Genomic DNA, 144,179 nt, shown 5'->3' with positions numbered 1-144,179 from the left:
GTATGGAATACCCCCCAACCATACCCTTAGCAAATTAAAATTCCATGACGATTTCTCAACAATTATAATACTTATTTGTATTTCTTAGGCGATGGTATTATGATCATGAGACCCCCCCAATTCATACCCTACCAATGTAAAATTCGATTACGGTTTCACAAAAACTATATTAAAAGAGGCGAGGGCTCAAAAGCCATCCTGCCAAGAAAAACTCGATAACCCTTTCCCTATAATTATAGTCATCAGTGCCTCTATGGTGGGTATTCGTATTCCATATATAGAAAGAGTTAAATCCAAAATGTTGGAAAATGAAGAATGCATTTCTCCGAATGTTTCAGGTACCTACCACTGTATCAAACAAGAAATGGTATAAGATCGACACTCCACTGTAAAATTGTTTCATAAGTACGAAAAATGCGTGTTTTTGGGACGATGAAGACCAGTCCGAAAATTAACTACCTTTTATATAGTTACTATGGTGATGCCGATTACTCTCCAAATACCCCGTTTTATGAACCTAAACTTGTGACAAAATGGCGTTTTACTAAGGTGGTTGGAGAAAATTTTCTTTTTTTAAGTAATAAAGTTTACTGTTTCGTAGAACAGCCTACATACATTAGTCAATACATAAGCAAATTAAAAGTATTAGAATAAAGAATAAAAGTATAAGAATAAACAAAAATTATAAAATAACAATATTTAACTGTCACGAAAAGAACTCTGTACTGAAAAATTTTAATAGTTTGCATACCTAGACCTACTTGACAAGTAAGAGAAAAACAAAATGGCAACAGTACCACGTATTTACCTAATTAGTTAATCATTTTTTATCCGCACCGATATTTGTCTCAGAACGTAGCGAGGGCATTCCCAAAGGAAGTCATTTTGAGTAAACGTAAAAACCCTAAAAAGAGAAACTTCAACGTGTGCACTTCATTTCGACACATCGTTCCGTGTTATTAGCAGTTTAGGTTTTGACCTTATCTACTTAGTTACTTCTGATGTGTCTCTATGTTAGAGCATTGTTCAACACCTCGATCATCAGAACATAAACGGCCCTCACGAGAAAATCGATTGAAAATATTTTTGTACTGTCGGGCATAAGGTATATTATTCAGCGAAGCTTTTGGTGACTCGACAACGATTATAATAATTATTCATTATTTGTTCCATTTTGACTTCAACTTTTACTTACGAAAAGTATGTACTTAGACATATATTATGTTCATTGTTCTCAATTGAATTGAAGTAGGTACGATACTTATACTGGTAAACCAATATCATCTAACTTTTATCGGTATCTAAAATCAAAATAAGGGCAGAATAAAATCCGCAATAGAAATTCTATACGTGGATACTTTTTTTTTAGAAATCATCGTTAAGATTTGTATTACAACAATCAAAGCAGGTTTAGTCCCTTGATCTTTAAATTGCTTATCAGATCGTACAAGAATGGAGGTATAATCTCTTAAACATTGAGGGTCCTTTGATGTTTAATCGAAAATAAATACTTGATCGATACTTTGACAATAACCATCGATATATACTGAAGAATCCTTATTGGTACTTTGTGAATGGGAGAGTAACAGGATTTCACACGCATCTGAGCAATTTTGTATGTAGCCGGGGATTTTCAGTCTATCCGGTATTTGTTTCTGTTTAGAGAATGCAAATTTTCTAACGTTTTCAGCTTTTGTGCGTGCTCCAGACGTATAAATAATTTTTGGGTTTTCGGGAAACGAATTTACATATAACGTCTTTGCGATTGCAGATGGTTGCCAGTTTCAACAATAGTTCATATTCAAATTGAAATTTAATCGAAACTCACTCGACTGAAAACGAACGGAATAATTTGATGAATCTTGAAGTTCTGTTAAATTGTAATCGATACTTTATTTGTGGAATTTTATGGTTGCGCATTTAAATGTTTAAAAGAAGCATGTGTCCCCAATCAGAATATATGAATAGTTAATGGGTAAAAGTCAGTATCTAATTCGTATTTAAGATGAAATGCGTGTATGCGTGCACGCCCCTAAGTGATTTTGTATTTTAAACCAAATATAAATGGCATGTGTGTCTAGAATCACAATTCGATCGCAAATAAATCGAACAGTGTTATGTTAATTTTCATTTTGTCATACATTTTAGAACCATATACAAACTCGTTTATGGGAATCGAATCTTATAAATCATAACTCTAAGGGGTTAGATACCTCGAATGAATACAAAATTGGATCGCGACCCATTTTTTGCCAACCCTTCATAGTTATGTCTGTATATATCGACATTTTTTGGACAATAGATTTTTTGTACGTGTGCACTATTCATGGCAGATTTTTTTTTGTATTAAAATCCCGAACCAAAAAGAGGTGTTGGGCGTACATTTTTAATATACGATTTATTTCCATTGTAATTTTTTGGTAAGATTTTAAATGCGGTGTTAATGGTTGAATTGAGATGTCGTGAAATATACGTTGAAGGATTTCAAGGGTGCAAATATTGGGAGAAAGACCGTTAAATTGGAAAAAAGGATACACTTTTCTCTTCCATAATATTAACTCTGTACTAGACGACAAAATGACCATACTTCAACACAAATACATAGTGAAAAATTGTAAAACGTCCCGAGAATGCGATAGACATCTGTGACCGACATTTCTACAATGGCCTATCGTTAGAAAAAGCACCTCTATTATGCAATTTTTAAGGGCGCGTTTGGCTTACAATGCTTTCTATTGTGGCGAGGGTGGTTCATAGGGAGGAAATCGAATTTTTCAAGCCCACTTCCACAAGCATAATGCTTTTTACTACAAATACTGTATACAATGTATTTGTATACGTATATATACTGGTTTCAGAACAACCCTCAGAAATTGTGAAACTTTCATTATTAGCCTATTATACGTGCTTTTTTCTGATATGAGATTCGAAGTTAGTTCTTGCAATGCTACCGGAAGTACTGAATGTTTTGCCAATATTTTCCATGTTAATAAAGAAAAAATTCGGGCGAATGTGCGTAAATTGTAAATAATTCCATTTTTGATTAATGGTTTTCAATTAACGCCATTCTACGTTAGACAAGGCTCAGGCACTGATCAGTTAATGCCGCTGGAAAAATATATTTTCCAGGTACAGGTATCTGTAACATTTCTGGATGTGTCCTGCGCTATTTAATAAATTACCTAAATTCTGCCTTTAACTCTAATTTATATCTGTTCTCGACTTTCGTCTTTGGTACAAAACAGTATGAAAATTAGCACAACAACATGACGGTTCTTACTTTTTTTACTAGATTGAATCCGGCGGCTGCAAAAACTTTTGACAGTAGAGGATGCAGGGGATTTAGGTGAAAAATAAAGAGCGCCTTGATAAGGAGCGGGTGTTGATATCCGTAATTAACATGGATGCAAGTGTAAATGAAGGATTGACAGAAGCCTTGTACTGGCACTTGAGCCCCAAAAATTACGCACATTTACTACCCCTTTAAATGTACCTAGCAGTTAACAAACCTCTAAATGAAGAGGGATATTAAAAAAATAATGAAATTACAGTAACGATTGAGAATTGATCCGTTTAACGTCAACAGTGGCACCCTAAAAAAATCGAAATCGAACTCTTGAGCCGTTGTTAAGGTAGCGAGGTGAAGCGGCGCAGCTATGTTCTCGTGCTGAGTCAAAAAATTAATATTTAAATATTTTACGAAAATAATCCTTTCTGCTGTTGCTATATTCTCATGTTGCGATTAATATTTAAATACTTTGCGAACATAATCTATGCGCTTTTAACAATTGCAAAGCCAAAACCGAAGCAACAATATTCAAGCTAATTAATTATGACAGCCAGATGTTCATTGGTTTTAAAAAGTGGAAATAGGGAAAACGATACCCATAGATCCATATGTCTACTTCTAAATGAATATCACTGTATTGCCAAATATAAGTTCTTTTTAACAGATATTGTAAACATTAATGCCAACTTTAAATTCTCACGGTAATTTATCCGAATTTTTTTTGGAAGTCACTGGAATGCAAAGGAATTCCTTGGAAGTCAATGGAATTCTTTGGAAGTCAATTGGATTTTTTGGAATTTTGGAATTATTTTACACTTTTGGAATTCTGGTGTACAGATTTTTTATCAGTGGTGGATGGCACCTACTTTGAGTTCTATACTTTTTTGCCACTGCCACTTCTTGTAGAGACGGTAAGCTGTGATAAGATTTTGCGGTAAACTATAATAAAAAACAAAATATTTAGTATTCCAAATGTCAAAAGAAAATGCATTACCTACTATTTTGTTATCAAAGTTTAGAGTTGAGCTGAGGTTTGCTCAAGTGTTCTAAACTGTTTTAATGGGATTTTGTGAAGTAACCAATGAAATAGCAGATCAAGTATTCTATTGGCCTGTTTTGACTCCACCATGAATAAGATCTTGTGGACTTGGAAACTGTGGGTTTCAATCGGATGGTGCACCCGCTTACAATGCCCTAGTCTTGCGATAATACCCATCGGAAAATTTCTTGGAAAATGGAAAATTTGCACATCGTCGTATCTTCTATGGTTTTCGAGATCCTCATTATAGACATCCTTACCTTGGCTTGGACACATGTATCGATGCCACTTTTTTCTACGAAGGCAAACAAAATTACGATGTAGTAAGGTGTTGCGGGTTCTTCGCACCTAATTCGCACTTTGCTAGTCATGCTCCCATGCCTTGTTTCAAACTAGAGAACTATAGAAGATATAGGAAATAAGTGTTTGCGCTGGCTTTATAAAGGAAGGGGTTCCTTTTGGGAGAGCAGTTTCAAATAAAACCCCATTCCACTTAAACTATAAGAGCAATAAATTATATTTGATATTTCTTGAATGCTGTGCTATTGCCTTTTTTTTATTCATAATTCATAATTTACTAGTCCGAATGATCGCTTATTGGATATAGGACTCGTCAATTACAATTGCAAATGGAACAATTAGAAGTGAAGCACAAGTACAAGTGCAACTAATGTTACTTATCGGCCACTGGAGATGACTTTGTTCTCTACTGAGCACTTAGTAATGAGGTAAGTTTTTCTGCATATTTCCGATTTAGACGCAACAAATTCCCTACACATTTTCAGTATTTCTGGCGTCAAGGGAACATCTTTAGCATAGGCTTCATAATCAATATCCTTTTCATCGAGCTTCAACATATTGTGGTATTTAAAAGTGCATTTCAGATAGTAGTGAAAGCTCTCTTCGTCGGGAAGATCATAGGGTCCACACCAGTTTCTTTTACACAAGTATCAAAATATTGAAAGTGGTAGCTTTCCCAATCAACAATTACTTCTGGCGGTAGCTTTAAGTAAAATGGGTTTAGGTAAAGAAAAACAAACATATAGGTATACTACCTTCAACTCTACTGAACTCATTATAGCGCACAACATTATAAAAACAGTTACACTGGATCGCAGATCGCAGTACTTCATGTTAAAATACTTAATGCAGTGTCCCAAACCTTTGTATTTATGCAAGTTCGGCGCTATGTATTCGAAGTATTGATATCGCCAATTACATGTAGGTACTACGCGAATAGCGGTGGCAATTTACGTTAATCATATACCCAAAGCAACATATTCCAATATTATGCAAAGCATTCATTATTTAGAGTAGTTTTTGAAGTTGTTCAACAGAATAAATTAAGCAAATTGTTTGTGTAATTAAGCTATTTGTGAAACTAACATACGTCAAAGTCAAGGAAGGAAAGTATTGAAATGCCACTAAGAGATTATACTATGAGGTATGAGATTGGTTAAAAGTAAAGCAACTCAAAAAGTCATTATGCAAACATAAATTACGAGAGCGTATTTTCCTCCTAATAATATTAAAGTACCGGGAAAAAATACCGGTAGGCACGACATCCTTACCCCATTCTCTTTCAACCTAGCCGTCTATCGTCGAAGTGTATAGAGTTTAATGATAAATAGTGGAGCGTATACAAATATATTTTACTTTTATTCGAAGTGTCTACATATAAAACTTTTTTTTAATGCTTTCGTAAACAGCATTGCGCATTGTCTACATTAGAAATTTCATTGAATACCTGCATAAATAAAACATACAGCATACGTAAACAGTAATTTTGAAACCGGTATTAGTTTTATAGTTTCATTCAAAGTGCCTATACATATGATATTTCATTTAACTGCTTTCATAAATCAGAAAGTTGCCATTGCGCATGCGTAAAACAAAATTTTAAAACTGGTGTTAGATTTGCTTGTATTCCAAATGCCTATGTATAAAATTTCATTTAAATATCTTCATAAATAAAAAAGTTAGCATTGCACATGCGTTAAACCAAATTTTTGACACGGCGCATGCGCAAAACCAAAAAATATCGGTATGCACGGAACCCTTGGACTAAGCCCTTTCAAATGAGCCCTATATCGCCCAAATCGATTCAGTGGTGTAGAAGGAGTACGTGTGACGGACGGACGGACGACAAAGTGCAGCCAATAGCGATTTTTCACTTTGAGGAAAATACGCTAAAAATGAGCTAAATGATGAGTGAACGACATTATGCCCAGGGATTCGCCAAGTTACCATATCGGTAAATACTGTAACACTAAACCGTAGTCCATGTATGAATTAAGACGGAGGTTAGAATCATAAAAACCGTGAACTACTAGATTATTATCAACATATTAACATAGTATAAAGATCCTCTTCGTTTTAAACAAATTACGCAATTTTCTTAGAAAAATCACATTTATATGTGTAGCAATCGTCCTTTGCATGGATGACGTACCTACACCAAATATCTTTTCTTATCCATCCAAGTTCAAAATGTTCCATTTGAAAACCAACCCTAAAAGATTTGCATTCTTGTATTGGGTCATTATATATACCCTGACAAGTGTGAAAGACTGTACTGTCTCTCAGCACAATAAAAAAAAACACAAACAAAAATATAAAATTGCAAGGTAAATTATGTAAATTTTGCTCATTGTTAAAATTCGTAATTTCAAAATCGCGAGGTGTGAGATCTGTACAAGTACATATATATATACACGCGGTGAGAAGGTTGTTTCAAAATCCTTTATAGACCGGGCGCTAGATAGACTTGAGTGTGCAAAATATGAGGACCGCATTCTGTAAACAGTTTTGAACTCTGAAAAGCTTGCAGAATATAATTCTGGATGTTGCCAGCAGTTTTGTTGGTCCAATTATTTCTTATACCCCACCTCTTTAGATATCAAGTAAATAGCCTGAACAAATTATGCTTTGGCACTATTTTAATGACAATACCCAATTGTTTCTTATGTTTAAAGATTAACATAGCTAGTCAATTGTTACAACAATATAAAATAATTGAAATAAAAACAAGAACTGTTGACCAAAAAAATTATTTTATACGAAAAAGCAAATGTTAACATAAGTTATCAAAAAAGCAAAAGAGCTTTTTGTACAAAATTCAACGATGCAGCTTGTAAACTATTTCGAACCCAATCTGCTAGTTGAATCACACAGTGTAACGATGGCAAAATACGACAAATGTTTTCGCCAAGGGATTGAGCAGCCAAATGACATCCTGAAATGTATTTCCTCTTATATAAGTCATAAGATCATTCAAACCATACACCTAAACAACCTACTCGAGCTAGCTTCTTCCAGAAATAGATTTCTAGGATGAAACCATCTGTATCAGGCTAAGGATTATGATGTGAGCAGGTTGGATTTTTACTGCGTGAAATATGTTATAAAACATCCCAGAATCGGCTTCTAAATTGTTCGAATTCAAGTCAGGTACTTCAAATTATGAAGAGGCGTGAAACATTTCGTTGGATCATCAAATCCTCCACAGATATATAGGTCGCGATCTTCTTGTATTTGTGTATATCTAGGAGTGGCAGTACAGAGCATTCGAACGAGCTGTATCTAATTTATTTTCAGGGTTGGAAAAGAAATTATTACAATTTTTGGTATTTTTGTGAAATTATAAAATTTTAATCTTTTGACCTTTACTACGTAAAGTTGACTCTAAAGTTTTTATCGCAATATCATCAATTCGTTTTATTATATTTAGCTGCAAGAAAAGGTTACAGATTTTTTTGAAGAATGCCAAAGGTGTTGAACTTTTTTTAATTGAATTCAATGAACAAGTGCCATTCCATTAACAATATTAATTTTTGTAGTATTCAAATTTAAAACGTCCCCTGTCGCGTGTTTGTGGTTTTTTTTCAATTTCGAGAGCGAGTTTCCATTTTGAAAATTTCCTGTAACATCCTTCTGCGTCCAAATTTTATATTTTAAAGTTATATTATCATATTTGTTGTTGCTATATATTCGTCTTCCTAGTAATTACTTGTGAGTTTGCGTAATATTTATATGTTATATTTATATATTATTTTTATTGACGTGTAAATAATTGTTATTGCAATTTCTTTTGCAAATATATGAAGTGCTTGATATGATATCTAACAAGGACAATGTCGACCCTCTTTTCACATTTTCTCATAATAATAATAATGTTTATTTAGTAAAAAACAATTTCACATTGTAATACATCGTCACAAACATATCGATATATTTGCATTTTTGGAAGATTATTGATTTTTCTCATGTACCTATTTAATTTATGAATTCTTTATTCAGCATTTCTGTTTTAATTTCATTTGCCAACTTTTAATTAATCATTAATCATTAAAAAAACAATAATTGTCACAAAATTATCATCAGGATAGAAATATAACATGCACTCAGGCAACTTGCTCTCGGCGCAAGAGGAGGGGGTATAACACAAAATTGGACCAAGAGGTGTTCCGGAAACACCCGAATTATTAATCTACAAGCTTTTCTGAACTGGGATCAATTGGCAGCATGCGGTCCTCGGTTTTTGCACACTCAAATCCATCCAGCGCCTGCACTATTAAACATAGTCAGTAAGGGAAGCAAAAATATTAAATCTACTACAAGAGTTATAAGAGTTCTAAGGCACCTCACTCAGCCCTTCACGTGATACAACCTGTTTTCACTGGCGAGGATATGTCGACCGAGGGACTTCCGGAATAAGAAGCGCCAAGAGTCCCTTCAGTGGGCGGATAAGCGGGTAGCAGTCTGTTATGCCGGGACTTGTAAAATAGTCCCAAAAGCGAAGTCTATTTAAGACCAACTGCATCAGGATGGAGAAAGCAACGGGAAACCACTCCATTAGAGACCCTAGTGGAATTTCGCTGGAAGAAAGTGATGGACGAGTACACATTAATATTTAGTTATGGATTCCTCGAATGCTCCGGAGTTAAATATAGTTTCCTATTCAGGTCTCCGGGGGAGACAGTATCCGGGGACAAGTGGAAAAAGCAGATTGAGAATAGGGACATGGAACGTTAGAACCCCAATAGGAGCAGAAAAGTTGACAATTAAAACGGGCAATGCAACAAACCCAACAAACACATGAGCAACGGCCTAGGAATGGTTAACTGATGGCGTTGGCGGTAATATTACGGCAAGAATTTACTGCATCTGTCAAATTGTGGTTAAATATCTCATTTTCTCCCGTTATCATGGTTTAACATATTCAACCACATTGTCGATATACTATAATAGGCATCCCGTTAATTGAATTTTTCGAAATATACGAAGCGTCATTTCGCAAAGCGCAAATATCGTGTCATGACGTAGCGTAGGTGATATGTTTTTATTTGTGACCGTCAGCGATTTTTGATTATTTTATCGCAAGATTATCTATGCGACAGAGAATAGCAAATGAATCACTGGTAAGTATAATACACAACCATTAATCTATAAACGCTACATAAGAAATGAGACGCAAGTGATCGTAAGGGGGGGTCGAAGGAAGAGATTGGAAAATAGTATATTATTTACCAACGACGAGAAGTGGGTTTTCCCTGACAAATACGAAAATTCCGTGATATAAAAATCAAAAAAGCAGAGAAGCGGAAAAGAGGCAGAAAAGTAAAATTTCTCTCTCTCTTTTCCGCTTCTCTGCCTCGTTTCCGCTTCTCTGCTCGTAGCAGCGAAACAATACATCGCTGTTTTAGTCGGTATAATAAGCGAAATGACACATTTACGTATAAAAAAAAACATACTTAATGGGATTTTGTGAAGTAACCAATCAAATATTATCAAAGTGCTTGTGTGAGATCGAAGGGACTTCAGGGCATTTTTTGTGTGACCGATCAAGTATTCTATTCACCAGTTTTGACTCGACCATGAATAAGATCTTGTGGACTTGGAAACTTTGGGTTTCAATAGGATGGTACACTCGATCACAATGTCGTAGTCTTGCGATAATACAAAAAATTTGCACATCGTTGTATCTTCTATGGTTTTAGAGATCTCCATTATAGACATCCTTATCTTACACAGTGTATCGATGACACTTTTTTCTACGAACGCAAACAAAATTAGGATTGCTAAGGTGTTGCTGGTTCTTCGCACATGATTCGCGCTTTGCTAGTCATGCTTCCATGCCTTGTTTCAAACTAGAGAACTATAGAAGATATAGGAAATAAGTGTTTGCGCTGGCTTTATAAAGGAAGTTTATAATGGGGTTCCTTTTGGGAGAGCAGTTTCAAATAAAACCCCATTCCACTTAAACTAAGAGCAATAAAAGAAAAATTATATTTGATATTTCTTGAATGCTGTGCTATTGCTAATAGAACAATTAGAAGTGAAGCACAAGTACAAGTGCAACTAATGTTACTTATCGGCCACTGGAGATGACTTTGTTCTCTACTGAGCACTTAGTAATGAGGTAAGTTTTTCTGCATATTTCCGATTCAGACGCAACAAATTCCCTACACATTTTCAGTATTTCTGGCGTCAAGTGAACATCTTTAGCATAGGCTTCATAATCAATATCCTTTTCATCGGGCGTCAACATATTGTGGTATTTAAAAGTGCATTTCATATAGCAGTGAAAGCTCTCTTCATCGGGAAGATTGACTTGCCTAAACATCATTCTTGGGATCATAGGGTCCACACCAGTTTCATTTACACAAATGTCAAAATATTGAAAGTGGTAGCTTTCCCAATCAACTATTACTTCTGGCGGTAGCTTTAAGTAAAATGGGTTTAGGTAAACAAAAACAAACATATATACTACCTTCAACTCTACTGAACTCATTATAGCGCACAACATTATAAAAACATTTACACTGGGTCGCATACTGTGCACAATACAGTACTTCATGTTAAAATATTTAATGCAGTGTGCCTAAACTTTGTATTTATGCAAGTTCGGCGCTATGTATTCGAAATATTGATATCGCCAATTACATGTAGGCACTACACTAGTAGCGGTGGCAATTTACGTTAATCATTATACCCAAATCAACATATTCCCATATTATGCAAAGCATTCATTCTCTAGAGTAGTTTTTGAATTTGTTCAACAGAATAAGTTAAGCAAATTGCGAGGCAAATTGTTTGTGTAATTACGCTGTTCGTGAAATTAACATACGTCAAGGTCAAGGAAGGGAAGTATTGAAATGCCACCAAGAGATTATATTATGAGGTATGAGATTGGTTAAAAGTAGAACAAGTCAAAAAGTCATTATGCAAACATAAATGACGAGAGCCTATTTTCCTATTAAAGGACCGGGAAAATATACCGGTAGACACGAGATCCTTACCCCATTCTCTTTCAACCTAGCCGTCTATCATCGAAGTGTATATACAGTTTAATGAAAAATAGTGGAGCGTATACAAATATAAACAAATTTTGAAATGGGCATTAGTTTTACTTTTATTCGAAGTGACTACATATCAAACTTTTTTTTAATGCTTTCGTAAATAGCATTGCGCATTGTCTACATTAGAAATTTCGTTGAATACCTTCATAAATAAAACATACAGCATGCGTAAACAGTAATTTTGAAACCGGTATTAGTTTTAGTTTCATTCGAAGTGCCTTTATACATATGATATTTCATTTAACTGCTTTCATAAATAAGAAAGTTGCCAAAAATACGCTAAAAATGAGCTAAATGATGAGTGAACGACATTATGCCAAGGGATGCACCATATCGGTAAATACCATAACACTCAACCGTAGTCCATGTATGAATTAAGACGGAGTAGAAGTTAGAACTATAAAACACGTTGACTACTAGATTATTATCAACATATTATCATAGTATAAAGATCCTCTTCGTTTTAAACAAATTACGTAGGTATTTTTTTTTAGAAAAATCACAGTTATATGTGTAGCAATCGTCCATTGCATGGATGACGTACCTACACCAAATATCTTTTCTTATATCCGTCCACAATGTTCCATTTGAAAACCACCCCTAAGATTTGCGTTCTTGTGTTATGTCATTATATATAAAATCGCAAGGTAAATTATGTAAATTTTGCTCATTGTTAAAATTCGTAATTTCAAAATCGCGAGGTGTGAGATCTGTATAGGTAAGTGTATACACGCAGTGCGAAGGTTGTTTCAAAACCCCTTAAACATAGGGGAAGCAAAAATATTAAATCTACTACAAGAGTTATAAGGGTTCTAAGGGGTGAGATGCATCTCACACAAACCCTTCACGTTTTCACTGGCGAGAATAAGTCGGCCGAGGGACTTCTGGAATAAGAAGCCACCCCTCTACCAAGCGCCAACAGTCCCTTCAGTGGCGGATGAGCGGGTAGCAGTCATCCCGGGCCTTGTAAAATGGTCCCAAAAGCGAAGTCTATTTAAGACCAACGGCATCAGGAGAGAGAAAACAACGGGAAACCATCCCATTAGAGACCCTAGTGAAATTATCCTGGAAGAAAGCGATGGACGCGTATACATTATTATTTAGTATGGATTCCTCGAATGCTCCGGAGTTAATATAGTTTCCTATTCAGGTCTCCGAGAGAGACAGTATTCGGAGACAAGTGAAAAAAGCAGATTGAGAATAGGGACATGGAACGTTACAACCTCAATAGGAGCAGAAAGGTTAAAACAATTAAAAAGGGCAATGGAACAAACGCAACAAACACATGAGCAACGGCCTAGTTATGGTGAACTGATGGCGTTGGCGGTAATATTGCGGCAAGAATGTTTTCCATCAGTCCAATTGTGGTTAAACATCTCATTTTCTCCCGTTATCATGGTTTAACATATTCAACCCCATTGCCGGTATACTAGAGGCATCCCGTTAATTGAATCGAATTTTCGAAATAAACGAAGCCGAAGCAAGAAATCGGACAATAATATATTGGTTACCAAGGACGAGAAGTGAGTTTTCGCTGACAAGTACGAAAATTCCGAGATATAGAAATCAAAAAAAGCAGAGAAGCGAAAAAGGGGCAAGGAAGTAAAATTTCTCTGCCTCTTTTCTGCTTCTCTGCTCCTAGCAACGAAACAGTACTTCGCTGTTTAAATATGATAAGAGAAATGTCATATTTGACGTACGTATAAAAAATCATACTTAACCTTCCTGCTACGAAGAAGGGTACAAGCGTACCCCAATTTTTGTTTTTTGATGATAATTTTGTATTAAGTGACTTATGCGCTTTCGTGTTTTCCTCGTCCATTATGCGTTCTTTTAATTCTTGCTGATTATTTTACTAACTGCTTTTATTATTTTTCTGATTATAAACCTTTGTTATCATTAAAAAAAACTGTAGTCACTTAAAAAGGGTCGCGAAAACAAAGGTCTGGTCTGGTTGATGGGCTGGTGGAGTCATAAATCCTTATTTTTTCAAAAATGATGATGGCCGGAACGTAATTGTGAATGGTGCTCGCTATCGCTCGTCAATACGAAAGTTGGGTTTGCGCATTCGCATTCTATTTTTTTTTCTAAAAGTGGTCAATAGATAATGACCTCAAGGGGTTAACCATGGTTTCCAACAAATCCCATTTTATTTTAGTCTATCAATGCTTTTAACCATTTCCTCAAACAAAAAAGTGGACTCTGCGCATTGCGCAACCGCGATCTATTCCAAGACGTGTGTTTTCAATTCGTTTTGTAAGAAGCATCTTCAGTGAAAATTTTAGAAAACAGTGGTACAAAAGAAAGAAAATTAGATCTGCGCTTAAGTAATTTAATGGGCATGCGCAATGATTGTTTTACGTGTTTTTAGTGTGCGTATGTACAATTTATTTTTTTATTTACATTTAATTCCTTCTTTTTTTTTCAAATTTCAGAAAAGAATCGGTTCACAAATAAGAAAGTTACCACTGTGCACGCAAAACCTACTGTTTGACACGTCATTTCAATTTGATTTTATAAGAAGCATCTTAGCCTATAGAATTTATAAGCACAATAAACGGCCAAAGGGTAACATTATCCTAGTTACATGAAATAAATTGATTTTTTTCTATAACCATAAAACATTAGCTCTAGGTAAAGATCTAGTAGTGACCCATCCGTAGGGACGGACAGACGGGAACAAACGGGCCACAATTTTTGTGGAAATGCGCCAAAAATCGTTTTGCTTGATTATGCCAAAGAGTGGTCGTAGTCTGAAGAAATGTTTCCTTCATTCTTTCTGATGTGATGATATTTTCGGCGTATCTCGAATTATTACTTGTAGCACTAATTCGCGAAGAGAAATGAATTCATTTAATTAAATTATCTCTGTCTAAATCTAAAACTTAATTTTACAGATGCAATTAAAATGGTAACTATATGCAGTATACCTATGTGACTACAAGAGCTTTACTCATATCCTAAAATTGCGTCCGTCGTCTATAGTAGATATATTTCCACAGGTTATAGTTAGTAAGAATATACAAGGAAATATGATGGAAATTGGCTCTTCCCAGAAACCATTTGGGATAACTGCGTATGTTTGCCAGAAGATAAGTAGATCGTTTGTGCGATATTGTCGTGGTAACAAATTCCCTTTTGAAAACTGGTGACAATAGAGCCGATCGGGTGTGATAAATGGATTAACAAAAAGAAACGTTCCGAAACGCCGTTTATAGTATCTATAGTTATCACTTCATCAGCTCATTGGCGTAAGCTAATTGTAATTACCTGTGCTAATTAGTAGGTACCTACACATTTGCAATGCAAGGCGTAGATAAAGAGATGAAAGTATAACGGCGTCACATTGTCTACAGGCACAACCGTAGAGTCGGTGTTCCCTAAATAATGTTTACTGCAGCTTTCCAGGTGCTATTGATTGGACACCTGCGCCAGAACAATTGACTCCCATGTTGCTAGGAAACCGACCATTGCACGCTAAATCTGAGGATTTGACAAATCTGCATGCGTCGAGGACTTTGAACTCCACGGATGCCGCTAAAAGATTTCCGTCATAAAGCATTTCTTTTCATCGCATAATACTAAAAATTTTCTCAAATGCGCCTCTATTATCGTTAGCACAAAGGAGAGGTTATTAAATGATACTTTTAACTTTCCACGCGGATTCGAAATATTTAAATTGAAATTTCACAAATTTGCCTGCCCTAACATGTAACATATTCGTACAATAATTACCTTGCAACGAATGTCATCGAGGGTTAATTTATCTAACTTCAATCCGCTTATGATAGTTTAAAAAGTCCACTCATCAACGTAGAAATACTTCTTGTGTAAATGCATCTTGAAACTTCGAAAAGAACGGGGCTAGAGCTGGAAAGCGTATAGTGGACATAATCCTCTGCTAATTACACGATCATCGTAAACAGTTGTATGCGCAATAAAGGGGTACGAAAGGGTAGCCTGATCAGTACGCGTTGTGATCATCTCATATTGGACAAAATGTTCTTAAAACTATGTGGGTTGCCCTTGTCTGGTACATTTGGCAAACCACATAAGTAAATGAACGACCAATGACAATGGTTACTGTAGCCCACCACCTAAAAATAACCCTTCATTTTATTTAAAAAAAGTTGTTTTCTGCGTGAAGGCGGTTTAATACGGCATAATCTGTCATTACAACCTGAAAATCGAGACATTTTTAATATCAAGCCTAAAGATGCTTTTACGCAATGAGTTATACTGTCATACACAGTGAACTTTGGGAAAATTGTTCGATGTTTAATATTTCGAGAACCTTACAAGCTATTCGATGCTATAATTTCAATTTTTTAGCTGCAAAATTTCGTTTGATCCCTTTTTCCGTTGTTCAACTCCAGGATCGATTATTCCCCTGTTTAGCTTTAATAAAAAACGGTAGCTCTAAACTTGCATTTAAATTTTTTTCGAAAATTCGTTGTGCAGTTATAAATTTTGCGATTTCAAATGGTAGAACAATGGGGCAGAGGGCCGATTTTCCAATAAAGAATTTGATTAATGGCATAGGAGTCCCAAAGACAAGGAATTAGTGAGAACTGAGAACAGAGAGGAAAAGTACAGAACTTCTTTGATTTGCACGATAATTACTAACCTAAATATAATGCTATTTGCTATGGTTGGAAAGCATTTTTTCAGAGCTTTCCAACGACGTATCACACATGGGAGGTCGCTATTTAAGATTTAAAAGTTGTGGTGGCTGGAGCGCAGGGGGTTGGAGGGGTGCGTCGCTAACTATGTCATTGGGATTCCCCCTCTGAATTACCGAAACGGATTTTGATTTCTTAAAATATCTCGTTTATTTACTAAGACATGGGGGGTGGTAAGTTTTCAAATTGCCACCCTCTATAAGAGAGTCTTAAAAAAGTCACAACGTGGAAACAAATAACTGAAGGGTAGGGGACAGAAAAAATAAAGGAGTGGTGGACCAAAGAGTGTACAGAAGAGACAAGTAAATACAGAGAAATGATTGAAAAAGAAACAAGAGGTGATGAAACAGAAAAAAAATACAAAGGAAAAAAAGATGGAGAAATAGAAAGAATACGAAGAGCAAATCAAGTACAGGATTTTTGGAAGGTGATGAGCAGAGGAAGAAAAAAAAATAGAATAAGTGGGAGGAAAATACAATTAGAGGAATGGAAATAAATAATTATGTTAAGTTACTACCATGAAAGCAGGAAATTGAGAAGGCTATGGAAGAGGAAGGGAGGAGGAGACAGAATTAAGGAACTATATGGATAAATACGGTTTAGAGTAGGAAAAGAAGAGAAGGGCTCCAAAGTGTTTTGGACATGTAAAGGATAAAAGTAGAGATTAAGGGATGCCCGCTTAGTCCATCCTTATTTAATCTCTCCTTAAGAGACAAGAATAAAGTAAAAATAAACATAGGCAAGGTGGAATGATTGTAATGGGAAGACAAAAGATATGGTCCCTGGTATACGCGGAAGACGCAGTGATCATGGCAACAGAGGTAGAACAGATGAAGGTAAGGGAGACAGAATGGAAATGGAGGGGAAAAAGAATAGAAGAGGTAAAAAAAATTAAATATTTAGGATACCAAGTGCAAAATATGGAGAGGGATGGGGGTGTGGTCCATAAAAAATGTGGTAGTTACTTCACGTTTGACTACTAGCATACTCGGTGTGTAGTCTAAAAATTAAAGTTGCTAATTAATTCGCTTCCGTTTGTGACCAGTATTTGTGTTTTTTTGAATAAAAAAATAGTGAAGCAAGTGTTTGTTAAAAGAAAACGGGTTGGCATTTTTAGGTGAAATAGTTATAAGATTTGTTTGTGGCACTTACCTTTAAAGAAAAAAGCATTACGTGCAGTTAGAAAGGATGAAACGTTATTATTACACAAAATGGAGCAACTTGGTTGCGATCAAGGAAAAATTAATTAAACGCCCCTGCATATTTTCGCTACGCTGGGAAGAGTTACTGTTAAGTTCCGGTGCTGATTTACGTATTCGTGTCGTGAGATTTTATGAATTTAACACAGTGTGTGTTAACAAAATTTGCGTTTGTTAAACCCTTCACGAGAGTAAAGCAGGCGAGTCCTCCGTTTCAAAAAAATATTCAAAATCCGTTAAAAACTGTTAGATTCATCCTGTTGTGATAATAAATAGAATTGTGTCACACCGTTAAACCCAAGGATCAATCATTCCAAAAGATTTCATCCCGAGGGCCGAGGTTCCCTAGTTAGTGGATGAAAAACTTACCCGGTGGAAAAACTTAAGGACTTGTAAATCGTCTAATTATTCTTGCTGTAAGGAGGGTTGTCTCCAGCCTAATTTTGGTATCAACACCTACACCTGAAAACCTGAAAAAAGAAGAAAAGGTTTAGTAAAGAAATTTTGAGCTGTATGTTCTTAAAGAGATCAACCTGATGCCATGAAGTCCTTTTTGTATTCAATGCATTGTACTATTTAGAAGCCCACTAAAGTTGTTTTTTGTTTTTTATTTAATCGTTCAAATTTCAATAAAGAAAACCTTCACTGTAGTGGGTTCATTGCAATTAATTTTTTAAGAACTGTGTGTGTGTGGTAGTGTGGTATATGATTATTAGGTTCGATATGTAGAAATGGTAGAACGCTTGATGCAGACCTTTCTGCATTTAGGCGAATTGATCTTTTTGGCTGAGATTGTTTACTTACACATTATATATACGTCTTTTTTTTTGTATTCTACATATATTCAGTCAATAAAGTACAATTATTATTATTATTATTATTATATTAGGTTCAGGCTAGTTCAGAAAATCGTGGCCACGAATTTTTATTTTGCATTCTTGTGAAAAAATTCAGATTCATTTAATAACCTCGGTAAGTTTATGACGAAATTAAGAGACATTCGACAGAAAATCAAGTGAATTTGCGAAAAACTTGATAGGAACGTAAATAGCAAACGTGGAATAACTTTATTAGGCCTGTAGAGGAGCGTGGGGACTTGAAGCAACATTCAAGAGAATTTGGGGAGAACTACCAAGTGTGAACCCGCTGTACAATTTTGAACGTGTGGGTTTAATTATCCATTAAGTTTTATCACCTGCTATCACTGTTAGGTACTATCTAATCAAGACATCATTTTTTGAAATGTGGACAATTTCTGTGTTCAGGCAGACGGTACACTACAAAAAGGTGAAGTAGCTACTTATTTTCGCCTTGCATAGTACAATCATATCATAAAACAAACAAAACTGACGCACACTTTTGATTCAACTACTGAATAAATCTGTACAAAAGGGGATAAATATGCGAGTTATTAATCAGTACGTTACTGAAGTAGGTTCTCATTCATATAAACAGACATATGTGTGGTTGGCTCATCAATTTTGCTGCAAGGGTAGTGAAGCGTGCCTATAACTATTACACTACTAACCCCGGCCACTATAATTATCATCATAATGCGTATTACAGGGTAATTATTAAATCTGAATTCATACGCTATGCTAATATCTGCACACCCTAAATAATATGTTGAAGTACTTACATACAAATGGGAAAAGGGGGCTCGGGATTTTTATACCGTATTATGACGACGTATATAAGTTTTGTTTTCAGGATGAGCACTGATTAATTGTATATCTTTGTCGAATATATATTTTGTGTTTATGAAATTTTATCGGTCTTATGGCCACTGTTTGTCGACATCTGTTACATTGTCGTGCTATGGTTATTACAAGCGGCTTAGTGGACACACATCTGCTAGACGTGAAGATTAAAATAATCTTCATTTTTACACCCGTCCGTGATCTAAAGCTCATGTTAAAGCAATTATTAGCATACAACTACTGCTGTCGCTTGAAGTAAACCCTCGAAAATTTCGTTTATTTGGCTTACCCTGTAAGTTGTAATGTAGGTAGTAGTTAGTTACATAAAATACTAAATTCTAATTGTAATTGTTGAAAATCCAGAATAATTAAGTTTAAAGAAATTCAACTTTCATACTAGAACTGTGCTCGCATCCACCCTCAAAGGAATGTAATTGCAATAAGAAATTAATTTGAAATGGTACACTGATTTGTGTTTTAAGTAAAATGCAATTTTTATGGCAACTAACTGAAGTTCAACTGTAATACTTAAAGCTCCTATGGAGCAGGCCATAAAGGTAGATGGAAAAATCTACAAAACTCATGTCATATTTTACGGGATTATCGTTGTATGTAAATGGCCGCTCAATATTGGTAACCGTTCATGGAGTAACTAATGATACATAATAAATTTCTGACGCATAGGCGTTATTCCTCGGGTTATTTAATGAGCTGGTTTCCTGCACTAATTTTATTTTTTTAATCTATACAAAATTTAAGCTACATTTGGTACAATAAGTGACAGTAGGACTAAACTGAATGGTTTTTGCAAATTATACTCATTCGATAAATCAAATGACAAATGAATGTATGTATGTGTAGGTATATGTATTAAAAAAGCTCACAGAAACCTCACAGTCGCATTTTAATAAATTTTGGAATGGTTGGTTGCCTAAATGGCAGTAAACTTCATTACTTTAGACGGTGATCGTATACATAGATAATATGAGCAAGCTTTCCTATGCTTTATTTAAACAAATACTGAAAATAATGTGTACGAAGAAGCACATTTTCCCAAAATTTTGGAAAAACTCAATTAACTGGGGAACCTTTCCATTTATAAGTTTATGGTCTTTGTACCAAAATTACTCCAAATTTTGAGTAGATTTATGAAATGAATAAAATGTTGCAGGGGCGAATGTTCTGGGAGCGTACAGTCCACGGGCGAACATAGGCAACTAAGTATGCACTTTCGATCTGGATGGATATGTAATGTACCTACCTATATTTGTGTTACAAGAAACCGAACGGATGCGCAATCCTGACATCATACCTTAAGGCCAGGAAGCTTTCCCATTCGCTTCATGCAAAGCAAGTCGCGTGAAACAGATGATCGCGCATTCTAATGACATATGTCATTCTTTTATTTATTTATTTATTTATTTATTTATTGTTACAAACTACACAGGGCACAGCCCTAATTACGTAGCAGGTATCTATTATCTATTAATTAAGGGTTGCTGAATAATAAGTATATAATCTAATAATGACATTCACCTAAAAAATGCTACAAACTTTCACCTACAAAAAATTAAAAAAATATGATACTGTTGGGGTGTAAGAAGCCCTACTAATTTTTTTTTCTTTTATCCTTAATTGAAATCATAATGTTTTATTAATTGTTTGGAAAAAATGTTAAATATTACAGTAAAGTCTAAATCTAGTAAACTAAATAATTCGTTGACAAGTCATTATCAGAAACTATTGTAAGCGTACGTGACTACAGGTACGTGCAAAAAAAGGTACATTTCTGGCAGATACACGCGGAATTTTGATTTGCATTAGAGTTAAAAGATAACTATCTTTGATCCTGTAATTCAGAATATTAAAAGCCAACTGCATTAAAATTATATTTCTCCTATTCACTAAGCTTTGGATTTCAAAAACTTTCCTTAGTTCAACCGATCTAACACTGTTATAGTTAGGATAAGTGCCAAATTTTTTATAATAGAGAAATCGTAAAAACTTATTTTGGACTTTTTCAATTGCTTTTATTGAATTACACGTGTTGGGATGCCAAACTGTGCTAGCATATTCAAGCTTTGGTCTAATTAATGTAAAATAAAGTCGTTTAACTGTACTTATGTTTTTGAAATTCTTGGTTTGCCTCACAATAAAACCCAATGTTTTGTATGCACCAGCCACTGTAATATTTATGTGTTTATTAAAGTTCAATTTATCATCGTAAGTTACTCCAAGATCCTTTATGGAAGTTACACGTTCCAAACTTAACCCGTTAATTTCATAATTAAAAAAGAGTGTACTCTTCTTGCGCGAGAACGATAATACATTGCACTTTTTTATGTTTAGAGGTAATTTATTCAAACGGCTCCACTGATGCAATTTATTAAGATCATTTTGAAGATATAAACAATCAGAAATACTGGTTATAGGCATAAATATTTTTTGGTCATCCGCGAAAAGTAAAGATTGAGAGTTACTAAACTGAGAAGGCAGATCATTTATAAAAATCAGAAACAGCAAAGGTCCCAAAATAGAGCCTTGCGGTACTCCAGAATTAGCTTCAAATTTGCCTGATGTGTTACCATTAAATTTCACTGCAAGTTTGCGACTGCTTATTTCAAATGGGGCGTGGAGCACGAAAAAACAAGTTCAGAACATAATTTGAAGATGTATTAGGTACTGTAAGAATACAATAATAATAATAGGTATAAATTATAAATATTATTTTTATTTTATTTATATTATTTTATTATTACCTGTGGATAGTGTTTTAACTACGGTGCAATTGGAACCTACTTATTGGAGATGGGAAGTAGAAAGTAGGTACCTAAATTTGAAACATTTTTTCTCGGAATTACACTGATAAAATAAAGTCAGAAAAAAGGGTTGAGCACGCCTCATCGGGATAGGTATTCAAGGAAATAGCATCTTTTAAACGGAATGGATTGTGTATTTTAAAATTTTGAAATGGAGTAAGTGAAGTTCTGCACATTTCAAACTGAACTCTGAGTAGAAGCTGTCTCTATTCGACAAACCCATGCTATATAGCGTCTTCAGCTAAGTAAGCTAAATTTAATGTAGCCCTCAATACCTACTAGAACTAGTGCTCCTTAAAGGAAAAAACTCGTACCTACAGATGATGAAAATTTGATTTCTCATAGTGGTCTCACTGCTTATAAAATCTGACACGCATGTTAAAATCAATGCAACGACTCGAACAGCAAATCGATGGGGAGATAAATTTAATATTCTGAAGGAAAGTCTAAGAATCGTTTCGCTATAGGAAATAACGAAGTTTAAAACAGTGAATTATCTTTAGCCCAATTCGATTATAGGTATTCCAGACTCTAGGAAAATCTTAACCTTTTATTTTCCCGCAATCTACTCACAATATAGGAGCATTAAAAGTATATTTTATATTCATTATGTAAATAGACAGGCAATTTCAATGAAAGTTTCACATTTATTACATTTATGACATTTCAGAGTCATTACAGATGCTCTGTAACAGAGTTATAGTCCTTGGAAGAAGAAACAATTCCTGCGCTGAGTTTTCAGAGTATTAAAAATGCTAGATTCTGTATACTACGAATTATGTTATTAAACTTATTTGAGAATCGGGAAAACGTGATACAAAGAAAAAAAGAACTACAGCTCTATACAATTCAAAAACACCTGTATAAAAGAAGGAGACACAAAAAATTAACATTACAATAGAAAGGCGGATCCATTGAAAGTTTCTAACCATAACCTGTGTTGGTAATACATAAAACTCCACCCAGTTTCTCCATTGGTTATACACTGCAAGTTCAAGCACGCGCGTTTCGGATACAGTCCAAGTTTGGAACATGTTTCAGGACCAAAGAGTCCTGTGCTTTACAGTGGCGAACACGTAGATCGCGATTGTTAGTCATTATTGCCCAAACAGGTATTGTAACTTTATTGTGTTCCGGTGTTGTGTTTGGTTTTTTTTTGGACATAATTCACAATTGCATACGCCAGTTGCGGAAACAGCCTCAAGATTGATCTGGATCTACATAGGCAGGCCGCCAGTGGCCACTTTCTAAGGTTTGTCGATTGCTTGTGTTAAAAGTCACCGCCGATTAATTTTCGGGTCAAACACCTACTCACCGGGAGATTTACTAGTGTTGTCTTTGATTTATGACCATTTAATAGGGTATTATATAGTATATAAATGCTTGCTCTTAAATTTGTTTGCGCGGTAATTACTATTCAAACGTTCTAAGTTGAGTTAACTTTAATCCGCTTAAAAGCTCCGCGGAGTTAACACTAACTTATTGCCTCGTTAGCTTACAAGAAGAATGGGTTTTTATTTCACTTTATCCAACATTCATTCAAGAACGATATTATGAAAATATGTAAATAAATATAGGTAAGGTGAACAGCATTTGGTGTATTTACACTTAAATTTTCATGCCAACTTACATTAACTTTAGATTTGAGTTCTGGGAAAACATACTCAACAAGCATCTATGCATTTATTCAACAAATTTCCTGATAATCAAAGTCCGAAATATTACAATTTTGTTTAACTTTTAAAGCTGTCGGTGGGCAAAATTTGTTTTGAAGGGTCGAAGCAAAATATGGAAACGACGCATGATAAAGTTGTTCGTCGTATAAAAAATCGGCGTACACAGTACCTACAAAACAATCTTTTTCATTTCACGTGTCTTCCGATGGATGTGTATTTAAATTTTAACCGGCCTATAGATAGTTAGTGCAAAAATATACGAAAAATAACCAATGCTTTAAATGGACACTATCTAAGGAACCATAAAGCGTAAAAAGTTCGAGGGATCGGTAGTGGGAAATTGTTATACCTACTCATAACGCGGCCTACCATGTGTACCTATAGAGAATTGTCTTGAATGAAGGGACCAAACAATTTTATTACAATCATTTTTAAAGTCGAGCTTTTCTTATAGCCTTCCAAAATCAGATATACCTATAGGCCTATAGTGCGGTGTAAAATACCCGAGAAAATACCTAAATGTGTAAGCCTCTTCAATAACAATGTATTTATTGCATTAGAAACACATGAGAAAGGTTTTACCCTTGTTTAGGGTAATTTTCGTGGTCTGTGCACTTTATTTTAGTTAAACATTGGTACTTATTTTCTTGTACAATTTTTACTTTGATCCATGTGCGTCACTCAAAGAGGGGGTGGGCGTCACTTGAAAGGGGGTGCAGTAAATTGAAATAAAAATGCTACATTTAAACCTATTACAAAATTCTAAATTTATTTATCCAATTTTGAACAAGAAATTTATAAAAAGATTTCAAAGCAACAAGAATCCAAAAATCAATAACTAATATGTGCTTGATGCTTTTAAAAAAGACACCATTTCTAAATTGGGTTCTCTATTGGGAATAGCGACTCTGGGATGAAACGATTGTTTTCAAAAGATTTTCAAGGGTGCTCTACCAACCCAACCCACGATACATTTACAAATATCCATGCCCGAACTCGGATTCAAAACACGGACCCTTAGTACCGCAGTCCACCTTCTACGCCACACGGACCTTCGTTCTTCTTTCAATAAGAAATCTTTTGGTTTTCTATGGAAGACGAACCCAATTCCAACCAAGCGCAAAAAGTGTAACACCTTCTTCTGCAAATAAGTAAATCGCTGGAAATTCATACTCAAGTTTTTTTAATGGCTCTCCATGGTTTTTTAACATTAGAATTTGTGATTTTCTTCTAAAAAATTCTGAATATTTAGATTAATTTATTCTAAAATACATCTAAGTTCTTTCTCTGGAGTTGAAGATTTAGTGTATGACGTTATTCGACAGAATGTTACTACCGAATGAGCAGGAAAAGTGATTACTTCAATGGCTGTGAAACATGGGTGTAGGTTGATTTGGTCACGAATGTACATAACTTCTTTTCGAATCGGTTAAGATAAAAAATTCTTCATCCTCAAATTTTTTTGTGCCACAAAAATATTTCCCACATTCCCCTGAAAGTTTCTTGGTTAACAATTGGTAACACATCCATGTCTGTTAAAACATAACCTCGTATAGGTATATTAGGTTGTTACCTCAATTCGATGACCATTTCGATTTCGAATTAATTTTTAACGTGAGGGCAACTCACCACATATGCATTAGATAGAGGATTCTACTGTGACTAGTGGTTATTCATTGGGATAGAAAACGAGTAGGTATAGATAATGGTAGTGGCAATATGGTCACTTTCTTAATAGGTATAGGCAAAAAAAACGATCTGTTGGTCGTTGGTGGTTGTTTTTTGCTATAGGTATCTATAGGTATGCCTAGAAGTACCTATAGAAGAAATAAAAAACCATCAATTTGTCAATTTTTTGCTATATCGTTCCTAGTAGGAATGCGCGATATTTATCGTACCTAACTCTTACCTATAGGTATTATAAACAGTTAAAAATCAATTTGCAAGTAGGACTATATCATTTATTGCATCCAACGTGGAGAAATAAAACTTGATGCTTGGTTACGCGTCTTGTCAAAACCGGGTCTCATATTCAGGTATCATTTTTTAGAAAATATTTTCTGTGTGCTTACAAAATTTGTATTGATTCCCTAGAAATTCCCTAGGAAATCCCCCTAACTGTCATAAACCCCTAACTACGTAAATCTTTGAACGCTTTCTAAGAATCTTTGAGGATCTATGGATATCTATAAAGGAATTTAGGTAAAATTTCTTAGAGACCTGTAAAGTATCTTGAAGAATACCATCATGAATCTCTAGACAAACACTATAATTAATTTCTGAGAAATATTTGAAGTGCCTATTATAACCCAATACGAATTTTGGAATAGCTTTTGAAGTATCTAAATAGGCTTTAGAGAACCTCCGAAATCATTTCGGCTACTTCCTGTAGATTGTTTGTAGATTCGGAGATTGCTTGAAAAACACCTGAGAGATGTTTGTACAATCTTTAAAGAACCCGTAAAATTCACTAAAGAATGTCAAGAAATTTTTAGAAATTTTGTGAAAATGATGGGTAATACGTACCATTCTTTAAGAAATCCCCAAGATCTGCCTCTGAAGAAATGTTTTCTGAAGGAACCGTGTAAATAGGAATATATAATAATATATAATGTTCCCACCCCCCTCCAAAATATTCGGGCCAAAGAGCACCAAACGCATCTTACCTAATAGTATTCAAGAAAACTTGCCCCGTGGATCAATCGCCAATACTTATTTAGTGCGTGGTTACCTTTTATTTCTTTGATAACCCTTTGTATGGCTGGAAACTCAGTGAGGGAGCGAACATTCGGTAAATATTTTTAGGCGATGAATTTTCGGTATTCATTATTATCGGTAACGGTGACATAGATAGACCACCGTGCTATTAGTTATCAGTAAAAACTTTTAGGAGAATTTTTTGAAAGAAATTCCCTTTATGTGAGGGGTTTGTCCGTCTGTTCTCGTCTAACTCGAGAATGAAAATTAATTTGTCTACCCCGTAGAAATGAACCAAATTTTTCCCGGTTCAGTTGGCAAGATGCAAATGTCATCTTTCAATGAAAATGAAAATGGTTTTGGAACTGCAGATGGGGAGCTTGAGGAAAACAGGAGCGTAATGGATTTATAGGTATATATAGGGAAAGGGTAACTTTATTACCAAGTAATATCTCATATACAATATAATTACTATTCCTAGGAAAAGTAAGGGTTTTCCCCAAAAAATTTGCGTTCACTCTAAAATTAAAGGCGCGACTGTGGTTGTGGTTATGTACTCGTATTTAGACATTATTCTATTAAAAACATTATAAAACGAGAATAAAGTCATAAGGTCCGTTGTACAATGATAATTCAACTTGAAATGTTCAGTAGGCTGACAGAATTCAATTGGTGAATTCTTAAAATTATGTCAGCCAACTGAATTGAAGTTCAAACAAGAAGACAAAAATTATTTATGCACCATAAAAATTACAGCCCTAACGCTACACGGATTTTGAAGTAAAAGATTTCTCATTTATGAAATGGGAAGTGGATATACCTAGTTTTGTGTGCACTTAGTGTGGCTTGTGTACCCTATAAACAAAATCAAACAAGGAAAAAAATATTTGATGTGTTACGAATATTTATACTCACAAGAGAAGGAATCTAACGAAAGAACGTTTGCTTGAAAAAGTGGTACCTTTTGAAACGGAAGGGAGATATAATTTGTTGTGCACTTACAGGGTGCTTTGTGTCAAACATGGAAACCTGTACCACAAAAAATATAGCCTTCACAATAGGTGTACGGTTAGGTAAAATAGAGTTTTCATCGGGGTTTTCATAAGAAAAACCAGGGAAAAAACCATGTAATTTTTGAAACGGAGAGGAGCTACATCGTCATGTGCATTTAAAGGGCGCCTTTTGATCCTGTAAGCAAATCAAAACAAATTATCGCCTTAATAATAGGTGGAATGCTAGGGTAAAAGGAGTTTTTCTTTAACAATTTCTAATTTTGCAAACAGGAAGGGAATATACTTCTGTAGCACTGTAAATAAAAATGTTTATCTACCACAAAAAATACAGGTCTCACAACAAACAGATCTTCACGTAACATTGAATTTACCCTAAAAAACATTGTAATTTATGTGGACCATTAAAACAAACTCAAAAATTGATGCATGTTTCATAGAACGCCATGGAAACGGATAGCAAAAATCGTGAAAAAAAGTACGATTTTTTCACAAAAAAGTCCGGTAATTTGATCACTGAAGACTGCAGCCTTCTCAATAGACAGATTTTCACGTAAAATTATGTTTTCCCCCTGGGAGACGCTAGAAACATAAATATTTAATGTAGGAACCACAAAAATGATACCCCTCACAATAAACGGATTGTCTTTATTAAAAAATGTAGTTATTGAAACGGAGAGGAGTTTTACTTTTATGTGCATTTAAGGGTGGCTAACTATCAAAAAGTTGGTATCACGCAGCCACCTTACCTGTTTTACGGTTGTTCTGAACTTAATACTAAATAAATTAAAAATTAAAAACAATTTCTCAAATGTACCTATCACCTCATTGTATAGTTCAGTAGAAAAATCAGGTGTTTTTGGATATATAGTAGATACCAGTTTATTTTTGCAAGAAATCCAGTTGGATTAGATACTTTATTCATATTATGTACAACTATTCTTCTGGACTAGACAAAAATTTTCATACTCGTATATTTTGTTAATATTTTCACCAAATTTTGATCACACAAGTAATCAAAGAAACAGTAAACAAAATGTTAACCCTTTCTCTTCATTGATCCGAATTTACAATGTTGGATAGTATTCAATGTATTTGTAACATGATTGCAATAAGTAAGTAATAAACAACTTACTATATTTCCCAGGCTATTATATAACCACAAAAGAAGTATTTAGCAGCAACTTTCTAAATCTAACGTGAATTAGTTCCATTCCCAGCGGATTGTTATGACCATTAATGACTAACATAGCATATCATTAAATTGCAGAATACATTGCTACGAAATCGATAATTTTCATTCCAGGCCACTTTTAAAATTACAGCGAACATAATTAAAAATGGTAACAAAATCCATAAAAATGTGGTCATAAAATAGGCTTTGGAATGCCATTACGAACACCTTTAAGATAATATAATAAACAGTATAGAAAATGTTTTATTCAAAAGCTCGTTGCCTTCCTTTGTCCGGAGTAAAATTGACTACTCGTTTAGATTAGTGCCACTTCTTAAAATGTGAAGTAACTAAATTAGATTTTAATGTATTTAACGAAACCCTTGTCTCAGGTGCTTTAACAATTTTCCTATTTACACTGGTAACACTTATAATGGCTTTTAACTAAAAGTTTGTCTGCACGGTGAAGCTGTTAGTGTCAAATAATTTAGCGGGCAAAATTGGTCGAGGCGTCCGCCGCTTGGAATTAATATTTTTCGACATTGGTAGGTACTTTTGTGATCAGTTAATGAAGATGTTATTTGCATATCAGCTGTACGTTGCGACAATGAACTCTCTTTTCCGACGGACCGTGTAGGTTATTTTATGGAGATTAGCATTTTGTCATTGCCAAAACAGTAATTTAATATTTATTTCTTCTGTACGTGATTGCTACTGAAGACAGATGCACCTACGACTTCTGGAGCAGTTGTTTTACTGAAAATCATATGCAAGTAGGTAGTTAATGTGGAGAACTGTAAATCCAAATGAGGCCTAAACTGCAACTGTAATTTTAGAGGAACAACTTCAGTATATTTGTATTTTTTTACTAACAGAAATTTAAATTCGTTTGCGTTTACTCAAAAAAGGGAAGAAAACGTGCGGACAATTTGTTTTTGCTAATTTTGTCATTAGAGGACATAATATTTTTGGAAGGTGTATAATTTTACATTGAGACGTACACTTTTTAAGGAATCTATTTAAATTACCATTAACTATAATTTCAAAAAAGAAACGTTTACTATCAAGATCTATCAACACGATCAGCACACACTGCTAACTAAAAATTTCGGTTATCAGTGTATTCGATGCTTTGGGGATGTTCCTTGATTGCGCATCTGTCAATCACAAAACCGAAGACTACACATTACTCTGATTGTATACCGATATTTCGTCAAGGAGTAGTTCATATACCCGATACCAAGATATTTAGTAGTATTCGCTGGTATTCCTTAGATCTTCTAGGAAGTCTTTTGGCATTCCCAAATTATCCTTTTAGTTTTTAATACTAGATGAAACACCAAATGCCGAAACCCTACCACGTTTCCACGTATAACCGCGGGCGGTATCATAAAAAAAATCCACATTAAGAAACATTTGATTTTTTATTATTAATAGGAAACGTATATAAAATAATACAATAAAACGCGAAAAAAGTACAGTTAATCAAAAAATCATTAGTACGCGCTCTAGAAAGTGTCCCATGCATCCTATTTTTTGCATTCCTTTTCCCTAGCTTTTTCCCGATTAAATTGATATATCACAACCTATATTTTTTTTTAATTTTATCCGTAAATTAAACCTTTTTTTACTGTTTCTAAATAGTAGGCTATGGATTTATGGAGATTTTGATTGGCTTATTGTATTCATAAGGCAACCGGTACCATTCAATAAAAATGGCCACTAAGTACAAATATATCGATTTTTATCTTTTTTCTATGTTACATGGATAGTAAGATATGGTAACGTCCCCAAAAGTCAAACTTTTCCTTTTCCCCTGTATCTCAGAAGAAAACGTGGCTAGATTGATTCTGTTTGTGGTATTAAAAGTTTCACAAGAAGTGACACAGGGTCGCGAAAACCGCAAGTCTTAAAAACAGCTGAAATACACTGCAGTTTCAATCAAAATAGGACACACGGTACAATTAAATTTTATAATTTGCAAACTTCGGGTCGGGCCGCATGTTTGACATGCCTGGTACAGGATGATACATAACAAATGCATCAAACGTGTTACTAATTGTCTAAACCAAAACAAAACCACTTCCTTCAATTGAAAAATATTACAAAACGACTAGAAACAAAACGTTTTCACTTGTTATTGTCATGGCCTATTAAATATAATTTTAATTTTGTTAATGGAATGAAATAATTTTTGATTGAACATGATAGCGCTTTCCCAAGCGAATTGAGTCGTGTATCACTGGTTTAAAGTTGACGGTAATATTTTATCTTCAAGTGGTCTACAAACAACCCCATTCTGAGGCATAATCCAGTTTTAATATTGCTTAATTTTTAAGAAATCGCACTTAGCGATCAACGAACTATTGCAAGGGCCCTAACTTTTTGGTGCATCAAATAATATCTTTGTTTCGTAGATTGATTATTTTACAGGGTCGACAAACAACTCTGTAACGTTTCATAACAGTGTATTCGCTTCCCGGTTTAGAATTAGATAAATTTTAAAAGAAAGTCGATTAACAAGGGAAACATCTAATAATTTCAAGATTCCTAACTAGCCAGGTCCATTCAATCTAATAATATAATCGACAAGCGCCCCTACAACTTACTGTACATAACAGTATATTCCATCGCCGTTTAAAAACAATATAATTTAGAAGGAAATTCCCTTCATGGTAATCTTCAGGGGCTGTAACCTTCTTGACGCATCAAATATTTTTCTTTCGTGGATTTATGTTGGATACAGTGTCCACAAATAACATTACATAAACGTGTATTTTCCGGTTTTAAAATTACACATGTTTAAAGAATAGTGCCTTTTCGTTATAATCGCCTAATTACCTATTTCAGGGGGAGGGGGTCCTTTTGTAGTGCATCAAATACGTTTATTTCTTGGAAATGTTTACAATTTTACATTTTACTTTTTTAGTCCAGTCCAACGGTAATAGCATATATGGACAGTTCTGGTGTAATCGTTTTTAGTGGTTTATTTTATGGTTTTTGGGTGTACTACAGGCCCCGGGTTACAGATTATATTTTTTTCATTACATATGGGCTTGTGCCTATTTATCATTCAACGTTTGGAGGTACTAAAAAACTGTTTATTTCTGCCAGTGGGTCATTCCGTTCCTCTGTGGTTCTTGGGGCATTTTGTTTCAAAATCAATACAGATAAGTATTCCTATGAAAGCTCGGGCACAAAATACGCAACTAAATCTAATAGTTAACTATTATCAATGACTATCCTCCTCATAGTCTTTTAATTATCAACATTAGTTACGGTGGTGCCGAGATAAATGTAGCTCAGGGCGCTAAAAACATAGGCCGGAGCCTGGTATGCTAAACATTAGTTTGTCGGTGTCGGACTCTTTTGCCAAAATATGAAAATAAACTCGTGCAGTTTTTAGATAACAGTTCAAAAAAATTATCAGTAATTTTGATGCACTTGTGCAGTTACCTACGAAAATTGCACTTCATTTATTTATATTCTTTTATTTTCGAAAAAATTACTAATTTCCCCAATATTTCAAGACTCCTTTGCGTGAGAACCATACGAGCGACGTACAAAAAATTGTTAAGAGACACAAATAAGAAAATTGACTCTTACATGATAGTCATCTAAATTGGCGAACTCAACATTTTTGTTTCGTGGATATTTAAAAATCGACAAGCAACCTTGTAACTGCACATAACTGTGTACGCTCCCCGTTTAAAAATAAAATAATTTTTTAATAAGTTGAGTCTTACCTCTGACATGGTGATCATCTAATTACTTAAAGAGTCCATTCAATATTTTTGTTTTGTCCATTAATTATGTTTACAGGATGTATAATTATGTATACAGAACTCTGTAACATATAAAACGTGTACTCTCTTTCAGTTCAAAAATAATATAAATTTTAGGGAATTTGACGCTTATATGGTAACCATCAAATTATCTCGAAGGCTGTCTCCGGTTGCGCCCAGAATATAATTTCATGGAAATGGTTTCATTACTTAAGGAAAATTTAAGAAAATTGTAATTTTCCAGAAAATTTGTCCTATAGGTATTCTCGCACGATTAGAGAATTGTGCACGAGTGCACCATCCTGTTGAAACCAACAGTTTTTTGTGTGTGAGATATTATACAGTTGGATTCGAGGTTGGATCCGTAACAAAAAATGCCACTCAATACAGTATATACTGTTTTTACGGTTCATATAAAAAAATAAATCTCTCAACGGTGTCTTGCATATCTCAAAAAGTGGCAATGAGAAAGTGCCATAAATATTTTTGTATGTACTTATACACTGTACACTTAATTTATTTTTGTAAAAAATCCTTTTTTTAATGATATCCTTAATTTTCAGAATTACTTTTTTGAGACCCTAATCATTAGTCTTATACAGAACTTAGGAAAAGGCGTAATTCAAATGAATTTAATTTTCGACATCGAAATTAATTGTGAATTCAATTACCTACCTCCAGTTTTCTCGGTGAATTGCGAAACCTTGATAATATTTTAATTTGGATACACTTTAATTGAGTCGATGTGTAGCTACTTAACCTAACGTCTACAAAAAAAGTTCACTTAAATAGCTTTCTAAAAATGTTTATCACCGGGAAACGCGAAACAAGGAAAAGATGTTTTTGGGAATTTCTTTAGGATAAACTTATACTTACTTTGCGGAGAAATAACGGCATTTTACATGGGATGGGAGTATGTAGACAAATTAACATTAACAAAGAATGTGTGCACCAAAATAGGGAAACAGCTTGTATACCTAGGTCGATTTTTGATATCTCAGCTTTTATTTTTGAAATTGGTATAAATCAGTGCATCTTTTCAACATTTGTGGATATTTAATTAACCCTTGGATCTCAAAAATTGAGAATTATACCGCTGAAAGGCTGGAATAATACACCTACCTAGTTAATATAGTGTTTCACATCAATATAGAAAACAAGCGACAAACATAGACGAACAGTTAGTCCCTTGACCATTACTGAAAACAGAATTTGAAAATTCGAAACGGTTGGCAAGTTACCATGTACACAGACGGACGGACGGACAGAAAGTTCAAAATCATGAACGAGCTGGGTCGCTCGATAATAAAACATTGAAAGATTTATTAAGGTGAATATTCCGGGGATGAGATTCCTTTATGTGATTATACTGGAGTGTTCCTAGAGAAGGATGGTGCAATTTCTAGGGAGGAATTTACCTTGGGTGAAATTTTTGTTTTTGCTACTAGAGTTGATTGTCAGTAGAAGTTTCGTACATCATGATTATAAAAATTATGAATTAATCGCGGAATGTTCATGAAACTATGCGAATAGAGGTAAGTTCTGCCCATAATAGTATATTAAATTAATATTAAAGTGGGCCCCTAGATCAGCTGTATCAGAAGTGAGAAACAATGTACCTGAACAATGTATTAAGCAGCAGACACCAGAATTTTCTGATGAAACTTCTGATGTTGTCTCACATTTGCTTTCAAAAATCGTTCCATTTTGGAAACAGCAATTAATGAAATGAAACCGAGCTAGCTGAAAATACCCAAGTCCCATGGCTTAACCCTTGCCTAAAGCATTGAATAAAAACAATCTTCATTCAATGCCTAAAGTAAATAGAACACGAATTGAAAATTGACACTAAAACTCCTTTATTAAATTCTACCTACATTAAACTCAATTTTTTCAGCACAAATTACCCGCTACGGTAAATCTGTCTGAGCTGGAAAATAAGCCTTTTTCTGTGAAAATTTGACACATAACATCACATGAAATCAAGTATACGAGTAGGTGTCAATACGTGACCTAAAACTGCAGTGTTCAACTTCTAAATAAGAACTTTATTTATCGGTAAGGCCACTTAAGTTCTACAAAGGCAAAACACACACACCACTTAAACTCCAAATCCAAAATTTTATAATATGGACTTGGACTATCAAGCTCATTCGCGACCCAAGGTTGGTGGACTTCATACAGTTCATCTAGATACGTGAAACAACTTTCGGCAATCTATGCGACCGTAGTTATGTGCGCTAATTGCATGATTATTAATAAACACTACAGCAGTTTCCTATTTATAGCTAGAGATAAAAATGGATATGTAAATATTTATGTTGTCATAAGTCTAGAGTAGCATCTAGGTAATTATATTTCAAGGTGTCATCATTGTATAATTTTTGTTACAGAACTGGCGGCCCAATGTGTGACGGGGGCTTTAGTGCCGCCGAAGGTCTATCGCGAATGGCATCCCTCGGCGGAGCGGCCTTGGGCGTACCTCAAGGACTTGCGGGACCGCAAACACCGAAAAAACATCAAGACGATCACATTAAAAGGCCCATGAACGCGTTTATGGTCTGGTCCAGGCTGCAGAGGCGGAAAATTGCTCAAGAGAACCCGAAAATGCACAACTCGGAGATTTCAAAACGATTGGGTACGTTTACTCTTAAACAACTGCGCCCATTCTCGACTTGATTAAATCTCTTCAGATTTGAATACGTAATACAGGTTTTTGAAACTAGTGACCAACCCAGGCCATAGTCAAGATAGCATACCTACGTGAGTAGGTAGAGGTGCATATGAAAACACTCCAGTAAACGAAGTATCTGTGAAACGGCAGCTGTGAACTGTCACTTGTCGATCCCGCTTTACTCAATGATCTGAATATAAAATGAATAATGCATATGGTCGCCTCGGTGTATAAACACAGCGTACAATATGTTATGATATGCTATTTAAGGGTGAAATTCTATTTAAAATGTGACGTTTACAGGATACCAATTCAAATCCTTTTCATATGCAAAGCCCACTTTTATAAAGTTTTAAAATTCATATCGAGTTTATTACGTTCGACCAACCCCCTTCACTTCAGTCATTTTCATTTAGGATTAGATGGACACGCATTGTTGTAGTTTTATATTCCTATTATTCTTAACCCATTTATCCCTCAATGGGTTATTAGCACATTCGGGTGAATTTCGACGTGTAAGTATCCAGAAAAAAATTAGCGTTGTGCCTTTTGTAGGGAAGGCATTAAATTATCTTTCATTCAAAATGGGTATCTCTAAGTGAACAATGAGAACCCATCATAGCTTGTAATTAATTCTTATCTCGCTTCAGGAGGCACAAAAGCTGCTAGAGCTTTACAAAGTTCGAGACACAAAATGACAAAACACAGAACAAAAACCAGTGTAATGTAATACAGCGTCGCTATTGGGTGAGCCAATCGCCCGCTTTATTGTTTCTCCAATAAGAGAGCAGGTGCTCGCATTCTCGACAATGCAGCGGATCTATAACGTTTTATACCAAGTAAATGAATATTAAAGTAGAGCTTTGTTCATTTTTGTTAAATTTGCATCGACTTTGATCTATGTTTGTTTAGAATTTCCGCGCCGCGTTTCAATTTTAATCAGTTTAATTCACTATACCCACCTTGTTCATTAATTATAATCGCATTTCCATTTTCTTTTGTTTTGCTCATTAATTAGTGTGATTGGATCGATTACATTAACTTGTTCCAGTTTCCCCAAGATGAGGTATACTTTATCGTGCTATTGTAGACATAACCTTTCTAGCTTGCAGCTGATATTGATCTTGGATATCAGCTAATACGGAAAGGATGTACCTATCGCTACATTCTCATTTATTCAAACCGTGTTCGTTCCATACATTAATATAAAAGGTCCAACCATGGTGGCCACGTTAAGTAAATGCCTTAGTTCGGACAGAGAAGAGAAATGTACTGAACGGTTACTCAATTTTGGTCAGTGCCGTTGCCGTACATTTTTGGAGGTTTAATTTCGAGTGTATTTGCCCAAGGGAACGTCATCTACTTATACATAACTAAATTCTAGATTTTATAAACGTTTTCTCGCGTCACAATTTTTCTGAAATGTCCGTATAAAGGGATCTATAATCATGACCGCCAATGAAGCTCGGAATACACTTTTTTAATAACAGTATTTCAAAAATGTTGAAAATGAAGGGCTGGACAAATTTTTGTGATAACCCCTGGCATTGAGTTTTCGAGGTTAGGTATTCAAGAATATTCTAAAATTCTATCTCTACACCATGACCACTCCTTTTACCTGGAATTTATTATTATTTATTTATTATTAATTTTACCTGCCGGCCCGTGTGCTGCAGTTCAGTTGAAGCTGGCCTGCGGTGCTAAGGGTCCCTGGTTCGGAAATGATATTTGTAAATGTACAGTGGGTTGGGGTGGTAGAGCAACCTTTGCTGAAACCCCGGCCACTCAAAAATAAAGGCAAATAAATTAAAATATTATTGTGGTTATTGGTTTGACTTTTGTAGTTCCAACGGTCATAAGAGTTCCAGTGTTTCCAGTGAAATAGGTAGTGATTCTCGCAAGACAAGACAAGACAAGAAATGGCTTCTTATCTTGTCTTGTCTTGTTTTTTGCAAATTTATTTCTGCCACTTCTGGTCTTGGTTCTTGTCTTGTCTTGCAAATTTTTGCAAGAAGTTGGTCACTTCTTATCTTGTCTTGTCTTGCAAACTTCTTGCAAGTCTTGCGGTGTGTGACTGTTTGGTATAGGAATTTACTCATAATAATAATGTCGGTTAAGCAACCTCTTTGTCATTAATTTTGCGAATCAGTATCAGTAATACTTCACAAATATTGTGCAAAATTTTACGATGGAAATGCAAAAAGAATCCAGAATTTTTGAAATATTTTGTTAAAAAAAATGCTAAAAATTGGATAAATGAGAATATCACTATTTGATATTAAATTCGAACCCATAAATTTTGTGAGTAATAATAATAATAATAAATGACTTTAATAGACAATTTCTATACAGAGCCTGTCTAAATGGCGGAGTTCAGACAGGGATATCATCCGTGTCTGCTCTTCCACTCAACCTTTAATTTATTTTATGTTAGTGTATTTAACTAGACAGGTCATGATACATACTAAAAGTGAAACAAAAAATGGAGTAGTACATCTAAAACTCAAGAAACAAGATAATTATATATACACAATTAAGATGTGGTTTACAAAGTAAGCTGTTAATTGTTTTTAACACGGAAATATTTTACATATTTATTATGTTTTTAGGATGTTTTTAGGAGGAGTCGACGAACACTAACTTTGAATTTATCTGGTACATAACATTTTACATCTGCTGGCAAAGTATTATATACATGAGCAATCGCGTACGAATATGACCTCTGAAATATTCCTTTTTTATGCTGCGGAATGGTTATGTGGTCTTTACGGCGAATGTTAATGTTATGTACATCTGTGCGAAAAGTTATTTTGTTATAAAGATAAGGAGGTGACTTAAAGGTTACGATTTTGTGAAAAAGAACGGAAGCACGAAGTAAGCGTCTTTTCTCCATGTTTAACCATTTAATTTCTGATAATTTATGTGAAATGGGTAGCCTTCTCCTGATACCAAAGATTAGTCTTAGGCACGATTTTTGTACAACCTCTATCCTTCTAGAATTACGGTCAGTGAGACAAGGGCCATACACTGTAGAACAGTGGCTGAAATGCGAAAGAACCAGAGAATTACATAATAGAATTTTTGAATTTGAATTTAGAAGGTGCTTAATCCCATAAATATACCCCAATCCCGCGTAGGCACGTTGTATACACACCTTGATATGTTCCTCAAATCTTAAAGTAGAGTCTATAATTAAACCAAGGTTTTTAACATTATTAACAAATGACAAAGACCGATTGTTGATTTGAATATTTAACTTAGATATTATCTGTTCCCGATTGAATAAATTATGTGTTGAGCCAAATAAAAGAATTTTACTTTTCTCCGCATTTATATGTAGTGAGTGATCTGTGGCAGATTTAATAAAGTTGCTTAGATCCGTGTTAATAATCGCATTAGCGGTATCTATGTTGCACTCTTCAAACCCATAATATAATTGGGTGTCATCCGCGTAGGCGTGATAGTTTACGTGTTTTATTGAAGTAAAGATCTGGGAAGTATAAATAACAAAAGAGGCCCAAGTATTGAACCTTGAGGAACCCCATAGTGGATCGATTTGCGACTAGAGGCTAATTCATTATTGACAACTATTTGGGCTCGGCCATGTAAATAGCTTGATAGTAATAATATACAATTTTTTCCTAAACCTATGTAATGCAATATGGAAACTAAAATGTTATGATTAACCGTATCAAAGGCTTTCGTGAAGTCTAGTAGAATTAAAACTATAATCTTATTTTTGTCCATATCAGTAATGATGTCATCTGTAACCTTTAATAGTGCAGTTTCACAACTATAACCACTTCTGAATCCAGACTGTAAACAAGGCAAAATGTTAAATTTCGCAAGGTGTGACTCTAATTGAAGGTACAACACTTTTTCGTATATTTTTGATAATACTGGCAGTATACTGATAGGTCTCAGATCTGACATGTTCTCGGGATTACTTTTTTTAGGTAGAGGATGCACCATGGAAACTTTCCAACAATCTGGGAATACCGAATGTTCCAATGAAAAATTTATTAAATGTATTAAAACAGGGAGCACTGCAGAGGGACAGCACAGTTTCAACATTTTTAAAGATATGTCATCTATTCCCGCCGTATTTGACTTAATTGAGTTAATAATTGTAAGAATACTGTTTGCATCAATCATGGTAAATTCAAATTTATCTCCTACTGGCACGACACAGTTTGATCTATAAAAATGTACTAAAGTACTGTTGTCTTTCGACTTATTTTTCACCGAAGATATAAAAAAATCATTTATGTCATCGACATTATCAAAATGAGAGGGTAATTTAGTGTCCTTATTTTTATGTGCAAGACCTAGGTTTCCTAATTCTTTGTAAATATTAGTTTTGAGAGAAATATTTTTCAGTTGATATTCAAGGTACGCCCGTTTCTCTATTATAATGGCAGTATTCACTATAGGTTTCGTAACATTTTATAGTATCGCCAGTGACCAGCATCCTTGGTTTTACGAAATTTTGTCCCTGCATTATCACGTAATTTCATCATGCGTTTTAGAGTATCCGTTAACCATGGTGCTACCTTTTTCGTTATCCTTGCTTGCCTTCTTGAAGCGTGAATGTTAAACAAATTAACTATTGCACTATTAAAAAGCGTTACCTTATCATTAATATTCGACATTTGATAAAAATTATTCCAATCGATGCACTGAAGATCCATAAGAAATCTATCGAAGTCGATTAAATTTAAGTTTCGATAAAACAATATGCTTTGAAACCTTTTTTGAATTGTCTGCTAACAAATCAACCGCTATCACTGCATGATCAGAAATCAAATGATTAATGTCAACTGAAACTGATTTAATGAAACTTACGGATGAGGATAGTACATGATCAATTAATGTAGAAGTAGTGGCCGTAACTCTAGTAGGTGTGGTTATCCGTTGTGAGATGCTAAACAGATTTAACATTTCTAAATACTGTTGAACACCGGGCTTATTTGGATTCAGCAGGTCTAAGTTAAAGTCCCCAAGACAAATGATATTGTAATCAATAGTTAAACAATGAGAATAAATCTCCTCAAATTCAGATACTCAGCATAATTGTGTAACGAGGGGGAACGATATATTATAACTATTATATAACTGGACAGTTTACTCACAATTTTTACAGCCAAGCATTCAAAAGTCGTTGGAGCTAAATTGATACGTGTGACATGGAAATTTCTTCTGTAAAACAATGCAATTCCTCGCCCTCCACATTCTTTATCACGCCGAACGTCATCAAATTGTATGAACGCATTAGGGGTATTATTACTTAACAAGGTTTCGGTGTCTCCTAAAACATCAAATACTTTATCGTTGTTTATAAAATACTCTGTAAACTTATCATAATTTCTTATTAATGATCTTGTATTCAAATGTCCTATTTTCATACTCCAAGATCAAAAGCACTAGATAAATGTAAAGTATACAATGCAACAAGCGCTAGAACTCAATTATTATAGATACAGAAAAAACTATAAACTTTGACTGTCCACTTTGTATTATAAAAACCTAGCCAATTTCTAATTTAATTTGTTAACATATAACATGAAAAGTGAAATACAAAACAAACAATATTTCAACATAAATTCCAATATAAAAGTAAAACAGAAAACGTAACACCTGTTTTTGATTAAGTAAAAATAAAATAAAGTAAGATTCAAAAAATGGTGTATCAAAAACATAACATAATTCCCAAAAACAAAAAAAATACAAAATTATTAGATATTACTCATAATTAAATAAAAAGAAAAATGATTGTTCTAATATGACTATAAATACCGATTACAATTACACAAGTAGTATCAATACTGTTCAACCTTCTCTATGTATTCACTTTTTGTTTTCCGCTTCTGGTAACTACTCCGGTGGCACTGGAAGTTTTGGTTTTCGACATAATCAAGGATAATTGTTCACGTGTAGTAACACTTTTTTTACCGTCCTTTGAGTTGATAATTATTCGGCCATCAGAAGTCCACACATTTTTCTTCTCAAACGCCCCCTTTGCTTCAAGTAAAAGTGCGTAGCGTTGTTTTGTTAACGATTCAGTTATCATAATGTTAGAACCCTTAAGATTCTTTTTGTGCGTCCAAACCTTTTGACGATCATAATAAGATACCATTTTTATTATTATTGGTCTATTTTTTTGAGAGACTGCAGAGTTTGTGCAGAAGTTCAAATGGCAACCTTTAATGTTGAAAAATATTATGCTAACCGAACTTACTCGCTCTTTAGCTTTCATGGCAGTGGCAGTAACACTTTACCTGAGTACTTTTCCTGTAGCCTGTTACTTTACCAGATTCTTTTTCCTGCCGCCTCGTATATTACATTGGCATAGACATTGTTAATGTCTATAATGGCTCACTTGCCAGCACTTTATTTTATTTTTGGACGCGGATTTTTGCCCGAACCCGGATTCGAACCAGGTGCCTTTAGTGCCGCAGTGGTGCTTCCACGCTACTGCACCACTCAGGCCCAAATTTTATATTAAAAAGACAATTTCGGGAAAAATGTACCTGATACAAAACTCGCCAGTAAAGTGATACTATACTTGACTCCGAAATTAATTCAATTTAATTTTTCCTCGCCAGTAATGGTAAACTTCCCTGAGTTTTATGTAAATAATTATTATTAGCGCGATTACTCAAGCTAGCTATTTTCAAGCGCGTGAAGCAAATACGTATTTTCAAAATCTTTCTTTTCTTGTCTTGTCTTGCAAAGGTTCTTGTCTTGTCTTGCAAAGCCATGCAAGAACAAAAATCACTTCTTGTCTTGCGTAAGACAAGACAAGACAAGAAGCAAGTGCAAGAATCTTTATAGAAATAGGTACACCTTGTACTAAAAATTCGTTTAAAAACGTGAAAAATGAGGAGTTGGGCTGATTTTTGTGCTAATTTCTAGGGTTTTTTGAGAATATCATAGAGCCCTCCTAAAAAATACTAAATTTCAGGCGCATTACACGATTTATCTGCAGCGTCAGTATTAAGAGTTCTATAATTATACCCCGAGTACACTTCTGACTAGAAATACTGTAAAAACGTTAAAAATGAAGGGTTAGGGTAGTTAGGGTGGGTTAACTTTTATGATAATCTCTGGCATTGACAAAACACCAAAACAAACCCTAGCTAGCTATTTACCTTTTATTATAATTACAGCACAAAACTCTGCTCTCAGTTAAACTGTTAACTTCTAGTTCTAACAGATAGTGGGTTAACTCAAAACCTTAAACTCCAAACTGAACTGCAAAATTTTGAATAATTAAAATTGACCTTGGGCATATTGAACCAATTTCCTCATTCCTCGAGACTAATTACGACGCCAAATGAAAGGTAAATAGCTATTTAGGTAAAATGATATAGGAGTGCGGCAATCTCTTGAAATCGACAATCAATTTGCGCTCGAATTACACACAAGATTTTTTCTACAATCGAGCAGTTCACATATTTCCAAAAATTTAAATTTTTCGCTCAAATGAAAGATGTCATTTACTCGTCATTGGATACTCTGAGCAATGCATATTTGATTTATAGTTAATAATTGGGAGAGCGAGCGTTTTTTTTGTCGCTTAAGTGACAAAGTGACATTCCTCGAAAAAGATGACGTTTGCGTTGTCAAATACGAGCGCAAATGCCTACTTTGGATATCGATTGTAGAAAAAATACTTCTAAGTATAGCATTCTCTCCATGAGACGATTATCTCTTCTGAGCAAATTTTTTGCATTGGCAGTCTATATTAGGCGAGCTTTTTAGAGCCAAATATTTCTCAATTACTTGTAAAAATTATATATTAATCCGTTAAAAAAAATGGTTTATCTCATTCTCTGCAGGAGACGAATTTCGGTTGAAGCGCGAATTTCCTGAGAGGCGAATGCAGAACTTTTCTTAGGAGAAAAAATTCCGGAAGAAAGGTTAATGAAAATGTAATGTTATTGGATGCTTTTTAGAAAATCAATGTCTACTGTGAGCAACGAATATTATTTTGACTAAATTTCCTCAGGGAAAAATATTCTAAAATAACGACTCTAAGTTGCAGGAAACAAATTTGATTTTGACTGAATTTTTTAGGGAAAAGTATTCTGAAATTATCGCTCAAAACTCTCTTTGTGTACCACTGGGAGATCCATTGAATTAGATAGAGAATAGAAAGCCCACTCGATAGCATCACTCTCACCTAAAATTTCGTTAAATGGGTGTGAGGAGGGTGTCTTTGCACAAGGTTCATTCTTGCATATAATTGTGGAAACACAATTTTACGATTTTTTCTACAATCATCATATCAACGCGTCAAATCATGGCCGTTCTTTTTACTCATGCGCCTCGGCCGCAAACAGCAGCTTCGGCCAAAAAAGGTCACTTTTACGGGCTTGGTACACAGATAACTATTATGTGCGTTGAAAGGGTAACTTGCAGGTTTCAACAATGTCAAACAGTGAATAAAAAAATTTGGAACACATAAAATTTCCAACCCTCGTGATACTACATGTAAAAGTGAGTTTTCTTTATCAAGAAATGTCATTTTTTAAACTTTATGGATATTTAAAGGGCAACTGTTAAACGCTGTCAACAAAATCAAACACGGAAACAAAAATTTTTGAAGTCCTAAGAAATTACAGCCCTGGCTATAGGCGAGTACTTATGTAACAGTGTGTTTTCCTAAAAACGGAGGGGACTGAAACAAGGAAATAAAGATATTTGAAGTATCACAAAAAATTCAACAGGGATCATAAAAACAAAAATAAATTTCCATTTTTTTAACGAGAAAGGTACACAAAGAGTGACTTGTAACTCTAAACAAAATCAAACAACGTAATCAAAGTATCTGCGAATTACCACAAGAATTACAACCCTCGTAATGCACTTTTTTCCTTTTTCGTAAAGCTTTATGGATACAAACACTTCATTATTTTTTTGAGATGTGACCCCTTCTGGTAACACGAGAATATGTCAACTTTTTGACACCAAGATGAAACACATTTTAAATATCAATCTTTCTCCGATTTCGTGGAATCAAGCGTCCGTTCCCGTCTCTTTAGGGAGTCTAGGAATTCTTTCCATATGTTTTAAAAACAAATATTATTTTTTGTAATTATTCTTTAACTCTAAATAACTCTAAGTAATTCTGGCTATAATATAAATAAATTGTTAGTGCAGAAATGAAACAATGCTCACTTATGCAAAGAATAATACAATTTTGAATAGGAGCTTGAAATTGAGCAACATTTTGATCAAACGTAAGCATAATTAAATTACATTAAAAAAGGGCCAAGGGCATTTATAACTTGTTTTTAAATAGATGCGTCACATTTCTCCAATTAATACTTATGCACTATGCATCATATATGTATACCTAGACAAGGGTATGATTTTATATTCAGTCAATTTGTCTCGAAGCTAAATCCTCTAGTAGAATTGCGTTCCATTTACGTTCTGGAGTACAAACTTGTAATTCGAAAAGGCACAATTGTTCACTTGTATCTCAGTTTATACAATATACCAGTCACCAGCAATAATTGAAAATGATACTTCACGGCGATCCTTGATTACTGATAATAACTCAGTATATCCGCAGATCTTTTATTCTATCTCCGAAAATAAGATAAAGCAATCGCAGACAATCTCTTTGAAATGATGTAACTTGAAGTATCTATATTGCAAACAATGAACTCCAACAATGCCAACTAAGGAGACATCGCCGTTCCTTTTGTCTAATTCAGAGCATTTGTTGCGAATAAAAGACCAGTTTGAACTTCAAATCAATAGGAAAATATGACTGCTCTTTGTCATTATTCTGTCTATTATTATTGTGATTGTTATTTGCAAGAGATTTTTTCTCGTTTTAGGTTCCGAATGGAAATTGCTGACTGAGGATGAAAAGAGGCCGTTTATAGACGAAGCGAAACGACTTAGAGCACTTCACATGAAAGAGCATCCGGATTACAAATATCGGCCTAGACGCAAACCGAAAACGTTACGTAAGGAAGGTTATCCTTATTCGATACCATATCCTTCCGTGCCAATGGACGCGTTACGAGCAGGTTAGTGCGGTCTAAATTAATTCCAAATTGGAAATCAATTCAAAATTCGGTCAGCGGCGTCACGCCCTGTTCGAAAAATTCAAACAAAAGGAGATTAAGCCGAGTGCTGTACAAATATTTAACGTTTATAGCACCTAACCAACACAATCCCTGTAATAATTTGATTATGTTAATCGAGCGTATACAAAGAAGTAACCTGTCGGATACCTATAGTACAGTGAATCCCAACATTCCGCATTACTTGTAGCTTCAATGTTTTTAATTGAACTACGGTTTATAATTTGGATTCACGTTCTTAACTAAGATTTCCAGGTACTTCTTAACTTTCATCTTCACTTTCAAGGTGTTTATCCTTAAATTTTCACCTTTTCTATTATTTTGATCAGATTATCTAGTATCTAGATACTTAGCGAAAGGACTGTATGCGATTCTTTTCAAAAACTCTGCCATTTTCGAAAAATAAAGTCAAGACTTTCCACAACAACTAAACCAAAAATTAAAAACCTCGAACCACGAGCTGAAAGTGGGTTAAAAACCAAAAATTTGGGTGAACAGAGAACCTTATTTTATTTAAATTGACCGTCTGGTACAACCCAACAAGATTTATAGAGATTTATTTAAACAACAACAAGGTTTAGCGATCTCCTATTTCTGCTAAATTTGCTGCTTGCACTCGAAAATTTCACATTCGTAGCGAAAATGCTTGTGTTTGGGTCAAATTAAGTTAAATAACCCAGACCTATAAGGGCTTTCTACCCCTTTGTGATTTGACTAAACCCAGTAGCATGTCCACTCGACTTTTTTGAGAAAAGCTTTTTTTAACGAGTTTGCGTTGCCGAGAGGAGTCGATTGATCACATTTTCAGACCTTTGTTAGAAGTTCAGAAATTCGAATAGATAAGTAACCAAATATATAAATGCGTAGGTCCTACTTTCACTATGATTTTCTCTGGTTTTTGAAGCTGAGGATTTGTCGCAACCAGTCAATAAATGGGAGAACTATTGTGAGTTTGTCTTCCTTATTCTCGTACAAGCCGAGTTGATACTATTACTGAACTACTGAACACAGAATTGGAAAATTCGAAACCGTTCGTGAGTTATCATGTACACAGACGGACGAATGGACGGACGGGCAGACAGTCGAAAATCATGAACGAGCTGAGTCGCTAATAAATTAGAGGGTGTGATAACAATAACATCATAGTGGCAATAAACTTACTTACTTAACTTATTCAAGGCACTTTACTTTTGCGAGTAGCTATAAATGGAACAATTGATTTTCCAATTTGTAATTTAGTAAGCAAGTATAGGGCTGTTTGGCATTAAAACCATAGGGCAATTAGGCACTTTACTCTTGTAAATAGCTGGCATCCCTAACCATTCATACAGAATTTATCACCGCATTTAGGTAATTCGGAACATTGGTCAGTTTGATAATATTATGATTAATAATATTATTAATAATGTGGAATGATTAATTGGGGAGACTTCACCAATAAATATGGCTCGTTCAGACAATTCATTTTGCCTTTGTGGGAACTTTCCTCCGAAAACGCATTTTCGAGATATTCTCTCGTAAAGTTTTCATTAGGAGTCAAAAAGTAGGGTGGTGGTGGGTAGAAAACAGTTCCTTTTGTTGAGACCTTTAATTGGAATACCATGAAAGATAAAATTAATTTCTACCCCCTCCCTCCGCATGTAAAAGTTATGCACGTTTCACGTTCAAAAACCCACTGTAAAATAAAATAAAATAAAAAACATCTCAAGAAATAATTCATGGGGGGGGGGGGGGTCGCCTGGTACATCTTCAAGGTCTGAGCTACAAATTGCAAAAAAATCCAAGACCAATCTCTTAAAAGTAGGTCAGTAAGTACCGTATCGAAAGTATCCGCGACTTTTCCTTAACCTACCCATCACGGCCGAGTACGGTATAATCGTCACTTGATGCGACACCATTGTTTTTGGCTCTGGACGAAACTCGTAACTTTGTTCTCATATACCTACATAAACATTTTCAATGCTGGTAAAAACAAGATATCTTTTGCAGATAAAGCGCATTTTTTTTACTCGAAATAACTTAGTAAATAGCTGTACAAGGTAGTAGCTTGCTCGGCCAGACGACTCATTTTGCCTTTGTGGGTCCTCTCCTCCGACAATCCTCTCTTGAGATTATAGCCGTTCACGTTAAGGGCCGAGGGGGAGGAGTGTGGTTGCTAGAAATTAATTCCTTTCATGCGAGCCCGTTCATTAGAGTACCATGAAGAATAAAGGCAGTGCCCCACCCCCCTCCCAAGTTTGATAAGGGCAAGAGAGAAGGGCCTCCATTTTCTTAAGTTTGACATGGCACCACTAGGGGCATACCCTGGAGCATACGTATGCAGGATCTGAGACAAATTGGTTGTTGGCTCTAAAAGTTATGTACGTTTTACTTTTAGAAACATCTCGGGGAATAATTAATAGGTAAAACATTCCAGGCCTCTAGGACACTCCCCCTATAAGTAATTCAAAACCGCAGAAGTGGGTCCGGATAGACAGATAGACAGATGAACGGACGAGCGGGCAAGACGCTAAACATTTACCGATTGAGCGGAACAACAAATTCTATACGGCAGAAATAATTAAGAACTGCATTACATATGCGTATTCATCATTTTCTTAAAAATTCCATGATCGGGATGATCTCATTCTTTAACCCTTCAGTACACGCACTATGTTGGATCTGATTTTACCACTAATATTACAATGCCACCCAAAATGCAGTTACCACCATCGCCGGCCGGTGTAACATTTTCAAAGGGTAGGTTGATGGAAAAGGACCGATTTCTTAAAGAGCATGGGCCTCCCTATACAGGGTCATTCTTGACGAGCGTCAGTTAGAAAGATATGGAAAACCTTTGAAAATGAAATGAAACTGATAAGTCCTTTAAGGGTTTTGGCACATGATGAATTGAACTAAAATATTTTCAAGATGGCGCCACTTCCGGAACCCCATAGTTGACCCTTTGCTCCAAGGGCTTCGCCGATATTCAAGTTTTTATGTCAAAAATTGAATTTGCAGGGGTAATTTTAAAAATTTATTATTCGAAAACGGCGAGAGATATTGCAACACAGTTTTCACTGATTTATTAAAGAAAGATCGAATTTTCTTATGGTATGCGTAACAGTCTAAGAAAGCGAGACTACGTCACTTTTTCAAAGCTCTCAACTTTTAAACTTTTAAATATCCATAACTCCATTTTTTCAAATGGCACCCCCCATTTTGTTCTTCATCCTTGTTTTCCCTTTTCCTAGACCTTTAATTTGATACAAAATGTCAAAAGCTGCTTCAAACGGTTTCCGAGATATTCCATGTTTTAGTTACTTCTTGTAGAAAATTAATAAAAAAATTAATTCGCTTGATGTAATTCTTTTGTTTTTATTATGATAATGTTTAAAGGTCAAACTTGCAGGAATAACGGTATGTTACAAACAAAAATACAAAAAAAGAAGCCTGCGGTAGACTCTGAAGGACAAGAAATACCTAACAGCTGTACTGGCGTATTTTGCTGCAAATCCAACTGCATCGCTTAATGATATCCAAAGAGAAATTGACATATCAGACACGAGTGCACAAAGAATTCTCTGTACTGGCCTATTTTACAGTTATTTCTTGTTCTTCAGAGTCTACCACAGGCTTCCTTTTTTTGTATTTTTGTTTGAAACGTACCGTTATTGCTGAAATTTTGTATTAATTTGCGAATTATAGCCTCTGTGGGTTGCGCCTTGTCAGGGTATCTTTCGGAAAAAAGACGGCAAGTCCTGGCCGCTATTCGATTATATTCACCGTGTATTAATATTAAATTCAAAAAATCTTCATTAGTGTAACCCAAACGAGCCATTATTGACGAGAAGTATAAGTTCAAGCAGCAAAAATTTGACGTTTCGGAAACCGTTTGAAGCAGCTTTTGATATTTTGTATCAAATTAAAGGTCTAGGAAAAAGGAAAACAAGGGTGAAGAACAAAAGGGGGGGGTGCCATTTGAAAAAATGGAGTTATGGATATTTAAAAGTTTAAAAGTTGAGAGCTTTGAAAAATTGGCGTAGTCTCGCTTTCTTAGACTGTTACGTATACCAAAAGAAAATTCGATCTTTCTTTAATAAATCAGTGAAAACTGTGTTGCAATATCTCTCACCGTTTTCGAATAATAAATTTTTAAAATTACCCCTGCAAATTCAATTTTTGACATAAAAACTTGAATATCGGCGAAGCCCTTGGAGCAAAGGGTCAACTATGGGGTATCGTTGTACTCCAAATTCGACGTAGAATCCGAAAATGTAGAAAAAATAGGGGACGCCTATTTAAAATAACAAAGTTGATAGCTACTTCCGGTATTTCTGGAAGTGGCGCCATCTTGAAAATATTTTAGTTCAATTCATCATGTGCCAAAACCCTTAAAGAACTTATCAGTTTATCTTCATTTTCAAAGGTTTTCCATATCTTTCTAACTGACGCTCATCAAGAATGACCCTGTATAGGTACTACACCGTTTTTGTTGTTATGTCCATATTTCATTCTATTTAACGTAGTAGTAGTCTTCGGTCGGCTATCTGGACCCTCGAAATAAAAGATCATCAGAATGGGTATTCAGCAAAACGGCTGTGTGGGTAATTTATCCGATTTTCTGTAACAAAATTTTGTTTTAGAGAAATTCCTCTAAGAAGCTCTCGGCCATTTGTTAGTCACAAAGTAAATGAACAATGCTGATCTGCAAATGATGCTGTTTTTGTAATTTGCTATTAATTCAGCCTTACAAGTGGCTCCTATATAGATAATTAGGATTAATTTGCACCAGAGGCGTTAAAAAACTAAAATTTCGCTTTTGAATGTGACCAAAAATTATTGAAACCGGCACTTTAACATATTTTGTAAAAAAATTTTGCCAATACCAAATAAATTCGGTCCTAGAGACGATAAGGATAATTAATCATAAATATTGATGCATCTCAGTGCCTTCAGGGATCTCTTTCCAAACGCATCCATTTATCCACGTTCTTTCGCATTGCGTCATTCAATCATCTTCTGGAGTTACCTCTTTTGTTCTTCCCTGCCACCTTCTATTTAAATATTATCTTAGGCCACCGATCTTCTGGAATTCTAATCAAATGGTGTATTTAAATCCTGTTGATGATAGTACGTTGTGCATCAACTGCTCATGTGGCCTATGGGTATTCTGAACCGAAATTGTAACAAGTAATTTCTTAATATTACGTGTAGGCAGATTATAAAAGGTAAAGGTCATTTTACCGCCCCTTGGAGAAGCCGTCCGCGTGCGGGATAGGCTTGAATACATACTTGCATTACGCAACTTTTCACTCCAGTATTTCGTCGGTTATCCACCCACGAGACTTTCAAATTTTCCTTAGTTACTAGAAACATTAAAATTAATAATGATGACGTTCGCGATCGTCCCCCAACCACGAATGTGTATTAATCATCGACTGCGAAACTGAAACAATTCAAACGTAACTAGAAAAGGGCGAGCGTGGGTTTGTTTATTTAATGCTTACGTTCAGAAAACTAACACAAATATTGAAGTTCCGCTTTCAGAAATGGGTGGCCCAAGCTATAACTCGCCAGGTAAAGGACACAGTCGGTAGCAATAAATATCCACAAACGAAAATAAAGTTTAATGTCTACATTATGTTAGAACTTACTAATTTATGCTAATACATCCGGTTCATTAGCTGAAGGAATTTCGTGAACATCTCGAAATAATATTCATCGCCACCCATCACTTAGGACAATCGGAAACGGTGCGCGAAAAAAATTCTTCCAATGGGAAATAAACAGAGCACTCTTTGTCAAATATGAACAGCCTCAAAATTATAATTCTAAACGTATTTAAATTTGAACAATAAAGGTACCTGTTCTGAATCGATTCACCCGTTAGTTCTGATTAAAATTACCTTTAAAGAAGTACACAATCGCATTAATTATTTCGCATCAACCAGGTGCTCTTTGTCAGTGGAACTTTGACAGTTGGGTTTCGCAATCTTTATTTTTGAATAAGAATACAATAATGGAAAGAATACAATGCTTTTTCAATCAATAGAATTGAAATTCGATTTTGCCTGTTTTCTAATAATATTCAGGTAGCAAACCGGATTTATCATTGTTGTTGGGGGGAAAAGTAGATCGAACTGCGAAATATATAAATATTTAATTTTGAAATGGGAACTGATATATAGAGCATCTGTTATTTGTTTTCCTTCGATTTAAGTTACTGTATACGGATTCGAATCCTCGCGATTCGCTCCCTAGAATTAATTTCTTTACATCATTGTTCTCGCGCCATACGATATTTTCTATCAGTACAATAAAAGATGATGATTTGCATGATATCCACCCGTACGGCTAAATGGTCAATCAACTTGTCGTATTGATCGACTAACGAACCTGCCCGTCAGACACCTGTACTTCTCTTAAAATCAAAATATTGTCACTGTTAGCGGCTCCCAAGGAACTCGCGCTTGAGAATATTCGTTGTGCCGTGATTCAGCACGATCCTTCAGTTGCATATGTCAAAACCATTAGGAAAATGGAAAATGTGACAACGCTAAATCGACTCCGACAAATGGACAAAATATTGTGCTAGTTTTCTGGTTCCATAAACGCATTTCCTTCATTCCTTTACGCTCACAATTATTTTAGTTCTTCATCGGCAACTTTAACAAAGCAAAAATGAACTTTTAATTTTTCCCATACTGATAAGTTTAGGTGTCCTATTCGAACTACCCCGAGAACGAGGCCATTAGATGCTAATGTATAGTGTTGCATTTATACATTTATTGCTCGGACGGAGACATGTTCAAAAATTTCCTAATTTTGGATTTTTTCAAGAGTGAAAAGACTTACATCTCAATGGGTTTTCATGTTTCCATTGAGACTCTCATAGGACACTTTTCGGTTAATTAAGTTGATGATGGAATTTCAACGTGTTATGCAATAATCATAGGAAGATTTTAAAAATGTTTTAAAATTTCTAATCAAATTGACAGAAATTCTAGAAGGAAGGAACGATTTTCAAAGAAATTTACTTACTAAAAAAATTGTCAAACAAAAATTTGGTGAACGCATGTACAATACTAACTTTTTTTTTTAATTATGAAAATATTCAAATGAAACTTTATATGTAAACACCACAAATGTAAGTAAAACTAACGTCGTTTTCAAAACATTGTTTTTGCATGCGCAATCCTACCTTTCTGATTTCCGAAAGTATTTAAATGAAATTTGATACATAAGCAGTTGGAACAAAAGCAAACTAACACCAGTTTCAAAATTCACTTGGAAAAAATGTAAAATTAATTAAATCGATTTCAACTTTTTACGCATGCGCAACGCTTTTTTTTATTTATGCAGATATTCAATGTACACTCCAAATAAAATTAAAAGTAATGTTTTCAAAATTTTGTGTTGTGCATGCGCAATGCAAAGTTTCTTTCTTATTTATTAAATTAACTATTAAATATTAAATTAACTTTTTAAGCATTTGTATATGCTCCACTATTAGGATTTTTTTAAGTAAAGAAAAATTTTTCCGCCACTAAAGTATATATATGAAAATTTATATGATACGGGATACGGGAAAGTTGGCATTTGCACCTTTGTAATTTCTATATATGATACTTAGGGTTCAAGTTGTACCCAATTTATACTTGTTTGTTTCCGTATGCTGAATATACAAATCCAAAAATGAGCACGCAATTTCACGTAGGAACTACAATTAAATACACTAAAATTTAAAAAGAAAATGACGCAATTACAAATAATTGCAAACGGAAAAACAATGTGCTTATTTCTAGATAATCCCTCAGATATACATGTAATAATAATAAAATGAAATATTCTCATATACAGGGTGTCCTGTCATTATTTATAGTGTTTAGACGAAAATAACGTTTACATGGCGTATAGGTTAAACATGGGATAATCTTAAAATGAAAATACATTTCATTTAATTACATTATTAGAACACGTTGCTAAGAGGAATTTGAAAATGACATTGTAGGTAGAAATTTCATGGCAGTATAGCACATACTACTACTTTTTCTTATTCCAGTCAATTTGCATTTTCGAAGTTTTCGATAGGAAAGCTGTTCTGGTTATTTCAGTATATTCACCAAAAATAACATGAAATTTAAATAATAATTTTTATTACTCGAATTTTTTTCGTTTTCAGTGAAAAAATAATCTCATGCTTTCACATTTGGTAGAGAGTTTATATGTAACCATTGTAGTTTAGTGGATGATGCTTTTTTACGAAAATTATGGTCGTGCGCATTTGGTTGGAAGCGCAGCAAATACGGAAAGAGATACAAAGAATTTCTTGGAAAATCCATTCTCAATTTTTTATAGATATTATACGATGACACGTTTCTATCTCAAACCAATTAAGAATAATAGGTCTTTAAATCTGCTGGCAGTTACGCGATATCGTCCGCAATACCTTGAAAACTCCGAGGTTGAACACAAACATATGCCCTCGTGAAGATTATCGTAGAAAATTACGTGGCCATATATTTATAGCCTTTATCTCGTTTTATTTTCACAGCATTTACAAATAATGTGCGCAAAACGAAAGGGAGAAAGAAACGAACTATTATCGAAGCAATAAATTATGCTTTTTTAAATGAATGTGAAAAAAGAATTTGTTTCGCAGATCTGTCGTGACATAATTAGCAAGGTCTATTACAACTATAAATTATATTAAAAAAACATAACAATACATCTGCTTTGTATAAAAATATTGCTATACAAAAATGTATTTTATAGTATGTCGATAATCATATGTTTTGCTAAACATTTCTTTAAATTTTGTAATCCGCACGCCCTACGGAGGCATTCTAAAACCATCTTCACCTCATCCAAATAGACACTGCAAAAGGACACATTGTATCGAAACGTAACTACTAGCAGGTAGTAAATCACAACTACCGGATTTAACTTCGAATACTAATTCTGCAATATGTTAAGACAAGACACGCCATTGTCACCATATTTTATCAAATAACCCGCAAAAGGCATATACACTCGCGATATCCCCACATTGCACTTATTGATCACTAAAATAAATTGAGCTTTAAATGGAAATTTTAAAATAACTTCCTTGCTTTGTACACCGGTTTGCTACGATTATGTAATTTTTTATGTCCTTCCACATAAATAAAATACACATTTTACTTGCTTATTTACATTTTTATTAGTTTTACGGTGAGAGGGTTGGGATCTTAATATCTTTCTTGTGGTAAGTCTTTTTTTTATTAATCATTTTTTAATGATTATTCCACGCATTGTGTCATAAATAGTGTTGTATCTTTCTACAAAAAGCCGCAGATCAATTGACAACAGAAATTCGTATAGTTGGATTGGAATTGTTCGCCTCACAATCGTTACCCTCATTTTTTCGAACTGAAATCTTGGACACAAACGGCAACCAACAGATGAACAAGTTTGTATTATCCATAATTGATCTGACTCCCAATGGACATTTTTGTATGATACCTATACACAACGCAAAATCATTAACGTTGTAGTTGGTAAAATAAAAAGCAATTAATAGTAATTTATCCTTACAACTCTAGTGTTATAACGACACCATAAAAGTTACGCGTGCAAATAACGATCCCGGTCTATTAAGCGTATAAGCCTTTAGAAAATAACAAATAAATAAATTATAAAGCTTTTGTAGGAAATAAAAGGTTCTTAACTATCCAAAAATTATTTCGATAACTTTACGACGCACAGAACCTTTCATAATGGTACATTCAATTCTTTGAATAGAGAAAAAGTTTATCAGCGTTTTAAAAAGCTCAATCTTGAAAGAATTTTGAATGACTCAAATTAAGGATTTATACAATCTATAAAAAGAGAAACACGCCTACTCACAATTTAATGCTCATATAATTATTGTCTAAGCTTTTGAATGTGCTAAGTGATATAAAAGCATTTTTTCGAATAGGTACGGCGTAAGTAGCGTCTATTTTTAATTCAATAAATGACTGATGAAACGTCGATGGTGTAATAAAATTTTATACATATACCATAAATGCTCGTTCTTTTAAAAGGTAGAAGTTAAAAGTTAAGCATAAACTTCCAATAAAACGTATAATTATTCATTTGAGAATTTAAAAAAAAAGTACAAAAATTATTGGTGTAAGGTTCGGCGTGTTAAATGCAGCTATACGTTAATCCCGTGATTAATGTTGAAAATAAAATAGCCCTAGATCCATTAAATCAAACCCCATTAAAAAAATCTTGTAAGGCTGATATTTATAAGTTATAGAGTAATTTATTAAGTGTGTAAATTTTATTACAACAATATCGCTTCCCTTGCAAAAATTGTTACGTGTCAAAGCAGGTGTTTAATTCGGCAACAAGGAGTGATCGTTTGACCCCCCACGAGCCTAACATTAGGGGGTACCACGGGTCGGAATTTAAAATTTCATCTTCTAAACAATATCTAGCAAGCGGCATAACGGCGCACTTTAATCAGAACTCGCATGTATCCTTACAAAATCACGATAAACTCTCACTTGTTGACTTAAATTTATGAACAGGATGTTTAAAGCCACTAATCAGGATTATACTAATATTTTGTACTACCATTACACGTTGCCCGAGAACTGGAGAACCCATACATGGTAATCTTGTCAGTGCAGCTTGTTTTGTTGTATTGTTATAATATTTAAATAACATTCGGTTTATTCACTTTTTGCTATTTTTGTCTTTACAGCTCTAAATTATGTTCAGTTATAACGAAAAAAAACCAACCGCCGCTTAATTCAGATACATTAAGTTTATAGTAGCTTTTTTGTTTATTATCTAGATTACCTTAAACGCTTGTATTATAGGTATTTCTTTTTTTAGACAAAAGCATTCCACAAGTATAAGAACGACCTATATTTTTTTGTTTACTTGGGGTAACATCAACTGGGAATTACCAAAAATAAAATTGTAAAGGGAGGATTAAACCAAATTTAGATGATGGGACGATAAATAAGTAGAATAACTGATATTTTAATAATAGACATACTTTACAAAGAATTTATTTAACGGTCTATTGTTCTTTTATCTTAACTGCACTTTCTATTCGACCACTATTCGGTAATTAGTCATCTTCTTTGGCCAACATTGTTGCTATCATAATTGGATTTTAATTACACCTAAATCTCCTATTGTGCCACAGATTATTCTAGTAAACTGCACAGCATGTGTAACATTAATTTCCATTATAGACACTTGACATGCATAGTAAGCGCGGACATAAAGGAGCGGGTGGGCTTATTTGACAAAAAAGGTTTAGCCAACCTCATTTTTATACAAAAGAGAATCCATTAAATTGATGTTAAGGTTATTCTCTTTGCGAATAGGTGCAATATCTTTGATTGTTTGTATCATCCAAGATGGAACCAAAGCTTTCACACTGAAACCGTTGGAGGTGAACTAGAACGCTTTCCATCGCATACTTTGAGGATTTTGAGTGCGACCCCCATCTTGATTTTTTTTAAATAGCAACAATAGGTCATGTGATACGTAATTAGAAGGCTTATTTTTTCTCTTTCTTACTACCTTAATCAGGAATGGTGTTGAATTAGAAAACCTCTGTCAAATGGGCCATATTTCACAAAATTTCGATTTATTATTAATACAATAGTTGTAAGGAAGCAAACCATGTGTACTGTGGTTTTGTCATTTATTAAACACCTGCTCATTGCTTTTTTGGTAATTTTTGACGTTCTGTTAATTTAAAGGTACCAATCTCAATTCTAAGTGCATTAGATAGACCAGTGTTTCCCAACAGGGGCCATATGGCCCGCTAGGGAGCCATGACGTATTTCTTGGGGGCCACAAACGAAAGACAGAGTATTGGTAGGCCACGGAAACTTTTCAGGGGGCCACGAAAATTCACTTCTGCAATATCTTACTGAAATATTAAAATTAAATAAATTTACCAAAAATGGTCGATACAAAAATTATACCACAATAACCCCTTATCCTTGTTTGTGTTATTTCAGTGTTCCTTGCCTACAGAGCCATAAATTGTAATCACAACTTTAATTGTTTATAAATGGCAAATGCAGAATGCAATTGATAGAAACGATACCGGATAGTTTGCTATTTTTTTCTAACACGACTAACACCCCTGTACCGCCTACCAGGATTAGTTTTTCTACAACTTTCAAAGACGCATTTTTAAAAAAAATTTCAACGTCAAAACAATATGAAAATGGTTTCTTGATAACTAAAAAATAACTCAAATTAATTTTCATCTAATCTAAAATGTTAAAATATTGAATTACCACATTTAATGGCCTACATTCTATACATTTTTGTGCAGTCAGAGAAAGACATAAATTAGTCTAACAACACGTATAAAGCTACTAAAATTTCCAAAATTTCTCGGGGTATGATCCCCCCCTCTCCAGGGGGGTTTCCTCCATACCCCCGGATCTAACGCGGAGGGGGGCCACAGAGATAAATAACATGCACAAGTAGGCCACCAGTAAAACAAGTTAAAAAGTAATCGTAAACGATTTACATAAAGCGCATTTCCACTTGCATTCATTTCCCATTTGTAAGATGCAACTTCTGTTAAAATCGTAAAAATCCGGCCACAAATATGAAAGATAGCGTTGCACATGGGCAATCCATTGTTGACGTGCTACTTCAATTTCAGTTTATGAGAAGAATTTCATTTCAATGCTTTTCTAAATAAGAAAGTTGGAACTGCGCATGCGCAAACCTAAATTTTAAAACTAATGTTAGATTTTCCTTTGTTCCAAGCGCCTAAGTATCAAATTTCACTTAAATGGTTCCATAGATAAAAAGTTGGCACTGCGCATGCGCAAAATAAAATTTTGAAACTGGCGCTAGATTTTCCTTTATTCCAAGTGCCTATGTATCAAATTTCATTCAAATACTTTTATAAGTAAAAAAGTTTGCAATTCGGTTTATAAATGGTCGAGATGCGAAAAGGGCACTGTGAATTTTGAATCGATTCGATTCAACTTTTGGCATTGCGTATTATATGCCTAAATCTATGCCCATATTGAATTTCATGCAATTCAGTTCATAACTAACGGAGATGTAAAAGCGATCGAACATTTCTAAACAAAGCTATCGTTCACACGGACAGATAGATGGACAGACAGACAAAGGAACAGACGGAGAGACCAACCGGCAGGCGACAGATAGCAATGCAAAATATTAAACGATCTCTAGGATCGTTAATAAACGGCAAAAGTGTAAAATTATGGAACATGTAAAAAACGGTTTTTTTGTTTTTTTTTACAATAATTTTTTTTGTAAGCGGTACAGAAAAAATTCCTTCCTTGGTACAAGACCAAATAGCGAAAAAAGTAGAACAATAGCTCTTAAGATAAAGAACTAGTAGCGTCGCAAAGTTAGCGGACGGACGGACGGACGGACGGACAAAGTGGCCACAATAGCGCATTTTTTTTATTTTTGTGGAAATGCGCTAAAAAGGCTGAGAAACACAGAGATAGACAATCATACAGCACGTTTTTTCTAATTTTTCTGCATTATTTTCTAATTTAACACCATTCATGTTTAAGGCAGTAAGAAAGAGAAAACAATTAGCTTTCTTATGACCTCTGTTGCTGTTTACCAAATTCAAGATGGGGTCGTACTCAAAATCCTCAAAGTATGTGACGGAGGCGTTCTAGTTCACATGTCCATATCTCAAACGGTTTGAGTATGAGAGCTTTGGTTTCACCTATAATAGCAACCCTGTATATTGAAGATGCTATGTAGTTTGCTATGTAGTTTGCTTTTCAATTTTTTTAATGTAAAAATTATAGCCAATATTATTTTTCTTAGGCCTAGTTTTTTCACTTCACAATAACTTTATTCTCCGAATAAAATTCCATGGATACCACTGTTAATCCAATTTGCCAAATAATATGATCGAGAGATGAAAAGATTGGCCCTTAAAAAAGTATTGATGATTGTTTTGATGATTGGTGCAAAAAAAAATCTAAAATACGAATATTTTTTCGCCTTTATTGACTAATGCTACCCACGATCATTGTGAGTTGATTATTCAATATCACGATAAGAAGGTGCTAACGGGAACCATTCATTTCCGATCGTTCAAGCTAGGGAAAATGAAAACGAACTTGACATTTTCAGTTTTTCGGTGATATCTCAGTTATTTTCAAAGATTTTTCAAAAATTTCAAATGCTTTTTTGTCACAGAAAAGGGCAATCAATTTTAAATATAGTCCAGTCGATATAATGAAAAATATGGGGGTAGTTGTTTGGAAATACACTAGGATTCTGCACCGTGTGCTAACTTGGAGGGGAACCAAAAACCCCTAAATGTTCGGACTTTTTTTCAGTTTTTCTCTTATATCTCGTAAACTAAGTATATTTTTGGTATCATAGGGCAATACAAAGAGTTGTAGGGCAAAAATGAAGCTTCGGGTCTATAACTATTTACTTCATCAGTATTTAGATGGCCCTCCCACGACTCCTGCCTCTAACCTTAACGAACTGATGTCAATCACTTCAGGGGCTGTTGCTTCTGAAGGCCTCAACTGTTACATAACCCTATTTATTGGTATTACACCTGCTTGAAAACTCGTTTGAAAAAAGGAAATTTTGAAGGCTTCAAGTTAAAGACAAAAAATAAGGTGGTTACTCTGGCATCTCTTTTCTGTTCTCTGAAAATCATGAACAAAAAGCTCACTCTATTTCAACAAATGTGCATAATCAAACAATCAGAGACTAACCTCAGACACTTGCTCAAGTATGAACTCGCGCCTTTCCCAACGTCTCTCCTGCAAACGGAATGCATAAAGGCAGATAATCGATGCTATATGATGCATTCTTTTCTATCATGGGTTGAGTCGTATACTTCGGCATCAGAAAATGCAATGTCATTTGATGGTGGCTTTGTTTGCACCAAGCTCGGAACCAAGTCAACTAAAGCCACCCAGATAAAAGTCCAAATTCCAAATTTTTAGTGAATGAGCTAATATTTAATTTTAAAGAACAATTAGTATATTCGACAAATAATTCGTCTTATATAGGAAGCTTCCTTAAAGTCCTTCTGGCTAGCACAAATGTCTACAAGGTTCCTCTCAAGATCTCATCAAGCATTTCCTTCATGTTCCGATTACCTTCTTAGGTTCTTCTCAAGTCTAATTGGGCGCATGCCTGTTGAGGGCCCAAAACAAGAGAGGGATAATAAATAAAATAAATAAATAATAAATAAAATAAATAAATAAAGTTTGTTTCGCAAAATTTGTTATTGTTTCACAACTTTTGGGTAACTACATTAGCTTTAGTCGCCGAAATGTTGGGGAAGTTGGCGAAAATGAAGATGAATACCAACCTTAGAATTTATATGCAAACAAAGAAATTAGAACTAGGTTTAAAATCTTTCAAATGACACCTATCTTTTTTCCAACAAGCAAACTTTCAAAGATTTATGGTGTAAAAATGTGGAGAACGCCTCGAAAATGAAAGAATTGTTTATTCAGTAAACCTAGAGCATGCTGTTATAGACTTATTGTTTCAGAAAAATGTGCCAAGTTCGCAGACGGGGTTATTTTGTAAGTGAACCTAACTTTGTGTTGCAATATTTAAGGAACAATAACAATTTAGGGATTTGAGTATATTTAGAAACTTTCCGACGTTTAGATTCCCAGTCAGGCAGGGATTTAAGGCATTATTATACATATTTTGGCTTTTTATTTTTATATAAAGTAATTAATTCGAATATTACCTTTTAATTTCATGCTACTAGTAATTCTAAGTAGCGTGCATGTAAAAAGTAGAAACATTACAAAATTGTCAGTAATAATAATCGTCAAATATATCTTACATTACGATTTCAATGTCATAGGGTGCATGCTAATATAAGATTTCGGTAGGGATGCAGAATCGCCCCAACGCAATTTGGATTAGTAACACAATACTTCGTCCCTCAAGAAAATAGAAAGGAAAATATGTCTACAATACAAATAAAGGATTTGTGCTTGAACATAACATGAAAAATTAACGGTTATTGTATGACATAACAAACTTCTAATTGGCAATAATGACATGAAATGTAGGTGATATCGGCCACCCAGTAGTTACCTTCATTTTTATTGTGCCTAACTAATGGACAAAGTTTCAGCTTGTGTGTTCCAAAGGCCTTAAACTTTCCTATACAAGATACAACAATAGTATGCAAATGTCATCGATAAAATATTACTAAATGTGATTGACTTCCACGGAGAGTTATTGCAATACCCTGACGTGTTTCTTAATTAATGATGTTCGTTTATCCGCTCGCCTATAATAGTGTTGAAAAAGAAGACACATACGAATGGAATCTAAAACATTCGTAAAAAAGCGGGGGTTCTTCACGGGATCCAGATTCCAACCGCGACTGCCCAGGATCTCACACCTATTTGACCAGGTGTTTCGTGCCTCGATGGATTTGATCCAGAAATAAAACCGTCAAGAGCCCCTACTTTTTATATATTATTGATTTAATAGAGCCTGTCACCCTGTCACTAACTGATACGAGGCCGAAGCCGAAAGTTGCGGATTACAAAAAAATTCTCGCGACCCCGTATCAAGAATAATCAAATAAAAATAATATTTCAGTGTTGAAAGTGCCTTCGCGTGCACTTTAAGTAATAAATTAAACCGAACACGCACTGACATCAAACTTAATAATGAATCGTTTTGGCTTGGATGTCAAAAATCATTTGTATTCTACCGAAATGACTGCATTACTGTATTATCCTAATGATATGAGTACTTCATTAGAACACGAAATTTTCTAGTCACGCCATTACGGAATAATAAGTTTTCTTTTTTCTTGCAGGGCCCTTTTTAAGTCGCCTTTGTGTGTGGAAAAATGTTTGTTTTCTGATTGATTTTCTATGGTAGTAGTAGACAAATGCATTGAAGCTATTGTACACATTTTCTTTTATGGGGTAGTTAGTTAAATTTATTACTAGACAAAATCGTTAAATGTGAGGAATGCATAATGGAATATAAGAATTTCTACAAAAATATGCCATTGAAAATAAAGTATTATTAACTGCATGAAATTGGTTTCAAGTTTTAAACCTCATTGCCATGCATATACCACACGCATTTTTTTCCATAAATTTGGAACAAATTAAAAAAGACATTAATAAAGAGATTCCTCTCGAAACTCAAATCTTGTATACTATAAGAAATGACTGTGTGATAAAGACTACAGTCTACGTACTTTCTCAAATTCTTGTGTACGATTGGCTACTGAATTTCGCATTAGGTGGCTGAAAACTGAAGTGAATGATTCCTAATTATTCAACAAAAAAAGGCTAGTAAATCTACAGGTCGTAGGGTTTGTGTACGCTCTCACCAATTTGAATGTTAGTGTTACTCCTTTCCAACGCATACAAAATAGGCCTTGGCCGTATGCGTCGGTGCACGAGAAATTTTTAACCGTTTCGAGGTTTTTACAAGCTGTGCATGAAACAAAAATAGGATGTGAACTTCCAGTTTGGTCTCGCCCCATAGGGCAACCCACAAAATTTTCAAATGGTGTAATTGTTGAAATGAAAAATACCACCCAATGACGTAGTACTATTTTTAAAAATGTTCAAAAAAATTATAAAAAAAAAAAAAAAAAAAGGCCATGGCCCGCTGGCAGTAGCGATAAAATGCGAAACCGGAAACGACCTTTTATGTTAATGGATTTTTCGAGCCCTTCGGGGCGCCTACAACTTACTGATCAGGGGTTCGGATTGTCCCCAGATCCGGCAGGGAGAGAGGCGGAGCGTGCAGGCCTCACCCGGTCGAGATCAAGCGTCTGCTCGGCGTCGATGGCAGGAAACCAGGCCTCGGCGCATGTAAATGCTTCTGGAATGGATATCGACCCACGCTATGTTTTGGACAACTCTAATGGAAGTGATAATACAATGGTGAACAGGGGACACCAGAAAACACCCCAAACGATTACAAGCAATGAGACGATGGTTTTTCCTCGGTTCTTGCTTGTTAAAAGAGCGGACGGTGGTGATTTTGCCAGGGTAAACCCCTTCCAAATCTCCCGTACAATCTATGGCTTAGCCGGAGATATAAAGACAATTAAAAAAGCAAAAGATGGCCTTCTGATTGAAGCGGTGAGCAAGAAGCAAGCAATACGGATAATGGAAATTAAAAAATTTTGCGAATTCGAAGTCGAGGTGCAACCCCATGGAACGTTAAATAATAGCAAAGGCATTGTATACTGTAGGGATTTCTTGAATTGTACGGTGAGTGAAATTAGAGAAGGTATGACGGAGCAAGGTGTAATAGATGTTAAAAGGATTTCCGTGAAAAGAGAAGGACGATATATTGAATCCCCTTGCCACATCCTAACATTTAATTCAACTAAAATTCCAAAAAACGTAAAAGCTGCTTTTTATAATCTTGAAGTTCGACCTTATATTCCTAACCCAATGAGGTGCATGAATTGTTTAAAATTCGGTCATACATCAGTAAGATGTCATGTTCCTGAAAAATGTGTATGTGGAAAAAATAGACACGTAAATGATGAGCAATGTTTGGAACCACCTAAATGTGTGAATTGTGCAGGCGACCATCTATCTAATTCGAAAGAGTGTCCCGTTTATAAAAATGAAGTAGCTATTCAAAGGCTCAAAGTGACAGAGGGATTATCATATCCAGAAGCTAAAAAGAAAGTAATCACACGTACCCCTGTAACTGGAAAAACATACGCTCAAACGATACAGGTTAAAGAACCGTCTGTTGAAGATGTAATTAAAAAAATGGTACCGGATTTAGTCGTTACGATATCAAAGAATGTATGTGATATTGTAATGCCGACTATTAGGTCTGTTATAGCAGACACAAAAGCTATGCCACCTCCTTCTCAGGATATAGAAGAGGGGGCCAATGCGAAGGAGAACAGAAAAAGAGCACCCAGTTCTCCATGCGACGAGGACCTGAAGGCTAAACCAAAAAGGAAAGGTTGGCCCAAAGGAAAGCCTAGAAAACCCAAAGATAACTGCTCTACTTCTAGTGGAATATCACAGACCGAGATGGAAGAATCTCGGCCTGCTGGTGATCTTGTAGAAAAAATTGATTAGTCTGTGATATTTCAAATCTGTGATACTAAATTGGAAAAGTAATTTTAAGTGTACATATATACTCGTGTTAACAAATTTTCATCCGTGTGTTGTTTGTTTTATCGAAATAGTTTGTCCTGCGTCTTTTCACATTTTTATCAATTTACTTGAGTGTTATTTATACTAATTTTACATGTAAAATGGCACTACCAGAAAGTATTCTACAATGGAATTGTAATGGTTTAAGGACTCGATACTGTGAACTAAAGAAAATCATAAATGAACGTAAACCATATTGCATCTGTCTCCAGGAAACGCATTTAAAGGAAAATGAACGTTTTGTCTTAAGGGGTTATAATAACTATCACAAAAACTTTACTGGAAATAATAGAGCAAGTGGTGGGGTAACTATATTCATAAAGAGCAACATTCCACATAAAATAGTTAACCTTAATTCAAACCTCCAAGTTATAGCGTCTGAGGTGTTATACCCATTTAAACTCACCATATGCAATTTGTACTTACCACCGCATCGTTGGAGAGTAGAGGACATAGAGGAGCTTCTCCCGCAACTTCCAACACCCTTCCTCATTGTGGGAGACTTTAATTCTCACTCAATAGCATGGGGTTCCGCATTTACGGATGCGAAAGGTCGCTTAATTGAAACCCTTCTGGATGGCAACGAACTAGTTTTACTTAACACAGGAGAACCTACACATTTCAACGCTAAAGGTAACAACTTCTCAGCTATTGACCTTGCCATCGGATCAGCCCCAGTGGCACTTAAACTGACTTGGGAAGTACATGATGACCTGTGCAGTAGTGATCACTTCCCTATCTTCTTATCGACCCCATCTCATAAACAAAATTATACACTGCCTAAGAAATGGAATATTTCCTAGGCTAACTGGGATTTATTTGAGGAAATCTTAACAGATGCTCCGAGTATCCATGAAAATATGCCGATAGAAGATAAAATTACTGCTTTTACAGATCAAATACTCACTGCGGCCAGGAAAGCGATTCCACAATCAAAAGGTGTAGTTACAAATAGAAACGTACCTTGGTGGTCTAGAGAGGTTAAGGATGCTATAGATACGAAAAGAAAGTGTTTTAAAAAATTTCGGAACCAGCCCACTTTAGAAAATCTGATAGACTTTAAAAAGGCAAGGGCTCAAGCACGTAGAGTAGTTCTGACCGCACAAAGGGCTTCCTGGCACAACTATGTTGCTACCATAGACAACACTACGCACCCCAGCGAAGTTTGGAAAAGGGTAAAGAAAATTATGGGTAAACCTGTGGAAGAAATTTCACCAATCCTAATAGTTGAAGGTAATCGTTTGGATAGCCCTAAAGATATAGCTGAAGGTCTAGCACGTCAATTTGAGGCTAACAGTAGCTCTGAAAATTATAACAAAAATTTTCGGGAAACTAAGAAGCGAAATGAAACTTATATTAATTTCCACACGGACATAAACTTTACTTATAACTTACCTTTCTCCGGAAATGAGCTACAAAGCGCGATTTGTGATACGAAAGACACGGCACCAGGACCAGATAATGTAGTTAATGCAATGTTACGTAAACTTCCCGAATCCAAACGTAAAGAACTACTAGGTATTTACAATGAACTGTTCAAAAATGGTACATATCCTGAACAATGGAAGCAATCCATCATTGTCCCAATATCTAAGCCTGGAAAAGATGTCACTAGCCCGAACAATTACAGACCGATCGCTTTAACAAGCTGTATAGGAAAAGTGTATGAAAAAATTATAAATGAAAGACTTATGTGGATATTGGAAAGGAGGAATTGCTTAACACCGAGTCAGGCGGGTTTCAGAAAACAACAGTCAACAATCGACCATCTCGTCCACTTAGAAGCTCATATACTGAATGCATTTCTGAGAAATAATCATATCGTGGCCATAACATTCGATATAGAAAAAGCATACGAAATGATGTGGACATATAACATAGTAAAGGCTTTGGACAAATGGGGTCTGAAAGGAAACTTACCTTGCACACTACGCACTTTTTTGACTGGTCGGACTTTTACAGTTAGGTTAGGAAGCGAGCAATCTGAAGCACACAGCTTAGAGAACGGAATATCTCAGGGGTCAATTCTCAGTTGCACGTTATTTCTAATAGGAATAAACGAATTAATTTCAACCATTAATACCGAAGTTAATTCTATGCTTTACGTGGATGACTTGATAATTTTCTATGAACATTCAGATATGGCAGTCATCCAAGATAAACTACAAAACGCTTTAAATCAAATAACTGAACAAGCAGACTCGATGGGTATGAAATTTAACACTGAGAAAACCAAGGCAATTCATTTCTGTCGACGGAGACTTGAACACGAAAACCCGAAATTATACATGAATCATATAAGAATCCCCATAGCAGAAAGCATAAAAATATTAGGGATGACTTTTGACAACCGGTTATATTTTAAGGATCACACCCTTCAGTTAGCAGCTAAATGTAAAAAACGAATAAATTTAATAAGATGTTTATGTAACATTAACTGGGGTTGTGGTAGAGATACATTACTACATCTATATAAATCTTTCGTAATGCCAGTACTAGATTATGGCAGTATCGTATATTCTTCTGCGCGAAAAAGTACGTTAAAGATGCTGGACACAGTGCATACTAGTGGACTTAGGCTATCAATTGGCGCTTTCCGTACTAGTCCACTACAGTCTATATATGCAAGTTCGGGTGTACCGCCTCTGTACATACGTAGAGAGATGTTGTTATGCAACTATCTTGTTAAGATGTTATCAATTAGAAACCATCGAAATGCCATTCTTTTAAACGATAATGACACTATACTAGAGTACCAGCGAAGGCCTACTGTAAGTAGACCTGCAATAATCAGGGCATTAGAACTATTAGGTACACTTGGTGAAGAAAGGCCCAATTTAATGCAATATGCGATTACACCTTACGCTCCCTGGATTTTGTGCGATAATATCGATACGGTACTGGACATATCGGCGTTCAGCAAAAACGAAACATCAAATATTGTATACAGAATGCATTTTAGGGAAACTATAGGAAAATATCCGGATGCTACAATTATATACACGGATGGTTCTAAAACAGAAAGGGGAACGGCTAGTGCTATGTTTGTCAACCAGAAAAGTTATGCTTGGAGACATTCAGACATCACCAGCGTCTATGTCTTAGAACTGTACGCAATATGGCACTCACTGATATTTTGTGAATATGAAAATACCAAGCAGGTAGTCATATGCTCTGACTCATTAAGTGCCATGCATGCATTAGTCAATAAAGCAAATTCTGTAGACCCTTTGATATGCATTATAAAAGATCGTATACAATACCTACTAAATATTAATATTAGGGTGACATTAATCTGGATCCCAGGTCATGCTGGGATTGCCGGTAACGTAGCTGTAGATACGGCAGCAAAAGAATCGACGAACTCCACAGTCTATGATGGAATCTCTATTCATCCAAGTGATTTCAAAAAACACCTGAAAAAAAGAATGTATGAGAAATGGAACTCTGCTTGGCAAGATGCAAATACTTACCTGTATAAATTTCAAAACAGCACACAAGCAATCAAAATAAATTACCATTTATCGAAAAGGGAAGAAATTGTTTTCACGAGGTTACGTATTGGTCATACTCGTATGACACATCAACATCTGCTGGGAAAAACCACACGAGAGGTATGCGATGTATGTCGAGATAGAGTCACTGTGGACCATATCTTAGTAGAGTGTCCAAAATACGCAGATCGGAGGAATGTGGCAGGTATGAGTGGAAACATTGCTGAAGTCTTGGATGGGGGTCAGGAGAGTCTGAGGAGGGTGATGGATTTCCTAAAAAGTATCAATTTGTTTAGAATGCTTTAAATAAGAAGTAACGATTGAAGCGAATAAATTGGGCGTAAGACCTTTGTTGTCGTTGCTTTAAAAAAACTAAAAAAAAAAAAAAAAAAAAAATTGTCTTTTTTTAAAGGGATTTCCATCTTTTTTCTCTGTTTTTTGCAAGTTTTCAGGGTTAATATCTGTAGTCGTATTGAAGAAGAATGTTTATCGTGTTAAAATTGCGGATTCTTAATACAACACATGCCAATGACTTTCCCAAATACACTATTTATGCATACTCGGTGTTCCCTCAAATACGCTTTTCGGCATTTGTAGATATTCTTTCCCTTTTCCGATATACTCTCATAGCCACTCTTTAAATGGACACTGTATTATGATTGGATGAAACTGCGTCTACCCTAAAAGGATTTTTAAGCACAGCGGTTAATTTATTGAATAATTTTCATGGATAATATACTTCAGGTCTGAATTCGGTCCGTCCGCCCATTCGTTAGTGAGTTAACTAAAAGAAAGGCTTCCATGTCATATAAAGCGCATTTCAACTTGCTCGTTGTGATACGAGTGTTTCAGTACGTAATTTATCACAGAGAAATTCATAGATAATCTTTCTTTTGTAGGATAGGTAGCTATATGTTTCTGTACTTACAAACATAGTTGAGGTAAGTCAAGCCACAGTCTACTCGAGGAATGATCGGTAGAAGCATCAGTATTTATTGGATGACCATTGACCATATGAGAATATATCACGTAAAATCTGCATTCTGAACAAAATTAAAAATCCTCTGAGATCCTCGGTAAATCCTCGAAATCTTGGAAATCCTTTGAAATCCCTATATAAATTTCTACGAAGCAACCCATATGGGTCGGCCAATCGGGGGACACACTATATATACAGTGTGTCCCCCGATTGTTTGGTCGTCTCTTGTAAAGGAAAAAATCCTAATTGAATTTTGAGCTTCTGATGGTTAGACATTAATTCGTGACATAATTTAGGGTTCGAAAAATCAAGGGTGCTTTTAAGATTTTCAAAAAACGTTTATTGCATACCATTAAAGTGCTCTTTGAGAACGAGATAGGCAGGAAAATGCGAATTTCGCGAGACCGGAACATTGGAGGACGATCCACGTAAATCGTAAAGGGATAGTGAAGTGGTAGGTCCGAAACCAAGAACAAAACGTAGAATAAAGGTAAAAATTCATTATTCATTACACGGATTCTTTGATTTTTAATCTATACATATCATCCCTTAAATATTTTCAATAAAATTGCAACATACGTTTTCAGTCCGAATGGAAAAAATAACGCACTTTTTTTAAAATTAAAAAAAATGTGCTTTTGTTTGCGTTTTGTCCATTGGTCCGCCCGTCTGTCCGTCTGCTCGTCTGTCCGTCCGGACCCACGTTTTGAACTACTTTTAGAGGAATTGCCCTAGAAGCCCACAATTTTTTTGCAGTATGTAGTCCTATACCTTGAGCGTGTGTCAGATGGCCCTCAAATAATGCTGTCTTAAGGGAGACCCCCCCCCCCCCTACCCCGGAGTTACTGTTTGTAGATGTAAATCGTGAATAACTTACATGCGGCGAGCTTAACTCTTGGACTATATAGCGTAGATTTTGAATGTGTGCCAGGCTGCCTTTAAAAATTTGTGTACACGTGTAAAGAGATCCCTCCCCCTTTGCGACAATCATTCGCACAATTCAAGCCATCTCCGTTGAATTCTTTAAAAATGTGGGCCTTGCATGAGAAAAACTTGTTCCTCCTGCAGCAACTGCTCATTTTTGGTGGTTAACTTTACTTTACTGTAGACGGATTCGGCTTGAAATTTGACGTTCCAAGATATACTTATGACTGGCTTTCTTATGGGAAGATAAAGGTTATTTCAGTTATTTTGCCTACGGTTAAGCCTCTGAAACTATTTACAGTTGTGGCTTTCTGAAAGAGATTGACGCCTTTGAGGCCAATTTCCATATCCTTGCCGTACGGTGGTAAATTCAAGTTTTGCATGTATCCCCTGAACATTTTGTCATCATTTCATTTGTGCTTCGGCACTTCAAACGTGGCATCCCTTCTATAACACCTTTTTTCCAAATGGAAGTATCGATCTGAAGTTAAATTAACTGGGCCAATTTTAATGCTCATGGAATCTAAAAGTTCCATGGACCCCTAAAGCGATATTTGGAGTTGGTCGATAAAGCAAATGTGCCAATATGGTGCAGAAAAGGAAAAAGTTTGGGAGGACCAGGTTTTTCTGAGGTTATCCCTTTCACTAGATGTAAGTAAGATTTATTGCCGCTAAATTAGCGAATGTTTGTTAAGTATACGCATTTACTTGTCAATCAAAGCTTATTTCATTATGTCATTCGATACAAAGGTGTACGTACCCCTACGTACAGTGTACATCATACAATTACGTGAATGTTAGGTACAAAAGAATGACAGATGTATACGTGTATGATTTTACATTAGAAAAACATTATTATATATTACAACCCGCTAGAAATTGATGACTCTATCTATAATTTAAGTTGTCATTCGTGACTCTGCAACAAATGTTAATCCTATTCACTCTTCATGTACCGATAATTTCTCAAACCGTCTTATTATCCATAATAATTTCAAGCGCTGTTAAATAATATGTGAATTTATCGGTGTGTACAACTTTTTCTTTACTTACAGGCATGGCAGCGAGCAGTATGACGCAGTCTATGGCGTCCTACTACAACCCATCCGCCGCCTATGGTTCTCTAAGCGCGGCATCAATTGCCGCCGCCGCCGCCGCTCAACAATCCATGTCGGCCGGCTTAACGTCACCTGCGCAGGTAGGTTAATTTCCAAAATAAATCTCGACCGAATTGTAATTTATAAGTAAACTCGTTAATGTCTTTTGAATTAATGATTACAAAGAACAACAAGAACGCTGATTGCCTGCGCCCAAACCCTACACGCACCGCACAATTTATGTTTGTCGTAACTAACGAAGTGTGAGAAATTCTCCACCAGTTTTTTAGTTAGGAAAATATGCTAAGTCATGTAGTAGTGATCGGTCGTGAAACCGACCATTAGATATGGACAATATGTGACGAGCCATCATGTGTGGGTTCTTGTCTGTTCTTTTATTCAATACAATTCGAACTCTTTTCAACCATCAATATGCAACATAATTAAAATTTCTATTGAGGAAGTGCAACCGCTAAGGAAAACAACCTATAAAAATTTAATTGAATCCAACATTCATTGTTGGTGGACACCTGTGACATAGTTCTGAATTTAAGTACATTCAAAGAAAGTGCCTTCGATTTAACTTCATCACTAGGTTGCAAACGTTTATAATGCAAAACAAACATTAATTGAATTTATTTATGCTTATTGAAAATAACATCAAACAACCATGACACAAGACAATTAATTTATGCAATTCGCATATACGTGCTTTATCTTGAGATTTATATCATAATGCTAATTAGTGATTTTCTTCTCATCATATTAATAAATCTTCTCGAATGTTGCTCTGAATAAATGCGGAGACCGGAGACCAATTCATTTTGTATTCCGCGTAGTGCGCCACAATGACGCCGATATCTTACACCCTGCCTTTATATTTAAAGGTGCTTAAAATTACAATAAGTGTATAAAATAGTTCACATAACCTCCACTCTCGTACAGCCTATAGAAACACATTAGATATAATTACATTACACACTACCCTACCCAAGCTTGTCTTTACCTCTTCAATATTCGAACATATATCATCATGGTGATTCTTGACTTTTCGCCTAGCACTAGGACTAATACCTATACATCAAAAGGATAGATACATTATATTTTACATCTTCTTATGGCAAATATTGCATGGCGCGAATTTGTCTTCCAAAATAATAAAAATCTATCCAAAAGCTTTTGAGCTCTTCCTTTTACCTATGTCTAAGAATATGTCTACCAAATTTGGTTCCAATCGGTTCGGCCGTTTAGCCGGAGATGAGGCTTACAAGCATACAGATCAACATCATCGAGATTTTGTGGGAATTGCATTCCTTGTGCTTCAAAACGTGTATTTCCAACAAAAAAGTAGGAAGTCATTTTTTCCCCAAAGCAATACCTACTTTACTTTACTAACGTGCAGATGGTAAGAACGGCGCCTTTTTATAAAAATTAAACACAGGAATCCCCTGCCCCTCTTTTATTTTCTCCTAACCTCAATTTTGCAAATTGTTGTATAAAAATGAGAAAGATATTATGTCCTCCTAATACATTTAAAAATTGTGTATTAAAATTTTAGCAACTTGAGAAACTGTAAAATGTATCGACAGACCTCTTCCTACCTACATCTCCTTACTCCTGGTACCAAGTTCTCTCTTAAAAATTGGTTATCAGAATCCCAAAAAAAGGTGTACAGTTTATTACAGACACTTTCTCACGTTTTTAGATAAATTTTCCTATTTAAAATGCTTATCAGAATCACAGAACCGTATATAAAATGTATTGAAAGATTTCCCTAGCTTTCGTGCATGTTTATGTATAGCTACAAATTGTTGCTACAAAAATTGTATCAAGACCACATAACCAAGAAAGCCTAAATTCCTTGACATACACTTCCTCAAGTATTTATTCTTCTCTGTGGAAATTTTTTCCTTAAAAATTGGTAGGTCCTCTATTTATGTCCCATGTGCCCCTTACAGGAATTATCCTTTTAAAAATGGTGCTGGGACCACACAAAGCAGGAAAGTGTAAAATCGCTTGTTAGACACCAATACCATCTCCCATCTTGGTAAAGGTTTCCTGTTCCCTTTAAAAACTGATCAAAATTACAGAAGCCCAGTTTAAAATCGATCGGGCTCAACTTTTTGTATACACAGCATCTTTCAATTTAATGTAGGTATTTAATATATTAAGTAGAAACGCAGAAAGTGTAGCTAGTTTATGGACAGATGCCTTTCACGTAATCGGTTATATCCTGATAAAAAATGTTTACACTCTTGACTCTTTGAAGCCCAACTGAATACACAAATAGGACCCTCTAATGTGTTATGACTTCCTAATATATGCCTTTTTCATATATTACGTGTGCCCGGAAATTATCTGGTTTAGTCTCAAAATAAAAACATTATTCACTTTTTTGTTGAGTTAATCAACGTTTACAAAGTGAGCCCCTTGGGCATGCAACGCTGCCAACGGCTTTCCCAATTTTCATAGGCATATTTCAGGATCATACTGAAAAATGCACGTTTCGGAACCAACTGCCGCTCGTTCCCTCGCTCCTCTGACAGTCTGACACTCGTCACCACTACTCCCTGTAAACCATATATGGGCAACCCACGGCCCGCGGCCCTAATCTGGCCCGTCGATTAGAATGAATTAATATGATTATTATGATTATTCTATATCTATAGTGACTAATGATTATATTACACATACAGCATCTAGTGGACGCGATCCAAAGCTTCCAAGACGTTTGAAAGCAGATACATTTCTTGTTTCAGAGATATCGCCAGGTATTTTCCAGAATTTTCGTCGTGATATATACCGGGTGAGCCAATCAATAAAACGACACGTGTTTTGGGATTAATAAATATTTTTAAGCCATATATTGCAACAAATCTTAAGAATGAAAATTTGGATACAAGCTGAATATGGGAATTTGTTTCACGTCTGGTAAATGTTGTATGCAAAATGGTGTGAATTTTCACTTTTCAGGAGTACTTATTGTTTTTTTAAAAAACGATTTTACGAAGGCACAAAATAGGTCAAGACCAAAAAGAAATAGATGATTATTAATTTCTTTATACATACTTTTTATTTGGATTTTTAAATGTGGCCCGTAGCGCATATGAAAAATTTTATTTTGGCTCTTTGGAAAAAAAGGTTGACCATGCGTGCTGTAAACGATACTGATCGGTGCGCTCCCTTTCATTCAGGGAAAAATCAAACCCGATTCTTTCCGGATACACCTCATATGTATTTCTTGTGCTTCTGTCCTCGTTTCTGTCACAAATTTTTCTGTGAATACGTGCACGCAAGAAGGTATAAATTTCTAAACGAGCACTCTTTCATCTATTATCCTGATAGAAGTTTTCCTTAGACACTGTTGTATCAGGATGGTAGAATCGTGAGAAGGTGTAAAAATGTCACTATCTTGTTGTGTTGGTACCAATTTCTTTTCTATAAATTGTTGCATTAGGGTTACGGAACCGCAAGAATGTGTAAATTTATTCATCGGTAGTCATCCAGGAATAGAGAAAGGACTGTACGTAGTGCAAAAAGTGGGGAATTTAATGTTCTTTGAACAACTGTGTAGTGAACAAAATGATACATCAGTTAGTTTTAACAATATGTACACAGAAAAATTTTAAAAATCCACAAATTTTGTGGTTTTCGGGTTACCCTGTGTAGTCCCACCAAAAATTGTATTCCCTTTTGCATATTACTTACTATTAAGATCTCATTGGACCACTTACAATTTTGAACAATAAGTACAAGAATTTTGAATTTTGGGCCCTTTCGTATAAACAAAAAGTTTCGTTGTTTTCGGATTGTTGCGTGTAGTCCCATAAAAAAACTGCCTTGAGTTGCTTATATTATTCCCATTACGACTTCAATAGCCTATTAGAAAGAAGCGAGAATTAATGAATAGTGTATACTGCGACCCCTCGTCAACTTCACAAAATTGTTATTACTATTAGGGGTAGAAATGACCTTTAAAGATTGTCGAAGAACTTTACGCTGTAAAAGTCGATAGTACAATGAATTTATCCTATCTCCAAAAAAAAAATTGACAATCATGTCCCGCTCGTCTGAGAGGGCGAAATCCTCCCCCAAAGTATACAAAATTGATATAGCACACGCATTCTACCTTGTATCCGTTACCGCCCCGCCGGTCCGACAGAGTGAAATCTACCACCAAAGTATTAAAAACAACTCATATAGCACATTTATCTACAGATCAATTCGCATATAGCTCTAGTATCTGCAAAAAAATTGTTACTACTGCCCGTCTGATCTACCCCAAAGTATCAAAATTCATATAGCACCCTTAATAAAAGGTTTCACATTCTAGATGTATTAGGTGTTTCGCATTGACCCTAAGTATCTAAAAAAAAAATTGAACATACTTACCGCCCCTCTAACAGGGTGAAATCTATCCCCAAAGTTGTGAATAGCCTAATAAATGTTAGAACGTGAAACCTTTTTCTAAGGGCGCTATATAAATTTTGTACACTTTGGGGGCAGATTTGGCCTTGTTATATGGCCGGTATTTTCAATTTTTTAGGAGACAATGCAATTAAATATTATACTGTGAAATGCTATACAGGGTGGTGACTTGCGTAACGCATCATAGGGATTTCAATTAAAATTCATAAGATGCGATTATTGGCTCCCCAAATTATTTTAGAGCAAAAATGTATTAAGGTTTTTTGTAGAAAAAAATTTTTTGCATAATAAAGACGGAAAATTGGAAAAATAAAACCCCCATGCCATGGAATTTTCTAAAGCAAAAAAATATCCAGTTATCAATTCGCAGCAGTTCGAAATGGATTTTATGATCGACTTGGTTACTGTCTTGCAGTTAATGGTGACTTATTCGAACATTTATTGTAAATTGTTATCTTAGGAAACCGTTTTTAGTAATTTGGTGTTTCTTTATGTTGATTTCGCTGTTCTAAATATAATACTTTTTGAAAGAATTTGATTTGTTTTATAGTAGACATTCCATGGCATATGCGGAATGTTTTTCCGTATTTTTACTAATACGGTTAAACAGCCCTAATTAGTTCGGTAGAATGCGGTGTAGTTTGGCTTGCTATTGGATTCCTGTAATTTGTAGGTAATTTAATGAAAAACGCTGTTGGAAAAACCGATACAATTCGTTTTCAATCAACACAGAAAAACTGAAACAGTCCACAAAATTGGAAGTTTTCGTGTTGTTCCTGTATAGAGTTACATAAAAAAATGCCTCGCATTTTACAGATTTTTCCTATTAAAACCGTAATGGATTACTTAAACATTTGCACGAATTCTAGTCGTAATATTCATCTGATTCTACTTAATAAGTAGGTACAGTATCTTTGCCACAGGCTCAAATAGGAAAAATACACTGCATTTATATAGAGAATCACAAGTTTTTTATGATACTCCACTACTCTCTTGAAAAATTACGTTAGAATTTAGATTATTATACTAGAGCAGCATTGTTGGTAGTGGCTTCATTAACAAAAATTCATGTTTTTGTTTCTTGAATATTTATACAATATTATAATAATAATCTGAAACTTAAAACTACCTGTAATATTAGAGTAAATGTGTATTTCTTAAAGAAATGCGGTTTCTAATTAAAAATGGAGATAAAGAATTATCAAAATTTTCAGCGTGCAAGTAAAGATGGAAAAAAAATGTGTAGCAACAATCGTTTTGATAAAATGGATGATAAAGAATTATCAAAATTTTCAGCGTGCAAGTAAAGATGGAAAAAAAATGTGTAGCAACAATCGTTTTGATATTTTTATTTTCGTGGAACTCCTTTGATTAAAATCCATTTGCAAATGAACTACTGAACATAGGGAAAATACTATACAGGCTATTCCACACAAACCCTTGTTACCTAAACGTATTCAGTTTTTCACTGTTAATTTAGAGTAACAGCATACAGATATAGGGAATGTACTCATGTTCGGCATTTTGGTGGCTAATTTCACAGAGTGGATTGTAGGTAATTTAATGCTCCTTGAAAAACCCTATGTTGGAAAAACAGATACAATTCGTTTTCAATCAATATAGAAAAACTGAAAAAGGTCCACAAAAATGGAAGTTTTCGAGTTGTTCCCGTATAGAGTTCTATAAAAAAATGCCTCGCATTTTACAGATTTTTCCTATTAAAACCGTAATGGATTACTTAAACATTTGCACGAGTGCAGCAAAAATGTGTGTATAGAACATTTGGCACTTACCATCATAAATTGTTATTACTTTTAGGGTTAGAAGGGTTAGGTTAGAGTTAGAGAGAAACAAGAAAGTGTGAATGGCGAATTTTGCGACTTTTCGTCAACAAAGAAGCTGTTATCACTATGAGGGTAAAGGCCTTTGGTGGTTTTCGGGTTGCTCCGTGTGCTACCATAATAAAATAACAAACTTGGCGTTTGGTTATTAGGGTGCATTTAAATAACAACTTAATTGGGCCATATCTTTGTGTCTGGAAGCTCCTTTCTTCTAAAATTGATCCATCCGGAGTATTATTTTGTATATTCCTGAAAGGTGCTGTCATACACTGATGCACTGCCACGTTCTCTTTCTGTGAAAGACAGAGTTAAACTGTAGAGACAATCAGCGTAAGTGGAAATGTTTCAAATTGTACCTACGTACTTCTACTTATGTAACCGCGAGCAAATAATAAATTAAATTGTATTTCATTTAACTGTCAGTAGTTACGTATCGCTTTACGATCAAAACACCCTCGTCATATACGTCCTTTTGGTACGTAAAACGTACGTACGTAAAAGCAGTTTATTTCCATCATAACTTCTGGAAGAGAAATGCTGTTCAAGTTTTGTTGATTGAGCTGGTACCATTTCGAGAACGATGCTACTGCAGAAGTCGGGCGTAAGATATAAACCCTAATTTTCATTGGCTTTATAATCCACAAACAAGGTCTGGGACGATAAACCCAGCAGTTTATAATCGAACACCCTACATCTGGAAGTTATTAATTGGTATTCATAGACTCGGCATTCCTGTATCCACATGATAGCCTACAAATCAATGCTTGTTTTTGTTACAAAAGAACTAGTCAGGCCTCAGACCAGTCACAAACATACCGCTAATCCTGATTTAATAATCTTTGTCCAGGCGAGCACGCGGTCCCAATCACGCTAAAGCAGCTTCGGTTCCTCGACACCCTCGCTTTTACCTTATTTAAATAACAACGTCAAGATAAATTGTTCTATACAATATTTACATATGAAAATAATTTCGGGGCCGCGCATTTTTTCCGATTTTCACATCGGCGATAATTTTCCGCCGGATCGATCGGAAGGGTGAAATAAAGGCGGACACAATACGGTATTAATCATCTTTGGTATGTTAAAGAATGCTTATACCGTGTGTTTATAAAATATGCACAAGAAATAAAATGATTACGCGTAACGCAGACGTTTGTTTAAATCGTTAAAGCGCATTGTGTGGCATGATATATTGTCACTTTTGTCCCGCAAGGTGCTGCTATCCATGGATACAAAAGCATAACGTATTACACCGGTTCTTTGTGCCCAGACACGGGATTTTCAACCTTCTTTTCTCCTCCATGAGTATAATTTTCACAATTGGTATTTTATTGAATTGTTATCATTTCGAAAGGGAAAAGAGAAAGGGTTGAATTCAAAGATATAAAAAGCAAGTTCATTGAATAACGACCACAAAAAATATAATTAAGCCTCTTGTTTCCATTTTTGTCATCATTAATAACAGAGGCAACAAAAAGACTGTCTTGCAAAAGGCTCAATTGTAAAAATCTCTAGTGTAACAGTAATGGTATACTGTCGTGTATTGTAATTTTGTTTGACCAAGTTTATAGAATCGTTTTAGTTTTGATACCAAACTATTAAGATTTGTGTTCACGTCTATATGTGTTCTGAAATTAGAAATTGTCCATTTTGTAGTATTCTTTGCCGCACTATATACACAATCCTTTAAATTTTAGAACAAAAACGCATCCTTTGGATGTATTTTACAGGTTCCTAAGAGATTTGTTAACGGTTCTTTAAAGGTTTCTTAAGATTCTAAGGGGCCTCCCCAAGTGTATTATTTAATGTCTAGCAACAGTTAGGAAATCCACTTAAAATGTGTTTCAAAGGTCTCCCAGAAGTTTTTCATAGACATTTTTTTCCAATTTCCGTCAGAGATGCCCACATTTTTTAGAATATTTCTTGGGATTCTTAGAGGTTTCTCAAAAAGTTAAAAGATATTCCTTTGGGTTGCCTACAAACTCGGACATGCCAGGCTACCCCCCAAGATTCTTCAAAAATCTTCTGCAGTTCTAATGTTATCAAAAGAGTTCTAAAAATTTTATATATTTTTTGGAAGATTATTATTTTTGGAATAGATTGATTTTTAAAAAACCTTATAACACGCTCACTGAAGGCTTTCACAATATTTTGTAGATATTTAAATAATCACCAACTTTTTTTAGAGACTATTCATATATATTTTAGAGGTTCCTAATAATTTTTTAGAGATTCTTTACGGATTCTGACAGACTTTATTGGATATCTATAACTGTGTATCTCTCAGGGATGTTCAAAGGGTTCTCAAAGGGTCTGCAGAGTTCCATTAGAAATCATTTAAATGTTTCTAAATTCTTCAAAGATCCTTCAGGGATTCGTTTGATCTTTTTAGGTCCTCGGTCTGTTTTTTAGATAATTTACTGGAAAATTCATGTTTGGTAAGTTTCAAGAGTCGAAAGTCCTAAGAGATTCTGCAACGAGGAAATTCATCAAATTTTTTTACGTAGATTAAGATCCTTCATATTTTTCATAGGACCGCTTGAGATTCTTAGAGATTTTAAGAAATGATATTACGTGCTCTAGTAGTACCAAGAGGGTGTCAGGTACGAATGGTGGTTCTACTTTTTAAGAGTATATTGGGCCCTGCTGGTAAAGCAGCCACGTTCACTCGTACTTACAGTTATAGAAAAAAAACTATGTGCCAAATTCCTAACAAAACAGCTTTCTAGCCCAAACCAGATACTAAAAAAAAGTTTTTGGCAGTCTTACATCCTTTGTGCCTAATGTACACTGCTAAAATTTTAACGAAAACAAAATAATCGCTTTTATGAAAAATATTTTAGTTTTTTTACTTTTTGTTTTTGTAACAAAACCTAGCATAATTTTTAAAGGTTGTACATAGAAAAAGAAAGTCCTTGTGAAATATCTGAAGAATTTTTGGAGATTCTTAAAAATCTCTAAAAATTACCCAACAATTTTTAGAAATTAAATATAAATCAAAATCTTTAAATAGATATTCATAATCTCTGATGAACTTTTCGAGAAATTAAAAATCTAAATAAGTTTCCCAAGAATGTCCGAAGGAATTTTGGAGAACCCGTATGAACTTGTGAAATATTAAGAATATAGGGGGAGAAATAGATAGATTTACTAAGACTAAGAGAATTACTAACTTACTAGGTCAAGATACGTTCTCGCTAGAGAATCTACGTGAAACGAACTAGATAATATTTAGTTTAAGGATAGGGCCTTAACGGAAATTATACCTACAGTGGGTTCTTAAAACCATTTTCGATAATAGTTCTACATTACTAGGTGCCCTTTTGCTACTTTCTAAAAAACACTCTGCCAGTTAGTGTCAGAAAAGGATATTATTTGAGTAAATATACTCGAGCCTTTTGAATACCAAAACTACAGTAGAAAGTTTGAAGCAAATGAAATCATACGACTGCAGTAAAATGGATGTATCATTGAATATTTTATTTGTTCCAGGTTGTTAGCTCAATGGATGCAATGAAATACTCAATGGAAGCCGATAAGTACCGATCGGCCTACATGCCACCATCAAGTTTAGCAATGTCGATGTACTCAGATCCAAAATACATGGACACATCTTCCAAAAGTTACCTAGAACGCGGCTACCTAGACTCCACATCCGCACTAACCAAAGCCTACTTCGAATCCTCCAAAATGTACATGGACGGCAAATACAATCCAGATTCCGCCCGCCATTACTCATTAGACATTGGAAAAATGTACTCGGACGCCTCTCCGACAATGCCTTCAAACTTGGCGTCGCCAAAATCGTCCGACTCGCCCGACACCAAACCTGAACGACAAGATGGCACGTCTTCCTCGAGCTCCACCACGACCTCCTCGGCGGGCGCGTCTCCCGGCGGCCTCCCCGGTTACTACCCCGGCAGCGCGTTGCAGCAAAACAGCGCAATGCCTTCCGGTCTTTTACCCATGTCCCAATATCCAGGTCAGTATTCGGCGCAAGGCCCGGCAGGCGAATTCCGTAGACCGCTAACCGTAATATTTTGACCTGACAGGTTGTGAATGTGCATTATTTATTTGTATAAATCATTGTGTACGTCTCCTATTTTTATTCTTCAGTGTAAATATTTGTATATAAGTAAGCACGCGCGTTTCTTTTCCATTATCTGCATTGTAAAAATGTACATAGAATTATTGTTATGTTTCTCAAACGAAGATGGTGTTTCTTTTTATCGTTAAAAATGTGTTTTCTTTTATACTTGTAAGACATCTCCCTTAATAGTGATAACGACCCTTTATTCTTTTTTTGTTTATAAGAACTTGATATTACTTTGGTTCCTATGTTATATAGACATTACATGACTTACGCATATTTATAAACATGTTATTCATTATACATACATTGCAATTAGATCATGTTAGACTTATTGTGTAAAGGACGCTATGTAAAGTTATTGAAAAGAATAAATTAGAAACTTTTGATTTGGTGCGCTTGGTTTGATTTTTATTTGCCTTAGCATGCCACTTCCAAAAGAAAGGCCTATATTCTTTGTGCATAATGCTGAAAGGAAAGTTTACAAGTGATACAAACAGAGGGTAAAATTCAAGAAGAAATCAGGTCCAAAATCCGCCATCCATTCTAAAGTTGACCGATCCGTTTTTTTAAATTTTAACTGCCCAAAAATACTATATAATTGCTTAAAGTCGTATTACAACAAAATGTTGGACTTGAAAGATTAACTAGGTTTCAAGTCAATTGGAACCTATTCGGGATTTTTAAAAAGATGTCGAAACGTATATTTTTCTAATTTCTGTAGTTAGTTGGTCAAAGGTGTAGTTTTCAGTTTTCCGAAAACGTTTTCTGAAAGAGCCTACATTTAATCAGGTGGAATGAATCGCATTTTGGTATTGTTTTTACCAAGGTCGACGGATATTTGTGAAAATGCAATCAGTAAGGCGAGAAACTGGTACGAAAAGAAAGTGTAGCGATAAGGACAGGAAAGGTAAATCGGCGCAACTCCGATTACTACCATTATCTTTGCAACTACGATACGTGCGAAACGCCTTCAAATCATTAAATAAATTTTGTATTTTGAGTGTGGTGTTGAAGGTGGAGGGCCTTTTATGCGTCAACCAGATACAATTAGCGATGGGTAAGTCATTTTAATTGTTTTAATGCCGAATTTCACTCATAATTGCATTCGAGTCCAAGCTATATGGGATACATGAACGTTTAAACAATTTATTTATAATTCGTTAGAACCAGGGTTAGAACAATCATTACGCACTCTTAACTTTGGTTTCTGAAAAATTTTCCGAACAGCAGTGTAGACATTTGAAATGAAAAATACGAAATCTTGAATGTTACTTTTCTTATCGAACTCCATTTTGCGAAAAGATCAATAAACCGGTGGACATCGTCGAAAATAATCGATTCTTTTTCTGCTGCACGCGTTGTGATCAATTTTCGCATTTCTTTCAACTTTAATTAGGTGAGTATGATCCTTTCAACCCTTTTTTATACCTCTTTATTATTATATTATATCAAATCGATAACATGCGCCTTTTACATCTATAAACAAAATTAACGAGGTTGTTGGGACTTTTTCCTGCTCTTTCGAACGGTCACGATTATTAAGGAAACCGCTTGTGATTTTTACAATAGGATTTCCGTGCATCGTGACTGACCTACAACAGAAAGAAGAAATTCATCCAAATCCATTACCTTCAACTTTTACGTCAGTGGTGTACGCAACCCTATATTAATTAATGTTTTCTTCGAATGGAAACCTTTTAGGTATAAATTGGGGAGGTGGGAGAGATGTTATTTAATTCAAAATTAGTTGACCGCGGTTTCTTTACGAATTGCTTTTTTTTATGAGACCCATTTTTATTTTATATTTCCTGCGTATGTTAGTATACATTTCCCGCACCTATTTAGTTTCCTTTTGTAGAATTGTATTTTTCAGTAGAGAATGGAAATTCCAAAACTGGTTAATTGCGTAAACTACTATTTAAGTTTTCAAATCAATTATGACAATTGTCATCCCATAAGAATTTCTGTGCCTTACTTCACTTCACATTCTAGTCTTTGCGATAAACTCAAATGGGAAAAAATACCCTGCATTTCCTAGAGAATGAAAAGTTTCGGTTACGATGAGTAAAGGGAATTTGTCACCCTCAATATTTCTATTCAGTTACCTATACTCCACCACTCTCTTGAAAAGTTACGTGAGATTATTATAGGAGCATCGAAGCAGCATTGTTGGTAGGTGCTTCATTAACAAGAATTGAACTTGAATATTGGACACAATATTATAATAATAATCTGAAACTTAAATTTTTACCTGTAATATTAGAGTAAATGTGTATTTCTTAAGGAAATGCGGTTTCTAATTACAAAATGGAGAATTAACAAAATTTTCAGCGTGCAAGTAAGATGGAAGAAAACTGTGTAGCAACAATCATTTCGATATTTTTATTTTCGTTGAACTCCATATTTGTATGTTGTGAACAAAACGATGCTAAAGCCTTTGATTAAAATCCATTTGCAAATGAACTACTGAACATAGAAAAAATTCTATACAGGCTATTCCACGCAAACCGTTACCTAAACGTATTCAGGTTTTCACTGTTAATTTAGAGTAATAGCATAACAGATATAGGGAATGGATCGATGTAGAATTTGTTTCGACATTTTAAAGTGCAAAAAATAAGGCACGTTTTATGTGAAAAATCAACTTTTTAAGGTTTGAAGTTATTAAATTGACCATTAGTTTTAAAACACCCTGTAGAAGGCGATAAAAATTTAAATCATTTTCATGTAGCATCAAGTCAGTATTATTGATTTTGGAAAACTTTTTGAAATGCAAGTCAATGGAGTCATAGGTGCAGTTATCAAAAGAAAAGCAGTCAAACTTCAAAAATTTTGAAAAATCTTGAATAACTTGAAAACCTTTGATGTTGGGTAGGGAAATGTGGTGTCAAACGACGCAGATTTTCATGCAGATTTCGAAAATGTGTTAAAATATAGGGCGTTCTATTTAAAATATGAAAATAAGAAACCCGATAAATTAAAATTCAAAAATTATCTACATTTCCGATATTTTCTGACATTCTTACATTTTAAACCTTTCGAAATCCAAATTATGATTCTGAATTACATATTATGATGCTTTCTAAATTACAATGAATATTTTCTCAAATTAAGGTGACTAATCTAAATGACATTTGATATTTTCTGTTCAGTTTACCAATCTGAATCGCATTAACACTTTCTGAAATCCAATTGGCTAATCTGAATTCAGTGGCGGCGTAAACGGGGGGCGGCCGAGGCGATCCGTTTCAGGCTCCGTCACTTCTGGAGGCGCTTCTCGAAACTTAAGTTAATCAAGTTTTATGTGCGCTGTACAACGAGCAGTAGCAGGTAAAAGTCTCGCAATGTATCCATAGAACAAAAAACCTCCCTAATTATGTTGATGTAGCAAACAAATTTAGTGAAATATGTTCCAAATTGCCTGTTTTCGATGTTTTTGGGAAGTACTTTGAGAACTAAAAAATATAGACATGAAGTTTGTACTTCTCGTAGTTACTTTTCAAAGCTGACGTATGACCTGTGCAAATGTGGTTTTAGCGTACTTGGACAGGCCAAAGTGGAAAGTGGAACTACACCGGTGAAATCATTTTCGTTCACTTTCGTCCACCCATGGTGGCAGCACATTGTAATTAATACAGGTGGGAGATGACCGCCATTTTGTTTATTTACAATGCGCATCTCGCTAATATTTTTAAAAATTAAATTAAAAAGCAATATTCGGGTCACTCTGTAATTGGGAGTAAGCCTGTTGAGGGCCTAGAACATGAGGGACAATAAATAAATAAATAAAATAAATAAATAAACACGTTCTCATCCGTTCTCTGTGTTCATTTCAAAGGTATCCACCCTTAATATTGATGCGTCTATCGATTTCATTTTTTTGATCATGGTTGAGTAGAGAATGATATGCCCTTTCAAACGATGGATGACAAGTTAGGGGGTTCAATTTTAAATTTCGAAGTAGGTTGGCTGGGGGCGAAAGGATGAATCTTAAAATTCTCTAGATACCATTTTTAAACTTCCCCTCGATACCTAAATCGACGTGTTCCCACTCAAAGCAATAATCACATCAGATCAAGAGTGGAGACTTTTGAAATGAACACGCAGTATAAAAAATAAATGTGGAAGTTAGAGGGATCTGAATTAAAGGAGGGGCCTGAATTGAAACTATTGTGCTCACACGTTGGCAGTCAACGATTTGGCTATTCGGCATCGATCGGCAATTCGCTACATTGATGCCCTAAATAACAAATAGGTATCAGGTACTGCTACTGAGGTGAGGTACCTGCGTCCTGCCTTTCACGAAATGACGAAAATAAGAATTTTAAATTTTAAAAACAAGAATTTTTTTGCCCATAACTTTTGATTGAGACGTCTAATCGAAAAAGTACGAATCGTTTTGGATTCTACGCACCCAAATTAATCAGAAAAAGTGTTTTCCCGAGAAATTTTGGTGCAGTGGATTTTTGGAAAAAAAGGAAGGTTATACACTGCCTTTTTTGCCCCCAAAAAAAATTGGTACAGATCGACCGGAAAAAAATATTTTCTTATAGAATGTGGCCTGTAGAATCCATAATTTCAAACAGTTCCATGATCGGGCTACTAGATCAAAAGTTACAGCCCTTTGAATTTTTTGTCAAAATTGGTTTTTTGCCCATAAATATACCTATTATTCAAAGTTTTCGTTGACTAATTAAAGCAAAAGCAATAAAGGAGCCTGTCAGCAGTAAGAAATAAAATACCGTTCTGATCTAATCTTTTTCGCCTGTGCAACCCAATTTCTATTTCTTACCCCCCCCCTTTTTAGTACGCACTGGGTGACTGTATGTGCCACGAACTTGTTTAATCCCCCCCCCCCCAGAATAAATTTCTACGTACGCCACTGGCCAACAAAACATGTAGCGCACAAAATAATTTCAGCCGCAATTCTGAAACGATATTTATTAAAACGCGAAGAGTTAGTTGTACTTATAGTAAAAGATTACCACTTCGGCTCTTAATATTTTTTTTTTAATTTACTTGTAACTACCACAAAATGCGTAATTGTATACAAATATTTAAATGAGCTGATTTCAATTGATGTACTGGGTGTTCAAACTAAGTCGTTACACCCGAAACCCGCAGTTAGAACAGTTAGAACAACTTTTCTTAATTTGTATTTTTGATTTAGTGCCCGGGTTCGAAGTTATTGGCGTTCTTTTGTTTATCGAAAAAAAATCGTCATAACTCCTTTATTTTAAGAACTATTGTAAAAAAAACAAAAGTTTTCAAAACCATCTTTCAGCTCTTAAAAGATTTGTATTTATAATTATTTTTTTTATTTTTTCAAATAATCATAATATCGATCAATCAAACATTTAAGAAAAACATTTTTTGATAACCACTCTATCGATTTTTGAAAGAAAAACATTTATAAAATCCCTACACTATTTACTACAACATTTTGTTACTGGCGGTAAATTCGATTATCTGTATTGTTTATGACTACGATACGTGCAGAACTCCTTTAAATCATTGGTCAAATTTTGAATTTTGGGTATCGTGTGGAAGATGGAGACCCTTCTTTCATGTGCTGCATTTTGATTAATTTAATGGGAAATCGGTCGTAAGTATTCGCTAATAATTTAGTGCGATCTATCGGGATTGTATGAAAGTTTAAACAATCAATCTTTTAGAATGAACCAAGTACCAAGAATGAACCCAATCGCTAGAGCATGCGTAAATGTTACATACTGTAAGCTCAAAACCGTTTTAGGTTTATTAATTTGATTAATTTGGCAGTAGGCACGTCCTCTCGTTTCCGAAAGTGGGAAGTTTCTCGCCATGTCTGAATTGATATACAGTTTTCTCTGGATTTTTTCTAGAAATGACTTTCGATTTGGCTAAATCGTGGCGTCATTCTTGCAGAAAATTCTTTTTCGTTCTACAGAAATTCATAAAAGAAATATATAGGTATCAGAACTTCTTTCGATCTTTTCTTAACTTCGTTGTTCTCATTTCTTGCACGCCACTATATACTCTTGAAAAATATTGTAACGTAATATTAGGTAAGGGATTTCTTTATTTAGAACTAACTAACAATACGTTTATAACAGTCTTGAAATGGATTGGTTTATAACAGTTAATGTATTCAGTTAATATATTCAGTTAATATATTCAGTTAATATATTCAGTTAATATATTCAGTTAATATATTCAGTTAATATATTCAGTTAATATATTCAGTTAATATATTATTTATCACTCATATATAAACAATTTATAACAGCGCCAACTATCTATTACTTTAGGGTTGAAATTGGAACTGGCCTGAAAGGTAATACGATTTCCTTATATAGCAAACTCGCGTGTTCTCGTTCTAGAACAAAACACATCATATTTTTTTGTATACACTTGGTCGTTTTGAGTTTTGAATTTGGCATCGCACTCATGGCTGTCTCCACTCGATAACCAATCGTGCTCTAACGATATCTACCAATAAACATTACTTTAGAATTCTTCGTTGTTCGTTGCACTCACAGTATGTATTTGCATTATGCCTTGTTCTGCACAATAGGTTCGATAAACTTGTGTACTTCTCATAAGCACTACATGGGCGTGGAAGCAGAGCCTTTCTACGGTTTCCAATTGAAATTAGTGTTAAACAACAACATTGACATCCTTTGATTTTTTTTACGAACCTTCGAATCTTTCAATGTCAATACAAGGGAGATTCCAAAACTTTATCAACAAGTCTGCCATATGCAACAGGACATGCACATCTTTAATAGATTAGGTAGTACAAAATTGCGAAAACGGATTTAGAAAAGTTGACCTTCCCAATTAGATTGCCATACCATGCTCGTAAAATGAGAGAAAATGCTCAGTTAAACTTTGCATAAGCAATTCAATAAATGCCATGCCGAAGCAAACATTGACACATAAATAAATTCATATGGTATAAGTGCAGTTTCGCAGGTCCAACCATTTACTTTATAGAGGTTAGTTTACAGAGAAAATAATTTAATTTATTATTCAGAAATTCGCTGGAAGTACAATCAAATCCAGATTTTCTTTGAAGGAACATTTTCAAGGAATTTTGTAGGAAATTAGGGACAATTGTTCTCTGAATAAGTGTAAGCCCTCATTGTTCTTATTTTTAATTATAATTCTGCGAGTCAAACTGAAATACAATTATAATTATGTCGCACACAACTCCTCACAATGTATTGTTTGAGAAATACAATAAGCCTCAGGTACCTGTAGGTATATAGCATTACTGTATAAGCGAACAATCGACGCAAGTCTAAAACTTTTAACGATGTATTGCATTAATAGCTTGTTTGAGCACTTAGCGATCAATATGTAACAATATAACAACCTGCAATATCAGTGCACGAGACTGAAATCATTAAAGGATAATGGGGGTGAATATAAAAGTTTCTACTTTTCCAAGAAGGAAATTAAATTTTTACGTTTTTCCAATCTTCGACTGGAACGCGCTTTAATAAAATAAGTCAATTTAGGTCTGTTACAGTTAATTCAGGTTAACTTGACCCCTCCGATCACGAAAGAAGAAAAAAATCGAACCCTTATCCGCGATCTGGAGCTAAATCACAAAGTCTGTCGTTGAAAAGGCTTCAGGACACGATTTCAAAAGAATAACTGATTGTCAGCGAATAAAAGAAGGCTCTGTCCACAACAAGAAGTAAGTGGGTCCGTATCGAATGTATATCGGATCTGAATCTGAACGGCTCAGGAATGCTTATTTTAATACACCGACTTTTCGATATAAGGGATGATTCCCTTATAAAAAGACTAAATCCATTTCTTGTAGCTAGATCGCTTTCAGATGAGATTGACCAGTGAATAAAAGCTCCATTTGTAATGAACTGAAGCTTACAAAGCCTTACAGACGGTATATAAGTGCGACACATAAAGGAACATGAGCTTTTACGTTTATATCCTTTTGTAGGGAAACGGAGACATTTTTTTCTACAATTGTAATTAATATTGTTACTTAAGAAATTGATCTAACGAATCCAATTCATTATCTTAAATTTAATATAGATGAACTGTCGAAGGTAAACGACTTTATTCATATTTATTATATTTAGAAGTAGGTCACCGCTCATACCAAAACTGAAAAGGTTGTCTTTTGGCGCTGGACTGGACGGATTCGCGAAAAATCTGAAACCACATGAATTCGCTATTCCAGGGTCAAATTTCAAATATCTATTTCTCGTCTAATTTTAAGGTATTTTCTATTAGACTTCGTAAACATATTTTCAAAATGCCTACTCCAAGATGATACATTCCTTAAACGTGAATGCGAAAGAAATTCGGATATCAACGAAACTTGGTAACTCTAAACATAAGAAATAAACACTAAAAAAGTACCAACTGTAATCCTTGATCAGACCATAAAACTGCAAAATTTCATTAAATGGTGGTCGAACAATTTATTGTTAAAATTAATTAATTAATCAAAAATCTGACGACCTTTTCGTTGTTTTTCAAATGTCAAAAAGTAAGGGCATACCGAAAATAAGCCGTATAGCCCTTCTATCTTCGATGGTTCCAGAAAAGAGAACTAAAAAGTAAATACAAATTTTAGAACCAAGCGATTCACTTCGGGTCTTCGGTTTATTTGGAAAGAAATGTTCATTACACCATTTTTGTTTAATTGCGGGGGCTAACTTCATAATGCTAAGGCGATCCGCACTTCATCATTTTCAATGGAAGGCCTTAATTTTTATTAACAATTTTTAATATACGCCGAATGTGCACTAAATTTTTTGCCTTCGGAAAACAAATTCGCTTTACTAATACAAGTGGCATAACCACTATTTTCAGGATGTGCATAAATAATGCATAATAATTATTGTCCAAAAATGTAGATTCAATTTTGAAGGTGGGAAAACTAATATTTTTAAATAGAAACCTCTTTACTATTGAATTCTGCAGTGGTGCACTTATGTTCTTACAAAGAAGTCAAACGTGTGTACTTGGTGATCTAAAATTGCAACTGTTTACCATAATTAGAGCATATCTGAAGGCACAAATAGCTTTTGATTTTCAAATGTCATTGCGTAATACCCAAATATGATTCAAATAATTCATTAAAATTGGATATTTTTCGAAATGTAGAACTCATTGATTCTTCACCAAGGAATTACAACAAAAAGTGTTTTTTAGTTGCTGATTATCAGCTGCTGTAAGGGAAATGTGTCCTTTAACTCTTAGCTGATGGATCACACATAAATAGGTTTGAATTAGATTTTCATGTTCTTCATAGTTTTCCAATATACAGAATGCTGTCAATTTCTTTCCCCATACCTTACAGACAGGTATTTTCGAGTTCTAGCATTAATCCTATGAAATGAATTTCGATTTCCTCGTGGCTTTTTTTCATTAGCGAACGTCGCATTTTATTTAACCAAAGTGCATTGTGCCATAATCCTTTGTACAGTGGAGAAATTATATTTCAAAGGGAAGCGAATTGTACAGCCTCGAATTTTGAAATGATATACAAAGAATTTTATGTAATACGAGTACAAGAGTCGCATATCAGCAGAAAATAGAAAAATACACACAATAAGCGATTTCTCGTATTCACATAAAAACGGCTTTTGGTATAAAAGCGCCGCCGCCTCTTAGACATTGGCGAACAAACATAAAAAGCTCCCAAGTTAAGCTTCCACGCTACACATGTGCTCTTTATGCAAATGTATTCCATTTCAATAGTATTAAATCTCTAAATTCAAGGAAGAAAGTATATATAATACGCTGTCACATACAAAATTTTGTCATGATTCGATTCACCCATTCCGTCCCTTCTTAATTGAAGGTGATTTGCCTTTTATTATGAATATGGCGATCGATTATTCTTAACGCTGTCAACGAAAAAGATTTATAGACCTTTTAATAAGTTTATTGTGTTTTTATAATGGGCACAAGTGTTAGTTTTGTGTAATACCTACCAAAATAAATATTTTCATTGCCACCTTTTGTATCGCTTTATTATGCATAGTAATAAGTAACTTCACGTCGTTGATTTTTTGATACGAACAATTGGACAATAACATTGCCGCTGAAACTAACGAACTGAGAAGATATTTTCAATCTAAATTTTACTATACAAATGTGACAATGAATGTAAAGGCGCGTACGTTCCACTTTCTTTTTTGGATACCCGCACCTTTCTAAATCCAAACCAAACACAAGCTTGACTATAACATTTTTAACATGTCACGAAGCAATGGCCACACGAAATATACACAGATGCTTTTTCATGTCGTAATTAACTGATCACTTTGTATATGTAATTCGAGCCTGTGACTTTGTCACCGTGTTTCAGTTTGACATATTTCAACGTTGGGCCCAAAATTATTTCGTGAAATTGAAAACTAGACCATGCTCGTATTAGAGATATGTCTACACATTTGGAAATAATTGGGAATCTTCCCATAGTAATTGGAGCAATTGTCTCGAAACTACCGCAGATAATGGCAATTTACAATCGGAAAAACTCGAAGGGAATCAGTCTTTGCAGTGTCACTTTGGATCTAATTTCGAAAACGATTTTTGCCTTTTATACGATAGCCCAGGGGTATCCTTTTGGAGAGTGGGGCGAATCATCGATTTTGGCAATAGCGACGTTGATAATCCACATGGAGATTTTTTGGTTTGCGGATCAGAAGGGAATTGCTTTAGTGGAGCTATTCGCTTACACAACGGCGTGTTTTCTTTTGTTAAGTGGACTAATTCCTTTCACCATCATCTGGGTGTTGCAAAGCATGTGTATACCACTGCAGCTCGCTGCGAAGCTAACCCAGGCCGTTTCCATTGCGGAAAATGGAAACACAGGTAATATCTCTGGTGCATCCGTTTTGATTATGTGTGTTTTGACCTTGGTAAAAACGTACAGTGAATATACTGCTCGGTGTGATTACCTCTTGGTAGCCAATAACGCGACGACTTTTGCCGGAAATTTAATAATCGGCATGCAGATCATTTATTATTGGAGTAAATAAAATTGTGTATTTGTCATTTAAAAACTTCCTCATTTTTAGTCCCCATGAGAATGATCTATTAAAAGTTTTACAGGAACCCCGCTAACCGTAACTAGTGGGAGTCCCAATATTATAGTGGGAAAAATACTGTACCGTACCCGAGGGGAAATACTTGCAGCACGCATAAGAGTTCTAATATTCTGGCGGGAGTTTAGTAACAATTCTTTTGATTTATGTAAAATAATCACAGAATTGCACCCCTTCCCAAGTGGTAAATTTCAACTCACTTCAAATTGATCTAAAGTTCTAATTATATTTTAAAATTTGTTCCTTACTTACTTGAAATAATGACAGTGCAAGGAATGAGGTGTAAAACTTCTCACGGCCTTTCATTTTTTTAACTCAAATTTTCTTTCTAATACCTAATGCATGAAACAGTTCTGCAGTTTTAGGTAGCTTTAAAACAAACTTCGCAGCACGATCATCAAACTAGGCCGAAATTTAAATTTTGAAACATTCGAATTCGTAATGCACTCTTCAACCCTTCTTCCCGTAAATTTTAGCACAAAATTACGTCTTTGTTTTGTAGAAAACAACAATAGCAAAAAATTAGAGATTATAAAGGAAGAGATTGGCTTGAGTAAATAAGGACTTTTTACAGAGTCTGGCGTTATAATCCTATAGTCCTAATGCTGGTAGCACAACGAGCGGATGCCAGAGTAACACATCTCGGGCTCGGTGAGTAGAGTGCCAGACATAAAGCAGGACATTTTTAAAATGAGACAGAAAGTTTTTAGCCCTCCAAATGACAAATGCACCAACAGGTTGTTTACCTTGACTATTTATATTGTTCAAGTGATAAGAGCATATGCTCAAATTCGGCAACTTTTATATATTCTCATTTCTTTATATATACATGTTACCGTATAGTGAAATGATAACAATATATAAAAGCTGCCGAAAACGTAGGCATTGTATTTAAAAACAAAAGTTGAATCGATGTCCGGTTAAACCGGATGTGGTACCGGAAGTTGGAATATGCGACCAGATAGATCGTAATGTCACATATAAAATTGTATTTGACCAATTTTTCGTATCTCACCAAATAAAAGAGATATTGAGGTGACCCTCTTATCTCGAACGCACTGCATACGCTATTTTTTGTACTCCTGTAATTAGCCACATCAATTTCAATGATGATCTGAATCCAAATCTGAAAGAAAAAAAATTGTTTGATGGTAGTATACCTTATTATGTCAAATACAGTTTGATGTAAAGATTCTCGTTCAACTTGTTATTGTTATAGGTATTTTATTATTGTTATATATATCTATGCTGTTCTTTTTTGGGGTTTCCCTGTGAATAAATATTATTATTATTATTATTAAAACTACGGCGCAGAAATGAGCGTTTAAAACTCTACAGAACAAGCTGCCTCCCAAATTCAAAAAGATATATGGAAAAATATAAAAAATATAATAGAAAAAGCGCCACTAGTCTCTTTAATTTATTCAATGCTTCAATGAATGACAAAAAACGTTGATTTGATCCACGGAGCAAAAAAAAGATTTTTGTCACACTCGCTCCTTTGATACCACCAATCTATAAGGCGGCTGTAATACCTGGGGCGGATCTGTGTATAGACTTTTCTTTAATAAAGTAGCGCCCAAGAGTTTTATTAATTAACATTTCGCACCCAACTCTATTTTTTCCTCGTGTTGATTTTAAAATTCAGATGATTCAATATTAAAAATGTCTTCCCGTATGTATATATCCCCATCGCTTTTCACACTGTCTATTTGGAAATCTACCGTGAAAGAAAATCTATGTATAGTCATGCTAGAATGTTGTATTGCTTCAAATAAGGGATGAATGCGATGGTTTTTTTAAACTTTTTATTATACGAATCTCTATTTGTTCATATACACATCCTTCTTTAGCAGTACAGGTTTTGTGGCATTGGCATAGGATATAACTCGTGACCACCAACATATCTATAATGTATAATTACGCAATATGCATATGTAGCTTGTGTAGCTTTTTCCATCTCCATTTGTAGGGTTCTTCGAATCTTGAAGAAATTTCGCACATTTTCTTACATCGCAGGCCAGTTGCGGCGGGTTGACGGTAGTTCATTTGTTGAACATATTAAACATGACACCCTTTTGAACACTCAAGCTGCTAACGCACTTTTAGGAGATCTTTTTGCGACTTTCTCGGAAATAATCCATTTTGATGGTATAACTATGGTGGCACTCAATTCTGCTAAAGGTCTTGCTTTGTCATTTTTTGAATCCGTTTCTTTTGCGTTTACTGCCATACTTTTGGTGCATATTCAGCCCTGTGATGTATCACTAACTTTTTAAACTTAACCTGCAGGTTTTCTGTAAGAAACGTTATTTTTCCCATACCTACTAAATAACGTTATTTTGCCCATACTAAATAACGCAAAATAACGTTTTTTTACAGATAATCAGCACGTTAAATTTTACGTTTCGGATACATTACCAGGCGGATTCTCTGATAAATAAAAACAATTAAAAGATGTTATATAAATGCTATGACACACATGGAGATTTCAGATTAACCCTTGTAACTACCTAAAAAAATTTTAAAAGGGAAATTAAAATTAAGTGGAGTGTGTAATAAATGCTTCAAACCGTTAAGGAAATAACAGCTTTCTTTTCGTACACCTTAGGATTGTCAATCCCCATATAATTTACTCATCCAATAACCGTTCATTCATATAAAGTGTGTCTTTAGTGAAGAAATTCAATTATAATTCTTTCAGGGAATTCAACAATCTCTTAATTAAATAAATACGGTTCAATCCCGCGCGAGGAATAAAAAAGCTGCTCATCATCTTGAAATTATAGAAGGAGAAATAATGACCAAATATACAAACAGCACGCTCAAATTTTAAAATGAACCTAATTTTATTGTTCTTTTTTCCATTGTACGCCTTTTATATAAAATGATATTCGCATTTCAAGAAGTTAATATTATGTTATTTATATATAATCATCGGTCGGTTTGACGACAGACGTTTGAATGACGTTTAGCCAACAACAGACAATTTATTTTTGTTTCAATAGAATAGATAAGAATAAGTTCCACAAAAAAAATGTTAACGGGAGTTGTAACGCCTTCTATTATATCAAGAATCCTAAGTAACCACCACTCATTCAATTTAATTGAATTTAACGATATGAATCAAATATCGAGGAGTAACGTCGATTCATTTTGTAGGTAATCTCAACTTTTCTTCGCTCTATAATCGAATCCCCTTTCGAATTCTTTTCATTGTCAGCTTATCGAGTTATCGCCCCCTATATTATGTTGGGTGTCTAAACACAGCGCACTGATTTCTAGGGGGTTGTTCAATATTAATTCGACAAGATCTTAATTTTTTCCTCCGAAAACGTATCATTATTATTATTATCATCGCGCGTTTCTTTTTAATCGAATGAAGAATGTGTAATTTTATGCTTTAAATGCGTCTATTATAGAGTTTTAAATGGATTAGGGTGTGTTTGATGTAAGCTCATCGTATACCTCCTGGTGTTTTTGGTCAACTACTCCAGAGGCAACAATTACATCAAACAATAGTCAATGTATAGTCATCGTACGGCGGTGATTTGAGATTCAATTGAATCGAAATTGGTCCCAGTGTGTGTCTTATTGTAAACGTTACTGCTACTGAGCTCCTTATGTTATTTAAGTAAAAGAAAGACACATTGTTATTTCCTCCGCTATAGCTGTATTTAACCTATTGTGAAATCTCTTCGGTAATGAGTTGCATTATTTAAATGATGAAAATATGTTATTTATCATTAAATTTCTTATTGTTAACCATTCTCATTACACATACAACAAACTAACGTGAAATTTATTATTCTACTCGAAGGCTTCTTGTGCGCAAATAGTATACAAAGCAGTTAGTCGAACGATGAAGGATTCGCTTTCAATAAGACAGCGGGCATTTCCACACTTCCAGAAACATATTTTCATTGCACAATAGTTTTATTCTCGACACCTTGTCTTCATTAAAATTCCTAAAACAGCAATTGATCTCCCCTTATGTTTTCTTCGTGTTTGTTTATTTCTAAGTAAAGTTTCAAACTAATCCTTTTGAATGGCCGCATTTTACATTTTATCACTTTCAAAAATAATGCCAAAATTTCATATTCTAGTAATTTTTGGAAATTCGCCGTACTTTTGAAAAGTTCACATATCGTAAAATTCCAAAAATTTCATAATTTACTGAAATTTATCGAATTTTGCTGATATTACCACTGCAGCCTGTTGCGCTTGTGATATGAAAAGTGTGTAGATATTACATTTGACAAGCACTTACATTTTGGAAACTTTCTTGTTTCGTTTTGTTCTTTGGCTTGTGCATTTAATTCTTTGACACAATAAACTATGTTCACATAACTAACAAAAGAGTCGCTTTTTTTTCTACGCAAACTAGTGAAATTATTAAATTAATTAACCCAACCGTTTTCCCTAATTTTAATTTTTTTTAAATTTGATTATGTGATCTAGTACGTTCTTTATGCTGCTCCTACAATCATTGTTTTGAATGTATATTCAGTATTCCAGAGAAAATGTTCACTCTGTATAAAGATTAATACTAACTTTTTGGGTATCCATTCTCTCCGGGATGCTCAAAATGGTGTAAAATGATAAACCGGAAGGAAAGTTCACAAAAAATTCATTCATTCCTACATCAAACCAAACCATTTTGCCTGCAAAAGGTATCAGCTTCAGGGGATGACTTATTGGAGTTTATTGCCACTTAATTCATTTGTATACAGGGTGTCCCATTTATCTTGCGACAGTCGATTATTGCGGAAACTAGCGGGAATATCAAAAAATAAGATATATAAAATATTCTTCAGATGGAGAGGCGCTAAATGCGCACATTTTCACATAACGGTCCGTTAAGGGTCAAGTGTAAGATACATCAATTTTTCCAAATAGAAACCGATACGTTTTATTGAATATCTTATTCTACATCGAAAAACAATCCACTGTCGTAGGAAAGGGTTTTCCCCTACATTTACCATTTTTTTTAAAATACTCTTGCAAAGGGTTTTTTTTTTTTGTTTGGTCAAGGAAGCTGTTCTGTCACATTTAAAACACCTTTGTCTACTAGAAAAGACAAGGTATTTTATCTTTATCTTTATGCATTTAATGATTTTAATCCAAAGAGACAACAATTACAGACGAACTTTCGGAAGATTTTTCTTAGGGATAAAAATGCGGCAAGGGGGAGTAATGACATATGACTTTGACCCTGTAAAAAAGTAAATACCAATAAATGATAAAATTAAATAGTATTTTTAAGTCCAAATAATGTAATCTACAGAAGATAAGTATTTGTTTGTTGTTATAACTATAAATAATGACGACCGTAATTACATTTTCTTAATTTTCGTAATACTGAGTTTACATGCACAGTGGCATATTTTTCTATATAAAACGATAATTATACCAATAGTCGCTACCAAAAGTGCGACACACGCCCCCACGACATCCACCAGGAAATACTGGTACCATGCTAAATCCAAGGCGGAACACCTGAGATGGGGTGCCCCGTTATGGCGTAGAACGTATTCGATCCAAAATATTGCCCTTTCTAACGGCGGTAGTGGTTGGTCATGCATAATGCTCGACCTCTTTTTCGCATTTACAGAATACCTAAAACAGTAATTAGACCAGCACAAGTAACCTCAGCCGCTCACTTTGGATTATATAATATTTCGCGTAACTCGTCGCGTAGGTTATTCTCATTAACTTCGCCAAATGGAATGTACCTCCCGTAACCAAACTGTTTTGCCCTGGCCGCGTTGATGTACTGATCAGAAAATACCGGTAAGCCAAAGATTGGTTTTCCATGGTACACTGCTTCGATGGTACCCAGTAGTCCGCCATGTGTAATGAAAAGAACCACATTTGGGTGGGCTGTCAGGACCATTAAAATAAACTGGGCGGGATTGAATTTTATACCTACCAAGTATATCGTTCTGTGGTAACCATGGACGGGCTAATACGTTGCATGGGCGGTTGGGAAAATCCTCGGATTCATATTTCCATATGACTTTTTGTGGTAACTCTGAAAAAACGGTTACAAATGCGTTCATGGTGTCGTTTGGAAAATCTTTGACTTTTAAATTAGATCCCATACTAAAAAGTATAACACCATCAGTGGCACTGTCTAGGTATTCTTGTAAATCTTGAGGAAGTTTCTTCGGTGGCTTAACGTGGTGTCCAGCAACGTCAATTGTATTTGGCAAATTTGGTACCGCTTCGCTTATGCTAACGTGGCCACTGTATAACATTAGCGAGATATTGTAATATAGTTCGTCCAAGTGGGGAGCTTTCGGAAAGTATGTTTGCAGTAGACGATTTTGATTGCGATAGCCGTAGAGGGATCTTGAAACTTCTGATATCACATAAACTATTGTATTATAAAATCTTTGCCAGAAGCTCATTTTGCTCGTATAGGCCACCAAAAAGTGAGGCACATATGATGGGGGAGCAGGACTGCCCATTTTGCCGTTAAACCAATATGGTGAAAAAAGTGAACTAACCCCAATACACAACGCTTGAAAGTGGTGGCAAAACCCGAGTAATGCTTCGTTGTAGAAATTTTCAACAATAACTAAATCGAAGTGATGGTTCTCACGAATGAATTTCTGCACATTACTATTCTTTAACGCGAGTGCAGTAAAATCGATTCCCAAGGTGTCCAGCCACTCCACTTTTTGAAAGATGCTATAGTCTGTTTGCACAAATAGGTTGTTTTGCATTTCTGAAAATCTTGAGTAACATACTTTACGTAATGTATAGCTCACCTGCGGCGTGTTCGGCTAAGCCATCCAGCAGAATCTGTTTGAAGTTTTTTATTGCTTCCGTTTCTTTAAAAGGCGATATGACTGTGACATTGTGGCCTGTTCTCGCCAATTCTTTAAAAATTGCATCGCCTAATTGGTAGTGGCTATGTGTAGGGAACGGAAAAACACCTAATATTCTAGCACTGTCGACAAGGGCTATCGCAGACAAAATGTATGCAAAAACGTAAGGATGCATAGCTGTATAAGGCGATCTCTCTTACAAATGAATAGTTAGTTATCGATGTGGCAGGTTGAAGTGCACTGCACTTTATCAACAAAAAAACAAGGAGCAACACCGAGGTCTCCAAATTTTCACAGACCAAGTATTTTAATTCACAATAACAACTTTAATGCCAGAGGACAATTAACCATGTTCAAACTAACAATGCTCAATGAATATGTATATCCCTAGATAACACACAATAACAGTGTAGATATGTACAAAGAGACATTAGTAAATATAAATAGATTATAAATATGTATAAATAATATAATATTAATGATGAACAAATGTAAACACAAATGGAGTAATACTGCCGTACCTGATATCTTACAAAACGTGTGTATAGCCATCAATTAACAATTTCAATGTACAGTTAAAAATATCACAATCTATCGTTTAATTACGTTTTATGATGCATATATTACAGTAATCGGAGATTTTAACATTAAAATAGTTTTGCAAGTGGTAACGAAAATCCTGCATACGTGGGGGTTAAAATTTGCTAATAGATAGAAGAACAAAATGCTTTAATGTAAGAATACTACTAAATTGTTGACTACGTCTCATAATGAAACCCAATGTCTGTTTGCTGATGAAATCATTCAAGCAAAAGGTGCGCGGGGAGACTAGATTAGATTGGTACTTGAATATAAATATAATTAGCATTTGGTGATGGATGGATTACAGCTCTATACGGATGCGTGACCTGGACGATAGGTAGGGAAGACAAAATAGTCCAGGGAATAGAGGGTTTTAACTTGCAAAATGAGAAGTAGTTCTAATTTCTTTTGCACGTCATAGACAGTCATCTGGTGGTTCAGAATCTAAGTTTTCGACCTCCCACCCCTTGTGCTTCCCTCGTACCACCCCCAAATCCTCTGAAATTTGGTTGGTTTCTTAGTTTTTCAATCATATCTTTTTAATGGTTCACTTTAGAAAAAAATATTGTTATCAGAAATTGTAGACGATAAAATCCTACACAACTTTGATATACACAACTTTTATGTGAAATGTTTATTAAAAACGATATAGAGCTTCAGAGTTGCTTATATTTTTAAGAATTCTAAAGTTTGTATGTAGATGTTTTAACCAAATTTTATACTTTATCTCCATAATTAAGTTTTATGAGAAAATATTTTGAATTTATCGCGGTATAAATCCCTCTACCCTGCACCCTTACCGAAGGGGATGCAAAATAATGAAACTTGCAACCCTTGCTAGTGAGGATATTTGAATCACTGTGAGATTATAGCGCTTTCTAATATACTTTTGAAATTAAAAAAATTGTCCCACTTCAGCCGAGTTTCACCACCCCCCCCCCCCCCCCCTGCGCGGTAGGAATAGATATTTAAACGCTCTTGTGGCGATTGTGAAGTTAGACAAGTACAACGCTTATTACATATATTTTCTATTCCTCTTTAAATATCTATTCGTACTGCGGTTGGGGGGGGGGGGGGATGAAGGATGAAGCTGAACTGAAGTAAAATAATTTTTTTTTTCAAACGGATATTACAAAGCCCTACAATCTCAGTGATTCAAATATATCAAGGGTTGAAAGTTGAATTATTATGCATCCCCTTTGGTAAGGGTGCAGCGTAGGGGGATTTATACCACGATAAATTCAAAATATTTTCTCATAAAACTTAATTATGGAGATAAAGTATAAAATTTGGTTAAAACATCTACATACAAACTTTAGAATTCTTAAAAATATAAGCAACTCTGATGCTCTATATCGTTTTTAACAAACATTTCACAAAAAATTAGTGTATATCAAAGTTGTGTAGAATTTCACTGTCTTCTGATAACAATATTTTTTTGTAAAATGAACCTATAAAAAGATATGATTGAAAAACTAAAAAACCAACCAAATTTCAGGGGTTTTGGGGGTGGTACGGGAGAAGCACAAAGGGTGGGAGGTTGAAAACTTGGATTCTTAACCACCAGATATTTTTTCATGACATGCAAAAAAAATTGGAACTACTACTACGCCGTAAGCAAAAGGTATTAATTTTAGCACAATTACACTTTTTACGGATGAAGTTTTTCAAAGCGGAGTGTGAGAAAGAATGATGTTTTATATCTCTCTTATTTTGTGTTGAGTAACATATTTCACGTAATGAATAGCTCACCTGCGGCTTGTTGAACTAAGCCATTTACCAAAATTTGTTTGAAGTTTTTCTTCTTTAAAAGGTGATATGACGGTAAACTAGTGGCCCCTTCTCGCCAATTCCTTAAAAATTACATCTCCTAATTGGTAGTGGCTATATGTGCAGGTAATGGAAAAACACCTAATATTCTCGCACTGTCGACTAGAGATATCGCGACCAAAATGTATGCAAAAACGTAAGGATGCATAGACGTGTATGATGTGTATGACGCGATCTCTATTAGAAATAAATAGTTATCGATGTGCTAAAGGTTAGAGTGCGGGCACACTTAATCAACAAACAAAAGGCAACACCAAGGTTTCTAAATTTTCACAGCCAAGGCCACTGACTAATTGTTTCTGCATTACCATTCAATAGGTACTAGAATTTTTCATGAATAGTACTATTATATACTTTTGATTAATATTTATTTAATGGATGTCTCTTTTGTAGAGGGTGTCCCATTAATAACGGTCACATGCCATATCTATGGAACCGGTAATTGCACAGTTTCGGGAAAAAGATTTAAACAACACTGGTTAAACGGCCAAAACCGACGTTTACCAATGTTGTGATGTTTTATTTTTAATAAGTAACATTCTAATATAAAAAACCTCATAATTGTAATATTCTTGTAGTTTTTGCTTTGATAATGGCCTGCTGTTAACCAGACCGAAACATGTGTCAGCTACTGTAACAACTTATTCTGCAACACCTGTAAATACTACAGCAGAAATATAAATTTGATTGTGGAATCTTGTGTTAACCCAATTCGAGATTATAGAATTCAGAACGTAATTTTAATCTTAGTTATATTTGCAGTGAGGTTATCGGCATCGGCAATTTCTTGATTCGATAAGTACATACACACACGGTTTTACCATCTGCATCCACCATTTTTTTTCATAAAGTCAAAATAACTTAAAAACCATAAATGGCAGATATCGACTTGTGGGTATCCAAACTGAAATTTCACGTAGAATGCAAAAATGCAATAAAAAATAGGGGTTGCCATTTAAAATACCGAAGTTACTATCTACTTCCGGTATTTCCGGAAGTGCGGCCATTTTGAAAATATTTTACATCGATTCGGCCTTCAGAGTAACTCCTAAATACAATTTTTTAAAAACCTACCTATTTTACTTTCCCAGAAAAGTTTAACTAAAGCTCCCAAAAAAACACCCTGTATATAGGTAGTAAAAGTTTTAGTCAAATAATCCTGTAAAAGAAAAGTGCATCTGGCAACCAATTATTAAAAAATTTTGATTGATGACTAATTAGCGTTTTCTTTTGCTGGAAAATGACAGAGAATTCAGAAATTTGGAGTAAAGCTACAATAAGCAAACTAAACGAAAGCGGTAACATTTTGGTAAATATTTTGCTATCCGCATTTAAGAAGTTGCAATTTCTGCTTTAAAATCGCAAAGAGGCTTAATTCATCCTGTGTTCAACACTTTCATCACACCTCGTCGTTTACACTTCTGTCCTTTACAATTTACATTATAACCGATATAGTTCTCTCACTCCACCTTCACTCACGTACAAACTTCCCCATTGATGCTCTATTTTATGCTTCCATCATTCAGATCTACTGCCTTCCATCCCTCCTTCTTCTACTTCTGCTTACGACTTCCTCGCACCTTTTTCAGATTTCCTTCTCGCTTCTGTTACGGATGCATCACCCTCTTAAGTCCAATTCTCTTTCTTTTTTGACTGCGCAAACTCCCTCCACGCTGTTTTGACACCTCTTTATCACTCTCGCGTTCTTCAGATACATTTTCTTTCACATATTTTTCCTTCGCGCCTTCCTGGTAGAATTTTCTTTCACTATCACTCTTCTTTCAAATTTCCATCACAAAAACTTTACACTTAGGTATTGCATGCCTCCTCGGTGCTCCCTTAATAAGCCTTTTTCTACACGGAGAAAAATGTATGTTAAAGGTAATTAAAAATATAATAATAGCTATCAAAAAATATAATACGTATAGGGATAGCTATAAAGATTTATAAAATTTATCATATACATATTGTTGCAAGTGTATAGCTAATTTTAACTCATACAAAAAAACTGTATGTAACGGCAACCATCTCATATGCATGCTTTTGTAATACGGGAGTAGTTGAATTAACATCTCTGCTTTGTATTAATAAGTAACTTAGATTATTGCAACTAATATACACACCCTGCCAAAAATCGACTGCATCAAAATTTCTCGGGAATTCTTATTAATTTTGGTGCGTAAAATCCAAAACAATTCGTACTTTTTCGATCAGACTTCTCAATCAAAAGTTATAGACTAGAAACCAATTTCGAAAAAAAATTCAAAGGGCTGTAACTTTTGAACTAGTAGCCCAATCCTGGAACTGTTTGAAATTATGGATTCTACAGGCCACATTCTATAAGAAAATTTTTTTTCCGGGTCGATCTGAGACAATTTTTTTTTCGGGCTCAAAAAAAGGCAGTGTATAACCTTCCTTTTTTACCAAAAATCAGGATACACACATATTGGTTTCGAATATATAAAATTATAAGTTCAAAAATCATGATATATTTGCAACAATAAGGTATAATAATCAATATAATACAGTTTTGTTGTACTTATACTGCCATATTGTATTGGCCCAACCCTCAAAATCTCTGGAACATCACTCATGATTATAAGTGATATAGAATTCATCTATAAACTTCACCAAAATTGCGAGCCACATACACATACGCACTGAACTGACTGTTGACTGAACAAAAACCGCATACAATATACAATACAGAGCTTTTAATAATTTAATGCAACCTTTGCAACGGTTGTTCTCAAAATAAGCTTATGCTTATCTTGCAGATTCAGCATCATTACAATTACATCATATGTTAAAAATTATTATATGGGTTGTTAAACTAACAATCTTTCAACCGCAAGGTTTTCATTTAAGAAAGCGACTAAACTGTATTATACACAAATAATAAACCCATTTCGTTAATAAACTATATTTTAATGTTTATTATCTATTATTTGCTCTTGGATATATTTAAATATCTAAGATCATATTTAATACAATATCATTATTATAGTGAGAATAATTTTGATTAGACATATTCATATTGTACAGCGTGTGTCAAGGTTTGTTTGATTTAATAATAGCTTCTCGTACTGATTACAATATAATTTTTACTATATGATTTTAACATTCCATTTTTCTCCGTGTGAAGTATCAGTTATTTCCTTAGCTCTTTCACACTGATTTACGTAACTCCTTCCCTTACGTATAATTTAGCACACAAGCTCAATATAAATAATGTTGTTACCTTTCTGAAAAAATTAAAAGGATTGTGATCTGACATACATTTGTTTCCATGACGGAGCAGCAGGAAAAGTAGTCTGGTTTGCCTCTGTCATGGAAACTAAAATTTCCTGACAGAAAGTAGGCATGAAAATGAAGCTTTCAGTACGATTTTGGGTAAATTGTTTTTTGTCGATCCCGCTCAGCCACGAACATTTTTCTTATTCATATCCAAAGGTCCGCAGATGGACCGGAAATTCCGCGATGGTGACAACAGTCATATTTTTAAATTATATAATGCTAGAAATAGTGCAACCCTATTTCAAATTATTGATATTATTTCAAATGATAATTGATTTATTCAAAGGCACTCACTTTTGGCAACCAAATTGTGCAACTGAACATATTTTTTTTAGTAACGATAATAAATCATCGACATAAGTACGCAGTAATAGGGAGAAGCGCTATTAGCGGGTACTTGTAGGTCTCATTCACATTCTCTCGTTTTTATTCACAGTCGCAACTAGCGTGGAATTAAGCAATATGTTTGCTGCTATTAAAGCATTAGACTCGGCCATGCGTGATGACTTCAAGAAGGGGGTGCATATCGACCTAATCACATCTGCATTACATTTTTAACGCACATAAAATGTTTTTGAAACTTCAAGGGAAGGGTGCAGAACATATCGTAAAGAGAAAAACAAAAAAAGAAAGTATCAATCACGTAAAGTTCATATAATTTCGACGTCTAATAATGGGTTATTTATTCGCGTTTGCTAAGATAGAACAACCGGACATCCTTTATCGTTAGCATATACTAAGTCGGGCCAATACCCCATTTTCGATACATCAAATGTCAAACGATTCGAACGAGCTTCCAAACTAAAAGCTATTGTTGTCATCTTATATTTTATCGGCGGTCGACAATACTGCATAGAATTCACATTTCCATGCGAATAGCTCTTTTCTGTGATGTAAATTCTTTTTTCCAAATATACACTGTAAATATTTCCACCTTTTATAATGGTGGACGTGCTTTGTTGCCATTGAATCCTTGCCTACTCTAAGCTAAAATGTATTTGTTGTATGCTCAAATATTTTCAAGAATATTTATTCCGCTCACAAACTTTTACAACATGCAAAGCGCATTCGTTATAATACATTCCAATCTAGCTATTTCTTCGTTTTAATAAATTTAGTTACCTATTTCACTGTTAATGTTAACTACAAGAAATAAAATTTAATCTTCGGGGTTTCATCTTTCGGGTTGCTCGGTGGCTATAGTACCAAACAAGACAAATATTAAATTGAAATCTCTGAAACGGCTTCTTTGTTGCAGAAACACATGATAGGTTCATCGCTATGATAATATAACCCATGAAAATGATCGAATATGGAAAATAAGGTGGATGTCTAAAGAAAAATGTCTTTGAGTGGAAGCGAAGGACGACACTGATGTTTCTTCAAACAAGGTATCTAAATGCACCAAATTACCCATGCTTTGTTGCAAAAAATATTTAAAAAACAAACTCATTAGGTAAATTGAGCTCGTTGTATTGCATTTAATTGTGTCAGAAATTTCCAATAGATTCAATTATACTAATTTTTCAAAAAAAATCTCTAAAAAATACAAGTAAAAATTAGGCATCTCTCTCTTCCCCCGGTTTGGGTCGTGACTTGGGATTGTAGACCAAGCAGTAGGTAACTAAGGAGTGGCCTTTTTTATGATTTTATTCAGCAAGGTCGTGCCCTGGGATTTTCCCGGCAAGAAAATTACGTAACTAAGAAGTAACTTTGATTATTATGGTGTAAGGTGGTGGCCTGAGAGTACTCAGTGATGTAGCTTGTTTTTGTTACAAGGTCGGGACTTGGGATTTCCCAGTGGTGTAACTAAGGAGAGACCTTGTTTGCGGTGCAAGATCGTTAAAAACGAGAAAAAGGTTATTTCAGTGAGATAAATTCAATTGTTTGATATATACAATTTCTTGATACGAGTATTATAAAAAAAAAATTAGTGAAGTATTGAGTAGTATACTTCCATGCAAGCTAAATAATTTGAGTAAAAAAGGAACTAGAGAGGAGAGGAAAGAGATGTCGTATTGGCAACCTAAACTACTCTTAGGAATGGAAAATTATACATTTTAAAACTACAAGAAGATTTCTTCTTCATTTTTCTAGAGATAAGCAAAGCTCACCTCAAGCTGGCAATAATTCTTCCACAGCTCCGCTTCCTAACGTTGATTCTGAAATTCTTCTAGCGTATTTTTTAACTTTACGTTCCCCTCAAGCTTTGTTTGTAATTTCTTCTCAATTTTTTCTTATTTTTCCCTTCATCTTCTTTCAACTTTCCATCAAATTCCATCAATGTTTTTCTTATCTTTCCTTCAAGTTCTTCTAAATTTCCTCAAATTTCTCTTTTCATCCCTTTCAAGTTTTTCACGTACTTCTCAAAACTTCTTGCTAAATGTCTCTCAAAGTTCGCTGAACTTTTCTAGGTTTCATAGAATTCAAGTTTATCTCAAGCTCTAAAGCACGTTAAGTTTTTCCCTTCATGTTTCCTATAACTTTCCCTAAAGTTCCCCAAACCCCTCGTAAGTTCCTCTTGAGCTTTTCCCCTATTTTCATGATCCCATTACCGTTCCATAAAATTCATTGATTGTTAGTCTCAAGTGCTCATTTAAATCATCTTCAGTCTGTTTAGAACGTATAAAGCCAGATACAAAGAAATATAAACAACAAATTTAGATGAAGATAGACGTTTTTCTAAGAAAATTGATGCATACGTAATGATATCTAAACTATTTCTCTAATATTTTAAGAACTGAAACAAACGACCTGGTCCCCAGTACTTAGCTATACATCGTTACCTACTTACAGCTACTGAGCGTTTCTTATAAACTACTCAATAAAAGCCGAATTTTTTACCAATAGGTACACATTTATTCAAAAATCAAAAGTTATAGACATCTCGTCATTAACAATAGGTGAGCTCTATTCCGACCACAAAGTTGGGAAATTGTACCTACATCTAAAAGCCCAAAATGAGTAAAATTTAAAGAGAAGGCATCTTCCAATATCTACATCATGAATCACCCAAGGAGGCGGGAACGACATATAAACATCGAAAAAACAACACACGCCCGCAATATGGCGGTTAAATGTAGTTGTCTGAATACAGAACTTGAACTTAAGTGGATTTGTCAGCTGCGGCTAATGTATTAAACACGTATTGGGGTAATTCTGACATACATGAGATGCAACGCCCCTGTATAGGTAATAAACAGCGGTAGCAGTACCGTTACTGAGATTCACAAAAAAATTAATTAGAGCAAATCGCATTGTTTCAACTGTAAAAGCATCTCACAATCTGAACTGCAAAGGATAACAAAAAGTTCTTTTTTAATAACACCTGAACAAATACCTCACTCTTTATGGTTTCCATTCAACGCGTGAGCCGCTATTCATTGTTTGTCTTTTTATCATTACTTGCCCCCTATTTTTCTGCTGAAGTATCTTTAAAGACATTAAAAAAGGGATGATTTCACACACGCACACATTCAATCGCGCTCGACTAACACCAAATACAGAAATTATAACAAATTACCTGATGTAATTAATCAATTAGGAAAGAAAGAAAATGCAAGAAAGATTGTAGGTATATCAAAACGTACCTAAATTCAAAGGAGGAGTACCTAACATGAATGTCATATAATATTAACCTCACTTTGTATAAAAGCTAATTGCCACTTGAAGCGTTTAATGAGAGACGACGGATGATATGAAACGACGCCGGGCACTTGGAAGGGTGAGTGCAGGGATACGTATAGAGGTATATACTTCCTTAATATGTTTTATACTGTCGTAGTTTGTGAAGCAATCTTGCAGGTTGCAATAATATTCATTAAGGCATACGCATCGTTAACCGCTGCATATTAAGGTTCTCAAGGCACTCTAGTTGTACACGTTTTGATGCATGGTGTATTCGCTATAAAGGGGATGTGATAACATAAGGGTATTATTTTTTAATATTAAATTACAGTTAACTAATATCCTGTAGCTACCCAATTTTCTCTGATGTTTCAAAATAATGTCATATTATGCACTGGATTTACCTATCCCTAGGTATGCATTTTAAAATATGATGCCTATACCGATTATTTTAGTACCTATTTCATATAGCAAACTAGGTACTAACTATTTATTATTTTACACTTAAAGTGATCTAATGCAACAACATTAAAAACAAAGAACGTGTACCTACACCACAATTAAAGCTAATGTTTGAATTATAAATGGGGTGATACCTACCAGCAAATAAACTTTTTGGATGAAAATCCAAACTTTCGGAAGTAATTCCTTCCGTCTCAGAGAAAACAGTAAAATATTACATGAAAGTACCCAAATGTAAAAATATAAATGAAATGTACCTATACTAACATTTATTCTGCAACATCGATCCTAACTTATATACACATCGGTATGTAAACATTTGCTTAAACACTCAAAATACAAAAATTGTGTAAAATAGGTACCTCTATAACTAGGTTATAAAACGATACCTACCTACTTATCCAACTAAATATCCACACCACAAAAGGATTAGACATGATTAACGAACGACAAAGCTTGTTCATGATTTTGGACGTCCTGTCCATCCGTCCGTCTGTATACATGATAACTCGCAAACGGTTTTAAATCCTGTTTCAAATATTACAATTCTGTTCTCAGTAATAGGTAGACAATGGTCAAGGGACTAACTGATTAAATTTTGGTCATGTGAACTTTCTGTGTTTATCGCTCGCGTTGTCTATATTGGTTTGAACAGTTAATTTTCAAAAGAAAATATGTTAGATACCCAACTTCTGAATAATTACTACCTACATACCTAATTGCTGATGTCTCTTTCCAATTAGATTTCCTCTCCACAGATTTTCTTAGGAAATTCTAAATAATTATGTAGCAAAATAAAAAACTTGACCGAATGCAATATTTTTAATTTACCTTATAATTGAATCACAATAAAATACACTTTCATTTTTACAGAAAGTATTTATTCTATACCTAAACAAAGCGGACATGTGGATTTGGATAATATTTTCTGTTGAACGTTTGACTAATTATATTGCCACTGACTTTCTTTTTAAACTTATCTCAATTTCATGTGTTTATTATATAAAAAATTCAAAAAAATCACGATACCTTATTTACTCCAGTTTGAACAATGATGATACAATAAACGTCCTTGAACTTTAGCCGAGTTCACGCCCGAGAAGTTTTTTTGAAACAGTTTGTTTAATATGTCACTTAAAATTGTCCTAGAATGCAACATATGGAAGTTTTTAGAGTAAAAGTGGATAAGAGGAATTATCCATATAAAATTGTTCAAAAATATGCCCTAAAATTTGCACCAAAGATGGATAAATATGTACCGTGTGTCCTATTTTGGTTGAGACTGCAGCGTATTTCAGCTACTTTTAAAGATAGTGCCTTTTTATGAATTTTTTCTGAGATGCAACACCCTATATATTTTAACGGCAATGTTTCACATTCTTTTTCCTGATTGCATTGATGTATTCATAAATGCATATTTTTATATAAATATATACACTATAGCATATAACATTATATTTTTCGAAATTTGAAATGGCATGTTTCTACAGTCATCCATTTTTATTGATTGGCATGGGCTGCCTTAGTTACCATGGATACAATAAATAAAACAAAAATGCCAACATTCGGTCAACTGCACATGTTGCACATGCCTCATCGTTACGGCACTGGTATCAAACAAAATAACAAGATACGAAGAATCGCATACGATTTTCAGTAGGGGAATTTTGTGCTACTCAGCTCGTATTCAGAACTTTTGATCCGATTCATATTCAATAGCACTGATACTTGAGCTCGTAGAAATCGATTGGCGAAGGTTTGACATCGCTGTCTCTCTTCGTTTTCGAGTTAGAAGAGAAACAGACGTACAGCCGAACAGTCCGACAGACGAACAAAACCATGATATAAAGGGATTTTTTTTCTTTCGAAAAATTCCTCTAAAATCTGGAACATTTCTTTTAAAATAACTAAATGTGGGCCAACTTTCGGTACAACAATGAAATGATATAAAATTTCATATAATTATTTAACTGAAACTGCCTCAATTGGTAGTCCATACATGCAGCTTTTCATAAATCCATTGGCATTAGTTTCTCATATAATAATCCACTCAGCCAGAGTCTACTGAAGTTATAGTAGGCTCTATAGACTCAGCTCGTTGTTGGACACTCTTCGTGGACTATTTTTTCAGCAGGTGTAAGTAAGTACATAGACAAATTATGCAATTTTTTCTTTTTAACTGTTCAACCAAGAGGAGATCACTAAAAGTACTTACACACTCTTAAAGTTCACAAAACACGTGGTATTTCCTTAAATGAATATTTTTGAAGTAGTTCGAAAATTTGAATGTACCAAAATTGCTTTTGACTTTTTTGGCTTGTGCACACATTTTCTTTGAAATCCTGGTACCTATTTCTCAGAAATTGCTTATAATATTCAGAAGCGTGAAATTTCACCATCCATTGTGATGCAAATGGAAGAAATGAGCTATTGAGATTTCATAATTTGAGGGGATAAGTTAAAGGGTGGATAAAAAAATCAAGCCGTGGATCCGGAACGAAGGTTCTAATCTTAAAAACTTCGAAAATATTAGTAAAGTATAAATTCCAGCTTTAAACCTAATTTTAAATTTGTTATTATTATTATTTAAAATGCGTTCATTGAAGTTTTCGATGACGCGTTCACAAACATCTGGTGAGATGCTGCTAATAACCCTTTGAATTTCTTCCATCAATTGGTGTATTGTTTGTGGTTTGTTAACGTACACTTTTGATTACACAAAAAAGTCGATCGTATGAGGTCATTCGTGGTTACCATGCAAAGAGATACTTTTTCACACGCAATTCCCAAACAGTATAGCCGTGGGTCTTTCACTGTTGTTTTGTAATACCCTCTTAGCACTTGGATGCGTTGCTCAGTTGTCATCTACTATATAATTTAAATATATTGCTGTTGCAATTTACACTTCCCGCATATATTATCCAAAAATACTGTAGAAATTGAAGGTGTCATTTATATTTTCGACAATATATTTCCGTAAACCTGTTGAAGTTGGAAAAATAAATAACCGGGAAGTTTCTTGTCACAGTAATCCATTAAAAAGATTAGTTTGAAAAAATATTTTTTCGAAAATTCAATATTTTTTATCGAAAGGACAGATACTTTTAAACGAGTTTTCGAGAATATAACTAACAAAATTAACATTAAATCAAACACTCTATTGATGTAGCTTGTAAGAGAGAAAGGAGATTGCAGATTGAGATCAATATCGTAAACTCAAAAAAGTAAGTGATATGCCTATGGAACGGTGGAGGGAGGAGGGGGTACCCTTTGTTCATCGAATGTAAAAATGGAGTCTATATTAAATGAGACTAATTCATACTCCCTTACAATTTCTTCTAGGATTAGAATGCTTATTTTGCGAAAAAAATGACTAACAGTTCCACATTTATCACACAATTTTCTTTTATTTTCATAACTCAAAAAATAATGTTGATACGTAAAAACTCCTAAAGTACAAACATGTAGTTTTTTTACAGAAAATATTTAAACAAAAGATTCCAAAAAAATTAATCTATTCATCTTGTAGCTCTGGAACTTTCATTCAAAATGGCTTTTGAGGAACTTAAAAATAGATAAATATAAATAATATAGATATAATACTAAATTACTTAAAGTTGCCGCTATTTAATTTCCTGACAATAGAGGGTGGTTTTAGAAATTGAAAAATGTTTGTAACTTTATTTCGCATACACTAGCGTATGTGGTATAAAAAAACCGCAAAAAATCCATTACAGTTTTTTTTGTGAGTCTCTTAATTTTTGAGAAATTTTAAATTCAAAAGTTAAACTATTTTGTTTTATTTTTTTTTAATTTACAGTTTTCTCGAAAAGTAAGCAGTAAGCACCACAGTGAAAATTAAATACAAAAGAAAGTCTTGATGAGCTGTACAAAAAATTCTGGTACACTTTTTGGGTTGGGTTCAAAATAAAGGCGCGAGAGGTACCTAAATATAGTCAGAGAATCGGAAGTTTTTAAACACCATTTAAGTACCTATGTCAGAAAATTGGGTGGTAGAAGGCACCAATCAAACACCTTTTTCAAATAAAAGGCCCAAAATATTTCGTTTTACCGAAGGTTATGATTTAAATAGTTTTTAAGGGACCAAAACGGATGGAAGGACGATGCAGCGGCCTTAGCATCAATGTTTTAGAAAATGCGTGAAACGAAAATTATGATGTCGACGAAGTTAGTCGATCCAAACAACGAGGAATGCAAAATTACTGCAGTCGCTGAGCAAACAACAAACATGGCCAATAAACCCGTGGTACCGTTTCTTTAAGATTTAAACAAAAAAATGTCTTTTTTTCATACACGCCATGGACCCTTAGTGTATTTGGAAACGTGTTTGGTTCAGGTGCAATTCTGCCACTAAAATTGACGAACCCCTTATCTGCGATCATATGTACTAATTTATCGTCTAAGTGCATGTCAACCTATCTTACTCCAGAATTTTGCAAGACAGTAATTATTATAATAAATAAATAAAATAATTTCATTTGGCATTGCACTGCAGAATGCATTTGCACATGGAAGAAATGACATTTTGTTATCTCTTGCAAAATAAAAAATTGTTTGTATGCAACAGTTAAAGATTATTAGGACGAGTCATGTTTAGGGCAACTATAGCGAGGAATCACTCGTCAGGTTCATCTTTAAATTTTGGGATATTTTTCTACATTACTGCTTCGAACAGGTATCCATAAAAACAATTCCCCCCCAACGAAAAAATTCAGTCAGAAACTTAATCTGACTCTTGTAGGTATAAAAATTGTCGGTGTTCTCCTCAAGAAAATCGATAATGCAATTCAAATATACGCTCAAAAAACTTTCCGCGAAAAAAATGGTAAAATATATTTTCAACGGAAAGAAAGAAGTATATACATAATGCTACAAATACAAACGGGGTGAATCACTAAAGTTAATGCTAAATTGTAAATAAAGCTTTCAAAAGTATCCTCTCATGGGTATTGGTTCGTCGTATTCAGCCAGCAATCGCAAGCTTGCACACGTCCGCGAGACGCAACCCCGCACGGAAGCCTATTGTGCTCGCTGTTTTAATTTACAACACAATAAAAACACACGGGAAAACAGTAGACGCCATTTTAATGATTAACTAGGGATCCTGGCAAGCACTGCTTTTTGTTCATATTGCTTTTTGTTTTAATTGTGTTCTTTGTTTTTCATACGATTGTATTTCGTTCGTGTCGTAACTCGTGAGGTGAAATTTTAATTGGGTGTCGAGTTATTCCGTTTTTCTTTTCAATTCATCACGCTCAGAATTAATTAAATTATCATCATCCGCCTCTTTAAAATCTGAGATGAAATACCGACGCTAGAAGAGATTGCTTTTCTGATACCTAAATGTACTAAACGGGCTCTATTCTCAGATGTGCTTAACATTTCGTTCTCGTTTACTCAAAGTCGAATTAAAATAATTAGAATGTCGAAAATTGTCGATTTTTATTCAAATTCAACCCCATTGAGTTGAATGAAATTTACTGGTATTTGTTTGAAAGGGTGCGAATACGGATATTTAAACAGTTCGCGCCACCTTCTGCGCGGTAGCCTAAGTTTTGTGTGATTATCTTTTCAACAGCTGCTGAGGGCTGCCCTAATTTTCGAAATTTATTAATTTTTCAACAAGAGTAGTACCTCATTGTTAACGCTTTTTATGAAAATCTTAAAATGTCTATTGTGGGAAACCTAGCTCTAGATCTCTGTAAATCTGCTTCTACGAAAAGCTTTCTACTCGTCCTAGAAAAGTTACTGCAGCTTTCATTTTTTTTCTTATAACGGTGAATTTGAAAATTCAAAGCTCTACAAAATCGATATGACCATCTGCATGAAAATACCGCGAAATCTTCCAAGAATTATTATATGTTTAAAAAGAACAACCTTTGAGCTACTTAATTTTCTTGATATCCTTCATCTGTCTCTCATCGCCTTTTTTCCTTGGGCTTGCTGCTTGGGTAAAAATTCATTTACAACGCATTCTAAACAAGAACATTTTAAAACAAGTTTTGTGCCGTATCGTGTCCATTTATTTTTCGTTTTTTAAACATACATTAAAAACTAGTAAAACGTAAAAATATATAAATCTATAAATACCCCTTAAAGAGAATTAGCAAAGAACGATGATACGAAAAAAATAACGTAGGCACAGACGATTGAAACACTGTTTCGCATATCGCCTTTGATTCAGTTTGCATTGATATCGATCTAGAAATAAAAAAAGCAAGCAATTCTAGATTTTCTCCTGCGACTTCGTACGCTCAAGATTGACGGATTTATGACTCCGATCTGGCCCAATTATGAAATTAAACCATCAGAGGGGACACACAGAGGCACATCAAACAAATTTCATGAAAATCCGTCCATTCGTTTAGGAATTCAGTCGCAAACACACGTACAGAAGAATTTTATGTAATATATAAAAATAGAGAAACGGTTTTTCACTTACCATTGAAAAACTGGGGTAGACAGAAGCCAATGAACATGTTTCAGATTGCTCATTTTGCCTGTTATATTGGATTAAATTTACATCATAATCGATCGGCAAATAAAAACGTTAACAAAATTCCAGATTTTCCTGCACTTTGCAACATTTCTATATCATTAAACCATAAGATATCCTACACAAATTTGTTTTTGTCCTTGTTGTTTTTGTTGCGGAAAATTCAAATTAAGCCTATTAATATTTTTATATATAAATTGAGATACAGAAAGAAGTTGATTTATTGTAAAAAGGTTTGTTGTGTTATTGACTTAAAATATCTCACCATTTATATAATAATTAACTTTTCCACAACCAATTAACGACACAATTCTTGTTAAAAACGATAATCCTAACTTTCAGTTTAATCGGAGTATGTTCGCCAAACATCCGTCCAAAAAACAAATTCTGGAACAAGTTACCGTTTCTGCACAGCTAACTATCGACTAAAACATCAAATTACTGTAAAACGCGATAGCTCGAATTTGTGGTTAAAATGGTGTCTGACTAACTATTAGAAGGAAATGGTGGAGGTATAAGAAGTGTTGTTGCTTCACCTCTGCTCGAAAAAAATGAATAAGATAAATGAGCAAATTCTATTAAAATACTGTCATTTTGAAAATTTCCTGAAATATGAACTATACAGGGTGATTCAAATTCGAGGGCCACCATGGGGATTCGGGAACTGTAAGATATAGGTAGGTAGTTTAAATTTTGCCCAGTTGCGTATTTTGATGCTTAACAAAATGCAGTTTTGAAACTTAAAAAATTCCGACTACTTTCGGAGATATCCGGAAAAAGCCGGAACTTTGCAGAATCGTTTTTATTTTTTACTGAAGTTATTTAAAAAGATATTTCGAAATAAATGATACATTATTATGGCCACTTTTGTCCCTCTACATTCTACAAGATGCTACTTTTAAATTTTAAGTTTGACGTTTCGTCTCCAGTCAATCATCATCACTTTGTTTTTTCTTATGGAAGTGATTTTTACTTTTTGTGTCATTCGATGGAGAATTTTTTCTGATTTCAAAAATGTAAACATCACTATCTTTTAATCATAAATAGCGCTATTAATTCGTAAAAACGCAAGAAAGAACATATGTATTTTAATAATTTAAAACTCCCTTTTGAATTCTCTATCAAATGACCCAAAAAGTAAAAATTACTTCAGTAAGAAAAAACAAAGTTGATGATGTGTTATTTATTACGGAATATTTTTTTAAAGTAAAAAATAAAAACCATTTTGCAACATTTCGGTGTTTTCCGGGTACCTCTGAAAGTAGTCGGAATTTTTTAAGTTTCAAAACTGCATTTTGTTAACCATCAAAATACGCAACTTTGCCAAATTTAAACTACCTCACGAACTTTATGACGTCATCAAACCGGAGTTACCGGTGGATCCACCGGCCTCCCTTCCAAATTTTATTAGAGGAGCCCAATAAACAATATTCGATGGGCGGCCACACTTTAACAGCCATGGTAACTCACTTGGGTTTTTAACATTGTATTCATACCTATATCAGCCATTGTCATTTCTGAAGCTGCTTTTATAAAATTGAGGCCTTCACCTTTATCATTTATACTCTTTTTAGAATTAAAGGAGTCACTTAGTACCTTATAGGTACTATAGCCTACTTTTTTGAGATTTTTTGGCATTGATATCTCTCGTCAGCAAAAAAATTAACCTTTACCTACCTATCTAGCCTTTCATCCCCTAATGATTAACGGAGAAATGTGAGTGATATTTTTTTCAATTAGTTTACATACGCCATGGAAACGCATAGTAAAAATCGTGAAAAAAAAGTACTACTTTCCATACGATTTTTTGACAAAAAAAGTTCGGTAAATTGCTAACTATGCAAAAATAGTTATTTGTACAATTAGTTTTGAAATTCATACTTTTTTCATGAATTTGCAGTTTGATTAATGAGGGCGAAGCCCGAGTTAATCAAGCAAATTCATGGAAAAAAGACACTTTTTTGCATAGTGGTCCATAATAACCCACAATAATTTGATTGACATTTACTGTCACTCAAAAGTGGATGCTATTGTTCATAAACAGGACTAAACTCCATGAAAACGCATAGTAAAAATCGTAAAAAAAGTACCACTTTCCATACGATTTTTCGTTAAAAAGAGTCCGATAATTTCATCACTATGTAAAAAATAAATGAACGGCAGTGTGGTCATAACTTCGCTATTTTTAATTTGAATGGGAAAGTTAATCATCATAAAATACATAACTTTGTCTATTTAAGTGACTTTTAATCCCTTACGGTTTACGAGATCCCCCATAGTAAAAATTTAAAAAAAACTCGCCTGTAGTATATTATTCAAAAAATTAACGGATCTCAATTTTTAGTTTTCCTGTTCAGATCATTGGCGCATTATAATCTTCCGTGACCACTTAAATTCAAGAACTTTTCTCTCGCGAATTTTTATATGAAACCTGCAATATTTAGCTGCTAGGCATCTAGAGTAAGTACTTTTTTGAATTTTTCTTCTCGTGATAACAATTTTTTCCAAAGACTAGTCAAAAGTTAAACAAGGAAAAGTACATTTTGCAGGTACTTTTTTCCCCTGTTAACAGCAAAGTCTAAAAAATGTAACATGTTAGTTATAGTCTATAGAAATCTGCCATAAAAAGGAAATCCTGCAGATAATTCAAGCGAATTATATTTCTATTTTTGTAGCGCTTCACCACGGTTTCATTGTTACAAAAAAAGCACGGGAATTCCGTCAAATAGAAATCTTAAATACTGCTGTTATAATCAGGATGAATTAGGATGGAAGAATGAGCCTCTTTTAGATCTACTGAACTCACATGCCGTCTTTTTTAATCAGTTCTGTGTTCTACATTATCAATTTTGCAGTGGAGTGTTTCCATAAATTTGGTCAAAAGAAAAAAATAAATAAATAAATGTTAACAAATTGTAGGTAATTAAGACACTTGCCTAGAAGTTATTTTTCCCAATTCTCAGTATAAAAGTGTCCTGATCTTACTTTACATTTTTACATAGCATATGGGTTTGTTCTCTAAAACCGTTCCTGGCGATTTTCAAATTTTGTCGCTTTTTTTTACTGGCTTCTGAAACGTTCGCGTAATTTAAATAGAGTACTTCAATCATATACGAATACCAATTGTATTTAGGGTAGAAAACAAATAGACTGAACCCTTCATATAAGTTGAAGGAGGATTCGCACATTTTAACTAATTGACAATCAACTATTAGGTTCGATTCATATACACAATCCGAGAAAATAAGAAATTTATATGAAATATATAACCATATTTCTTTTCTAAGGGCGCTTCAATTTTTTCCAATACCCACTTCAATGGTTTCCTTTGAAAGCACAAACTTGGCGAAATCTTGATAAAGCATTCTATAAGTGAGAATGGCGCAGGAATAATATCGTAAACTTTACAAATCCCATTTGGAATTGTGACTTTTATGTTGCCTGAAAGCGGATTTGGACTCTTTAGTTCTTTTTGTCTGCGGGCGCGTTCCTTTTTAATGTCGCACAATGCAACCCGCCCGACTCAGTTGTTGCTAATTGTTGTCGTAATCATTAAAAATTCAATCCAGTCTTAATTGCCCTTTTGCACGATTAATTTAGACGCGAAACGTTCATTGCGCCAACAATAAATGAATATAAGTGTAATGTTTACCGTTGAGAACGGTGGCGCAATCGATTTATCTATTCTGTCAATAAATTCGCGTATTTAGGATTTGTGTGCAGTGTGTAAAAACGACGCTCGCAGTTTGACTAAATCCTTTCAAATGGTATATTGGATCTTCAATGGATGCGACGGATGCGAATGTGTGAATCTCTATAAGGATGCGGTGGGTAGCGTTTTCGGCTCATTCCAATCACCCCTAACCAACCCCACATATTTGCCTAACAAATTATATAGACCAAGGATTGATAAGTGTTTTTCGTACAACGCGCTTCAATTTCCAATTTTCTTTCATCCCAAATATATTATTCTATATATTTGGTTTAAACATTGTAGTTAAAATATTAATGTATAGTAACCTACTTTCACTTTCTCTGTTATAATCAGAAGCTATCGCACCATTTCGTGTATGTTTTCATCAGTGTTGTAGATAGACTCTTTCCCATTAAATATTTAATTGAGAAACAGCATATACTAAGTAAATATGTATTACAGAACATCTTACATATATACAATATATAAAACGTTAGTAGACGGTAGACCATTTTTCTAAATTTCGATGTCCTCTGATGGGAGGTCTTTTCACGAACATAAGCTACATCTCATCCCGTACAATAAAAATGTATCCGTTTGCCTTTGAAAGGGTATATTATGTGTATTGTAGCGTCAACTGCTTCACGCCCAAAATACACGTATTGCTATAAATTATAACAATTATCTATATAAAAAATATTCAATTCCAATTACTACCTACTACTTACAGTAGCCTATACCATCCTGTTACACAAGCAAAAGTAAACATTATCTGGTACAGAAATATTTAATCACCACATACAGTCTTTCCCACTCTCAAATATAAATCACAAATATCGAAAAATATTATGTTATGTTATAGAAGTTTCTGGGAAGGTAAAATAGGTAGCTTTTTGAAATCTTCTACAGTTACGGTATTTCCGGAAGTACCAAATTTTTGAAAATACTTTACATCGATTCGGCCTTCAGAGTAACTGCTAAGTGCACATTTTCAGAAACCTATATATTTCACTTTTCCAGAAACAAAACACCCTGTATAGAGTGCGCTGTCTCTGGATGGATTACCTATGACGCGCTTACTTTCCAAATTAGGTAAAATTAGAATAGGTATAATGCATAGAATTCATTGGCGGAAGGAAATAATAAAAATGGGGTATTTTATTTAAAATAAAACAGCCTGTATATTTTTATGTTTGAAAACATTGTTACTAGTATTTTTGAAAGCTAACTTTTGTTGTGTATTATTGAAAAGAAATAAATTAACAACTACGCAGCTTTAGAGTACATAAGTACGAGCTTTTTGTGGTGTTCATATTGAGGTCTCTCAGAGAATGAAGAGTTCCATGAGCAATTCTTTCAGAGATTGTTCAGAGTTTCTTTACAGATTTCTCGGTGGCTCTTCAGAGCTCTCTAAGAATGTTGCACTAATATTTCAAAAATGTCTCGAGGTTCCTAGATGTCCTTCTAAAATGCAGGATGGCGCTTTGAACACCAACAGTAAACATTTTCGGGAAGTTTCTCAAGAGCTTTCAAAAGATTCCGAAATAACAGCGTGACGGATTTTGTTCAAATTATGGATATGTATATTAGGCATACTTAAACTAGAAAGTACGGGCCTGACTTATGCCGCAACGTCATCAAACTATTTATTTAAATTTTTATTAAATTATTCTCAATACCTTATTTTTGTGTACAACCTACAAAAATTATACCTACTAGGTGTTATTACAAAAAAAGTCTGAGGAAAGAATGTCTACATTAAAAAAGTAAAATAGTTTTTCAGCAAAACGGTTATTTAGATAAAATTTTGCAAATGTACATTAGGAATAAAGGATGTAAGACTGCCAAAAATGTTTTTTTTTTAATCTGAGTTTTTAGCGCCGGGGCGTCATATTTTTTTTCAAATAGCAACGGTAATTTTTGATTAATTTATTCGAAAGTTTTTTGTATACAACTTACAAAAATTATGCTAAATTTTATTACAAAAAAAAGGGAGAGAAATACTTGTCAAAATTAAAAAAGTAACACATTTTTTCGGCAAAACAGTTATTTTGATTTTGGTAAAACTTTAAGTTTTTAACGCCGTGATGTCATATAACTTTTTTTTGGAATAGTAACCCACATTTTTTATTAAGTTATTTTAAGATTTTTTTTTTGGGTTAACCTACTAACATTGGGATAAGTTTTATTACAAAAAACTTAGGGAAAAAGATTATAAATTCCCGAAAGGCAGGGGGGTTTGTTTCAGAATTCCGGTGGTTGCTTTGTTTTTGGAGATTAATGCGAAGAACGTAACATAAAAATGTCAATATACATGTTAAAATATCAGTACGCATGTGTACATAATGGGTTTTTATCATGATAATTTGTTAAGGAATTAAGTTAAAATGAACAGAGACAATGAGGGGTTACCCATCCAAATACTAACCAGGAGCAACGTCGCTTGGCACCTGGAATCTAATATTTCCTTGTCGTTTCAAGAATTGCATGCGAATAGTATATTAAGTATGGAGAACGGTAAGGGATTTTTACCGTTCGAAGACAATTGTTTGGAGGAGGAGCGAAGCGACGACTCCAATTATTGTCTGAGAACGGTAACCCTTAACGTTCGACGTGCTTATAACATTTTTTGCGCGATCGAAATTAAAATTATGCAACCAATATAAATATGCACTAAGAAATTAAGAGCAGAATAAATCGAAATGATCGAAGTGGTATGGTGTACATCACTAGGTAACCAGTTTATTTGTCAAAATTGAAATGAATAATTTCATAAAATTGTGCATGTGTCTGATGTAGTTTGCTAGCTTTGCACTTCCTTTATGACTTTATGAGCGTCTTTCTATAGGAAACAACAGCATAAATTGTACGTTTAATGTACCTAACAATAATTAAAGATTAAATGTAATGCAAGACTGTTCATTTTGAACTGATTTAAAAAGGCATCGGTAAGTATTTTTGGCTGTTTTTAGATCGGTAAGTAATTTTGGCGTCGTCGTAATCATAGCAACTGGTAAATGCTACGTACTGTCATGGAAACACACATGGTAAATAGTGAGAAATGACCGATCGCGCAAAAATTATTTTACAATTTTAAAAAAATACGTTGAGATTCGTTACCTATTTTCATGCCCAGAAGCCTCTAGATATCAAATGTCGCAGAGATTCAAAAAATTTTCACATCCCAGTCTGGAGTAAACATTGGGGATGTGAATTTTGGAAAGACAATTACAAAATCGGAAAGCATAACTAAAAGATGAGAACAAAATTAATGACGTAAAGCAAATGAATTTTTTCCCTGCTTTTCCAACGTCCACATCATCCACTTTTCACATCCTCCCTCCTCATCCAGCACCTCACTCCTACCTCTTCCTTTCATTTCCACCCCCGTACAGTTCCATAACATGTGTTTTATGCCCTCTTCTTCTCATATTCTACATTGTCTTTCTTCTTCTTGTCTCAATTTCTATTTCCCTCTCCCTTCATTTCCGCGTCTGAATCTCACTATTGTTTCACCTCCACCGTGTCTGTTGTCCATAACTGTATCTCCTTTCATATTTGCGTCTTTTTATTTCTTGATCCCCCTATCTACCCTTGTACACTCAATTTCATCGGTTGGTGACCTTGTTCCGACGTTAAATTCATCATTGCTTCCAGTATTTTTTAATTTACTATTGTGCAATCACTACTATCGACCCCTTCTTCTTCTTATGTATGTGAATTACCCATGCCAAAGTATCAAATCTTAAGATTGTTGGCTGCTAAACATATCCAGCGCGACTATCAATTTAAACCACCCTTATATTTACATTGTAATGAGCATCAAATAAAACTTACTTGTCGTTGAGACCTGGCAAAAAGGGACGAAATTATATTTCAAATTCTTTTTTGGGAGGGCGTCATTGAATAATCAAGCTATATTACGGGTAGATGCGTACCTAAATAGTGAAAAAAAAACCAAACGAATCAATAAGAAAAAAATCATAACAAATAGACCTGCATCTTCTACTGAAATAAACGAATACCCCTTAGCTATTTACTACCGACACCCACTATATGTTGATATTGGATGGACGTTCACGTATTATTGGCGGCTTCTGTTAGTAGTCGCAGCGCAGTATTCTTCCTCGTCAATAAAGCTTTCCCAAATGTTTAGTTAAAAAATACCTTGCGGCACATTCTCATTGTACTCTTTATATTATCCTTGGTTTATTGCACAAACGCCATTCACAGCTTGAAAAAAACCGCGCGCGTTTTTATTACAAAACACATTATAAAAATGCCCTTTCACAGGAATTATTAAAGAAAAATAATGCAATCAGTAAAATGGAATTTGTTAGAGTGTATATATGAAAAGAGGGTACTCAAAAGGGATTTTCCCTTCGGTATATCGGTACGTGCGTGTACGGGTCCACCCTTTACCGGCCTCTGCGATTAAATAGGCATTCAGCGTACAATGGCAGCTGATTGGTGAGACAATTGACGGTTTTTCGATGTCAATTTATTTTTGTATCTCGTACAATACAGTAGGCTGCAACAAACAGTGCAACCCCGTTCTCTCAATTTAGAGCCATTCAATTGCGCTAACGCGAGTAGAATTTTGATTTGGGATTATTTATCCTAAATTTTGTATTTATTGCTTTTTGATTAACGTATGAGAATGGACTCACATCTCATATTAAGGTAGAAGTATGAAAGACAATTTTCACGGTATTTTATATCAAATTTATGCGCTTTGACTTGACACGTCCTGGTATTAACCCTCTTACGTAATAAATAAGTACTTAGCTTCTTTGTTTTTATAACTCACATTGGTTCATCAAGTATCATACATGCACTAATTGGATTCAATAGACTGATCCTCTGTTTATTAAAATGAAGAGAGGTAGATGTAATAAAACAGGATAAGCATCGCGGAGCTTTCACGGGGTTTCAGTGGTGAGATTGCAAACCTTTAGAAGGACGGGCGAAATTCATTGAAACGGATGACAATGTTTTCAGTATAAGTAGGAAACAGACTGTTTGCATTTTTAAATGCTGGAATGGAAAACTTGCTTTGAGTTTTGAAATAATCCAGAAATCTAATGTTTTCCGTTACATTACTCATACAATTAGTAGAGGGTAAATAGAATTAAGTATTTCACTTATACGGCAATATTTAAGAGCTAGAGAAAAATCGCAATGCAAATCTATAAAGCGCAGGACCTGGTTCCGCAGGAAGTTCATTGAAACTATGTGAGCAGTAGCTCCGTCTTGTTGGAATCATATGTGTCCTGTTGTGGGAGGAAAAATGCATTGATCATGTGCACGTACCGATTCGCGTTCACTGTCATTGCAACTCCACCCTCTTCAAAAAGATGGTATACCAATAACATTGTTGTCTCGGTGCTCCACACCATTCAGTTACACGAGGCGAATGGAGAGGTTTCTCACGAAGCTCTCTTGGGTTTTCCCCTGCTCAATATTTACAATTTTGTTGGTTGACTGTCCCATTAAACAAAAATTAACATAAATATTTTCCTAAGACGTAAAATTAATTTCAACTTATTTGGAATCATCAGTTAAGAAAAAACCTTTTGCAACGTACCTCTCGCAGTATAATTCTTCTTTCGGGTTCAGAATCCTATGGCAAAAAAGGGGGTTTTCACATTTTGAAAACTAAGAAATACATGAATTTCTGCGCACCTCGTATACATTTTTGCAATGAGTATAGTATTTAAAAATGGGGCTGGTTCATTCCTTTACAAAAGCATTTATTTTGTGGGAAATTACAAGAAATTCCGGAAAAACTCAAATTATCCAGTAAAATTGAGGGACGTGTAAAACGAAGATGAAGTGTAATCATACATTATGTACCTATAGAGTGTTTACCGGGAATCGCATGGTTTCTTAAAACCTTTAAATTTTGAACCAAAATGTATTTTATTTAAACAATGTGTCCTTCAAACTCAGAATTTTAAGAAAATCTTATAAAAAATTAAGTAGCAAAAATAGCAATTTTAGATTTATAATTGTTTCTCAATGTTTACACTTTAACTGCATTTTTAGGTTTATTTTTAGAACTCGTAACTATTACCCAAGATTAGAAATACATAATATGTTTTCAACCAATAATGTCGCAAGACACTGATGGAGCAAATAACGTCGAATCCTGATGCCCTTGTAGAAATGTCGACTTGGACGATACTGAACGGATCCTATGTAAAAGATGCTTTTTCACTGGTTTCACAGAAAATGTGTGTCTTTAACCTCCACTCACTGTCATCACCCGGTTAGGAACAGATCCCAATCCATGTTTTTGCAATAAATGGACCCAACGTCCCTTAATCCAAACCAACAATCAAAAACAAGATTTATCATTTTACCTGTTCTACGCAAATACCACCTTCCGGTGACACTATTGAGGAGATGTACACTATAAAATATCTAAAACGAAATACTAGCATTCTCAAAAGGATCTCCAAAGGCACTCGACCCACTCCATTCAATGTACCATATGATTGCATTTTAAACAATGACAAGGATTCATGGGTTAAATTTCTTACTTTAGCATACGCCGCTTTCAGAATCAAAAATCAAATAAATCCCTCGGTAAGATTGTCAAAAATAATGTATCGTATAGGGTTATGGTGTAGCCGGTGACACATATGACTTAAAAGATAAGTAAAGTGAAGGAAAGGGTTTTAATGGCATGTTTTTGAACACGGCATTTTTCACGTTTACACGCGGAGACGGTTTCACTTTAGGAAATAGGTTTGCAACCCAAGAAAGTCGTTGATGTCATGTCAGGATACTTATTTATTTATTTATTGTGGGAGTGAGAGTGAGAGATACTTCAGCTTAATAGCGGGAATTCAGCGATAGCACTATGCCACCCACCACTTACCTTTGAAAGTCAGGAGCTTAGGTACCTAATAAACAACAATTATACCAATTACTAATATGTAGTAAATAACATGCAATGCAAAAGAAACGATAAGGGAATTGGTAATAAGAGTGAACGATATAGAAAATGAAATAGAAATGGAGATCATTAGAAGTAAAAGAATACCAACTCCCGCTGGCTCAATCCCAGAATCAACAACACCAACAAAATAGCAGAATTTCATATAGCTTTGGATATAAAAAATCAAATCATGAAATGGTTCCAATTTTGAAAATTTCCTATTTCTAACATTCGCTATAGACTTAACTGGATCAATTTAGTGGCTAAGGATATCAAATCTAATAAAATAACATTCGGCACAATTTTTTATACACCATTTATAATTTGTAAGAATGTAATTCAGTTCAATACGGAGTAAATTTTTCATTGGTGTTTAGTGAATAAAACACGAAAAACGCCGTAGAATCCAATTTTTTTTAGTAGAAATTGATAATTTTTCCGGAAAATCTCTTATGTAAGTATAGGTGCTATTTCCTCAGTGTGAAGGAAGCACACTTTTGCTCTCCATAGAACGTTGAGAAATGTTTAAAGATGCTTCCTTTAATGTTCTGCAATAAATTACAGTAAAATGTAAACTTACTGTACGTCAAGAAATCAGATTCAATAAATAGTTTCGTTCCATTAGCAAAATTAAGGTGTTCAGTACAAATAGATCACATGCATGATAATAATTTAAAACATTTGTGCTTCATTTATGTAGTTCTTCATAAATATTTCCACAATTAACGTGCAGACCAATTTTATATTGGTGTAGGTGCAGATTATTGCATAAATACATACTGCACTTCGCATATAAAATAACTTATGTTGAGTTCAATTATAACAACTGAGGTCATCTTAGCATGATAGGTACAGTCTACGGCTCTTGCAAGCCTTGTAAAGAGTAAGCTCACCTTATTTATTCTATTTACTTCTCACTTCAGTTCATAAGTAATAAAACATTGAAGTTTTAGTACACTTTATAAAAGTGTCACGATTTGAATGTACTCTATTATAGTTCAAAAGAAATAAGTCTGTGGTAAAAAAAATGCCAAAGATGCCTTGTAGCGCTCATGAGGTCACTGTAGTGAGGTAAGCCATAGATCGTTAATTTTTGGCATAGTTGATGATGAAATGATTAATTTTTCTTTGATCATTTGGGGTACACACTTAAAATTGGGAATATAAAGCCACACGAATCCATTATTAACGGCTCAACCACAAACATTATAAATCCATTCAGAAAGAATAAGATCGGGTTTCCTTTCAAGTTTTACGAGGCCATCAGCGCATCATTAGAAGATTTGTTCGCCAATGAAAGAAGGATAGGCGGAGTTTCAACAATCGAAGTAAACTTTAAAGGCGCATGGCGCCAGCAACAAGTGTCCAGGAATTCACCTTTAGACCATTACTCTATCGAAATTCTCATAGGGATTAATTGCGCGATGTGAAAATTTTGAAATCGGGCACTTTGACGAGGCCCCTAATTTAGGATGATGAATGAAAACTTGGGGGGCGTAGGTATTGATTTTTTTGCCAGCCGCCGCACAGTTTGAAAGGCAATCGAGTTAATACGCAAACAGAAAACGATTAACTACCTACAGTAATCAACCCCTAACCCTAAAGTGATATACCCTTAAATAAACTCATTTAGCATATAGGTAAATGTCGAGATTCGGTTCAGTAAAATCTCGCGCATCTCCCGCCTTTTCCGCGATATCCCGCCACCCTAAACCAACAAACTCAGGGAAGTACACTTGAATCTCCCATCATGAAGCCAGTTGTCCTCTGCCACAACCACCAGATAGTTGGTTAATTTTTACTTGTGATACTTGATGTATATTGAGTTAGTGCAGTCGTGTCGAGGCTAATTTACAATGTCATCACCGAAACCCTTGCATAGTAGTCAGCAACAGTCGCAAGATCACATCAAGAGGCCTATGAACGCTTTTATGGTTTGGTCGAGGGGCCAACGAAGAAAAATGGCACAAGAAAATCCGAAGATGCACAATTCCGAGATATCGAAACGTTTAGGAGCTGAATGGAAGTTGCTGAGCGAATCTGAGAAACGTCCGTTCATTGACGAAGCAAAACGATTAAGGTATTTTCACACTTTTACTTACCCTCTTTTCACGTCAGTGGCTGATATTGCCCCTACCAAATCTAACCGCGTTAACGGACATAGTAATTGAATGTTCATTCACTGAACGGAAAAAGTTCATATTAGAGAACAACGGGCCGAATTAAACATAAGGTGCGCAATATTTTTCTGTAAAAGGCAAATCAGGATCACTAGAACTTGAACATCTTACACGTTTAACAATTTTTCCTTAGTTTAAAACGATTCCTGTGTTTAAAGTATATGTGGAATTTGCTGTAGGTACACTGAGTTTAATAGACTTCAGTACAGTTTTACCATTGAGCTTTATTATTATTAGATCATTTTGTTTAGTATCTTTTGTAGCACGTTTGCCATCAAGAATAACAAGTTTATAGAATAATAGATTCAAGAGTAGGTATAACAAGGTATCAAATATCAAACCGTTTTTTTTTAATATAAAAGTTCTAATCACATTGTATTAATATTAATGTGCCAGTTTTGACAGGGGTAAGGTGACAGGAGGCAGGAAAAGCAGTCAGAAAAAATGTTACTGCCACTGTATTGGAAGCTAGAATTTCCTGACACAGTATAGGCATGAAAATGAAGGTTTCATGACGAAAATGTATACTTAATGACACTACATTGACTCAGACTCGAGGCCGAGTACTTCAATATTTCCTCGCCAGTATACCTAATGTGTCTTTTTCCTGATTATTTTTATGTATCTTTAACTTATCTAACGTATACATCATAATCTACTTTTGTAAATTCTGTCACACTAAGGCATATATAGGTGGAAATTTGAAACTGCGAGGATTCACCATAATAATTTAGTTTACTCTTGAATCCCTTTGAGTCCGAAAAATGTGTGCACTCCCCCACTTAGGGAATGATTCTATAGGTTCTTGAAGTCAATTCAGAAATTCTTCACCTGTCATAATTTTCAATTCAAAAATATTACTTAGTTACATATTTCAACATATTTCAACCTACATCTCTGTCGCTGATTGAAAGTAAATTTTATTATTATTATTATATACTTTCCCAGAATTCCAAAACCAGTGAGTTTAGCATAGCCAGAGAAATTATGTACCTATAAATACATACCTATTTCAAACGCAGCTGCCAAAAGGTTTACAAAGGCAAAATTTAGAAATCTTTCTTCTTGCTTCCTTTGCCTAAATAGCAAATCACTTTGCAATAAGAAATCCCTCAGAGTCATCTAGATTAGTTACAGTTACTTGTTACCGATCTGTATTTTATAAGAAATTGGCATTCCCGCAAAATCCGTTTTGACGACCTCATTTTCAGATTTTGGTTCACATACTTTTTTACTTGTTTATTACCTACGTAAAAATGTTCTATAACCTTTACCTTTTTGAAGTTAAAAATCATACCATATATGAGAACAAAGTAGCTATTCCTTTGCAAACATTCTTTAAAACGTATTTTGGGGCTCTCTTTATACCGGATCTGGAAACAATTTCCTTTTTGAACGATTTCTGATATCGACCCAAATCAATATTCAATAACCCAAATAGTGATTCGACGTATGCACGTACATACCTATCTTTATACACAGGTGGACTTCCCCCATGGATCACTTTTGACTTTTGACTTATACACTCATTTTTGCCACAGATCTTTTTCCGTAGCGAAGCATTTTATTCCAACGTATGTCTTCCCCATTCGCCATATTTGTGGTTATGGACGAGCGTCTCCCGAAAGTTGTCTAGAATTTCGAAAATAGGAAGATTGATCTTGTTTTTTGTATCGCATTCTACAACGAGTGGTCAACCCAGACTTAATATCTGTAAATTATGCCAAAAATATCTGGGTGGCGAAACGATACGAACTTGCAATTAAAATGGGTGGTAAATCCAGAGGTGGCGAAAAAGTAATGAATCCTTATCCAGAGTATTTCCGTCTTGTAGTCTTTTAGAACGTGGAAGGCATTCCGGACAAAACCATTCTCGCTTAGAAACTGATGTAAGCCCGACGCAGTCCAAATGGAAATATTGAATCGTACAGCCAGGTAATCATTTCTTGGTGGCCCCGGGGGAGTAAAATCGCTCTGTACGCTGGCGAATCATTCCAAAAAGGCATGTGCAGAATCCCTTGATGTTTAAGAAAAACCGGCCACTAGGTCCTCTAGATATGCAGTGTGTCCCACGTAGCCTTTGAAATTAGCGTTCAACTTACTACTCCAATCTCTTTCTAGCATCAGGCAAGCGGAATAACGTACGTTGAACGCTAACTACAAATACATATCAAAGGCCTCGTGGATCCTTCGCGAAAAAATACATTAACTCTGTTTGCCTATGATACGTTCAGCCTGAGACACGCGGTATATGAGGTGTATATGAATTTTTCGACATTAGTAACCTGATTAATATATAGCAAACCAAAAACTCGTTAAAATAGTTAAATAACGCGAAATTGGTACTAATTTCGAGTGTTTCGAGTTACTGTCACAATTCGAAATTAAACTATACGTACTTACAACTTAATTTCCAGCTTTCACTGGTAACCGAGACTAATTTCGAATTAAGGATACATAAAGTTTGTCCACAAAAATTTGGAATTTTTGACCTAAAGGAAAATTCATTTTAACTGGAATACTGACTCATTATAAAATTGCTCCAAGAGCAATTCATATTTTAAAAAAAATTGACGGAACCGGATTGCGCTTGGAATAACTGTCATGTACTTCATCTTTCCTATTTCTATCGCAAAATCTAGCCCAACGAAAAGTCGCCCCCAAGTAGAGTGGCTCTCAAGTAAAATAAATTCGTGCTCGTAATATTCACCCCAAGAACATTAGCCCACGGGAAATTCGCCCACGAAATTATTTTTACCTCGAAATATTGACCACAATTCGCACCCGGGAAAATGCGCCCCCAAACATTTAGTCCTCATAAGATTTTGTCACCCCCCGCCCCCCAAATACCGAGTCGCCCCCTAAGAAGTCTTAACCCGTGTAAGATCACCTACCCTCCCTCAATTTTCATTTAAATTTTTTTGTTACTCTTTTCGAAAGTCACTTTTCCTCTCGAGTAAATAATTTTATATCCCAACTTCCCGGTCTTTTTCAACCTCTCCTAGAGCTCAAGATTTTTTTAGATCTGCCCATGTTCTCCTTAAATTTCTTCACGTTCGTTTTTCCTCTTCATGTATCCTTCAATGCCCAACGGGAAATTTACCCCTAAAAACTTATCCCAGACAGATTTTCGTGATGGAATGTACTCTGCTTATTCTTCAGTTTCGCGCAAGTTGGTCAGTGATATTACTTTGGGGCGAATTTAAGAATTATATGTCAAAGTTTCAAGTTTCTAGTTTCAACTTAGGGGCAAGTTTTTTTGAGAGCCTAACCCGAAGAGAGTTGATTTGCTGCACACCTAATCTGTTTTGATTTTTTTGTTTTCAATTATTTATAACAAAATTGTACGGCATCTGATACAGTTATAGTCGAAAATTAAACTTAAACGTTGTCCTTCAAATTGAAATAAAACAATACATTTTACTTTACTTATTCTTCACTTTCGCGCAAAAGAATAAAGTAAAATGTGTTGTTTTATTTCAATGCCTGCCACCTTCGTTTATATTTATTTATTCAGCTTTTCGCTGTTTTAAGTACAACGTTTAATTTTCGACTATAACTGTATCAGATGCCGTAAAATTTTGTTATAAATAATTGAAAATAAAAAAAATCAAAAGAGAATGGGTATGTAGCAAATCAACTCTTACCACTTCGGGTAAGGTCTCAAAAAAACTTGCCCCTAAGTTAATTCTTAAATTCGCCCCGAAGTAATTTCACTGACCACGTATTTTCCCACGCAAAATTTTGGCCGCGAAATACAGGCTACCGGAAAACTCACCCCCGGAAGAATCGTCCACGAAAGATTCGCTCCACCTCCGAAAAATTGCCCTTCATCAGCTCCTTCGTAATTTTCGATCGAAAGAAATACTGGGTTAGCCTGAACTTACCCTAAGAAAATTCACGATTTCGCCGCACTTATTATAGTAATCCAAGGGGAAGCTTTTAATGGGCAGAAGTAACAACTTTCTTAAACCCATCTAATAGGATGATGATTTTTTTAAAACGAGACAGATTACCAGTACATTTCAGAAATTAATACACTTATTTTTAATTTTTTTAAGATTCTTATCCAAAGGAAGGAATTTTTTTTATGAATGAAAGTTTCGCGAGTCACAGTCACAGTCAATTTACTTTAGAAACTGTTGGATGTAATGAAATAGGGGAAGTATTTTTTTAAGCAAAGACTAATGGATTCATTTTCGATAAATATCTCCATAATTATAATTGCTTGTACACTAAGGTAAAATATTAATTATTCATCAGGCAAAATTCTTTTTTACTTATAGGTTTCTATTAGCTATCGATTTCGGGAACGAAACGGCCTGAAGATGGGTAATCGTCCCCGAAATCGGTAGCCAATAGAAACCTAAATCAAAAATAATGCATTCCCTTAGATTGGTCCGATACTGGGGCTAATTAAGTATAACCTGATAAAAATTAAGTCGAATTTCATGTGCGCAAAAAGCAATGAGCAATGAAAAGGCAATTTTCCATTTATAAATGTCACAACTACGAATTTTACTGATTATCAATGTAGGTATATAATTCACAGAAGAATTTAGTAAAGAAAAAAGATGAAATTGAGAAGAACTTAAAACATTCAACACAAAATTGAGGGAATCTTAAGGAGAACAAGGGGAAAATTTAAGGAGCACATCGGAACAACCTTAGGAAGATTTGACGGGGAACATTTTTATATAAGGAGGAGGGAGAGGCAAGTGAAATTAAACAGAGATTGGTGAAGAAATTGGGAAGTGGATGTAAAATTATTTTCAGAGAACTCAAGGGGTGATGGGGAGTTTCCAAAATTGCGAAATTAAGGCAAACATAAAATGAAAGTTGATCAAAACATGGGGGAGAATTTGAGAGTAAATTTGAAGAAGAACTTGATAGTAACTTTACAATTAACTGTCGAAACCTTGGGAGGTGTCTCTAGACTAAAACTGTACAATGTGGATAAAATAATCGTTGGCGTAGGGGGGGGGGGGGGGGAGGTAAATCATCATGGTCTAGGGGCAAATATTAGTTTAATCTGCTTATGTTTTTAGTGGGTGAAATGAATAGAATAGACTTATAGACTATAAGAAAGGAAAATTTGCGCTATGATATTTCACCTTAAAAAATACACCTCGCCATCCCCCAGAACATTGACCCTTAAGAAAATTCAGTGCTCGTTTACAAAAATTCGTACTTAGAATATTTTCTACTAGGTACACTCGTTTTATTTAATTCTTCTTACAAAGCATGACCTGCTCTCGAGAAAAGTTAGCCCCCTGGACAGAGTGCAATGCCGCAATGCGTAAGACGGGCACTTTGCTTTAAGTACATAACATCAAATTGTCTTGACAATTGTTTATAGACGAGAAACTTTGTTCCTGAACTGTGGGGCGAGGCACGTATCCCGGGGACTAAAATTCCGTTATGGTAGATATTTCCGTAATCATTTTACATGAAGTTAATCGGAATTAATTTACCGGGTAAGTTTTCCAAATATTCATGAATTGCAGTAACAGTTCTAGCGGGACATTTTCGAACAATTCTGATCATCTCATCTACATTTTTTAAACGAAATATCGCAAAAGCTTTTTCAAAAGTTCAACGCATAAAGAGGAAACATTATGGGCTTTAACGCGATGCCGTTGCCCACATTAAGGGCCAATAATTTTTCTTATTTACGGCTGCATCAATGACCATACCTTTATTTCCGGAAATCCATTTAAATCGACTATAAATGGGGATTTCAATTTGCGCTCGAGTATAATTGAAAACAATTCGATTACATTGTATAATGTATTAGGCTTATATAATTCTAATTAGATAACATTCAAGTGGAAATTATCGGTTTTTGATTATTCATAACTGCAGATTGGCGCGCATGAAACAAAAATTTTAACTAAAAAAGATTTGCGCAGTGTTATTAATACACAACACATATAACGTTCCCACGCTTATTGTAAGGGGTGATATAACATAAAGCGCTCATCTCAATAAACAGAGCTTTAAAGTGATTCACTACAAAGCAGGTCGTCTGTTTTACAAAAGATAACAGAATAACCGGTGCGAACGGGCCTTGTGGTAGCTCATTATAAGGAATGGGTTTGCGGATTAGTTAGCACATATTATAATAAAGTCATAATACTGCATTATAACTGCACTTCATATGGATTATGGTGTGACACAATACTATATAAAGCATAAATGGCGCAACGGTTATGGTTTTATGCTGGTTATAAAATGCGTATTTGCTAGTGTTCTCAAAGACATTTTTATTAATTCCGTTTATTGTAAGTCGCTCGGCTTGATTGATGGTTGCTTCGGCAAGGAAGCTTCCAGTTCATTACATTAAAATCGTAAGCCATTCACCATCATAATGTATTTTGCGGGCGAAGTCTTATGGTAAAATTATAAGTGCTCAAAAATTGCTAATTATTACGAACAAAGGCTCAAAAATCTCTTAAATATCGACCAATTTCCAATTCTTGTGAGTTTATTTTTCGAGTTGACATAAACCGTTGAATCTATGCAAATGGAGTCGAGAACTAACTCGAACTCTGCGGTACCACAGAAAAGCTCATCACAAACGGAGCTCTCTAATCGTCAAATCAACGTGAAGTTAGCAGGAAAACTGTAAATTTGATTAGTGAAGGAATCCGTAGGAGTTCAAAGACTATATGGAATATGAACAGATTTTCATGTTTTCAGAATAATTGAACATGTAGAGGTATATTCCGGTTATCTCATTTTTCGCTACGTTCATTTACTATTTCCGATTTCTTCTCGTTTTGCGTTTAACTATAAATAACATAAAATAAATAAATTAATACGTGGAGGAGCGCACTCCTAAAAGACTGAACAAGAGTGGAATCAATACCTAAAGCATTAAAAAATTCATAGCAACGGTTTTCAGCATCATCATCAATGATGCTATTAATACTTTTACTTCAAAGAGAAACAATAGTGCATTAAGTTGCAATGGAATGGAAGTCGCGGAGGAATACCAACCCGAGTACCAACCCCATTTTCCAAATTAACGAACTGTACAAAATGTTTAATTGGAAGCTACTCCTCCAAAGGTCCCATAATTTGCTTGCTTTCTATAATTCTTTTCTCACCAACCACAGGTTGGATGTATAGGGGTTAGCAATATTCTTTTTTGGGTGCGCCTTCTGCGATTATTTCCGCAAAATAGTTCATCCATAAAGGGGATCTTAAAAGATGCGCCATTCTAAGGTAGGACTTTTCTAAAAAAATTTACATTTTGGAAGAAAATGATTATTTTGGCCCTCTTTTGCAGATCCAAATCCAGATCAGATCTTCCACTTTGCCTTCGCTTTCGGAATAATTGCATTGGAATCTTTTACACTCCTCTAAAGGGATGGTTATAATATGAAGAAAATACAATTTAGTTTTCACGATAGTTCGTTTTGCCATTTACTCTACCAAATTAATAGTAAACTGCCTCCTTTTTTGAGCAAAATTTTCTGATTTTACATGTACTTATTATCCTACTTTACCGCAAGATACTATAGTATACTGGATAAATCTTGATCTAAACTTCGGATAGGGAAGACCAATTTCAACGAAATCGCTCATACATGAATCAGACATTTATATATCTCTGAATATCACGGTTCCGTCTTTCGATTTTCCTTCATTAATTTTTCTTCAGTATTTAGGGGCGGTTTCCTCATAATACATCAGTTAAATAAGACATATAACATCGGGAAAAATTGTAAACCACCTTATCAAACGCATACTGCTCGAAAACGACGCGTTCTGGATTAGGTAACACAAGCAGTGAGGCAACGTTGTAGCTCACGCAAAATCCCAGGCAGCGCAGTGTGTCTATTAGAAGACGGCAGCCCTTTTTTTGATAGAAATAGGCGCCTAAATGCAGTAAAATTGAAGCAATGAACGACCGTGCATCATTGCCTAATAATTGCTTCGTATTCTATCATATCGTCCTATCCTAGATGCCTGCCATGACTCAAAAACAAATTTTTTGCTGTGCCACTGTAGCAAAAAGCACTATTCTGGTCCTCAAAGTCAGTGATAAAATGAACTATAAATAACAGTCCGCATCACCTGCTAATTCCTATAGCTACTTCGTTAATTCAGACACTAAAAATGGACAATCTGGATCTTCCTCAAGCTCGTTTCATTTTTTTCGATATTTTCAAAAGTATTGAAGCTATCAATTTCTTTTCAGATTATTATTCAACACGAAAATTCGCAATTTTTCCCTCATTAACCAACCTTTTATCTCTTAAAGGTGCTCGCTGACTTAAGCGAAGCGTCGCGAAGGGAAGCGTTGCGAGGCGAAGCGTCATTTAGCTAATGTGCGCACATTGTCGCGATTGCGTGGCGTCTGGTACGGATCAGGCGCTGCGGGAATATTATTTATTTTTAGCATTTGAAAATAGTACGTTGTTCAGTGTTGATATGAGCAGTTCTTCGTCATAAGAGCATCTTTTTGTAGTTTAATTGCCAGTATGGAAGAAGAAGCACCAACAAGAAAAAATGTTGGGTTCACAATATTAATCAAAAGAGGGAAACCTACGGTTTAATGGAATTTTTTTAATATTTCCGTATATCAGACAAATTGTTTTGGGCATCTTAGTTTATTAAAGGGTTTGGGCATGGATCAATAAAATGTTGAATATTTTCATCGATTGTCCGGTGCCACGGGAAGCCTCAGGAGAATGACTCCTAGTTGCTCTGAAGACCATCAACCCGCCTCTTCAATTCGGCCCCCCGAAGTGAGCGGGTTCCCGTTAAAATATATGTAAACTTCAAAGGCGAAAAAAACGCAACGCTTCCCTCCGCGACGCTTCGCCTAAGTGAGCGAGCACCTTCAACTCGAAAAATGGACACCCTGTATGTTCCAGTTCCATGTTTCGCCACTCATGTTTAGTTTCCAGTAAGTTCGCTTCTGTATTCTCTTTTTAGTAACACATAGTCTATATCATTGATTTTTCTCGCCTAGTTTGCACGTCTCTTGTGTAAATATGTAATGTCTTTGAGTTTGTAATATGTGTTTGCTATTATTAGGTTATTCTCTTTTTTTCCCACTCTGCTGCTCAGATTTCCCATGTTTATAAGTCTCCCTACAATATTTTCAACATTTTCCGACAGTGCTTCCCAGAATTCATCCTTTCTATTTTCCCTTTCGTCTTCATTTGGTCCATGTACTACTAATATTTTTGCGCAATCCTTTTAATGTCATTTTATTTGTAATTATCATTCTCTCATTAATGAATTCCCATTGAATTAGTTTATTTGCATTTCGCGTACTATACATGCTACTCCTTCAGCATTGCTCTCGTTTCCTCACTTACGCCGTTATATAAAAATATATTTCCCTCATCCATCTGGCCTAAAATGTAAAATGTTTTTCTCAAGTTTCCTCTTTAGAATTGTAAGACAATGTTTCCATATTCTGGAATGATTATGCATCCCCGAAATTAAAATTTAAATTCATATTTTGAGTGTTTTAAGTATCGAACCGGGTCTCAAATGTTTTCCTGGACATACTGAACTTTTTCCTTAACATTTTATAAGTCTTTGAGATATTAAGTATGCGGTCTTATTTTGAAGTTAATAGTGGGCTCTAAAAATTCTTGAAAGAATTCAAAAATCATAACTTTCAAGATTAAATGCAATTACAGCATTTTAAAATCGTGACATTTTTTTGAAACGTTACTCGCTGAATAGAGAACATAATTTTGTTTATTCTATACTACAGAAAATGCACATTGAAGAAACCATCAACTATAATAGTGTCATTTATTTAGTGATTAAACAAAAACTCCCAGAGATATTGAAATAATATCGGACATAAAATACCTGTTATTATCATTTCGCGTTCCATGTGCTAGGCACCACAGCTGAGATGTAGTTATAGAATCACACATAGCAGTTTAAATAACGTTTATAGCTCTAAAAAATTTGTACGCAGCTTACCAATCTAAGTCGGCTCTCTATCCGGCTCAAGGACCAGTACTTACTGTCAACCGTACCTTTTTAATTTTTCTTTTCATTTGCCTTTTTATCACCATGACCACACTAACATTTTTAGTTTAATTCCGACCCAACCAAATCAATCTCCGCCATTTTATTTTGAAAACAAGCATAGGCGTAGGTACCTAGTTTTCTGTGTTACGATACGAATTGATTTTTGTATGTTTAATCTTTTGCACATTCCGTGTGCAGTAAATAATACCTACTAAACTTTACAAAATGAACAGAGGACAAAGAAAAGATAAAGGGCATATACAAATATCCGGTGTTTGCAGGACAATCACTAACTGTCGTTGCCTCGGTATAAAAGGTACACAAAGCTCTATTACAACAATGTTTGACTTTGATAAGAGATCATTGTTACCTAAGAAAACCGATTTTTTTCAGCTAAAAGCGTGAAATTTTCCTAACCTCACTATAATATAAACATAAAATATTAAGTAACGTAGTATAAATTTTATTTAACTTTTTTTCAGATAACATTCCTGTATTGGTATAACTTAAATGTATTCGAAAAGATAATCCTCTTTATGTTTTGAGAATCGAAAATGTCTAGATTGTGTTTGTGTATTACGTAAGCATTGTTGGCTTTGTGATACATAAAAATTTATGAAATAGGTATCTTTTCTTCGTTTATCGAAGTGTAAATATAAAACCTTTTGAGATAATTCTACAATATAATATAAACATTTATACCTAATGTATTCTTTGTGTATACGTACCTTTCGTATTTCTAGATGTGAATTGATCCATTATTCCGTGCTAAAATCTGTTCTAACGGAAACATTTGGCATTTACATTTCATTGCATTTATACAAACCTTGTTTAATACATCTTCGTATATTGGATGTCTCACCTGAAAATATGTGTTGGAAAAGCTACGCCAAAGCGATGCAATTCTTATTATTTATATCACCTCCTACTTATATAGATAAAGGTTTATGAAATCTGAATGTACAAACCCTTTAAATGTGTAAAAGCCCTTTTACTGTTCAAAAATGAAAGTTTTTGTCGACAAATATAATTTTGCCAGAAACTTCGACTCTTTTCAACTTGATCCAAACTCAAAATGAGATTTATAAAGTGCAGAAGTAAAATTAAATGCTATCGAGGTGTATAGACGAAACTCGAACATGGATACCGCATTTATCTTAGAGAATTACGGTAAATACTCAAATTACTCCATTAGAACAAAGGATTGTAGTGCGTGAAAGGGTGCATTGTATTTGTCCGGATTGGCGTACAGAGCGCGAGCCGAGACAATCTCCCTATGAATGGGATCACAGGAGGCGTTCAATTCCTCCTCACAATGAACGCATTATCTTTTGTCGCCAACTGAATATGTTAGCTTAGATAATAATATGCTACACTATTCATTCAAAGTACAATGAAATTAAAAGCTTAATTTTTGACGGTATTATTCTATATTATACAAATATTTTTTATTTGCATTAAAGCACATTATAAAGACATTCCAATTTTGAAATATAAAGTATTTGTGCATGGATTTCTTTACACCCCCAGAATTATCTAGCAAAATGCTAGATATAACGACATTTAATCGTATACAGCTTTTATTTAGTGGTGCACCTTATTTAGTATAAGCCTATAAAGACCTCGGTTTCTTTAACGTTACATTGGGGTTAGTAGGCTTGTCATAGTTAAAGATTTTCGATAAATTCTTATTAACCGCGTTATTTATCTAGTGTGACACTTTAAAAGACATCAGTGAAGTTGATTCAAACTCAGAAGTGCCAACTTAATGGGGTTGGGAGATGCTCCACTTCCCCTACATGGCAAGCTAGAAATATGTGTATTGTGACCATTGACCTGCTATTATTTGCTGGTTAAATTAATTTTAAGTTAATATGCAGTGGAAAAGTACCTCTTCTAAAGAGATAGGGGACAGAATGCGAGACAATGCAAATCTCGTTCGAAAAAATCATTTTCTTAAGAGACTGTGTTTGAAATCTTTTTAGCAAGAACAATCTTGGAAACATTATGAAAAATCTCCTTCGAGATCGTTTTAAAAACTTTCTTAAAATATTTTTACGATTAAGGTAATTTTGGAGATTAGTAAACATTCTTTAGCTCTCCGAACATATCCTAGTACTTTTGGAAAAATATTCTGAGAAATCTTGACTTCCTGCTTTTCTAGAAATATTTTTAAATCATTCCCTCATAATCTTCTGGGCACTTTCGTTTCAAAATCTTCTTAAGAGGAAATTTTACCAGAGCTTTACGAATTTTACATTTAAGTATAATATTTTAATTACCGCCCTAGAACTCTTCCTAGATATCTTGAAAAACTACTTAATAATCCTCTTATAAACGGTGTTGGGTCACCTTAGATATCTTGTTAGCGACCTTTTCGGAAATATTCTTAGGAATTTTAATTTAAACAGACCAAACAAATTTTTTTGGAAACATTTTTGATAACATTGAAGATCTCATGAAATTCCAATTAAAACTAGAAATCTGTCAAAACATTTTCTAAAACATTAAAGTTTTTTTGCAATATTTCCAGAAATTATGAAAAATGTCTTCGGAAACGTAGACATATTTAAAATCTTGCTTAAGAGCTATTTTGGGCACATTTCTAGAATCATCCCCGGGTCTCTAGAGAAAGTATTGCTGCTAGCGTTATATAGGAGCTGTACATTTCGAAACTTATGCCCATCGATCGTCAATTCGCCACCAAATAAACGAATCCTCCATGTTTTCTCTGTTTTTTAGGACTATTCGGGTTCTTTTTTTATTAGGATTCTATTGAAATTTTTTGAATTTTCAGATACTTGATATTCTTCAGTTGAGATTCTTCAATTTTGTCCAATTCCTCAGATTCTTCTAATTTTTTCCTTTCATCGGTTCTATCTTTCCATAAGAACCTTTAGATTTTAAAGTTTCTTCAGATTCTTGTGTTTCTTCGAATTTCTAAGATTCTTTTTATTTTTTTTCGGATTAACTACTATTCGTTGCGTATTTTGATGCTTAATAAAATGTGTTTGGAAATAAACTCCCCAAATTTAGTAAATTTGTACCAAGTAAAGAAGTTTAAAAATGATTCCCGCAAGGTTGCGTTACTAAATTTTACGTTGGTGATTAATCTGTCACTGTGTAAAAAATGCGGCGGAAGAGGGATATATTTTCTACAAAAATTGCACTCGAAGATAGGGCAACTAATGATGAACAACCAACAAGCATCAAATTAACATTGACTAAAGAATCGAAAAATCTTTATCGCTTCTTCTATAAACATAAATTTGTTTTTCATGCTAAACTCCCATTTCTATATTCAGAAACTATACTTTCATTCAAAACGCAAAGTTTTTGTTTAAAGCTCTACAAAATATCATAATAACATTGTCCATTCTTAGAGATCTATAAAAAATCCACACATCATTAAGTCATTCTTTGGAGTTTCCAGAGATTGTTAAATACTACACTAAACTACACTTTTATATATTTTGAAGGTTATATTTTTTCAATTTCTATAAGTTAAACCTTTTTTGAGCATCAGAGGTACTCTTTTTTTCTCTTTTCATTGCTTTGCCTTCCCGAAGTTTTGTATCATAACTTATTATTTTTGGACAACTTTTGCACCCAAAATTGTTATAGCTCCACAGATTCTGTAGTTAACGAAGAAAAAGACAACATTTTATTGTAACTGAGTACCTGATATATCAATTTCACTATACTTTTTCCCTGACTCTAGCTTTCTTAATTTTATTTATCTGACTTGAGGCAATTGATTGATTACATTTGAAGTTTCATATTTCAGTCTCAATTTACGAGATGTCGATTTTATATTCCTGGACAAGGCGCGAAGACAAAAAACTAAACTAGCAACAACAAAATTTTATTTTTCAATATAGTTCTCGTGCTTTTGAATACAGGGTATATAATAACACCGTTTCAATAACATCTTTAATCCAGTATACATTAATTTATATAATCGATAAAATTACCCGAGAGTCCCAAAAAATTGGTGCTATTTTTTTTCCTGCAGAAGGGGGATTTTAAGCTTGGAGAGCTGTATTCCTTAACGTGCCACTGTTTGGATTCAAGATCATAACCCAGGATTCATCTTCAGTGGCAAGTCGATTGATAATGAAATCTGGTTAATCTCCACAACGCGCCAAGAATGGTTCACAGATGGCGAAATGGCCCAAGGTACTACTTGTGTAAAATTTGGGCATTTTAAACTTCCCTTTCGCAGTGAGGTACTTTTTCGGCGATGTAGTGACGAGCTAATGAAAAAGTCTCCTCGTACAAGCAGTTCCAGTGAACCAATAACCCATCAGTCCCCCAAAATGGTAAAATCGCCTGGACTAGAGACCGAAATTTAGTCGCCGATACTGTATGCGGGAAGTATGCGTGTGTGAACGGCTCCATAAAACGCACTATTACAGGTGTACCCGAGATACCGGTATCCAGGAGACTGTATCCCCGTGTAAAAGCGGTCTAAAACACTATTTAAACTATGCTTTGAACCCACCCACTATTTCGCTATTGTAAATTTCACTCATCTAACGTCCTTTTATTGTTCCAGAGCATTACACATGAAGGAACACCCAGATTACAAGTATCGCCCACGAAGAAAACCGAAGCCATTAATAAAGAAAGAATCGAAATTTGGCTTCTCAATATCGCCGTTACTTTCGCCACCTCTAGACGCAACATCACTTCATCGAGCAATGCTGCCACCAGTATCAACCCCTACGGGTTTACCGCCGCTATTATCAAACGATCCCGATCATCTGAAAATACCCCGATCCATTTTTCCTCCCTTACCTTACCTCTACCCTTTCCGACATCCCGACGAGTCAAAGATCGCGGCCGAATTGGCGCTATTATACAACAGTAGTCCGTTATATTCCCCTAGCATTAATTGGCCAATTAGTAATTTAACTGTTAATATGAATAGTCCGTGTAACATCTGCCCGCCCGCGTTTCCCCGAAGGACTCCAAGTCCGGAAGTAATCAAAAGGCCAGTCTGCGTGATAATGAAACCCGACGAAGTCCGGAATGAGATACCGCCCGTTCCAACACACGTTATATGAAAACCGCTTCCGGTTCTTCCTGAAAGGTTGAACCTTACCTGGTGGAACGATATCACATCGCATCTAGTGACGTCGTCCGCCTCATCCTCTACGTCTACCGCAATTTCAAAAGACGATTCGGTAAGAGAAACCAGCGGCAGCCCGTGTTAAAAAAGTGCATAAGTTAGTGGAAATTGTGCAATTGAACCTGTTACACTTTTAAAAGGATATCTTTAGGTCAACGGTATACGTCGTTGTTAGAAACTTTGATTGAGAAACTGTTTTATTTTTTATTATTCTTATTTACGTTAATTGATGTTTGTAGCATAAGAATAAATTTGTTAGTTCGTTCTTTTATTGTTCTTTAAACGTTTCCTACTGAATTAATGTAATAAAGTTGTTAATTAGTATAAATCTTTATTATATTTTGTCTGTTTAGATATTCATCTCATTCTTCTATGCCATACTACCTAGCCGGGTCAGTTCCAGCAACTGGATATGAGTGATATGACATCCCTTTCTGAACCCTTAAAATTTCGTTGTGGAAACAGCATTTGCTAAAAAGCAAACTGCTCTTATAATACGTTCCATTTACTCAATAGTCACGAGCTATAAAAAACAAAAAATCACAACATAAAAAAATGACATTTTTGCATCACTTTCACTAATACTGATTGATTAAACTTTGATTCATATGCAAAAAAAGTTATTCACTATTCTAAAAGCTTTAGTTCCAAACTATCACATCAACGTGAATAAAAGGTTCGCGTTTTATAAATGTTGTAGGCACAGCGTGAGCTTTTTAAAGTGTTACAAGGGGATTTCTCGA

The 144,179-nt window shown here is 34.7% G+C and overlaps 6 protein-coding genes across 8 annotated transcripts; 4 read left to right on the top strand and 2 right to left on the bottom strand.

Annotated features, from left to right (window-relative positions):
* Positions 1 to 10,600: 10,600 nt before the first annotated feature.
* On the bottom strand, positions 10,601 to 11,285 carry LOC116172346. Its single transcript, XM_031489551.1, has 2 exons — positions 11,101 to 11,285; positions 10,601 to 11,052 (listed from the first exon to the last, which is right to left on the bottom strand). The coding sequence occupies exons 1-2, from the start codon at positions 11,185 to 11,187 to the stop codon at positions 10,699 to 10,701; spliced, it is 441 nt and encodes a 146-aa protein (XP_031345411.1). The 5' UTR covers positions 11,188 to 11,285; the 3' UTR covers positions 10,601 to 10,698.
* An 11,865-nt stretch (positions 11,286 to 23,150) lies between these two features.
* On the top strand, positions 23,151 to 81,497 carry LOC116172391 (transcription factor sox-2-like). The gene is made up of 5 exons (XM_031489600.1): positions 23,151 to 23,341; positions 34,825 to 35,069; positions 44,960 to 45,154; positions 70,833 to 70,975; positions 80,636 to 81,497. The coding sequence occupies exons 2-5, from the start codon at positions 34,838 to 34,840 to the stop codon at positions 81,185 to 81,187; spliced, it is 1,122 nt and encodes a 373-aa protein (XP_031345460.1). The 5' UTR covers positions 23,151 to 23,341; positions 34,825 to 34,837; the 3' UTR covers positions 81,188 to 81,497.
* On the top strand, positions 66,954 to 68,180 carry LOC116172392. The gene is made up of 2 exons (XM_031489601.1): positions 66,954 to 67,718; positions 67,799 to 68,180. The coding sequence occupies exons 1-2, from the start codon at positions 67,044 to 67,046 to the stop codon at positions 67,814 to 67,816; spliced, it is 693 nt and encodes a 230-aa protein (XP_031345461.1). The 5' UTR covers positions 66,954 to 67,043; the 3' UTR covers positions 67,817 to 68,180.
* A 639-nt stretch (positions 81,498 to 82,136) lies between the features above and the next one.
* On the top strand, positions 82,137 to 143,719 carry LOC116171603 (transcription factor Sox-14-like). Of its 3 annotated transcripts, none has more exons than XM_031488540.1 (4): positions 82,137 to 82,293; positions 106,121 to 106,253; positions 127,991 to 128,188; positions 142,861 to 143,718. In XM_031488540.1, the coding sequence occupies exons 2-4, from the start codon at positions 106,237 to 106,239 to the stop codon at positions 143,369 to 143,371; spliced, it is 726 nt and encodes a 241-aa protein (XP_031344400.1). In that variant the 5' UTR covers positions 82,137 to 82,293; positions 106,121 to 106,236; the 3' UTR covers positions 143,372 to 143,718. The 3 variants fall into 3 exon arrangements, with proteins under 3 accessions (XP_031344400.1, XP_031344401.1, XP_031344399.1); XM_031488541.1 differs by having other exon boundaries at positions 82,138 to 82,293; positions 127,994 to 128,188; XM_031488539.1 differs by lacking the exons at positions 82,137 to 82,293; positions 106,121 to 106,253 and having other exon boundaries at positions 127,950 to 128,188; positions 142,861 to 143,719.
* LOC116170710 (mannose-P-dolichol utilization defect 1 protein homolog) lies at positions 91,575 to 92,251 on the top strand. Its single transcript, XM_031487214.1, has one exon. The coding sequence runs from the start codon at positions 91,649 to 91,651 to the stop codon at positions 92,249 to 92,251; it is 603 nt and encodes a 200-aa protein (XP_031343074.1). The 5' UTR covers positions 91,575 to 91,648.
* LOC116171602 (UDP-glucuronosyltransferase 2C1-like) lies at positions 97,554 to 100,161 on the bottom strand. The gene is made up of 4 exons (XM_031488538.1): positions 99,094 to 100,161; positions 98,250 to 99,050; positions 97,981 to 98,200; positions 97,554 to 97,936 (listed from the first exon to the last, which is right to left on the bottom strand). The coding sequence occupies exons 1-4, from the start codon at positions 99,326 to 99,328 to the stop codon at positions 97,654 to 97,656; spliced, it is 1,539 nt and encodes a 512-aa protein (XP_031344398.1). The 5' UTR covers positions 99,329 to 100,161; the 3' UTR covers positions 97,554 to 97,653.
* Positions 143,720 to 144,179: the final 460 nt, after the last annotated feature.

The sequence above is a fragment of the Photinus pyralis genome, unplaced genomic scaffold (assembly GCF_008802855.1).
Source record: "Photinus pyralis isolate 1611_PpyrPB1 unplaced genomic scaffold, Ppyr1.3 Ppyr1.4_LG5, whole genome shotgun sequence".
NCBI classification, from domain to species: Eukaryota; Metazoa; Arthropoda; class Insecta; order Coleoptera; family Lampyridae; genus Photinus; species Photinus pyralis.
The sequence above is the reverse complement of the archived record's forward strand: the minus strand, read 5'-3'. Positions and strand labels throughout refer to the sequence as shown.

Excerpts from the sequence above, each read along its gene's own strand:
- LOC116172346 (XM_031489551.1), bottom strand. The coding sequence starts at position 11,187 with ATGAAGTACTGTATTGTGCACAGTATGCGACCCAGTGTAAATGTTTTT. Across the intron at positions 11,053-11,100 it reads TGAGTTCAGTAGAGTTGAAG|CTACCGCCAGAAGTAATAGT; the intron begins GTAGTATATATG and ends TTTTACTTAAAG.
- LOC116172391 (XM_031489600.1), top strand. The coding sequence starts at position 34,838 with ATGTGTGACGGGGGCTTTAGTGCCGCCGAAGGTCTATCGCGAATGGCA. Across the intron at positions 35,070-44,959 it reads GGAGATTTCAAAACGATTGG|GTTCCGAATGGAAATTGCTG; the intron begins GTACGTTTACTC and ends TTCTCGTTTTAG. Across the intron at positions 70,976-80,635 it reads GCTTAACGTCACCTGCGCAG|GTTGTTAGCTCAATGGATGC; the intron begins GTAGGTTAATTT and ends TATTTGTTCCAG.
- LOC116172392 (XM_031489601.1), top strand. The coding sequence starts at position 67,044 with ATGTTGTTATGCAACTATCTTGTTAAGATGTTATCAATTAGAAACCAT.
- LOC116170710 (XM_031487214.1), top strand. The coding sequence starts at position 91,649 with ATGTCTACACATTTGGAAATAATTGGGAATCTTCCCATAGTAATTGGA.
- LOC116171602 (XM_031488538.1), bottom strand. The coding sequence starts at position 99,328 with ATGCATCCTTACGTTTTTGCATACATTTTGTCTGCGATAGCCCTTGTC. Across the intron at positions 99,051-99,093 it reads CTTAGCCGAACACGCCGCAG|AAATGCAAAACAACCTATTT; the intron begins GTGAGCTATACA and ends CAAGATTTTCAG. Across the intron at positions 97,937-97,980 it reads GAAATATTATATAATCCAAA|GTATTCTGTAAATGCGAAAA; the intron begins GTGAGCGGCTGA and ends TTACTGTTTTAG.
- LOC116171603 (XM_031488539.1), top strand. The coding sequence starts at position 127,965 with ATGTCATCACCGAAACCCTTGCATAGTAGTCAGCAACAGTCGCAAGAT. Across the intron at positions 128,189-142,860 it reads GACGAAGCAAAACGATTAAG|AGCATTACACATGAAGGAAC; the intron begins GTATTTTCACAC and ends TTATTGTTCCAG.